Below are 144,179 nucleotides of genomic sequence, written 5' to 3'. Positions count from 1 at the left end.
TATTGATAACATATAGAATATTTTCTTTGGTAGGAATTCTTCTGTGAATCGTCTTTGAAAACTGTTATAATGTGAGAGATACCCATGATCCTTCATTCATTCGCAATGTATAAAATGTTTTCTTTTATAGTAATATTTTTTGTTTATATGTTTAGAGATTTTTTACACTAATAATAAGAACAATAACTAGTAGCATGGAGTAGAATGTACTGTAGATAGTATGCTGTTCAGAAGTAATTTATATACAACATATTCCCATCAAAGTCTTTGCAGCCGTTGCAATAGAAATATTTTGCAATTCATCTTTTGTAATAGAAAAATTTTGTGATTCAGCTGTTGCAGTATCAAGATTTATGTAACGTTTAAAAAAGCCTTATCATGGGGAAAACAAAAATTTGATGACTAGCAGCATGTGAAACTGAATGATACACACACACACACACACACACACACACACGTGTGCTATTTAGAAATAAATACTTTCAATCTCTCACTATCATATATATATACTCACATAGACACAGACAAACACATGCACACTAATTTACAAAAATAAATTCACTCTCTCACTGTCACCCAAGGGAATAGTATAATAGGATTCAATTCCGTTCACACAAGTGACCCACTTATCGTCTTGAGTTTAAATACTGATTTTCAGCTGTGAAGCAGTCAGGTGTTCAGATCGGAGCTACCTTAAAAACTGTTAAGGCTTTTGTGACCACTTGTTGACATAATGCCTGTTGGCTTCTGTTTGGGGTTCTTCAGCTGAAGCTCGTTTCACGATTTTTCTGAAGTTTCACCAGCATGAGTGGCTGGTATTGTCACAGCTTCAGATTCCATTGCTGTCCACCACCAGCCATGATGGCTAAAGCTTTCACAATGTTAGCCACTCGTGTGGGTGAAATGTCAGAAAAATCGCCAAACAAATTTCAGCCGAAGAACTCACAATTTGATTGCTATCATGCTGAACCATACGCGGAGTAGTAGAAAACTAAGCAACGCCAAAGCCACCGTGCAGGCATTCTAAGTAGTCTTCAACCTCAGGGACCATTGCGTCATTAATACTAATCAGAAATCTTGTCACACTCTTCTGCCATTTGCTCTGCTATTTTCTGCTGCTTTACGGACTGTTTATGGCGCAGATTATTCTTCTCATACTGACGTTTGCTTTCTAATATCACTTCAGTTAAGAACGACGGAATCTTCCGTTGCTTGTGACATTGTCACACTCTCTTCACATAACAATTTAGCTTCGATTTGCTCCACATTACTTTTCAAATTACTTAATTCTCCATCCATCGCTAATGATTTGTACAAATTACTTTCATGAACTCATACAGAATTATGTGAGGTGCTTTGTTCTACCTACATTTCAAGTTTGCGATTTACAGACAGAGATACATTCTCTTCTTTGCTCTCAGTATTACTAATTTTCTCTAAACTACATGCACGAGCACGAGTCAATTTCGGCGTAACCAAATACTGACACGAAATTTAAACGCCTCCCCTAATGATCAAAATCCTAACAAACGCGTCACAAAATTAAAAAAAAATACGAATAAAAAAAAAGCTTCAGAAGAAAAACAGTGTTGTTAGTGAAATTGTTTAATATTTGTATTAAATAATTCGTAACCAAAACTGCTTTTATTGTGAAGTAATTCTAAAGTGCTTGCTGTAGCACGTTGCCACGATGGAATGGAGAAATTCTTACACTAAAGTATTTCCTAGAAAATTGCAAGGATGAATCTCAGGAAAATGATGGACTTTTGTTCAACAGCCTTTCCTGTAAAGAAGCACGAATTAGTAATGTGCAAGCAGCTTATTGCTACTTAAATTCTAGATGTTCTTCTATTATTAAGATGTTCATGTTTACTTCTCTGGTTAAAATTCGGTCAATTAAAAAGAAAATTTCGTTTCGAAAGCCAGAGTATTCCAGGTTTCAAAAATCCTGGCTAAAGACAACAAATTTCTGTATAGGGTGCTGGCTGAACTGGTTAGCATACCCCTAAATTGCTTAAGTCTGAACTCTAGTGACCTACAGAGAATGGAAGCTCCCAATAAGATCACGCAAATTTTAAGGGAAGGAGGATGTTTCACAATGGGAATGTCTCATTGAATGATAACTAATAAGGGTGACTCAATCAAGCATGAAAATACGGGTACCGCACCACACGTCGATATATTAATGAGAGGAAGGATCATCTATATTTAACAGAAACAAGCGACCACAACAACAATCATGTTTATTGCCATAAAGTGCCAACATATAAATTACTCACTGAGGTAAATAAACGAACATTTGATCAGTGGCCGAGGTTCTAGAATTGCGAAATTTAACCTTAGCACATACGGGTAAGCACGATAAAACAATAATAGTGAGAATAAAATTGCGAATACGTTAAATGACTGCAAGAATCGATAGTGCTTCAAAGAATGAACTTGTAGCAATAAATACGGACTGAAACCTGGTTTCACAGGACAGAGCGGATCAGGTTATGTTGTGCAAAGGGGCCAAAATCAGTTACTGTCAGTTGCGCAAAACACACAAACCTTATTTTGCTAAAACACTTAATCACACATGCCATTAAAAGGGCTCAAAACAATACGGCTGAAGGCCCGAGCACAAGTTATTAAAATTGCTTTAAGGAATAACGCGGTTGAAGGCCTTACTTAAAAGTATTTCACGTAAAAGCTCGGCTAAAGCCACATACTGAACACAGAAAAACTCCAAGTTTAAGGCCTTTCCAATAGACCAAAATTGCTCTTTCCTTTTTCTAAACAAATTTAGTTTAAAAAAAATCTTTAAAGTTTTGATTTAAGGAAGCTGAAGGCCTTATCTTAAAAACATTTCACGTAAAAGCCCGGCTGAAGGCTACATACTGAACATTGAAGAACTCAAGGTGTAAGGCCTGGATAACGAAGATTTCAAATGGAGCTATATCTCTTTTTTAAAATAGTTTTGAATAAATCAATCTTGAAAGCTTAGTTTAAGTCGGCTGAAGACATTATTTTAAAATTAAAACAAGCTGAAGTAATGGACGGCTGTAGGCCTCGTACAGTACTTCAGACTAAAAGAAAATCACGAGATAAAACCAACAAAGCAGTGGTGCTCAGAAGTGTTCCAAGGATCGGCCTGAGGAGGTAACTCTAACGTGAAGGTAGTAAGACAGGCAGCCAAGCGTATTGCTAAATAATCGGATTGCAACCCGACCCAGGGACGGCTGAAGGACCGAAAAACAACCAAATCAATTCCCTTCCGCCCGACCAACAGCACGACAACGAAAAATGTCAGCGAGGACGAAGATACCAGCAGCACTACGTCTTCAAATATTGGCGTCTAAATACATCCAACGCACAATAACCACTCAAAAATATGAACAAACACAAAGGCTGTGGAACTACACGCCGTGCCAGACAGCATCAACACGGCGAGGAAATACACGCTCGCTGTTCTGTCCCACCGGAACCGCGGGACTGCTACGGTCGCAGGTTCGAATCCTGCCTCGGGCATGGGTGTGTGTGATGTCCTGAGGTTAGTTAGGTTTAAGTAGTTCTAAGTTCTAGGGGACATATGACCTAAGATGTTGAGTCCCATAGTGCTCAGAGCCATTTGAACCATTTTTTGTTCTGTCCCAACCGACCGACTGCCTACCCCAACACGCAGACAGCATTCATAGCTGCACAGTGGAAATAACAGAAGCGACACAGTTCCACGTAAACACCTGCACCAAGAACTCCGACAATCCTAAAACCAATCACCGTGGAACAAAAAGGAAAATCACAAGTCGACACACACAGAGAATTTCCGTAAGCGGTCGTCGACCAAATACGTCATCCGATGAGACGACCAACCAGCGGTCGGCGAGTACTGGCTGTCCGCGCTTCACTGGGGCTCCGTCCCAACTGAACCGCCGACAGTCCACGACCCGGAGATACTAGTGGTCGCTCCAGAGACAGTACGACAGTGCATTTGTCTATAAGCGCTGCTGCTGCCACTCACAGGCAAGCAAACCAGCAACCTAGTGACGCCAGTAAATGGAAAAAAAAAGAAATAGACGGCGGCACCGCAAAGACAAGCTGTCAATCAATAAACGGCACGAACGCGAGCCATTCACGGCTCACGGACACCAACAGCATCGCTGAAATGTACAATGCAAGCAACTAACTGGGGACAAATTTTAAAATTGTGCAACTAGGCCCTGATGAAATTTACGATATTGCATAAGTGGTCAACTAAATTGACCATGATGACGTGTATACAACATTATGAAACATTTTGCGCGGCAGTTTAGGGACAAGCTACCGTCTAACACCTCCTCATTTGGTTTCTAAAGAGTTCATAGTTCATGTATCGAGTGTTTGTAATTAAACTGATGGTATTCCGAGTACCGCAATGCGGGATGTATACATTAAAGTACTCTGAAACATCATGGGTGTATTCATTAACAGAAGCGCTCCAGGAGTATTCTGGAGAAAATAGTAGTACCACTCTCTGGCATCAGATGAAAATATGACGCTGTAAGCAGTTAGAATGTGAAATTTTCTCTTCCGACGTCAGGATGCTGTTTGTCACTTGGCGACGAGTGTTGATTTCTTTTTTGAGGTTACTGTTGGTGGAGGGGTTCAGGAGGTTGAAGTTTTCCATACAAAAAGCAATGGCTATTGAGAAGAAAGACTGCCCAGCTGGTAAAGTTGTTTTATCAAAACGGAAGCAATAGCAGTTTCATAAGCTGCAAAGAGGTTCTTGTAAATAACAGGCTAAGAAATATGATCCAGAAATTTGAAGATACAGGTGAATTAGGTGGTGCAGCAGGGAGGAGAAGGTGGCCCATTCCCATGGAAATTGATGGTGAAGTTGCTGAAGCTACAGCTGACCATGCAGCACATGCCTTACATTCTGCAGCCACTGCTCGAGCTGTGTCACGAGTATTGCCCCTTCTTTGGTGAACAGTTCATAAACTTTTGTGGGCAATTCACGCTGCTATGCATACAGGATTCAGAATGTGCACCAAATGAAGCCCCAAAACAGGCTAAAACGCTTGACTTCGTCCTTCGTTTTTAGAAACGCATGGAAACTGATAACATATGAATCTGGAATATTAAGGATGGACGAGGCAATTTTACTTTGTTCGGTGTCGTGAATGCACTGAACTGTCGCATATGTGGCTCTCCTCCGCCATACGTTGTGCAGGTACAAAAATGTTCAAATGTGTGTGAAATCTTATGGGACTTCAGTCCCTAAGCTTACACACTACTTAACCTAAATTATCCTAAAGACAAACACACACACCCATGTCCGCGGGAGGACTCGAACCTCCCCCAGGACCAGCCGCGCTGGCCATGACTGTAACGCCCTACACCGCTCGGCTAATCCCGCGCGGCTGTGCAGGTACATCCACTGTACTCAGTTTACGTGAATGTTTGATGTCGTTCCACAAGCTACTACATTCTTATTCCGTTTTTTTTCTGGAGAGGTGACACCTCAGTGGCCTGTTAGATGCATAGTGATAAGTGCACTTTATAAGGATCTCCTTGTGCTACACAAAATTCGAGCTTTGCAAGGACGCAACTGTGTCCACACTATTTTCATGCAAGAAGGGGCGACACACGTCGCTTGTTAGGTAAAAGATTAGCTTTGAGAAACCTGTGGTGACGACCTAATCATCTTTAGGCAATTTCAGGATGTGTGGTCTTCCAGATCCCCGATCTAAATCCACGTGACTTATACTTGTGGGTGTATCTGAAAGATCGTGTCTAGCAGGGATGTATCCGGACGCGACCTGATCTGAAGGGTTACACTAAATTGATGCGAGCAACTGTCGAATACGCCGTGTTACAGGTCCAGCATGTTACTAAGTCGGAAGACCATTGAATATACGCTACAAGTTGTGACCATATTCTGAAGCCAGAACCACCATTACCATGTGTTTCATCGTTTCTCCTCTTTTCCTGTACCCGCAGTGCCATATTTTCATGTGGTGGCATGAAAGAGATTATATTTTTCAGGATACTCCACGAGCGTACTGATTAATAAACAAACTTACATTGTTTCAGCATCCTGTGATACATACATCCATTACTGAAGCATTCGGAACACAATCAGCTTAATTAAACCACCAGATATAAAGCATAACATTGGACTATGCAACGGATGTAATTTTCGCGCCTCGGTGTTCCTACTCAATTTCCTGCATTATTTTACTCTCTATCCCTGGGGATTTGTGACGGTGACCTGCGCTTCTAATCTCTGCGCGCCTTCCTTCCTATCCTTTCAAAGCTTCTTCGTTTGTTAAAACGGATTTGTTGTGGTCAAAAATCTGTCCGAGAACTTTTCCTTCGTTTCGCATTATTTCGTCGGGGGACGTAAGGCAGTTGCCACCTTTCTGGCTCACGGCACTGTCGGTAATTGCCAAATTTATCTTTTTCCGGTAGCACTGGTGGTTCGGTGCAGCGATCTGCTCATGACCTATATATTGCAATAATTAATTGAAACGGTCGAATGGCATTCATATTTCTACCAGAAATCATGACCTCCATGCCAGTGCAGCAGTTTGGTTAAGCAGATCCTCACTAATTTGGATCATCAACAGACCTGATTCCACTGGGGCATATTTTTAAAATAAACTACCGCATTTTGATGTCTCGAGTCACTTATGACTCTGTCCTCAGGATACCAAGTTTGACGTGGTCTTCTTTACTTTTTGGTCAATATTTGACCATGACAGCTACTCTAAACTTGGCGTAAGTTTTGCAGTCTTAGATTAAGATGCACATTCCACGAACGGGGAACGCATTTTAAAATTACCGTACTTGATTAACATTCGCGAGTGTAAGTTGATCATTGGATCAGGGACCAACCGTATTTCTGAACCGCAATAAAATGCTTTCTACTTTCTTCCTCTTTATACTCATTTGGCAGTTTCGGATCAGCCCTATCTGGTCTCTGGTCCTACTCAATCTTTGTTCAAAAATATGTGTGAAATCTTATGGGACTTAACTGCTAAGGTTATAAGTCCCTAAGCTTACACGCTACTTAACCTAAATTATCCTAAGGACAACACACATACACCCATGCCCGTTGGAGGAGTCGAACCTCCGCCGCGATCAGCCGCTACTCAATCTTTCCTCTGTTCTCTTAAGTCCCCCGATTCATCACGTCTTCTATTTCTTGCGTGAAAGTCATCAGAACGTTCGACTTCTGGAATATCCCTTGTTTTCTCTTCCCACGCTGTTAATCGATGTAATTCATTCAACGCCTAGTGGTGTCGGCCATTTTTCTCAGCTAGGTGGTCCTTGAAACGGAGTAGCGATTGTACGCCCCTCAAACTCTGCTAACGCTAACCGCCAAGTCGTATCTGAATCAGCAATTGCTCAACGGCTGCCGTGAGAACTTCAGTTTTGTCAGACACCTAATTCACTACGTTATTTCGTTGTTTCAAGATCTGATGGCGTCTCAACATCTGCCTGCAAACATCGCTTATCGTCCATAAGTGCTGTTCACTAACTTCCACCAGTACTTCCTGTACTTGTATCGTGTCAATCGTGAATGTTTCCTATTGGGCTCCTATCTTAGTTTTGAGACATTTAACACTGTACTCTCTGGACTCTCCACCACTTTACAGTGATTTGCCACTGCTTCCTTGCGCCTATGACTGATCGCTCCTAATCCTGTTTTCACAATATTCAGTTCGAGCTTGGGGTTACTAACACATCAATATTTTAGTTGGTATTACTCCCCGGTTACTCTGTTTTCTTATTGAGATCCTCGATCTTTTTCTTTAATTATTATCCCTGAACCGGCCGCGTTGGCCTAGCGGTTCTAGGCGCGTCAGCCCGGAAACGCGCGACTGCTACGGTCGCAGGTTCGAATCATGCCTCGGGCATGGATGTGTGTGATGACCTTAGGTTAGTTAGGTTTAAGTAGTTGTAAGTTGTAGGGGACTGATGACGTTAGATGTTAAGTCCCATAGTGCTCAGAGCCATTTGAACCATTTGTTATCCCTGATACGCCCGCTAAACCCGCTGGGCGGAACAGGTGATTAGGATTGTGGAAAGGGCCGAATAATGTGTCGATCAGGTTCACTCAAAATTGTAATTTAATAACACCTCTAAAGCAAAACGGCACATAGCCGAACCTTTACGTGATTCAAAATGCAAATCTCTCACGTTTGAAGGCCTGCAAACAAGAAATCTTAAAAATCAACAAGATAAAAATGCAGTTAAAATAGCAAATAAAATAATTAAAATAACATTTCCGCTTGGTTGAAAGCCTCAAGGCAAGGGTGGATAGTCAAACATAAACAAGATAGAATTCAAACGGCTGAAGGCCCACAATTAAATTTTCATGATTTTAAAATAAAGTACCTTAATCTTTTAAGGCATAAGGCCGCAATGTTTCAAGAATTTCCTTTAATCATTGGTTATGATAATTTATAAACAGACAATTAAAAGGTGAGAAACACAGTAAAGACTACGGCACTCAGAAACCTCCAGTGGGTCGGTCTGCCCTCGTTCACTTAGCTAAGATTGGTGGTGAGCCCAACTACAGTTAATCCGCCGAAACCCAACCAAGAGACAGCCATGGACCAATCAACAAAACGACTTGCTTGCCACCAGTCGGTACATGAGAACTCAAACACAAAATGATACAGACGTAATTATCCACAATCCAACATCTATATGTGTAAGCTGTTAAAACTACACACCGTGTTGACAGTGACAACAGGTGAGGAAAGGACACTGCCTGAAATTACGTTAGTGGTCGGGGCAGGTAACCCGAACACTAACGGCCACAAGGCAGAAAATTCCGCTGGTACACTTGAATTTGAACTATGGTAATATAGTTACCTTCATCCAAAAGGAACACTGCCTGAATTTACGTCAGTGGCCAGGGCAAGTAACCAAAACACTAACGACCACAAGGCAGAAAATTCCGCTGGTGCACTTGAATTGTAGTCAACCGATGTAGTTGATTCCACCACATGGTGGCTAAATTTCAGCAATAGAAACTCTCGGTGTTGCTCACATGAAAACCTCCCCAACAGCGAACTACGGAAACGAACCCCACAACATCAATGGACGTGGATTGGGTAGTTGAAACCACTACTCAACTTTGGGTCGGTGAACCACGAAGCTCGTAGCGATCGGATCGCTCCACACAAGCTCCGACGCTGCACAGGGACAGCCAGCGAACCCAGCCGACTGCACGGCACGGAGATAACTTCCCTGATCCGCAGCAACCGACCGACTCCCTCAGAATGCCGGCAACATCTAAAATAGTCGTCAGTGGAACTAACGCCAACTACGCACACAACCTGACAAACACTTGCACGAAGACCTGAACGACACCCAACAGTCACTAAGCACGCACAAAGATAAATCGGGAGTCTATGCGCGCGCGCGCGCACACACACACAGCCGACTCATGAACGATCAGCAAGCCAAAACGCCTGACGATCCACCAGGACCATGGCCCAGCTCAAGTGATGTGTGGAGGCATCGGTCGAGCGAGCCATGTCGACGCAGGCCTCACAGCTCCAACCTGACTGCACTAGTGCCGCATTGCAACTCCCTGTCTGGCACGTCTGGACTGCGCTCCAGACGCGTTCCAACTGACTGGCAGACACGAACTCGCGACCCGAAATCTCTTACGACAGACAACGACCGGGAAGTAATAGCAGTCAAGCAAAGATAAATGGTTCAAATGGCTCTGAGCACTATGGGACTTAACATCGTAGGTCATCAGTCCCCTAAAACTTAGAACTACTTAAACCTAACTAACCTAAGGACATCACACTCATCCATGCCTGAGGCTGGATTCGAATCTGCGGCCGTAGCAGTCGCGTGGTTCCGAACTGAAGCGCCTAGAAGCGCTCGGCCACCGCGGCCGGCAAGCAAAGATACTACACGCTCACGGTCAGGCAAAGCAGCAACTCAGTGACAATAGTAATTTGAAGTGAGGTGGAAGTACGTTAAAAACAGGGTGTAAAATACATGATGGAGGGAACACGAGCCACGCACGGCTCAATCCCCTTGGTCTTTTCCAATAAAGTGACAAAAGTAATGCGATATTTTGTAATGTTGTATCGCACCTCCCTTTCCGGGTGTAATACAGCACCTCGACGTGGCATGGACTCGTCAGTTCGTTGGAAGTTCTCGCAGAAATATTGAGACACGCTGCCGGTATAGCTGCCCATAATGGCGAAAGCGTTGCCGCTGCAGAATTTTGTGTAACCAGATTATGACGTATAGACGTTCGATGGTATTCATATCTGGAAATTTGAGCTACAGAACCATTTGCACGAACTGTTAAAAATCTTTTTCGAACAAATCGCGAGCAACTATGACGCAGTGGCACATTGTCAGCCATAAAAATTCCATCGTTGTTTGGAAACAATGGCTGCAGATGGTAAACATGTAACCGAACATAGCCATTTCTAGCCAATGACCGATTCTCTTCGACCAGAGGACGCAGTCCATTCCACGTCAACGCAGTTCATAACCAAGACCAGCTTGCACAGTGTCTTGTTGACAACTTGGGTCCATGGCTTCGTGGACTCTGTATCACACTCGAAGTATCAACTGTTACCAAAAGAAATCGAGACTCATCTAACCAGGGTCCAACCCATTTCGTCACGAGCCCAGGAGAGTCGTTGGAGGCGATGTCATGCAGTTTGTAAAGGCACTCGCGTCGGTCGTCCGCTGCCATATCCCATTAACACCAAATTTTGCGGCACTGTCGTAACGGATACGTCTGTCGTATGTCCCACATTGATTTGAGGTAATGACTTACATTTGGTATTCTCGGCACACTCTCGACACTGTGCATCACGGAATATTGAATTCTCTAACGATTTCCGAAATGGAATGTTCCTTGCGTCTAGCTCCAACTACCATTCCGCGTTCAAAGTCTGTCAGTGTCCGTCGTGCGACCATAATCATGTCGGAAACCCTTTCACGGTGACTCACCTGCGTAAAAGTGACAGCTTCGTCAATGCGTCCCCTTTCATACCTCATTCGATACTACCGCCAACTGTATATTTGCATATCAGTATCCGATGGCTTTTGTCACTTCTGTGTATTTCACTCAGTAGAGCCAGTAGGTTATTTAAGTCAAAGATTGTTGTAGTAGCTTCGCACCTCATCTGACCTTGTTTCGACCTTCGTTGGTCGGTGAATTGTGTTGACACCTGGGGACGGACACTGGATAGTGTGAAGTTTGGTGTTCCACTGCCTGTAGCTCCTTTCGGTTCTGCCTCGCTTTGAGCGCTACACATCTTGGCATCCCTGGGTACTTGAGTTCCGCCTTAGGGGCTATACTGGTACGCTCCTCTCGTTTAAGTATTCTGAGTCTCCACCAGTTGCCTATTGTTGCAACTTTTGTCCCTCTCCAGAGTCTGAGATAGCTAAGCCTTTAGCTGTCTATCTCGTAGCAAAGCCCATATTTATTTTTAACAACGAGCACACAGATTGAGAAACTTTGCGCTGACTGACAATGGTATGAAATGCAACGCGTAAACGCTCTCAGAATCCTTCTAAAAGCAAAGATGGCATAAATTCACTTGAAAAATAGAGATAAAACACCACAAACACTGCCTTATTGCAATCAATACAGTCTTACGATGCAGAATAATTTGATGGCTCGACAAACCAGAACTGCCGTAGTCCTAATGAAAGGAAAATACTATTAGTTATATGAATATATCTAAATCCATTTTTTCTTTTTGATCTGACTTTGGAAATTAGGAGTTACCGTCCTATGACAGTATCGACAGCACTGAAAGGTGTTTGCTTGCTTTCTCACTACTGTAGTAGGACCTGTTAGAGGGTTACGATGGTGGTTACCAGTTATGAGAATAGTGGCCATTACCTCTTAATGTTCTCTGCGCTATTGTTATGTATCTGATACGCTACTCCCACAACATATATGTTCTCTTGTTTGCTTGGGTGTTCATTCACCGTAAGTACAATGGCCATACAGTGTTCTAAATATTTCATGAACCATCTAAACCTTGAGGTTAAACTGATACATGCACAACTAATCCTTCAGAAGGAAAGCGCCCTAACACGGTACGACCTTAATGTGACGACGTACATTGTTTCATTTTCCATTTTAAACCTATCATATCTGAGAGATCGTATGCTAAAGTTTCAATAGATGGAACATGATGAATGAATCTAGCAAATAACAAAGTGAAGCTAACAATTTACCATCGTAGTAAGTGTATTAGACAGTCATTTTGATGGTTTTTAGCTGTGATTGCCCCGTATCTGTTTGTTGTGGAAAGTAAGTACAGTCCACTTTGCGATCAGCACGGGGGCGCCTCTGTGCACTGTAGGGTTCGTGTTCCACAACGGGTCGTTTCCTACCCATGCAGGTGCTCTGTGGTCTCTATCAAACAGTGGAAAGAAGGAAGGATTAATTCCGGAATGGATTTCCAATAAGTCCTCTAGAACTAACGTAGAATCCAACTGGAGAGATAAGGCTAAAGTTACGTTACGTGAGTTGTTTATTCCCAAGCATAGAACGGACTTCCGTGAAGCAAGATTTTCCACACGAGTGGACATCGGCTCCTTTCTGGTACTGAAGTCATGGCACTAAGTTCGACTCGTAAAGGCTGTGCTCTCACGCAAAGGTAATATGAATATCAGCAAACAGTCCCTATCTCTGTAAGTGCTTATGCTATCAGGATTGTTCGCGTCATAGTATCCTGCTTAACCTGACTTACCATTACTTCTCGATCTACACTCACTACCTCCCAGACGCAACTGCCCTTGATGATCGTTTCCTCAGAAGCTGTCTTCACAGTTCTCTAGATTACTAGGCAGCGACTGAATCTTTTGGTGGGTTCTAAGTAACCAACACGCCGTCGTCCTCCGAAAGCGTGATGCGCTGTCCCAATCAGTACCCGAGAGGACGAAGTGGAGGAAGTCATCCTTGCTTCCCTCAAGAGCACAGAAAAGTTTCTAGAAAAAAGATATGGCCGCGATAAAGCTAAGGAAAATTCTCCCTAGCCTCCTTCAGAAAGGAAGAATCCTGCTCCAGCACAGCCACAGCCGAACTTACAATATGCGTCTCGTGCAGCATAGAAAATATGCACAGACTAGGGACTGGAGATCACATGTAAGGAAAATAAAATGAAACACTTGTCACTCACAGCAGTCCATCTGTTATAGCCACTGATACACTATTTTTTGTATCAGACAGGTAGATCAATACAGTACTTTGGAAAATTAGAGATTTATCGATTTATGAGAGACGTGAAAGATTAACGCACGTCTTTGAAGGGCTTACGTGAGCATATGTCCGTGTGAGCATTAACGATCAGAGGACTGAGGAATAAACATGCGAGAGAAAGAATTTTAACTGTTGTATTATTAAAAGAAAAGTGGATTCCTAAGCCCACGAAGTGGCATATCGACGTCCTGTGGATCGTGTGGCCAATAAGAACCAAACACTTGCAAAAGACTTAGAAATAACCCGACACTAAGACCCAAGTATTCTAACAAAGACAAGAATCTGACGAAGAGCTCAACTGAAACTCTATTGCAAAGCATGTCTCGCAATTGAACCTGAAATATCACGTAATAAATAGTAAGGACAGTACAGCGTGAGTAAGCAACCGTCTCACCAGTTATACCTGAGGATGTAGCCTCGGTAAACCCACCTCAGTATCACAAGACGAGTACCTAAATATACATACTTTACAAGTCGATAGCAGGCACAAGCAGTTCACAGCTCCAGGCGGAAGTTAGGAGTGTCTGGCAGATCAGCTTGCCCTATTGCAAGAAAAACTTCAGAACCAAGCAACATGATTGCCTGGCTGGTCTTAGCTATCAAAATACTAGGTGTAGACGGGATTCGCTGCGCCCTATTAAGGATAAAACAGACAGAAATATTGACTGAATGGTCTCTGATTACACAAATGCTTTGCTGTACCAAAGCCATTAAAAATAAAAACATAAATGTTCGCTTGTTTAAAATCTTAAATCTCCGAAAGTTCATCACCGACTGCTTTTGAAATGTTGACATAACGTTGCATTCGAATATGCGCGTGTGTTTGCATATCTACTGGAGCACAATATGGTGTATACGTTTGTGGATGAAATATAAAATGATACGTTGTTAGCAAAAACCTCTTGTTCGTTTGTTCAAAATCTTAAATCTTCGAAAATTCTTCACCAAGGACTTTAAAATTTTGACAGAAAGTTGCATTTGAATAGGCGCGTATATATATGTGTATAGAAAAGGGGGAAAGCTTCCGGCAGACCAGCCCTCGTTAGAGGGATGGGAAGAAATGGACATAGAAATCGGAAAGAGGGAGATGGAAAGAGGGGCAGGGCATGGGAAGGTGGAGAGACAGGGAGAAGAAGATGGGTATAAAGCGTGGGAAAGAGATCATGGACAGAGAGGGGGGAAGAAGGACAAGAGAAGGGGAAGAGGAGATGGGGGAGAAGGAGATTAGGATGTACAGTCATACTCAAAAGTATCCGAACGACCTGAATTGCATTTCGACTGATTTGCATGCAACCGGCATAACGCAGCTGTCTAGCAGGTCCTCTAATCGCTCCTTGGTACAGTCGTTTGACTATTGAAAATGGTTCCAACAAGTCACCAGTAGAAAACATTGTTCTGTATCGCAGTAACTCATGATGTAAAGTAATACCACGATGCTACAAATATCAGGGAACACCTTATCACAGATAAGACTGTCCTTAAGGCTTGTAAGCTCACATTTGTTACAATAAATGACATACCTGAAATGTTACCACTCTCATTATTACGTCAGATAGGTAATGCACGTAGTAAGTTCGTCGTATTCATGATTTCCTCTTCAAAGTAACATACAGAACTTATTATTTAACACAAAATGATATTAAAAAATTAAGTTATCCACGAGCAGCTAGTTGAGAATATGTATGAACTTCAAATGACACGACGAACCGTCTCGTTCTGCATATGGATTCAAACCCAGTTCAGGCAGACTAATTAAAGATTTCGTGACTGACGCAAACTAACAATCATTCCTGATTAGGCATACAGAGAGTGATATACCTCGATTTTAGACAGTATCAGTTAGCAAATATCAACTTTACATTACATAACACAAACATTTTTAACGGACGCGAATTCCTCCCCAGCATCTCTTGTCCCTGTTAACGAACTACGAGAGATGTTAAATATTGCTTCTTCACAAATAACTTACTTGAAATGCCGTGAGGTAAAGCTTTGTGTTGGACAGGGATTCGAACACAGAACCTAATCGGATTGATATCGAAACACAACCAACTGTGACATATCGGATTTCCTTGCCAGTAGCTAGATGTTTTAACTGAAATGACGAGAAGAAACATTAATTTTTTCCTTCCCAGGACTCCAACCCGGCACCTATCGCTGTTATATTCTAGAGAAAACGAACGTTAAATATGAGTTTGTTGCACCAGCAGCGACATGTGAGCATGTTTGAACTAGAAATAATATGACGAAGAGTTCAGTGCTCACACCTTGAACTTACAATGATCTCGCAAATAGTTCTGTGTCCCACTGGGAGTCAAAAACGTCAGATATCGTTAGTGTTGACAACGAATGAAAAAACATTAAAAATCAAAATTATTATCCACTAGCAGATAGGTGTTCTCATGCTAGAGCTTGATAATACATAATGAAATCTTTAGTGACGGGCCAGGATTCGAATCCATTCACACGTAATATGTGGAGATGTTGAAGAATCTGCAGTTTTGAACAAATAACAAATTGTAGCCGAGCTGTATTGCCACGAAGGGATCAAATTCCGCTTTAAGGGCGGTCTGAGTTGCATTCTCAGTTCAGAACCAATTTTATCGACATACAGAAGCTCAGACAAAAGATGGAATAAGTTTTCTGTGACTCTACATAACGTTTGTTTCGTCACTAGAAATAAATAGCTAGTATAAGAAAGGTACTGGTGATAGAGTTTCTACATGTCGCCACTCCAGACTTTATTGTGGTTCAACCTAACGTCTACTTGGCAGAGAAGGAATCTCATCTTTAATGTGAATTTTCAGACCACACTGCCATTATATCTTCTTCACTTGGTGTAGTCAGAAGAGAATGGAATCTTTCTCTCCCTATCTAAAATCATAGACAGAAGTGGGAATCGAACCCAGACCATAGGTATAAGAATCTACCATCAGTCCAACAGACCACCAAACCCTCTTTTCTGTGCCTCATTTTTCTATTGTAACGATGTTGCGCCACACTGGATGAGAATTCTGACACACAGGCACCCTGTAGTAAATTGCAGCATGTTTAGTACATTCATTTACTTGGTTGACTGAATCACCATGAACTAGCTGCCTCGGCTACCCAGTGCATACATTCGACTCTATTTTGTAATCACCGAAATAAAATCACGTAACTGCCACCTACACAGAACTGACAACAGTGTAGGATGCAGAAATTTAAGTAGGAAGTGTTCCTTTCCACTTGAGCTATTCTATTGCGCTATCTGTTTGTAAAAAACGTCGTGCAGCGCAAAAGAAAAGCTGTAACTGTTTCTCTCATTGTCAGAAGTCTAGACCTGGCCATTTGCATTATCTCGCAGCGCTGTGGTATACAGAAGTTCTGGAGGAATTGTTGATCAGCTCTGGAGCTATTGGAGCTATGTGTCAGCTAGTAGCGTAATGTTAAGTGTCGTGCACCATAGATAAGATGTCGCGAGTTCTAATACATTTTCTACTGAAATTTTTTTAAACGCAATTCTGCTGTCTGCTGAAGTGACCAATCTAATGGAACTTTGGACATAATTCCCTTCACTTCTCAACCCAAAATAGTCGCATGTGGAAAAAGGGCTAACTTCTGTGATATTTTGTTCTTTTCAGGTTTAATAGACAGCCAGGCAGCAGATGCATCTCGAAGCTTTTGTATTATGTAAGGGGAGAGCGCATCGTGCCAAAATACGTCAGAAAAGTATTTTCTACATTAGCTGTCGTGTGGTAGTGGCATTTTATTCTTCTTCAAACATTGGTTTGACAGCTTTAACACCAGAATACGTTTTCTACATGCATGTAATCAATAAATTGCATGTGCAGCGTCAGACTGTTATAGATAACATCAGAGAATTCGCATACATCGTTGATGATTAATTTCGCTCTCATGTTTACTATTGTTTCAACAACACTAAAGAAATGTGGCATTTCAGAAATATAGTTATGTATTTCTAGAAACCCAAAATTTGCTACCTGTTTCCTAACTTCACAGAAGCCCCCCTGCATACCTTGCGTGACTAGCACTTCTCGATATTGCGGAAAAACGGCTTTGTCAGAATATCGGCTTTGTTTCTAGAATAAACGTTAAACTCTTCAGGGGAACTGCAGGAAGTTTCATATCAGCGCACACTCCGCTGCAGAGTGAAAATATCATTCTTCAGGGGAATGTTCGCTGTTTTAAAACTTCCTCATCCATTTAAGTACTGTGCCAGAGTGTGGCTCGAACATCTAATTTTGCCTTTTGCAATCAATATTCTCACCTACTATGCTCTACAGGCTATACAGCCAAAGTAAAGCTCTGAGGACGGGCTCTGAGCAGTGCCTGGATAGCTCAGTCGTTAAGAAAACTGCCCACAGAAGGGGAGGTTCCGCGTTCGACACCCCGTGTGCCGCACATTTATAAACTCTTAGGAAGTTTCAAAATAGAGCACACTCCTCTGCTGATTGAAAGATCAATTCTGGGTTCATTCATTTAGTTTACTTCCTATAATTACATCTGTAAGCTATGGCAAAAGTATGTACGCTGATGTACAAAACTTAAGAACGAAAGTGATTTAGGGATAATGTGCCACTGCCAAATAACATAGATCGATAAAACTTGGACCATACATATGAGGAACTGCTACACCAAAACGATCATGTTCGACAATGTTCCTGGGGCATTAAGTGATCCCACCTCTCTTCATATGAAGATACGTCCAGCATTGTTGAACGTGATCGCTTTGGTGGTACAAATGTTACGGTGTGTGGAGGCGTACTGATCCCCAAAATCATTGAATACGGTACACTCGCGTGACCGTATCGAACAGCGCAGGCGGGAGAGCTTCTGGAACGAGAGGATATTCAGACCGCCGTGCCCTCGAATTAAATCCCAACGAACACGTGTGGAATGCGTTGAAATAACATATTGCAGCCTGTCCACATGTACCAATAACGATCCAACAGTTGTCAACCGTGCTGGAGGAGTAGAATTCCTCACCAGTGTTGTGGTCAACATCGGAGCACCTTGCAGTGCATAGATTGCCGTCCACGGTAATCACGCACTGTTCTATGCGCCGTGTCCTGCCTTTTATAACGCCATGGAGACGATAATGAACTGCAGTCACTTCATTGTTAAAGTTTCCTTTCAATTAGTTGTATTGTTTTATTTATTTATTTCTTTCAGTTGCCTACCGTATTATACTGTAGCAGTTATTTCTATTTATGGTCTAAGTTAAATCAAGGTAGTGATACATCATGTGAATGACACTTTCGTCATTTGCTTTCCAACCCGTGTAATTTTCCTAAGTAAGTGGAGGAATTATTCGTCAATCATATAGCACGGCAATGGGCAAAAATACTCTCTCTCTCTCCCCCCCCCCCCTAATTCGGAACAATAGAAAACGGGCTGCCCATTTTTGGACGTTTTCGATGCCTTCAGTCATACCTAATCGATACTGATTCTACACCGCAATGCAATTCTTCAGATGAAGGCGGAAGGGCTTAGTATAAGTACTCTCTTTAGTAGGCTTGTTGCATTTTCTAAATGTACTGCCAATAAATCGCCGCCTTTGGTGTGCTTTCCACAGAACGTTATCTACCTGATCCTTCCAATTTAAGTTATTCGTAATTGTAATCCTTAAATATTTAGTTGAACTGTCAACTTACAGAATGTGTGATTTATCATGTAACTGAAATTTAGTTGACTCCTTACAGTAGTTACGTGGATGAGTTCACGTTTTTCGTTATTTGGAGTCAGTTGCGACAAATAGTTTCTCTGAAGGACTGCACGTTTTCTTAAGAGATAAATTACTGCTTCTTTACTTCAGATAGAAATATGTGTGTGTCCATTGCCGATCATGTGCCCGCATTGTCTAGTATCCTCTTTAGACAAGCTGCAAATAACTGTAAACAACTGCAAACATAGCAACACTTAAGAAACATCTCTCGTTGATGCCAATGTATTCCTTAGTTCCTTTACACAATAATCCTGATTATTTCGCAGTGAGAGGCTCTCAGAAACAAAGCTTCATTTTTTCTATTTATTGTATGACGATATGTAACTGGATTACCTCAGGGGCCAAAATGAATACCGAGAAGAAAATATGTGAATTGGATAAAAATCAAATATGTTCAGTTGATGTCTTCTACAGTACTCGCTATAACTGATAAAACTGAACGATGAGTTGATGCACAAAAGGTAATAAGTAAATACTACTTGTCTTCTGCCACCATAATATACTCAGACAGGAAAAGTTGCATCGCCAAAAAATAATTAATGTTGATTATGGACATTTTGGGAATACATTTGTCTAGGTAACATATTTAAGTGATTAGCACTGTAAGATCACAGGTTAATGTAAGCACGAGATAAGACACAGCGAATGTGAAATGCTAGTACTTAAGTAACCGGTGTAATCGCCAGAATGTTGAATGTAAGCATGCTAAATGTGGGTGCATTGTGTTGCACAGGTGCCGGATGGAGTTCCACGCCTGCCTATTGGACCCGGTCGGTCAAAGCAGGGGGGGTTAATGCCATTTGTGAACAACGATAGGGTTGTCATCGTATGTCCGACATATGCTCAAATACATCATGTGATCGAGCAAGCCAAGGTAACTTGTTGACGCCCTGTATAGCGTTTTCGGATACAACAGCGGTATGTGGGCTGGCGTTACCCGTTGGAAAACACCCCCTGGAATGCTGTTCGTGAGTGACAGGACAACAGGTCTATTCACCTGACTCAAGAACAGTTTTGCTGTCAGAGTGCTTGGCATAACCAAGGGAGCGCAGCTGCTGTCATACGAAATCGCACCTCCAGACCACAACTTCAAGTGTAAGTCCAATGCGTCTAGCACGCAGACAGGTAGGTTGCAGATTCTCAACTGGCTTCCTTCTAACCAACACCTTTCATCAGGACCTCCGGGCGCTACAGACACTATAGATCTCCGTCCTGCCCTGCAGTGAGTTCTAGCTTGCCAAAACTAAAGTTGGAAATGACGGTAGTTTGGGGTCAGTGGAATGTACGCCACAGGGTGGAACCAATCTGACAGTTCGTCGTATCACTGTCGTGTCAATTGTTGCTCAAATTTCTGCTGCAGATGCAGTTACTACGCGCCAGAGCCATACGCCGAACATGATGGTCATCCATTTCGGTAGTGCAACGTGTAGTCTGGATCCCGAACTTCTTGCTACCGTACATTTTCGTGGTCACCGTTGCCAACATTCATGTACAGTGGCTACATTGCTGTCAAGTCTTTCTGCAACATCGCAGAAAAAAAACATCCAGCTTCACGTGGTCTTATAACACCCCCTCGTTCAAACCCAGTAAGGTGTTGAAAATGGTATCTTGTGGCTTTAAAGGCATTCCTGACTAACATCAACTCACCAGGTCCAGTCTCAAGGGTAACTAACGCTCACGAACGTTACAACGCGCGTTTGAAGCTCATCTGATTTACACCCTCATAGTGACGCTACTAGCGCGACTGACGTGATATCTGAATAGACCATCTTTCAGTGTAGAAACAGGCCCACCCACTTTCTTTTATGTTGCACAACTCCTTCTTGGTGTTGCAATTTTGTTTCCGTCAGTGAAGAAGTGGGAACGTCGGTCTGTAAGAGCATAATAAATCCAGGTACTCTTTGAGCTGAAGTAAATCCTGCTGGATAGTTTCCCTTCTAGAATTTTTCTTAGCGCAACGCGTCTTTTCTGATGCTGGGCACGTGTCGAGAATGCGCCAACTGCACTCTGCAGCTGCAGTTGCGAAGTGGGGGCCAAGTCGTGCAAGTGCCGCCATACGGCGCGGAAGTATTTCCATCAAATGGCTTAGACGTCACGTGTCATTTAGTTTCTTTTATGAATATCCGTGGAGAACGGAATACGAAGTGCACTGCGATTTATGGGAAGAATAGCCCAATTATTACTGGCGAACATTAACTTAAATCGTATGACTGTTAGTTTGTCAAACGGGAAAACGATTTTAAAGGAATCTGTAATATTGACTGAACTGAACATAAATAAAGTGAATCTAAAACTGAGCGGTAAACACTTCAGTTGTTGAAGATAGTATTTGCAGGAGTGTAACCACGTTTGCTCCAGAACCTGAAGTCAAATTATTGTCAGGGCAGGGATACACATGAGAGTTCTTGGTAAGTCTGGTAATTTCAGATAGCACTCGCAAATTGATCACACTAGGAGCGAATTTTTGCTGTTAGTTAGTTTCTGATGACTACTTGCTAGTACTTTGAGGGTCTTAGAGTTTTGCGGAAGGGCTTGCAAAAAGCACGTTGTGAGAGTATGTGAGTACTGAGAAGTCACTGTCAGTGAGATTTTTCAGTCGTAATTCATTGTGTGAAGGAAGAGCATCGGGCTGCAACTGCATTTTTAATACCGTTAGTGCGAAACGAAAAAGTTAAACAACCGTGTTATTTTGGAAAAAGAGAGCGTATTAGGCAGCGAGACGATTTTGGAGCGTTCAAGAATATCCTTATATACACAAAAATTCTAAATTTTGCGAGATGACCGCGAACAGAAGGAAGAAGTACTCCTTATAGTAAGACCCAAAATAGCGAAGCAAGACACTAATATGCGTAAATCTACTACCCTTAATGACTGCGTGTTGCACTAAGACTTATAGCGTGAAGTATGTTGATTCTCTTTAAGTAAGAAATAAGACCAAATAATATTACAATAGATTTCATCCTCATATCCATACTGGTTTAGAACCGAAATAGGGAGGAAATCTGATAAATGAAGCATTTCAGGACACGCATTTATTTAAAAGTTTTTTCTTGTATTGACTTGAAGAATACTCGAAAATTCTTGAATATGTGCTCTTCAACACCAAAAATAATCTATAAACACTATATCATACGAAATTATAGATGTGTCTGCATTACTTGATATCAAATAACAATTTTTTCCGTGTTCCAAAACAATTACTTTCAAAGATAAACTCACCTGTTCCTCGATGTTAATTAATCTACGTTATAAAAATACTTTACCTGATTCGTTAAATTGTGGATAGTCAGGTAAATTTCTTCTGTGAAGGTGGCAAAAACTATAGCCGTTTCAGTCAAAGGACATCACTTCTTATCTCGTTTCGTGTAATCCAGTGTCAATACAGACCATAACGCAAGTCTTTCTTCGTACGAACTAATTAAATGCACAACTTCGTCCTGGGTCCACTTACAGGCAAATTTCTTCTTCACTTTTTTTGCCGACAAATCACTTAATTCACTTTACCGTGCATGTCCATCACGACAATTATCTCACCCGTTCACAAAATGCCAATACTCGTTTGTAGAAATGACTGTTTCAGTATCTGTATGGCGCAATAGGTAAGTCGCTGTTCTCTCACTCATATTAACGTAGAACTGGATCTCCCCATAAACAAAATTTGTTTTCGTTTATTAATTATATATAACACGTCTATGTTATTTATTTCTTCGCCGTGTTGCATTGTTTAAATCTAAAATTTTCGAATCAGGCTAACTGCTCGTGCTATTCTTGTGGGAAGTAAAACGGGCGATTTATTTACTGAGAAACATGCCGAAATGTATGGCTGAAAACCTGCAGTTTCGTGAGTAATTTTATTAAATGTGTACGTGAGTACGCTAAAACGCATCCTCAAGATGTGGTAGCGTAAAAACTGTGAAATACGGCACAAATCCTGGATGCAATATGATCGCTCATCACTCAAAGAGTACTCTCAGCTCTCCCGAGAACGCCGGTGCTACGGCGGGCAGCTCTCTAAAAATGGAGGTTGCCGTCTACGCGAGACGTCTAAACTCGTAGAGCGTGGCTAAGTCAGATCTTCTTCCATTCTCGGATACTACCGGCGAGCTGACTCCGGAGCTGTTTATTCACCGAAAAAGCTCGCTGAGAATGGAAATATTTCATGAGTGTAGCGTGCTTCACAGTGCTGCTCATTTCAAATTACATTCAGGCAACAAAACCATGTTGAACGAAGCGACTGATGCGTTAAACAGAAGTAACATTAACAGTACGAAAGCTGATGGTGTTGGAGGGGGAGGGAGGGGAGGGGACTGGGGGAGTAGTAGTCATCCAAGTCGCACCCATACTTGTCTTTCTAAACAACATCTTCACATAGAGAAAAACGCAACGACACTTTAAAGAATGAAGAGTCATTTGAGACATTCAGCTATAAACAGGATGAACCCATTCTTGACACAGAGCCACCAACTGTAAAAAGGTTAGTAAAATGATGTGTTGGAAAACAATGAAGATCCTGAAGAAAGATGTGATCATCGCAGACTCTGTAGGTATACGAGCAAGAAAACTATTATCCAACTGACAAATATGGTAAGCAGAATTTGTGAAAAGGAGCAGATTTCAGGAGGGTGGACGATGGCAATAACACGTCCTTCACACAAAAAAGGAGATAAGTCGTTGCCTGAGATCCACAGAGAAGTATCGTTAATACCAGCAGCCTATAAGACAGAGTGGGAGAGCAACTAAATTAACAAATTGTTGGATACTAAGAGAGTTCAGAGACGGCTGATCATGTGCGAGACCAAAACGTGAATCTGAAATAGATAATCGTGTATCAAAGATAGATAATCAATAATTTCGTGTTCACATTCGTAGGCTTCACGAAAGCCTATTCAGTAAATAGACCAATATTGTTCCAGATTTTGGATGGAAAACGCAGTGAATTGATTGACCAGACCCTAAGCAACACGACTGCTGATGTCAAGTCCGCAAGAAAGCTCTCAGAGTCCTTGAAGATGAAAACAGCAACCAGCCTGGGAGACGGACTCTCCCCTGTTTTCTTCAGCTGCGTTGTTGATAAGATAATCAAAGACGGACGAAGACTTGGTCAGTCTAAGTTTTAGCGAACTTTTTAGCGATAACTGAAGACCATCCAAATTTTTTTTTTATTAAATGTTGAATATTTTGTGGTGGATGAAACCCAGAAAGTCCTTTTATTTCTTCAGTCACCCAATGTTGAAAATGTTCAGCTTGTTTCATGTTTGATTTTGTAATTAATGAATAGTACCTGGGTTCACCTAAGAAATTAGAAAATTGGCATCCGAATGTAAGTGTGGCTGCTGGCGAGACTTAAGTTCCTTATATTTTTTAATATCTTTACTTTTCACATTGTCCTTCAAGACATCTCTCGAATTAACATATTCCAATATATCATAAACATCGTTTGCTTTATATCATGGATTATTCTCTTTATAGTTATCATGCAAACTTCTTTATTTTGATAAACAGTCCTGAATAAATTCAAATTAATTCATCATACAGGATTCAACTTTAGATGTATTTGAGACTGCTTCAGCTTTTACCACCTATGATTATAAAAAAATTGGTAGCATTAAAACACAGCTGTCTAAAAAATATTGTCAAATACATAAAAATTTAATCCTAATTCGGTAAATTCGACCACCCCAGTGATTTTTTATTTCTTATGGAAACGGTTCTTTATAATATTAATCACTATCTATTTCGCTTTCTTCGCAAGAACCATACTCATCTTCTTCCAAATACCATTTATTAATTGCCATAAGATTTTTTATATGTTTCTCCCTACTACGTTTATTTAAATCTTTTAAAAAGATAAATCCGTCTTTGTCTTTATCGTAAGCTGTTATTTTTATACAGTCAATATTAAGTAAAATTAGATCCATTCTACTTGGTATTCTTCGACTAACAAACTATTTACTTTTTCTCTCCTATCTTGGTAAAGCATTTTCTTTTTGTAAAATAGATTTAAAGTTTTACTGTTTCTAAGTTCTTCCATTTGTTTCTACAGATATTTAGTAAGTTATAAAATCTGTTTTGGGTTAGAGCAATATATTTTTGTTTTCCGACTTTCTTAATTTTTTGCAATCTCTACAATTTATACTATCTTTCCATGATTTTTTCAAAACAATCTAAATTCTTTATAATATATGAATTACATATTTTTGGCCTTTGACTATTACTGCTGTTGTCCATATTATTCTGTGGATTATTATCATGCTTTTTGTTTATATCCTTCTGCATGTTTTCCATACTATTCTGAGTGTTAGTCACTTTAATATAATACCCACTCATACAAACATTATTTTAACTTTTTTTTGCAAATGTGATCTACGTTTATCTAATTTCTCCCCATATTGTGTTGCACATTTTACTGTGTTACATTTAGTGTACTTTTTAATATTTGCTCCATATCATCAGCACTATTCAGTATGTTATTGTTGTTGTTTGAATAATACATACTAAGCCAATCCTTATTTATACACTTTTCAAAAATCAATCTAGGTTTATTTAACTTTTTCCCATATTTAGTAATGATTTTCAATACACAACATTTAGTAGATTTTTTACTGTCTGCTCTATGGTGCCCATTTAATACAAATAAAAAAATGAATTGTAGTCCATTTTTTGTTGTTCTTTCAATCTCCATTTACTTTCTATCATTTGCTTTCCATCACATATATTGTCCACTTTCTGTTGTCCATTTTTTGCTGTCCCAAATTATAGTGCACTGAAATTTGCAACCTATTCCCGCTGAAAACCTTTGCTGTCCAATTTCTGTCTCCATTTTTGCTGTGTGTTTTTTTGTATCACAGATTACATTGCACTCAATGAGTATATTTTTATATTTATTTATTTTTATGTTTATTTTTATTTGTTTGGTGGGTTTGGTCATTAAATACTCCTTTAGTGCGCTCAACCTACCCACTTACTATTAGCCTGTAAGGGGACGGCACTTTGCTCAACTATGTCACCCATACTTGCATTCTTGCCTGCTAATCCAGTTTGCTTACTTTGCTTTAGCTCTGTGAGCCCTGGTTGATAATGTGGTACCACCACCTGGCCATACTTCTGCAACATTAAAGAATACCTTGAATATTCTGTAAAAAATTTTCTGCTGGGCACATTTGTCTAAGGACCCTCTCAGCACAAAGGAAATCAGTGTGGATAAGAAAAATCTTCCCTTGGCTGCATCTGCACCATTGACTCAAGAACAGTGTACAACTTTGCATTGTATACTGTAAACAGAACTCTTAAATGTGGATAGAGGGAAAATATTGAGCAGCCAAGAGACTCTCTGTGCTTCAACTGCACACATGAACTTAAAACTGTGGCGTTCATCTAAAATATTATTTAGTTTGCATGTGATTAATTACTATTTAATATGTGACAGCTTATATGATCTGGTTTCCTTTACAAAATTAGAAAAGTTTCGTAAGAAGTCAAGGAGAGGAAATAAACTTTGCCACATCTGTTCTTTAATGTACAGGTCTTTCCACGGGTCACATTGCCTGCTTGTACCGTCTTCTCCACCAATTAAAACCATCTTTAACTTTTCGGTAAATCAAGACCACTGAAAACCCAAATGACTAAACCTAATCTATAAAAGTCACGTAGCCAATTTCGCTTTCCGCATCGGCCCACTAGACCCAACATGTAAGCCGTATGAAATAAACCCACGTGAACAGATGCGGCCATGATTTCCATACTGCGAAAGGCTGTGACTTTTACCTATCCGAGCTGTGTTGTAAGGTCTAGGAAGTTTACAGACTACATTTCCCTTTCTTTTCATGATCAAATACTAAACACCACCAAAAGCTAACTCCAAGACAAGACCTCATCGTGTGGAACTACAGACGTAACAGTTTATTTGAATAAGTCGTACTATAAATGACGCGATTCAGAGAGATGTTGATTGCTATGTATGTTTACTCCGCTTCATGTTTCAATTTTTTCCTGTTTTCAGTCACGAATCTGAGACATTTAACGCTTTCGTGTGTGTTCAGTTTATGGCGTTTATAAATTAGGGGGACGAAACAATGATGTTGCGTAACGTCACGGATTCTGTGCTGTGATTGGCTGGCAAATGCAAATCGAGCAGACCCCATGATGATTTTGGTATTTATGAAGCTATGATGCCGTACTGGTTTTTGCATTATGATATTTATTATCACGAAAATATACAGTTTAAGTATCGTGACACAATAAAGATTTCCTCCAGAAAATGTCGTTTGTCGTACCGTTTATTGTGCTATTAAGTTTTGAGGGATCTGACGTCGTTGGCTAAACATGCTACTCGTTGGCTAAATGTGCTACCGCACATTGCTCGGTTGATATTATGTTTATACTTCTGCCTGGATTTGCACTTTTTTTATTCTTGATTGATTTTAGGATCGGGTCTTGGCGCCCCAGGTTCTCTTACTTTCGCCGAAAGCCTCATAAACTGCACACTGAATCATACCGTGCTGTTTCCAGACTAGGTATGCTACAGTCATTCGAAATAGCATAAAACTCACAGGAAACTCAGAACAATACGCTCACAAAAAGACTTTCTATCAAGCACTTTATACTGTAAATGCCGTCAGGAAGAAAGAAAATTCTTGGCAACCAAATGTACTGCTTTGCCCCATTATTTCCTGAAAAATTTCCTGAAACATTCGATAGGTGGCGCCAGTCATTTTGCCTTATTATGGTGAATTCTACCGAGGAATTTATGAAGTTAGCAATTCTTTCCCATAGCGGAAAGAATTGTCAATGCTAGAAACAAATTACACTGTAGCGTATTGATTTTAAACACTGATTAACGACCCATGAAAGCACAATAGAGACAAGGATTCGATAGGGAAGGTTCAGTCACTTTGTTGATTCCCTATCGTTGTACGCAGAGGAACGTGAAAATCATGTCGAAGTTGGTGTGACACGTCCATGCTGAGTGAACAGAGGCATCCGGAGGTCAATAAGACCTGTACTCCAAAGAAGCCACCCGCCCACACCTCAGATACATGCAGTTAACCGGCATTTCAAGATGTAACCTTAAGACTAGCTACTATCTGCTCGAAAAGCATCACTCAGTCTCATTATTTCCCAATATGTTCACTGTCATTATTTAAATCCGTATGGGAAATATTCAAAATGTGTTATGATATTTCTAATTTTGTAATGCGTGGTTGTGAAATAAATTTTAAAATATTTTTTGGGGTGGCTCTGCCTCAGAGCCCTTAGCAATGAGCTGGACCTGCATTTGAATACTGTAGATGTCTCATTATCACAACATTCATCTCCAGCCCTATATGGTGGTAAGGTCTTATGGGACCAAAATGCTGAGGTCATCCATCCCTCAGCCCTATATGTGCACAGTACATTTGACACCTCTCACTTCTGACACAATGCAGCCGTTTCTCACTTCCTGAGCACAATTTCCGTCCTGATGTGTACGCAACCTATGAACAGGTGTAACAGATCCTTCCTTCTGTTCTTTAAATTTGATCTCGTTTCCTTCCCGTTTACAAATATCAGATAGTAATTCGTACTCGCCTGTCTGTCCCACCTTCCACCTCCTCAACTCATAAATTAATCTCCTTCATTTGTATAACCATAGCGTCAGTTGTTGCTTTATAATTCATGAAGGTATTTTTGATCCGTTGTTGCAACTAGATAAATGCGTAACCTTTTTTCAACAGACGAGTTTCGGTTTATTGAGGTAAAGCATCATAAATGGTCTGTAATTAAGTTTATTTGCATTTTGATTTGACTTCTAGATCGAAAAACCAGTTCGCTAAGAATAAGTAGAAACCAACCTGTTCTTAATTAATTGTTTTTTGGATCTAAAAAGCAAATCAAAATGTAAATAAACTTAATTACAGACCACTGATGGTGCTTTATCTGAATAAAACGAAACGCGTCTGGTAAAAAAAAATCACGCATTTTTGTAGTTGTAACGATGGATCAAAAACACCCTCTTCAATTATAAATTAATCGTTCGCACAGTATCCACAGTCTTGATACGTATCAATAAATTCCACTGTTGTCCATAACTACTCTCCAATGCATTAGTTCCAGTTCTGTTTTCTTTTAAAATAAATCCCCGTATCTTCACTGAATATCTGTAAAATAACAAGGTGCAATCATTGTCATTGCTAGTAAAGAATTTTAAAATCAACTTCGTGTTTCAATACAAATTTTTCAGCTCTTCTAGAACATTTAATTATAAACTCAAAACGACATTTACTTTAAAAGATTTTAAAGAATATATCATGTCTACGACAGATTAGATTAACAAATATGTAAGCACAATTTATAACTGCCAATATTAACTAACATAAACAGATTACAATGAAAACAAGAATGCATATTCGGAAAAGTATTAGTAACACCACAGAGTGAAAGTAATTTTCTTCGCGGAAGGGAAAGTAGAAGGCAAATACTTGGCCATTTGTAGAAGACTGCGGTGCGGTGCTGTCGTTTACAGAGCAAACACGCCAGCCTGCGGCTATCAAATTGTAACTTCGCAAACAGACGAGGAATGTGGAAGAGAATTTTCGAAATGCTTAATTAACAGAGAGCCAAAGTAACTTGTGGGATATAATATAACGGTGATATTGTAATTTGATTGTGCATGTCTTCTTCATTGTAGCGGGAAACTAAAAAGGACTGAGGTCACCACAAGAGGCGAATCTCAACTCAAATGCAGTGACTAAAAAGACATTGCAACAAAACTGCAGAAATCGCCATGCGATATAAGACGTCCAACGTTAGCTTCCGTTGTGTGTGTGTGTGTGTGTGTGTGTGTGTGTGTGTGTGTGTGTGTGGGTGGGTGGGTGCATACCATGTAGCACATCAAACTGAACAGGAACTAGTATAAAAGAGTTCTTCTTTTGTGAAATATCTAATAATATGAATGCAATATTCGTGGAGCATTGAGCACAAACTTATGACGGCGGACCAAGTGAAACATGTGGTATATGTCGACGAGTTATGTTTGAACTGTTTTCTAAAACAAGAGGATTTTATCAATAGATATCGTCGATGAGGGGAACAAGTAAGACTGTTTCCTCTAACTGTAAAGTGCCGTGGGGGTTCTGTAATGGATTGGCTTACACTTCGTGCTTTCAGTGGAGGATATTGTCTCATTCAAAATATGGGTAAGTGATGAGACAGTAATAAAATAAAAATAATGCATCTTCCAGGTCGTTAATACTATCACTCGCAAGCATATGTATTTCTGTAGCTGGTTTAACGAATAAAACAATAAAATTACATATCTCTCCATGACTCCACAGTTGCTGTTTCTTTTTCTAATTTTTTTCTGTATATGGAAAAACTGTTAAGAGGACATTACGCTCACGCAGTTCCTCTCAATATATTGCTACAAATGTCACAAAATAGCAGTGACTACCTTTTAAGAACCATTTCCGTTTGGAAAGTGGAGGTATGTATGGTTAGAAGTAAGTTTTCTCAACGCATGTATACTGAGTAATAAGGAATGGTACAATTTTTATCCACTTGCGAATTGCTCCCCCATTCAGAAAATTAACTGAAATGGATGAGAGTTTGTCAAGATCACAGACGTAGATACCTGCGATTACAAAGTGCACGCGTAACATATGTTGAATTAGACGAAACACAGTCATATTGTGATAAAAATATCCTACACTAAAACAACGACAACTGGAACTAATAATCCTTTTTCTTCTCCTAAATTTACCCATTATAGACTTAGACTGTCGAATCATTTTACTGAAGTCATTATAACTTTCAGGACTAGATACTTTTTTCCTTAGTTCTTTATGAAACATAATTCTTTTTGGGCCATGGATTCGGCCGCATTCGCACACCCACATACATGTCACACATATATATTTTACATACGCTTAACACATTTCGCACAGATTCACTAACCGGTGACGTGTTTTCGTTTTCCCTCATTCCTTGTAAGTGACGTTCACGTTTAACTTTAGATTCTAGCCCACATCGTGGTGACTCGGTCAGCTTAGCCTGAAGTCGATGATGTCACTGACAGTCTGTTTCATTTCTTCCTATTGATTTCGATTTGTTTCCCGTTTCTGAGGAATCTGACGAAAAGACTCAATTTCTTTGAGGCATATTTTTAACAGTAGCTGATGTCGTTTCGAGAACGCTTCTGTCGCTGGCAACTGTCTGATTATCTGTTGTTTTACATAGTGCTACTCTGGAGTGCACATTAAATGTATCTGTGGGACTCACGTGGGTATTCAGTCGTGTGACACGATCTTTGGCTCCAAACATGCTGACAAAATTTGTGGATCACTGCAGTGCTAATCTCGCTATCTGTTTAACGAATTGAACATCACAAAGGAGACTCTTACAGCGTTTCATACTTATAAAAGTTTTCCATGTCAGCTAAACACAAGAAATAAGTGCCACGAAGTCGTTTTCGAACATATTTACGTGGTACCACTTCTCACTCCTACACCCATCCCTTAGGGTACTAGACGTATCTTACTCCAACAGTACTTTCAAATAAATAATTTTATACAAACCCTTTGGTGGAAATTTCTCCAAACGTTCCTGAGTTTTCCTTTTATGTCACCCCTTTTCACCCTCCTCATCCACAGGATTGCTAGGGTTTGAAGGTGGATCGTTCGCAAAAGAACAAGTCCAAAGAAACGGTTCACTAAACTTAATGTAAGAATGGAGAAACTACCCTAAAGACAGTTGTCACTCTCGTTCCTTATTCTTGCCTCGGTCTCGTTCTGTCCCTTTAGTGATTCGGCATACACCAAGCCGATAATCAAGTTCCTCCCACACTCGGCGCAGCATGTCCCCATCAATGAGTTCGAAAGCATAGTTGATGCGAGCTCGCAGTTCTGGCACGCTTCTTGGTAGAGGAGGTTTAAACATTGAATCTTTCACATAACCCCACAGAAAGAAATCGCATGAGGTTAAGTCGGGAGAGCGTGGAGGCCATGACATGAATTGCTGATCATGATCTCCACCACGACCGATTCATCGATTTTCCAATCTCCTGTTTAAGAAATGCCGAACATCATGACGGAAGTGCGGTGGAGCACCATCCTGTTGAAAGATGAAGTCGGCGCTGTCGGTCTCCAGTTCTGGCAAGAGCCAATTTTCCATCATGTCCAGATACACGTGTCCTGTAACGTTTTTTTCGCAGAAGAAAAAGGTGCCGTAAACTTTAAACTGTGAGATTGCACAAAACACGTTAACTTTTGGTGAATTGCGAATTTGCTGCACGAATGCGTGACGATTCTCTACCGCCCAGATTCGCACATTGTGTCTGTTCCCTTGACCATTAAGAAAAAATGTTGCTTCATCACTGAAAACAAGTTTCGCACTGAACGCATCCTCTTCCATGAGCTGTTGCAACCGCGCCGAAAATCCAAAGCGTTTGACTTTGTCATCGGGTGTCAGGGCTTGTAGCAATTGTAAACGGTAAGGCTTCTGCTTTAGCCTTTTCCGTAAGATTTTCCAAACCGTCGGCTGTGGTACGTTTAGCTCCCTGCTTGCTTTATTCGTCGACTTCCGCAGGCTACGCGTGAAACTTGCCCACACGCGTTCAGCCGTTTCTTCGCTCACTGCAGGCCGACCCGTTGATTTCCCCTTACAGTGGCATCCAGAAGCTTTAAACTGCGCATACCATCGCCGAATGGAGTTAGCAGTTGGTGGATCTTTGTTGAACTTCGTCCTGAAGTGTCGTTTCACTGTTATGACTGACTGATGTGAGTGCATTTCAAGCACGACATACGCTTTCTCGGCTCCTGTCGCCATTTTGTCTCACTGCGCTGTCGAGCGCTCTGGCAGCAGAAACCTGAAGTGCGGCTTCAGCCGAACAAAACTTTATGAGTTTTTCTACGTATCTGTAGTGTGTCGTGACCATATGTCAATGAATGGAGCTACAGTGAATTTATGAAATCGCTTCAATCATTTGTAATAGCCCTGTACATAAACTCAATCCCTAATGTCATTGATATACAGAGGTTAACACAATTGACGAGTCCTACTCAGGAGTATTGTCTTGACACATGAACTCCAACCACACTTGATGACATTATCACTGCTCTTTCCTCTTAATGCAACCTTTACTTTTGTCTTGAGTATACCTGGTATTGGCCAGTCGTTTTCTTGGACACTTCCCTGAGATACACTGTCCAAAATCGCCAAAATTTCGGTGCCGCTGTCGAGAATTGCTTCAAAAGCTATTTCTCCTACCAGTAAATTTGGTACTTTACATCCAGGTAGTCCCTAATAGTACTTCTCGAAAGATTTCTGCGCCTTACAAGTGATGTCTCCTTAACCGGTTTTGTTCATGGGTTTCATATTTCTTGTGCGCGAGAAGTTCTCGAGTCGTTGGCACGAAAATGGTTCTGCAAATTGTTCACATGTGGGTCGGTCCCTGCAGTTAATTAATTTCTGCCATTTATCGTGGCTTCACCTGATGATTCCTCTCCAGTCGATAATCTGTATTCTTATCGTTATGGTAGCTGTTGGAACCATTCCTTCGTTGGACATCTGACTCCATCCTCCACAGCTCTGTTGATAAGACCAGAATTGTCTCTGTCATTAGGATGTGAATGATCATTTCTCCTCGCGTGGTGCGGTTGCTGTAGTCCAGTAAAATTATGTCCCTGATCCTCTTTCTGAGTCGGTCGGTGATCAACACTATGCACAAGTTCTGTAGAAAATACTTAAATTCATCTATGACATTTCTGCAGTGGCCAATCAGAATGTATTCATAATAACTGGGTAATCTTCGGAAACAAAATCTAATCATTTCCTATGAACTATATGGTACAGCCGAGAATGGAATCGTTTTTAATCTTTTTTATCATCTCTTCCAAGAATTTTATCGGATTCTGAAGCCCTGACCGTGTGATGTTACACCCTATGATAATCTCATTCTGAACTCTTGCTTGTTTCTACGTATTTGCATAAGTAGTTGACCAAAAGCGTCCCTTCAACTCATAAAATGTCATGCATTTTAGTCCTATTTGCCGCATTTTCAAAGTGGCTTCTCTCCTGAATACACTGCAAATGTATTCAAGTTTGTGAGACAATGCCCATGAAGTGGATTTAAATTATGAAACTGTTCAATCCAGGCCTTGGGACAGAGCATGTTCACATTCTCCTTTAACAAATGGTACTTGTCCACTGACATGTAATGATTTTAATCAAACAGCTCAAGCCCAGATCTCTTCGCCTCCAAAAATAACTCCACTCTATGTACTTCATTGTTCCCTCGTGACTGATACAATTGATTTTTCCAGTTTTTCTCTTCCTCTCTATTGGCACTTTTCGTACAAATGGCACCAAGTTGTTGATATGTTCAATACTATTGCTTAAGACCATAGCATACATTTATCATTCCTTAAGGCCATTGTACAGTTTATATAAATGTTTGCTTGTCCCTGCTATTTCTTGTTAGCAATTTGCTGCTTCTTTCAACTGCAGTAGCAACCAAACTTCCTGTGTTTCACCTATTGGAGCTGAGGCTGTGCTCTCTGATTCTGCACACTCGTTCTGTATTTCATCTCTGATAATATTTGTGTTCTCTATTCGCGAATTATCCATTGCCTTGCATTACTGAAGCTCAGTAGTTCTTCAACCCTGTCTGCTCAATCTTCCACCATACTTATGTGTCATTACACATCCCATGTCTCATCCTCCTGCTCTTTCTACCTTCCCTCTGTTGTGTTAACCTTTTCATTTACCATCGGAAATTGCTTCAAGAGTTGCCCCATGTATTCCTCTAGTTTCTTAATCACTGCTTCCTCCTGTTTTCTCTTTTCCTCTCCTGCTTGTCTAAATGTTTTCTCAGTTTATCAAGAGTTTCCATCTTCATAGTTTCCATTTTTTTCAGCAGTATTAGCCGTGAATTCCCACGTGGTCAGTTTGCTTCCCTCTACTACCTTTTTAGATGGCATGCGTGGTGCACTCAATCTAGCCTCTGTGCTCTCGTTTACTATCTCTCTTCCATAAATTTGTTGTTTTCCGAATTAGGAAAGCAGACACTCGTTTCGGCAATGTTTCTTTCATCTTCATCGCATCCTCATCTTACTAATCATTCCAACCTTCTTGTCCCAAATAAACTCTGTGCAATTTCTATTTCCGCTATTCTTTACATTCCCTGAAACCTGAAGCATCCTGTCGTCTATTCCCTTTTCTACTGTAGGATCTCTTGCTACTTCCATCTTTTGTGCTAAATCACCAATAGCTGAAACTTTGAACATACTGGGTGACAACTATTAAACTGTATGAAAAAAGTAACGTAAATTAGTTACAAATTACGGCGTGTACACACTTTATTCAACATTTAAACGTCACTTCGGATATTCGGATTTACGTTGTGACATGTTCGATACGCTTGCCATCATCGGAGATGATGTGGTGCAGACGAATAGCGAAATTCTGCATGATCCGCTGAAATGTCGGAACATTGATGCTGCCGAAGACCTCCTGAATGGCCGTTTTCACCTCAGCAGTGGTTTTGGGGTTATTGCTGTAAACCTAGCCTTTAATATAGCCCCAGAAAAAGGAGTCACATGTGTTAAAATCTGGAGAAAATGGTGCCCAATCGAAACCAAGAATGCGATCACCAAAGTGCTCCTCCAGCGCATCACTCTCCTGCGTCGATGGGATCGAGTTCCTTCTTGCATGAGCCACATCTTGTAAAAATCAGGGTCGCATTGGATAATGGGGATGAAATCATCTTCCAAAACCTTCAGGTACCGTTCGACAGTCACCCTGCCATCAAGGAATATCGCACCGATTGTTCCGTGATACGACATTTCACACCACATAGTCACTCGTTGGGGGTGAAGAGACTTCTCCATCGCGATATGGGGATTCTGAATTCCCCAAATGTATCAATTTTGTTTATTGACCCTGCCATCCAAATGAAAGTGGGCTTTGTCGCTAAACAAACCATACTAATTCCCATCATGCCCCGTGGCCAACGTCAAGTTTCTACGTCCTAATGCAAACGTTCAGAAGTTACGACAATTTTATTTCATGTAGTTCCATAATTGTCTCCCTGTTACTGTCTGGTTTCTTGTACAAATTCTTTCAATAACTCATCACAAGAATCTAACTCAGTTTTCGCAGTTCCAGAGTCTAATATTTATAATATTCTCTACAAATCTGATTTTTGCGCAAATATATTAGTATACCCTTCCAAAATATGGTTACGCTGGTCAACGCCGTGAGTAAATCGATAGATATTGATCTCCTGCAAACTATTTCCAGACATTCATAAATACAATGGAAGGAAAGCTGAAAAGAAAGAGTACATGTGTTAGTTGTTTCACGCTTGCAATCTGCATCTGAAAAATGTACGATTGATTCTATATACTCCAAAATTCTTGTGAAGTGAACTCTTGCATGGCTATCCCTACTATTTTCTGAATTCTGACTACGTTCAGAAGGTACCATGTGCTCTCGGATCCTGAACAGGATCAAAAAAATAAAAGAACGCACAAACTCCTCAGGTTTTCACCTCGATGATCCGATCGATATAGCTATTGAATCAGATCACTCCTCTGGGGAAAGTGCTGATTACAGGCAATTAAATTGTAGAATGGAATTTAAAGACAGTTTGGATGAATGAGGGAACACTACTGTCACAAAGTGAACGTGTTAAGGCTCCTATCCAGCCCTATCAGGCTGCTGCTGCAATGTGTTCTTACCAGATCGAGAGGTGGCCGACGTCGAATCATAAAAGCATCAGCTTGAGGGGGCCGTTAGTCTCTCCGCCAAATCTGGCTTTTAAGTCTCAGTCCCGTGTCTGAGCTGAGATGTCGTCCATCACCTCCGCAGCCTAATTCCGTCTCCTACTGCCTCTGACTGTTGTGTCACTTCTGAATTCCAAATGTCTAAAAAGTGCTACCCCTCTGAACATGATGGCTGTTTCTCGCACTCCTAAACTTTTCTGGCCAGTCATTCAATTTACCTTCTTCCAGTGGCTCCATAAAACTATTCTCCCTGTTAACTGTGTCACAAGCCCCTTCAGACTAAAAGGAGGAGTCATGGCGAACGTCACAGGCCTTCTATCAATATAATGGGTACCCGTAGCCCCTAGTGTCGAATGGTAATTGATTTGATCTATTTTAGGAGAAGTACTTGTTACGTATTAAGTGTCGAGGATATAGGTATGTTGCCCACCAAGCTGTAAACACATTTCTGTACGCCTTTATGTTCTTCTACACATATTTTTGAGCATTTCCGGTGTTTCTAAATGCATAGCACAGCTCTTTATTTGTAGCACAATGGCGTGCAGGTACATGCACCTTAATGACTCCCCACAATGAGTTGTCATGTGTAGTGATGTCATGACTTCTTGGTGTTCATTTCAAAGGAACTGATGTTGCAGATGAATCACGACCTATCTACCATAGTGGAGAAGTGTTCATTTAGAACTCTCACACTGCAAGATTGTAGTGAAGAGGCACTCTATTTTGCGGCAACCAAATGCACTTTGCAAGGTCCCTTCCATCAAGCTGAGTAAAGCTGTTGGTAAGATGTGTAAATAATTTCCGTCATGCACAATCCCTTCTAAAAGTATGGTTTAAGCCAATGTTGTGATATCATCGCTGCCCGTATTATTACGTGAGGCGGGTTGCTTTCTAATATGACTGTGTAATGAGGATTCTTTTTGGTCCAAACGACAATATTACCAGCATTTGAGCTGTGATAAATGGCACATTCATCTGAAAATGTAACCGTGGTATAGTAGACTGCATTTGGAAATTGAGTTAACAAATTGCGGCATGCTAAAACACGCTCTTTCTAGTCTGTATCACGCAACTCGTTTACGAACATAGGTCGAATAGGTCTGATCTTGAGGTCTTTTATCAAGTGATCTCGCGTTGTTGTCCTAAGTACACCGAGTTCCGAAGCACGTTTACATGTAACTTCAGAGGAGATTGTTCAATCGAAGCAGTGACTCTCGCGCATGTTTTTTCTCGTGTCTTGTACTTTCCACTCCATGGCCAGTCTTTAACACTGCCATTAAAATTTGATAATAAACAGTGGTTACATGGTCATGGGGCGTTCTCACCCACTCTGCAGGATCAAGCCTTCCCGTTTTCGCCACATATTTGTTGTCTGCTTGGCGTATCTAGAAATCTGTCACACCACCGTTTCTTTCGTTAACCTGTGGGCACTGGTTATACTGGGGGAACAGGGGAGCGTGTTGCATTGTAACATCACGGCTTTCTCTGCGTGTACTGATGGTACTGATGGTCCGCACCCCGGCCGGTGAGTGGCGGCGGCGCCGCCCAGTCGCACAAAGCACCGTTCCACCGCTCTCCCCGGGCCGTGAGTTCACTGTCCGGCTTCAAAGGGCACCGCCTCCTACATCTCAAGGGACGACACCAATCTTTCTCCAGTAATCGCTCTTCTCTCATGGCATCCTGTTCGTCTCCACACATCATTACCACAGCATGCCAGAAACCAAACCGAAAATAAAACCACAGACATTTTGTGTGATTGTCGTGCAGTTACATTTCGAATTTTCTGAGTAACATTTTCAGTAAATTTCTAACTAAAAAATAAATTGAATTTAGTTCGTTAAGTAACTTTCTATTGAAGATATTTCATATTTTTCTTGCAAATATTTTCTCTTTTGGCATCGCACTCATTCTTACAGCTTTTGAGTATCCAGAATGAGATTTTCACTCTGCAGCGGAGTGTGCGCTGATATGAAACTTCCTAGCAGATTAAAACTGTGTGCCCGACCGAGACTCGAACTCGGGACCTTTGCCTTTCGCGGGCAAGTGCTCTACCATCTGAGCTACCGAAGCACGACTCACGCCCGGTCTCACAGCTTTACTTCTGCCAGTATCTCGTCTCCTACCTTCCAAACTTTACAGAAGCTCTCCTGCGAACCTTGCAGAACTAGCACTCCTGAAAGAAAGGATATTGCGGAGACATGGCTTAGCCACAGCCTGGGGGATGCTGTGCGACCGGGCGTGAGTCGTGCTTCGGTAGCTCAGATGGTAGAGCACTTGCCCGCGAAAGGCAAAGGTCCCGAGTTCGAGTCTCGGTCGGGCACACAGTTTTAATCTGCCAGGAAGTTTCAGCTTTTGAGTATCATTATGGTCAGTGATACAATTTTTTCAGCCTTCTTTTATTCTGCCTTTACTACATATATATTTATACTTGCCGTACTTCTGAGTGATATTCCTGCATTTTAATGTTATCCAATCTCTTTTCATTTAAAAATCTGTGTTATTTTATTGCTTATTGGAGAACTACGCATCCGCCATTAAGCTAGATGGCTGCCGCCAATCACAAAACAGTAAGTATGCTTTCATTCATAAAGTATTTTCGCTGTCGGAAACTTTTGAGGCTGAAAAATGCGTGTTGCAAATGTGTTTACTGACGTATCAGTATTCGTCAGTCTGCACTATTCTAAACTAGTGCAAGGTCTTGATTATTCGTTTAATAAAATTAAATATTCGGGCCAGGTCCTGTGAGCTTGATGTTCAATTAAACCTGGGAGAAACTAAAATTTTCCTGATTCTAACTACCCCAAAATTTACGTATATGATATCTTCTGCACACATTATTGGAGAGGTATTAACATTTTTCCACTGTGCATGAACTTTCCAGGTAGAATTACTATTAGATGGGGTTCCTGTTCCATAACAAACTCCAGTTATTTCTGTTGCCGCCATCTTAGTTCTAAAAGAGAAAAGTTCCGCACCGTTTCACTGTTCAGAATCCGGTTAGAAGTTTTGGAAAACTTACAGTAGGTAAAACTGAAGAGTTATCTGCTTCGAAACAAAAAAACAATTGCTGTCTTACGCAGAGGTTTGTGTTTTCATGCTGGATTAAGGAAATACGGACGGTCTTATATAGGTCATGATGTTTGGTGTGGTTTGTGGGGCGCTCAACTGCGCGTTTATCAGCGTCCGTACAAATTCCCATCCTTTGCTCAGTTCAGTCTCGCCACTTTCATGAATGATGATGAAATGATGAGGACGGCAAAAACACGCACTCATCTCGAGGCAGGTGAAAATCCCTGGCCCCACCGGGAACCGAACCAGAGGCCCTGTGTTCGGGAAGCGAGAACGCGACCGTGAGACCACGAGCTTTTTTTATTTTTATTTTTTTATTTTTTTGTTCGTTGTTGATCGTTGGGTTTGGTTATTCCGGACGTCACATGACATCCGCTAAAGTTCATTTGTTGATCCTTCTACTCAGTTTTTATTACAGAGGCCAACCAGTTCTCTGACCGAACACGGTGACCTACCGTGCAGAGCGGATACAGAGTTGCATCGCTGCGACTCCTGTATGGAAGCCACACAGTGGAAATTTAGCAATAATTCTATCTGCGTCACACACGTGTGCCACGTGCTGGCTAGTTTAAAAAGAAGTCTGTCACAAACCGTAAGATATTTGATATGCTACACTCAAGAAAAATATCTCGACACCACGAAGCAGCTGTGGGATACAAACGAAAGTTGTAAGGCGTGTTTCTACATCTGGAAGATGATACATAATCAAATTTCGCACCAGTCGCATAAGAGTAGCGCTAGTAGTGCCGCTATGATGATGCAAATGATGTTTTCTTTAAATACACGCCGTAACGGTCCTGAGCGTTAGTTACCTTTTAGATAGGACATCATGAGTTGATCTTAATAAGGAACGTGACGAAGACGCCATTATAAACTCCTCAATGAGTTTGAACGAGGTCGTGTAATAGATGTTCCATCTGCAGTATTTGAGAAAGACTTGTCAGGAATGGAGATATAGTACATGATTGTTGGCAGCGGTAGTCACGAGAATGTACGGTCGTAAGAAGAAGGATCGGGACTGCCACTTGGCATTACCGGGAGGGAAGACCATCATGTTTGGCGTATTGCTCTTGTGCATCATACTTCATTGGCACCAGCAATTTTAGCAGCAGTGGGCACCACAGTGACAGAACTGTCACATATTTGTTACTTCAGGGCGAACTCCGATCCACACGCCTTGTAGCGGGCGTGTCACCGACCCCAAAACACCACCATTTGCAAATTCAGTGTAGTCAAGCGAGAGCTCATTAGAGGGCAGGGTGGCGGTCTATTGCTTCTTCTTATGAAAGCTGGATTTGCCTCGGTGCCAGTGATGACCATATGTTGGTTAGAAAGGAGACCAGTTGAGAGCCAGCAACCAACCTGTCTGCGTGATAGACACGCCGTACCTTAATCTGGGATTATGGCCTGGGGTACGATCTCGCATGACAGCACGCATCCTAACTACAAAACTGTTCGTCAGTCTGGGGATCCGACCTGTCGTGCTGCCAATTATGAACAGTATTCCAGGTGGTGTTTTCCAACAGGACAACGCTAACCCACATACCACTGTTGCTTTCTGGAGTGTCGACATATTGCCTTGGTCACCAGATCCGTCTGCAGTCGAACACATATGGACGATCATCAGACGACAACTCCAGTGTTATCCACAACCAGCATTAACCGTTCCAGTATTGACGGACCAAGTACAACAGGTATCGAACACTATTGCACAAACTGACATTCGGCACCTATGTGGAAACAGTTAACGCCGCAATACTCAGTCAGTAAGCTGCCAAAGATTACTCTATAAAATGCTCAAGGCACAAATTCTGCTGTTACTTATACTATATTCCTACCGGGTTCGGTCCTAAACTTTGTTGACAATCCTGTACGAAACACAAAACAAAAATCATGTCAAATCGCAGAGAGGAAATAACCTGCAAACTCACAGCATTAGTTCGAATGCACCAAAACAAAAATTGCTTATGTTGATGAATTAATTTGCAACCACCATCACATATCAAAACTAAAACCGTCAATCATTTCCAACATTCTACATCTAAATCTACATCCATACTCCGCAAGCCACCTGACGGTGTGTGGCGGAGGGTACCTTCAGTACCTCTATCGGTTCTCCCTTCTATTCCAGTCTCGTATTGTTCGTGGAAAGAAGGATTGTCGGTATGCCTCTGTGTGGGCTCTAATCTCTCTGATTTTATCCTCATGGTCTCTTCGCGAGATATACGTAGGAGGGAGCAATATACTGCTTGACTCTTCGGTGAAGGTATGTTCTCGAAACTTTGACAAAAGCTCGTACCGAGCTACTGAGCGTCTTTCCTGCAGAGTCTTCCACTGGAGTTTATCTATTATCTCCGTAACGCTTTCGCGATTACTAAATGATCCTGTAACGAAGCGCGCTGCTCTCCGTTGGATCTTCTCTATGTCTTGTATCAACCCTATCTGGTACGGATCCCACACTGCTGAGCAGTATTCAAGCAGTGGGCGAACAAGCGTACTGTAACCTACTTCCTTTGTTTTCGGATTGCATTTCCTTAGGATTCTTCCAATGAACTCAGTCTGGCATCTGCTTTACCGACAATCAACATTATATGATCATTCCATTTTAAATCACTCCTAATGCGTACTCCCAGATAATTTATGGTATTAACTGCTTCCAGTTGCTGACCTGCTATTTTGTAGCTAAATGATAAAGGATCTATCTTTCTGTGTATTCGCAGCACATTACACTTGTCTACATTGAGATTCAGTTGCCATTCCCTGCACCATGCGTCAATTCGCTGCAGATCCTCCTGCATTTCAGTACAATTTTCCATTGTTACAACCTCTCGATACACCACAGCATCATCTGCAAAAAGCCTCAGTGAACTTCCGATGTCATCCACCAGGTCATTTATGTATATTGTGAATAGCAACGGTCCTATGACACTCCCCTGCGGCACACCTGAAATTACTCTTACTTCGGAAGACTTCTCTCCATTGAGAATAACATGCTGCGTCCTGTTATCTAGGAACTCCTCAATCCAATCACTCAATTGGTCTGATAGTCCATATGCTCTTACTTTGTTCAATAAACGACTGTGGGGAACTGTATCGAACGCCTTGCGGAAGTCAAGAAACACGGCATCTACCTGTGAACCCGTGTCTATGGCCCTCTGAGTCTCGTGGACGAATAGCGCGAGCTGGGTTTCATATGACCGTCTTTTTCGAAACCCATGCTGATTCCTACAGAGTAGATTTCTAGTCTCCAGAAAAGTCATTATACTCGAACACAATACGTGTTCCAAAATTCTACAACTGATCGACGTTAGAGATATAGGTCTATAGTTCTGCACATCTGTTCGACGTCCCCATTACAAGTATGATATCCGGTCATTTTTGTTTGGCATTTCGTACAGGATGGCGAGTATGTTCATGATCGGAAGCGGTCGGAACAAAATATAAATAAAGTCAGCTTTTGTGTATCTACGAGCTGGTAACTACATTAACAACATGTTTATCGCATGGGCCGAAAGGTGTACACAGGCCAAACACGCGAAGTGCGGAAGAGTATGTATACCCAAGCCATTTGCACCAATATAGCTTGTCTGTACCACTGCTCTACCACCACAGGCGTTGTGTCACCCAGCCATCACACGGGGCGCTGATTGAGGACAGCAGTTCGCATATACGCCAGGGTAGCCCGCTCTGAAGCCCTTCGATCCTGAAGCCACTGCTACAGCTGGCCAATGCCGACCCAAGGGAACAGCCGCGACCACCAGTATGTCACCAGTAAGCTGCCTTCTGACACCGTGGGGAGGTGAGATGAGAAACTCGCCCCCACAACACAACGGGCTGTTGAGCACAAAGTAACGCAGCTGGCAGAGCAGGAAACAGCGTCACGAAGGCAATGGTCGTCCGACCTGTCAGCGATCATGCACGTCAACAGAATCCAAGCCGGCCCTGTAGAATTCCTCGACGAAGTCACCGTCATCCTGTGCTGGGATGCGCCAAGATACGTTAATAGAGAGCATCAGGTATTTGAAGGCTGTTTCCGCGGCTCTGCCTAGCATTCAACCAACATACCCATCTCCTGATACACAGTAATTAACTGGTGAATACTCCTTAGATACCTTTGCCTTCCAGTTGGCGTGTCGGTTCAGGCAAATATCAGTTTTAAGTGAAACATATCTCTGCTTCACCGCTTTTGGAGTGTGCCTTCAGCCTAAAATTGAAAGTTCGTATTACGATACGAACTTCTGCATAAGACAACAATTGGTTTAACATTAAAAACCGGTAGATCTAAGTTTCCGAACGAACTAAACGGATCTTGAAGAGCGAAACGCTGTTGATGACATAAATGGAATTTTAAGGAATTGTTTATGCCGCTGTAATTTTCCAGTATAAGCGTCCATCTTGTTGTTAAATTGACGGTACGAAATTATGATGTAACAATGGTTGCGCCGTAATTGCCTGTTTTACAAATTCATTAAGTTTTTGAGGTTCACCTTTCTTTGAGGTATGTGGCAGAAAAAATAGTATAATTCTTACTGCATTTAACTGGTGAATATTTCTTTGCTGTTATGTCTTTTGGCTTACAGTCTATCTGCTGGTTAACACATGTAGCCAAGTGTCATTGGTGTCAGCTTCAAATTAAACGTTTCTCCACCATACTGCTATTGTAAGTAGATTCTCTCAGCTGCGTCAAGCTGAGCCGACCCATCCAACTGACGTGACAGATCCATATGACAGCACGAACTCCCCTATGAGGCAGCAATCGATTTCTTGTTCAATAAATCTTTTGTTATAAATATTGTAAACCCCTGAAAGCACTAATCGTGTTTAGAAGGAGCTTCTGATACTGCGTACGGTTTTCCGGAATTTTAATGCTCGAAATCCTTATGGTTGTGCAAGAAAAAGAATAGTCGAAAAAAGACATAGAATTCTTTTCTCCGTATCGATTTGCATCTTAATATGACGTAGAAACCACACATTTCTTGTCCGGACAGAAATTTAATCTTCTTAAATACAAGATTCAAAGCGATGTACCGTGTATATAATACTAAGCTAAATATTCTGAATTCATACCAATATCGGACTTCTGTTGTTTGTAAGAAGGGTATTCGTACGGGGACCGTTGAATATTGGATGAACTGTACGAGATAACCGTTCCAAACTTCCCCTTTTGTAAATACTGAGTGCTGTGTTTGGCAACTAAAATATGTGGGCTCTGCGTCTCAAACTATTGTGCACTTTCAGCACGAAAGAATGATTATTTAACTTACATACACAGGAACTTGGTAATAAGTCTCTTTTCACCGCCACAGGTTATAGAAAATATGAAATATATAAAATCTCTTTTCACACAACTAACTTAAATTACGAAACATCACTGAGGTTGTTTCGTTGAAACTGAGGCCGTTTTGAATAATAATGACCGATAATGGTATAGGAACTAGACGCTCCGAAACTTGCACTAAGGTCAGAGTTCACAAACAGTTTTACTGACTCATGGTAATTGGTGAATTTGAGATTCTTAGCGCTACTTCAGCGCACGGAGAATTAATCACTAAGGCGAAGGGTTCACAAAGTTATGAAAATATCGGTTTCGTGCGTTGAGGAACTCGATTTTACTTCTTTTAAAATAGATATTACGAATATTGCTAAATTGTAGCGCCAGGTTAATAGTGATATTTTTACGGGCAAAAGCAAAAGCCAGGACATGAATTGTTTATTCGTGTAACGTGTTTCAGTTGTGAAGTACATCTGAAAAACAGTGTGTAGTCTAAATTTAAATTCATTAAATTTCAGGTTTCACAGGAAAACTTGGAAACACTAATAACTTTACAACGGGCATTGTTACAATCTCCTGGTCTGTCAGGCTAGGATTAAACTGATGTACTGCTGACTTCATGTGCTTAACCCTTTCGGTCATGGCGTCCTCATATAAGGACATACTAAATAAATTCTTAGTACATTAAAAATCGTAAAATTTTACCATTTTTGATTGTTATTCTCATATTGTCACAAGCAGAGAATTTACTTGAGAATGGTGTGGACACCTCCTGTCAATGTGTGGCACCATAAAACAAAACTGAATACGCACAGTCACGTGGACGCTTCCCAGCAATCTTTGTATCTTCATCACCTGGTTAATATCTTCTGAGTTTAGGTAAAAAAAAATTATTTGTGCGTAGAATGGTGGATTCTTCAAGTAAAGGTGTCTTTCAGAACGAAAGGGAAGTGACATATTTACAACTTTATACATGTCTCCAAATGAGGACATTGTGATTGTAAGGTTGTAATAGCATAGAGATTTAGGACATTAATTCACTGTCTTTTTAGTCATCTTACTGTGATTTCACAATGTCCCGAGTCTAAGATAGACTAAGGCCACTTACAGAAGAAAAGTTATAGAGCTCCTTAATTCATCTGAAATTCACGATCCATTCGATGATCCTGGCGATAATTTTAAACAAGAGGACAATGATGGAATTAATATTAGAAGTTTTCTGTCATACGGAATATCGAAAGCTGAGTAGCCTAGTAGCAAAGCCCGCTAACTGCATTATAAGTGACACTGAGATAAACACGAAACACTCTTCCCAAACAAACGACAATGCATTGACAGCGATAATGTTTTTGTTGCTCTCGAATTTGTGACAGCGCAGCCAGTCTAAAGCTGAATAATAAAAATACCCATTCTAATCGTAACAGTCTGAAAGGTAGCTTGGAATGTCTAGATTGGTAAGTCTGATGTCTGTTCACGTGCTTTTCGTCAGGACATGGCAGGGCGACAGCCACGCCTATTGAGCATTTAGCGTGCGTTGCACCCGAAGACAACATGCAGTTAGCTGCTTTTGAAAGCGAACACGATTTTCTACAGACATGTTTGTTCATGCAATTGAAATTGCATGTGTAAATGCATGGAGTACAAGAAAAACGCATCAGAATTAGGTGTTCCCAAAAATAACACAATTGATTTGCTTCACTCTAAGGCAAGTGTGGTCAAAGTACTGACAAAAATCCAGCTGCCAGGAAAAGGGGGCGTCCCACTAGTAAGAGTCCAGTGCCATCTCCAAGTACTTCAAAATGAGTCATTGTGGAAGTTAGTCCCAAAAGTGATGTTCGTTTGGACAACGTTGAGCATCTTCCAGTGGTCAGTGTCAAAAAAACATTTGACAGGTGCAAGAAACCGGGTTGAAAAGGGAAAACCAAATTTTATTGTGTAAAATGTAACATTCACTTAGTTCTAGATAGAAAAAATAGTTTCTTTGATTATCACTCTTCACAAGAGTACAACCGTAGTTTATGTATATAATCATTAAGTAAGCTTTGTGTAATTTATGTATTTTGATGAAATATAGTTCAAATAAAATACTTCGAATTTTCGACTTATGCTGTACCCACTTCAACACAACGTTCTCATTTGGGGACCCGTTGTATCCTCCACCCTCCCCCCCATCTTCGGATTTTTTTTTTTTCAGGAAAAAAGTAATTCGTGACTGAAAGGGTTAACTATGAAATTAAACTTGGACGAAGCATTAGCTAAAATTGAATATACTGGCGCACAAAAATATCCTCATTATATGGAAGCATTCTGTCGTTCCAACGTGGCCTCATCAAACCTAATTTTGAGTTACGAGCCTCGTTTTAAGTTACGAGCTCACACTGTTTAGTGAAAATTGTCATTGTCTCCTCGTTTCTCAGTTTACAGCTTTTAGCAATCTAGCTCAGAGTCTGCACAAGTCAAGCAGATGGACGGCCGCAGCATACAACCACCATGGCGTTAGTATTAAATGAAAATATGATTGATAATGCACTCTCCAGTCGCATTAATGTGACCACCCGTCAAAAGCTTCTGTAACCACCTTTTGCAGCGCGGACCATTGCGTGTTGTGCAGGACGAGAATCAAAGAGGCTCGGGAAGATACAGATCGCGATGTGGAGCCATTCCGACATCACTGCCATGGCCAGCTGCTCTAGATTTCTCGGCTGATGATCCGTGACGCTAACAGCCCGATCGATGTGGTGCCACATATTCTCCATTAGAGTCAATCCTGGGGGTCTGGTGGGCAGGGGAGTACGATGAACTCATCCTGGAGCTCTTCGAACCACTCACGTATTCTACAAGCTGTGTGACACGTTGAATTCTCCTGTTTCGAGATGCCATCGACGCAAGGAAGAACTTACTGCATGTGGGGTAGGATACGGTACCCAAATATACACTCCTGGAAATTGAAAAAAGAACACATTGACACCGGTGTGTCAGACCCACCATACTTGCTCCGGACACTGCGAGAGGGCTGTACAAGCAATGATCACACGCACGGCACAGCGGACACACCAGGAACCGCGGTGTTGGCCGTCGAATGGCGCTAGCTGCGCAGCATTTGTGCACCGCCGCCGTCAGTGTCAGCCAGTTTGCCGTGGCATACGGAGCTCCATCGCAGTCTTTAACACTGGTAGCATGCCGCGACAGCGTGGACGTGAACCGTATGTGCAGTTGACGGACTTTGAGCGAGGGCGTATAGTGGGCATGCGGGAGGCGGGGTGGACGTACCGCCGAATTGCTCAACACGTGGGGCGTGACGTCTCCACGGTACATCGATGTTGTCGCCAGTGGTCGGCGGAAGGTGCACGTGTCCGTCGACCTGGGACCGGACCGCAGCGACGCACGGATGCACGCCAAGACCGTAGGATCCTACGCAGTGCCGTAGGGGACCGCACCGCCACTTCCCAGCAAATTAGGGACACTGTTGCTCCTGGGGTATCGGCGAGGACCATTCGCAACCGTCTCCATGAAGCTGGGCTACGGTCCCGCACACCGTTAGGCCGTCTTCCGCTCACGCCCCAACATCGTGCAGCCCGCCTCCAGTGGTGTCGCGACAGGCGTGAATGGAGGGACGAATGGAGACGTGTCGTCTTCAGCGATGAGAGTCGCTTCTGCCTTGGTGCCAATGATGGTCGTATGCGTGTTTGGCGCCGTGCAGGTGAGCGCCACAATCAGGACTGCATACGACCGAGGCATACAGGGCCAACACCCGGCATCATGGTGTGGGGAACGATCTCCTACACTGGCCGTACACCACTGGTGATCGTCGAGGGGACACTGAATAGTGCACGGTACATCCAAACCGTCATCGAAGCCATCGTTCTACCATTCCTAGACTGGCAAGGGAACTTGCTGTTCCAACAGGACATTGCACGTCCGCATGTATCCCGTGCCACCCAACGTGCTCTAGAAGGTGTAAGTCAACTACCCTGGCCAGCAAGATCTCCGGATCTGTCCCCCATTGAGCATGTTTGGGACTGGATGAAGCGTCGTCTCACGCGGTCTGCACGTCCAGTACGAACGCTGGTCCAACTGAGGCGCCAGGTGGAAATGGCATGGCAAGCCGTTCCACAGGACTACATCCAGCATCTCTACGATCGTCTCCATGGGAGAATAGCAGTCTGCATTGCTGCGAAATGTGGATATACACTGTACTAGTGCCGACATTGTGCATGCTCTGTTGCCTGTGTCTATGTGCCTGTGGTTCTGTCAGTGTGATCATGTGATGTATCTGACCCCAGGAATGTGTCAATGAAGTTTCCCCTTCCTGGGAAATGAATTCACGGTGTTCTTATTTAAATTTCCAGGAGTGTAGATGCTCCCTCCTCCCATCTGGGTCCCTATGCTCTGAGACACGCACGCCAATGGCAATTTGACCGATGTAGTATAAAACGTGATTCATCTGAAAATGGACGTCCAGTTGCGGTACTGATGTGCTATTTCCAACCTTCGTCGGCGATCAACAGTAGTCAGAATGGGTGCCTGAATCAGGCGCCTGTTGTGGAGACACATACGCAGCAACATTCGCTGAACCATCGTTGAGGATACTGTTGGAATCCTCTTGGTACATCTGGTCAGCCAGTTGCTCAAGAGTTGCTCATCCATTCGTCGTTACGCATCTCCGCAGCCGTTGTTCATCCCTGTCGTCTACGGCCTGTGGTGCACCACACTTTCCTTGGCGCCGGTCTTTGATAGCACCGTATGCTTAAACCACAGCGGCATGCGAACAGTTTACAGATATAACCGTTTCGCAAACGCTTCCACCGTTGACCCGAAAGCCAATGATCATGCTCCATTTCCGCAATACTACAACGACTGCACTGTTTTCCGCGTCCTCCTGCAGGTTTTATAATCCCTCCATTGTTAGTGCTGCAACCTGTGTATGGTTATTGTTCTTTGACGAACATACAGTGGTGGAAATATTTATTGCATCGTCATGAACTACTTCCTCTTTTTGTCTTTTGCAGCAGTTTGCTTCCGGTTATACCAGTCCCATTGTTGCTAAACTTTGTTGACATGTTCTTGTTTTAATAATCTGACTTCTTCACGCATGTTTTCCAACAATGCACAACTCTTTGTAGAATAAGGTTTCCCCTCTGCAGCTGAGTGTGCGCTGATATGAAACTTCCTGGCAGATTAAAACTGTGTGCCGGACCGAGACTCGAACTCGGGACCTTTGCCTTTCGCTGGCAAGTGCTCTACCACGCCAGGAAGTTTCATATCAGCGCACACTCCGCTGCAGAGTGAAAATCTCATGCTGGAAACATCCCCCAGGCTGTGGCTAAGCCATGTCTCCGCAATATCCTTTCTTTCAGGAGTGCTAGTTCTGCATGGTTCGCAGGAGAGCTTCTGTAAAGTTTGGAAGGTAGGAGGCGAGGTACTGGCAGAAGTAAAGCTGTGAGAACGGGGCGTGAGTCGTGCTTGGGCAGCTCAGTTGGTAGAGCACTTGCCCGCGAAAGGCAAAGGTCCCGAGTTCGGGTGTCGGTCTTGCACACAGTTTTAATGTGTCAGGAAGTTTCACAACTCTTTGTTGTTGTCGTTTGGTTTTACAATGAAACCAGTGTTCATACTACCATTTTGAGTTGAGACTTTGCAGTGAGAATATGGGCAGGTCAGTTGAATTAACACCAGAAAAAAAGCTGCTATACTTGCTTCGTCATATGTTGGTCTCAGCACCAGTGAGATAGCCTCTAAGACAGGATTTAATCAGTCTACGATTTCGAGGTTACTAAAAAAATACAGGGAAAAAGGAAATGTTGATCAGGAGAAAGGAAGAGGTTGGAAAAGTGCGTCTACTGCCAAACAGGACAGGGTATTGAAAAGGATTTCGCTCAACGAACGTCGCCTATCATCAACTGAACTAAAGCGAGACTGGGAAGAAACGTGCGACATCTCAGTAACCAGTAGAACTGTTAGAAATAGACTACTGGAGGATGGACTGCCAGCCCGCCATCCTAGAAGGAAGCCTTTATTGATCAAGATAATGGGACAACAGCGGCTCCAATGCTCAAAGGCGACATGGACAGTAGAGATGTAGAACAAAGTAACCTTTTCAGACGAGTCCAAATTTAATCTACATGGGTCAGAGGGAAAAGTGTTCGCGCATCGAAGAAAAGGCGAAGAATTTTTTGCCATCATGCCTAACACATACAGTCAAACACCCACAAGGGAAGATGGTCTGGGGGTGCGTTTCCAGTCACGGAGTAGGTCGTCTGGACTTCATCAATGGCACTGTCAACGCAGATGCCTACATAAGCATCCTTGAAAGGAAGCTTATGCCAACCATTAGAGACCTGTTTGGAGATGTTTCCAATTGCATTTTTCAGGATGACTCAGCTCCTTGCCATAGAGCTTTGAGTCCTACGACTAATATTTGTACCAAACACGAGGCAGATTAATTTCTTGGTTAATTATCACGTACTTTTGCATTTCAGGTAAAATCTTTCCTTCGACAAAATAGGGTTCGAGTATTAGAGTAGCCTGGAAACAGCACTGTTCTCAATCCTATTGAGAACTGTTGGAAAAAAAGCCACGGAATAAACGGGAGCTGTTGGAGACCCTTGTGTGTGTGTGTGTGTGTGGTTTCATGAACTGAGTGACGAGTACATTAAAAAGTTAATTCTTTCAATGCCTTCATGATGCCAAGCGGTGATAAAAGCGCGTGGTGGAGCAACAAAGTATTAAATGCAACAGTGTGTTCATATGAGGCAATACAAACACTGAAATCCATCAGTGTTAAGTTACAACATTAATATGCAGTCTTTCTTTCAACATTAGTATTCATATTTCAGAATAGCAAACAGAATATCTGACATATCCACTTACACCGATTTTTCAAGGAAGTGTTGAATTATAAAAAACAAACATTTTTATAGAAACAAAAATTAAGAAAAAACAAATTGACAAAATTTGTTGTGTATATTCATTTCTGATAGAAATCAAGAGAAATCACGCAAATTTGGATCAGTGATTCAATGATTGTAACAAAAATTGTTAATTGTAAGAGGTGATGGAATAAATATTTCCACCACTGTATGTACTGGCTACGCTAATGTGACTGGACCGTGTACTTAGTAAGCCAGAAGCGACCCACACTTGAAGCAATATATGTAGCCTTATGTAATACCGCCACGCCAACAATAGCACGAACTCTGAAACATTTTCGTAATACGACGACGCAAAATAGAAAAATGTATATTCAACTGCGTCGGAACTGAATTAGAGACAGTGCGGTTTTGGTAATATAAAATGGAACTTCGCGTAAATGCCGAGGAATATGCTATGTGTGTAACGATAATAATTGCCTGTCAATAGTTTTCCACGGCCACTGGTAAATCAATGTATTTAGATCTGTGTGAGGAAGCAATTTCAGAATATACGAAAATGTGTCCGTAACTTGTGAACATTATTTTTCATAACCTCCAATTAATGCAGTGTAGTGAAATTATCGGTGCCTACAGAATTGTCGTGTTCTGTGACTGAACTTTGAATCTACACAGAGGTGACTGACTTCAACTAAAAATGTTCGAGTGACGTTGCCGCCCTCCCTAAATTTTGTAGACGCATGCACTTCATTCGTAGCGTGGGAGGTTTACACACGCGTTACAAGTCCCAAGACTGAGCAGGGATAGTAAACTGCCAGCGATGCGCGTTTGAGAGTGATTATGGGGTGTTTCATGTTGGCCTGAAACGAAAAGAACTGGAACACTGGTTGTGTGATGTCAGGCAATAATTTTCTTTTCATTGGTCTTTCTTAAGAGGTGGTGCCCCGGTATAAAATAGACGTGAAACCACCAAAGGATAGCTGATGGTGCTCAAAAGCGCTAAATCGATGTTTTCAGCAGTAAGCTTCCCGTGTGTCCGACATATGAGGATGACGGACCATCTCAGGGAGAGAGAGAAACAACCCCTTGGATCAGTAATCCATGTTGAGTGACAAGCATTTAAGCGATATCGGAAGATAAATTTGGTGGAGGGTGATAGTGGCCTTAAGAAACGTAAAGGAGAGATGCCATCCATCACAGAGAGGCGAGACAGGGGTCTCAAGCCCTGGATTGTGGCTATCTTACTCGAACAAACTGCTTTCTCCCGCACGATCTTTCTTGTGTCTCTTGCTCTTACACGTAGAGGAGAGTTACTTTAATCATATCACTATTTATTATAGCTTAAACAGCAAGTTACAATATTATTTAAATAGTGCCCTCCTCAAGAGTATGTTGTCGTTCTTGATATATGATTTAAAGAATGAATATTCTGAGAAAAGTAAATACACTATAACTAATTTTCTAAACATGTGCAAGTGGTACGAATGAAGGATCAGATTCCCTAACAAGTGCTTGCATAAATTGTACTACTCTTGTAAACTATGTCCCTCAGCTTGAAGACGTGTCCTAGTCTAAGTTTAAAGAAATGGTCCGTATTTTATTACTTGTATCACTACTTCCAGGCATTAAAATATAAATTTTTAACTCATTTCCCCACTCCTCCACACTTTCCATAAATCCATATTTTGCATTTCATGCTTCTGATTATTTCTGCCATTTCGTCTTGCTCGTATAACTGGCCGTACCATTCTTCTCTTTTACAATGAAATTCTGTGGCAGCTTCCCCGCAGAATCTCCAAGGCACTAGCTTCTCACAGGTGAAGCTTCCCCTTCGCTTCGGTCAGCCTTTATTTGCATAGGCCACTTGTCAGCTGACAGGCTCCTTGGCTAGGCCTTGAAGTCTGTCTTGGAACTTTCGTCATTACCGTCGGATTCGTTGATATTTCTTGAAAGGACACGTTTAGCTGTCCGCTACTAAGGCTTCTTTTCCACTGAAGTTACCGAGCAATTCACGTTCCTCAAGAATGTCGAAAACAAGTTTTCTTACATCAGACAGCATAAACTGAACATCAAATCTTCAAATGAGGCGCCGAAAACCATAATGGCCTAAGACATATCGCCGCCGATCTTGAGATTGTACCATGTATGTATCCTCCTGACATCCGTTGACTCTATGGTGAACCAGCTTTATCAGAGCTGCACTCCTGCAGTGTATATAAACTGAAGAGCCAAACAAATTGGTTCTCCTGCCTAATATAGGGTAGAGCCCACGAGAGAACGCTGATGTGACGCAACACGGCGTAGCATGGACTTGACTAATTGCTGAAGTAGTACTGGAGGGAACGGACACCATGAATCCTGCAGGGCTGTCCATAAATCGGTCAGAGTACTAGGGGTCTGTGATCTCTTCTGGACAGCACGTCGTAAGGCATCCCAGACATGCTCAATAATGTTTATGTTGAGCGCCCATAAGCCCCAACACACCCCAATAATGTTCATGGCTGGGGTGTTTGGTGGCCAGCGGAAGTGTTTAAACTCAGAAAAGTGTTTCCGGAGCCACTCTGTAGCAATTACGAAGTGTAGGGTGTCGCATTGTCCTGCTGAAATTGTCCAAGTCCGTCGGAACGCACAATGGACATGAATGGATGCAGGTGATCAGACAGGATGCCTAGCCGCGCGGTGTAGCCGCGAGGTCTGTGGCGCCTTGTCACGGTCCGTGCGGCTCCCCCCGTCGGAGATCGAGTCCTTCCTTGGGCATGGGTGTGTGTGTTGCCCATGACGTAAGTTAATTTAGGTTAGATGCCTACATAAGTGTCACCTGTCGAGCTCGTATCTAGACATATCAGGGGTCTCATATCACTCCAACTGCACACACACCACACCATTACAGAGCCTCCACGAGCTTGAACAGTCCCCTGCTGACATCCGGGATCCATGGATTCATGGGGCTGTCTCCATACCCGTGCACGTCCGTCCACTCGATACAATTTGAAACGAGTCTCGTCAGCTCTGATTCTAGTTTCACATTAATTACGAACCAGTTAACAGTCAAAAAGACATTATTGTCAGTAGCTTATATATGAAAATTTTAATAATAGGGATCATAATCGTTAATTACAATTTCATGACGTAAAGTGGTATATTATTTTTCTATAGGAAATACAGGAAGGTGAGACTTGGGTAAAAGCAAGTCGAACCTATGAGACTGTGGTTTGAATATAAATTTGATTTTCACAAACATCATTTGTCTCAAAACTATGTGTCTGCACTTTGGGCCCTTATCGTTCACAACGCCTCAAAATGCTCTTCTAATTCCTTTTCAGCTTCATTGGAAGACGCTTCTTCTGTGATCAAAAATTTTTATATCCAAGTGCGCATTTAAAATAATATTTCCAGCATGACTCATAATTGCTGCCTTAGATACATTTCATATGCGTGCACGTTTATTTAATCCATTACCCACTTTTATAGAAATCATTACAGCTAAAAGCTATTGATCTGTGCTCCACTTTCCTTAACGCCTTTCTGTTTCCACATTGTTATACAAAATAATTATTTACTTAATAAGTTAGGATGCAGAAAGCAATAGAAAGTTGATGACAACCTCCATAGACATTATGTAGCACTACTGATCTTAAACGAATTTTTTAAAGCCCACTATATATGCTAATTTCTTAAATTGTACCGATACAGTATTGGAAATTTATCACGATACATTATAAACAAGTTCGTGATTTTCTCTATGTCAGTTTTCTACAACTGAATCGCAATGAATACAGATTATGACAGTCTGAAAGGAAATTCACTAATTCCTATCAATTTTAGCCGGCTCATCTATCATTTAAGATTATATCGTAACCCTAAAAAACTCATATTTCTAAATTCCTACCCTCTGAGTCGTAGAACGCTATCCTTATTTGTTATCTAACCGAAAAAAACCTCCAGCACAGCCTACACCCAGATGTTAGAATAGGCAACTGATTTACCTCCGCAATTCTCTGCAAAGGAAATGGTCATCCAGACATTATTTGCGGAAGCTGTCCTTCATAATTAGGATTATTAACAGCTGCTGTTTCCTGTTATCACTTTATTCTAAAAATTAAACCGTATTTTCACTCAGCTGTGGTCTCGCCATGTCAATTTTCAACAAAACAGCAGCTCCTTCATTCATTAGTTTCCTCATAGTTTGTTCCTGCTTGTTCTTCCGCCTTAACCTGCCGTTCGCATTCCCATTGGCAAGACCTTATTGTGAACTTCATCAGCTCTTTCACCCTCATTTGACAAGGCAGATGGCATAATTACGGTTTCTCCTTGTATCGGAGATATACCGCCGTCAGAGCGGTAGCTGTGATCGAAATCAGGACTCAAGACTTCTTGATTTTTAGTACGAGACTCTACTTCTGGAGCAAAACCCCGTGATTGCCTCTAGAGAGTAAGTGATGATCTAGAACCGGAGCACGATTATCGGTTTATCTGGTTGTTGGAAAGCATATTGTGACCAGTGAAACAATATGTCAGACGGTGGAGTAAATTTTCCTTTATTTTTCGCAACAGAATCACTGTAAGCGTGTACACGTTCTGCTTCAAAACTTCCTGGCAGATTAAAACTGTGTACCGGACCGGGACTCGAACTCGGGACCTTTTCCTTTCGCGGACAAGTGCTCTACCATCTGAGCTACCCAAGCACGACTCACGACCCGTCGTCACAACTTCAATTCTGCTAATTCCTCGTCTCCTACCTTACAAACTTCACGGAAGATCTCCTGTGAAACTTGCAGAAATAGCAGTCCTGGAAGAAACGATATTGCAGAGACATGATTTAGACACAGCCTGGGGGATGTTTCCAGAATGAAATTTTCACTTTGCAGTGGAGTGTGTGCTGATACGAAGATTCTTAGCAGATTAAAACAGGAAGTTTCATATCAGCGCACACTCCACTGCAGAGTGAAAATCTCATTCTGGAAGTTCTACTTCGTTTAGTAAGGCATCTGTGTTAAAAAGGCTGACGCTTCTTTCAAGGAAATAATTCGTTCAAAAACTGTGTGTGTCTCTGTCCATAAAAAATGTTTTCACGGATACTTCTGACTGTAAGACAATATACTATCAGCTACACTACTGGCCATTAAAATTACTACACCACGAAGGTGACGTGCTACATACGCGAAATTTAACCGACAGGAAGAATATGCTGTGATATGTAAATGATTAGCTTTTCAGAGCATTCACACAAGGTTGGCGCCGGTGGCGACAGCTACAACGTGCTTACATGAGGAAAGTTTCCAACGGATTTCTCATACACAAACAGCAGTAGACCGGCGTTGGCTGGTTAAAAGTTGTTGTGATGCCTCGTGTAAGGAGGAGAAATGCGTACCATCACGTTTCCGACGTTGATAAAGGTCGGATTGTAGCCTGTCGCGATTGCAGTTCGCGTTGGTCGAGATCCAATGACTGTTACCAGAATATCGAATCGGTGCGTTAAGGAGGGTAATACGGGACGCCGTGCTGGATCCCAACGGCCTCGTATCACTAGCAGTCGAGATGACAGGCATCTTATCCGCATGGCTGTAACGGATCGTGCAGCCACGTCTCGATCCCTGAGTCAACAGATGGCGACGTTTGCAAGACAACAACCATCTTCACGAACAGTTCGACGACGTTTGCAGCAGCATGGACTATCAGCTCGGAGACCATGGCTGCGGTTACCCTTGACGCTGCATCACAGACAAGAGCGCCTGCAATGGTGTACTCAACGACGAACCTGGGTGCACGAATGGCAAAAGTCATTTTTTCGGATGATTCCAAGTTCTGTTTACAGCATCATGATGGTCATATCCGTGTTTGGCGACATCGCGGTGAACGCACATTGGAAGCGTGTATTCGTCATCGCCATACTGGCGTATCACCCAGCGTGATGGTATGGGGTGCCATTGGTTACACGTCTCGGTCCCGTACACAGATACTGGATACAGAAAATGTTCGACTGCTGCCCTAGCCAGAACATTCTCCAGATCTCTCACCAATTGGAAACGCCTGGTCAATGGTGGCCGAGCAACTGGCTCGTCACAACACACCAGTCACTACTCTTGTTGAACTGTGTTATCGTGTTGAAGCTGCATGGGCAGCTGTACTTGTACACGCCATCCAAGGTCTGTTTGACTCAATGCCCAGTCGTATCAAGGCCGTTATTACTGCCAGAGGTGGTTGTTCTGGGTACTGATTTCTCAGGATCTATGCTCCCAAATTGCGTGAAAATGTAATCACATGCCAGTTCTAGTATAATATATTTCTCCAATGAATACCCGTTTATCACCTGCATTTCTTCTTGGTGTAGCAATTTTAATGCCCAGTACTGTAGAATCAAAGCATCAGTCTAATGTGTGGCTATACCTAGTTTGGGTGGTATATGTACACTCGCAGAAAATGAAGTTGCAACAGCAAGAAGGAGAAAATTGGTAGGCGTGTATCTACATCTGAAAAGTGATGGCTGTTCCATTTTCACACCAGCCGCACAGGAGTGGTACTGGTAGCGGTAGTATGAGGATGCAGATCAGGTTTTCTTTAAACACTCGCTGTATCGGACGTGTGCTTTAGTTATCTTAGAGGTCAGACATGGTGAGTTCCTGTTAGGAATGCATTTTACGTGACAAAGACGCCACTATAAACAGTTCACTGCGTTTGAACGATGTCGTGTAATACGGCTACAAGAAGTTGGACGTTCCTTATGCAATACTGCAGAAGGATCTGTCAGGAATGTAGCCATGGTACATGACTGTTGGCAACCGCAGTCACGAGAATGTACGATCGCAAGAAGACTAGACTAGGGACTGAAACGTGACTCTACGGAGAGGTAGGACCATCGTGTTCGTCGTCTGGCTGTGTCACATTGTACTGCACGTGCAGCAGCAATTCGAGCAGCAATTGGCCCCACAGTAAACAACGAGCTGCTAGAAATCGGTTACTTCGAGACTTCGAGGATAGCTTCGAGCCGGATGCCCTGTAGTGTGCATTTCACTGACCCCAAATCACCGCCACTTGTGACTTCAGTGGAATCAGGTGAGACCCCTTGGAGAGCACGATGGATGTCTGCTGTGTTTTCTGATGAAAGCTGGTTCTATCGCTGTGCCGCTGATGGTCGCGTATTGGTTAGAAGGATGCCATTGGTGGACCGGCAACCAACCTGTCTGCGTGGTAGACACGCTGGAACTGCATCTGGAGTTATGATCTGGGGTGCGATTACGGGTGACAGCAGGAGCACTATTGTGATCATTCCACACATCCTGAATGCAAATCTGTACATCAGTCTGATGGCTGTACCTGTTGTGCTGCCATGAACAGCATTCTAGGAGCTCTTTTCCACTAGGATCGCGCTCTCCTACATTCCGGTGTTACATTTTACCTTGTCTTGTTAGATCACCAGATCTGTCACCAATTGAACACATGTACGACATCAACGGATGACATCTTCAGCAGCATCCACAACCAGCAGTAACAGTCCCTATATTCAAAGGCCAAGAGCAACAGGCATGGAACAGTGAAACTAATGTATGAAACTTCACTTGTGTCCGTATTTATTGAAACTCGTGTTTGTAAGTGTCTGGTTGGTACCTGCGAAATGTGTAAAACTTATTTTGATATCGAAATATGTTACTCCTAGTGCGGAGCAACAGAACTATGCGAAACTTTTAATTTTGAACGGAAAATAAATGGAGCTAACGCTACACGATGCGGAATCCAGGCCAGGCGGTAAGTCCAACAATTTATCTGTGAGAAAGCAACCCATTTCCAATGAAATCTACAATGCCATATGACTGCAAAACAAAATGATTCAGAGCAAATGAACATAGAGATTAACGCATTTGACTTTGTGATAAAACTGCCTGAAAATTCTCTTTTCACTTAGGTGCACATAATAATTTAATACATAGTATTCCTTCATTACTGATAATCATAAGTACCATGTCATATTCTAGCCATTCTCTATCATTCTTTCCACTGTGTCGAGTTTCTCACAATATACATATTCAGCCGGAATTTTCAGTTCATAACTCTGCATTAGCAGTAGTCATTAGCTGAGGAGTGTTAGCTTCATATAATTATTTTCAGACATTTCAAAAGACATAAGTACAATTGACTTCTGAAACATCATTCACAAGATACCAAAAGTTCATAGCAAATTACATTTTATCACCAGTTAAGAAAACAATTTCTTGTAGTGGAAGGTCAACCAGTCTTAAAACTTACTCCACTAACACTAGGATAGTAGGAGAGAGTTATTTAAGGTTAATAGCTGAACAAAGCAGCTGAAGAAGTCGAGTGTACCAAGAATTAAAAGAATATCCAGCTCGAGTGGGCATCAGGGAGCTGATGTACCCATCAAAGAGAGATGGATCCTCTACCTACTATGGATTACATTCTTTCATCTTTCCCTATATACCAATTTAACGGCGTAGGGTGGTACAAAAGGCTTTGTATGTTCCTTGACTTTACATTTATACAGAAAACTTCGTATGGTACCAGGTATGTTGACAAAGTGACTGTAAGTTGTCGAATAACTGTTGCCTGTCTACTACAGAAACAACGTCTACAATGTCTACTTTATCATGTATAATTTCCGATGTATCAAAAGACTGTTCCAGCTCCAGAGAAGTATTTGATTTATGAAGAATAACTTAAGTGGAAGTTTGTAATTTTGGCGAAGATAAAAATCTCAAGCAGTCTTCCTGCTTTGAAATTCAGTCCTTGAATTGTCCACAGGCTAACTTACCAATGACTTCAGCTTTCGCCAGAGTATCAGCAAGTTTGGAATAGCCTTGTGTTCAGTCAAGAAATCAGCAACTAATATCATTTGTGTAATAAGAAGGATGTATAGCTAAGAATTTGACAGAGAACTGGTAAAGGTCACCTGTTTGGTTTCTGACCTCTGCAGTTTTTCCAGCAATCACACCCTTAATTTTGGATCATTTCAATGGAAATACTGGAGAAACAATTATGACCTGAGATTAACTGAAAGGTGTCTGATAACCTAAATAGAACTACTTGAGTCTAGTAGCACTAATAAAGAAACTTTTATAACAGAAGCTGACACTACTGGATGCATTAAGATTTTCTGATTGTCTACCTTCTCTGCCAAAAAGGTATCTCTAATCAAATTAGACTAAGTTTTTTGTCTATTCTCTGAATCAATGTGTGTGAAATCTTATGGGACTTTAACTGCTAAGGTCATCAGTCCCTAAGCTTACAAACTACGTAACCTAAATTATCCTAAGGACAAACACACACACCCATGCCTGAGGGAGGACTCGAACCTCCGCCGGGACCAGCCGCACATCTGAATCAATGCAACAAAAGTTTTTCCTAGGAAAGTATCACAAACTCCACCACCACATCGTTAGTTTTGTCTCCTCCTGCTTGTGGATGTACATCTGTTTACATCCACTGCCATGATCTAACCATGTTTGTAATTAGCTACCCAGTCGGAAACATTGATTTCCCTTAAGCTTAGTGCTTGGTGCTCAACAGTCTCCATATTAGCAGGACTGAGGTCGATTTCACTTAACATCTGTTACCCATTTTCATTACTAGTAGACTGTCACAGTTCATTCTCTACATTAATGAGTTCACAATGCATGATTTCTATGATACGAATAGAGGAATTCTTTGCATCCACAAACGAGTCATTTTATGCTTCATTTATTACAAGGTTGAATTCTTTCTTGCCTATTTGTTTCATCTCATTTAAATCGGCCGAAAGTTCAAAAATGGTTCAAATGGCTCTGATCACTATGGGACTTAACATCTGTGGTCATCAGTCCCCTAGAACTCAGAACTACTTAAACCTAACTAACCTAAGGACATCACACACATCCATGCACGAGGCAGGATTCGAACCTGCGACCGTAGGCCGAAAGTTCCTCACAAATTTTTTTTATAATTCTGTTCCAGAATGCTGTTCCGTTTTCTGTCACGTTCTCGTAGTTTTCCATCCCGTTCTCTTTCATACACTGCAAATTTCCTATCCTATTCTTTATTGTGCTCTGATAATACCTACAAAATAATTAGCAAATTCTCATTGTTGGCGTCCTTGCCATTACTGCAGCAAAGGATGGAGACTGGATAAGCTCTGTCAACAGTTATGGACGCAACACCTGAACCTTCCAACTACAGAACCTGACTGTTGTGACAAATTATGTCCCACGGACTCAGTTTCAAAAGCAGAATCCCCAACTGCGCTTTTTTATTCCATGATACTGAAAAATTACCCTGATCAGTCGTGCCAGGCATTATCTTGTTTGTTTCAGTTAAGTCAATATTTTGAGAGAATCGCTGTTCAGTTGTCCGTTATCTGTCTATAGAATTACCAAAACTTAAATCAGCTGCAGCTCTAGCATTTGACGTAGCTCTGGTAGCTGTTGACTTTTCAATGCAGTTATAGTAAAGCAGCAAACAAAAAAGAAATCTCTCAAACACAGAAAATAACACTACACAGATAACTAATAAAAACCGCTTCCTATAAAAAGCATTTATATTTCCACTGACGGATTCTGGTAATACAATTATGCAATGAAATCCAACACTTCAGCAAAGGACACAAAATAGTACCCACAATAAAAAAATCACTTTCTGTGTAACAACATAATACTTCAAGACTGAATAAACAAGAACACTTTTACCTGGAACTATATCATTAGCAATAGCAAATAACAAGAGCAAAAACACTTGTTCTGAGCACAATAAAACACTACAAACGCATAAAATGAAAGAATCTCGTTTGCGCTACACGCTGCAATATTTCAAAAGTTCACAATTGAGAATAAAATATTTTTCACAAAATCGCTGCTCAAAGGTAAAGAAAAGAGACAATAGTTCTAGTTTTACACAGCTTTCATAGCATATAATGTTTAATTACATCAATTGTTGCGGTAGAAATCTCGAAAGTGACTGTTAAATCAAAGCCTACAATTGAAATTTTAATTTTTGGTTTCAGAACAAATCTGTTTCCAATGAAACATATGCCATATGACTGCAAAACAATGATTCAGATTCAATGCTGGCCCTGAATATAGCCATATTTATCTTAGTCCTGTAAACAGTCTTTGCACCTGAACTATTATCGTATTTACAGGGCAAATGAACATAAAAATTAACGTATCTGACATCCTGATGGAACTGCTTGAAAAGTCACAAGACAGCACTTTACTGAGACCTTCTACTGGCGTTAAACCTGTGTAATGATATGAGATTATTTTCACAAATACACTCTGACAATCATTGTGCCTCAAAGTGGACATGTAGTGTGACAGTAATTAAATGCGTTGACATACCTGTGTGCATGGAATGCTCTTCTGCTCTGTAGTCTGTCAGTCTTAGGATATTGCTGCCATTGCCAAAAATCAAATTTCCTTTACCGTATTTGCGATGTGCAATACAAGACGGTATCTTGTCAGTTTTCAGAAAAAATGCTGCTCTCAGTACACAACTCGCAATGTGCATACACAGTCACGAAAGTAAAGAAATGAAATATGAGAAACTAAACTTAATGACACATGAATGAGAACAAACACTCTAGGTATAACTATGCTTTATCCGGCCATAACAAGAATACACATTTCATAAAGTTTATACACCTTGACAAATTACCAACATATTTCTTAATAACTGTCTTGGGTACAACTGCCTTCCTTGAGATTTATTTCAACCATCAGACAAGTCTATGTGCTTCACTATAAAATTTATACAGCAAACAGTAACCATGCACAGTGTTCTAACAATACGGCCAACTACATAACTACAAATATAGAAGACTACATTACCTCAAATATTGGCATTGTCATTCTTGCCTTCATATCATTTCAGTTCCTCGAAACATATTATTACAAAATACCTTTTTAAATAATGCTGCCTCCATTACATGGATAGCCACCTTCCATACATCTGAAAGCTAGTTTGTTGCCAACTGCCTAACGCACACTGACACTGCTACTCTCTGACTTCTCTAACATCTTTGGTCTCAAAACAAACGCTTACAAAGAATATGATTGTATCCATACTACAGAGGTTGAGTACATTTATCAGATGTGCAACTTCATTCACAATTATGGCCAGAGCTTCTTGAAAATCGACATGGCAAATGGAATACTCACCTTCAACTTCACCCCACAAATTGACATCCAGCACCTATACAACACAATGCATGTAAGTTTACTTGCTTACATTCAACATTCTGTTTTTTTTTTTTTTTTAAAGTAACAGCACATCACATTTGCAATAGCTTATCTCACGCTTACATTAATCAGTGATCTTGCAATGTTAATCACTTAAGTATGTCACCTAGAGAAATGTATTCTCGATATTCCATTACTCTACGTCAATTATGTTTTGGTGTTGCGATTTTTTTCTATCAATGTACCTGTACACATTTTATCCCACAGGGGCCTGTTCATCTAATATTTAGGGGAAAAGCACTTGCCGGCTAGCTGTTGAATATCCATGAACAGCTTGTCTTCCGTAAACTACGCAGTCTTTAATTAAAATTCACGAATATATGATGCAGGTATCTATTCACCGCCACCAGTGAGACGTTTGTGGGCGTGAATACCAAGGCACCCAAAAAATTATTGGGCGCTTTGTAAGGAGCAGTAATGTTAGTAACATCACCAAAACATAGGAACTCATAGTCAAAATTGTGCTGTACTAAAACTTGACTGGTAAACAGTGCTGAAAGTATGAGTTTACAGTAACGTCATTTTAGATATAGGTAGACATTATTTGTTGTAGGAAATTTGTTGTAGAATGTAAATACTTTAGAGAAAGGCTACATTAAGATGTGTTCTCTCATATATGTACGAAACTGGGGAGCGCCCAACAGACTTTAAAAAAATGTGTAAGGTGTCAGTACGAACGAGAGCATCTGCTAATAGAGGTGAACAATATAAGACAGTTTGGTGACACATGCCACGAAAATATTGATCTGTATCATTCTAATGCGGATCGAAGGCAGGATAGAGGCAATTATCAAGGACGGCTCATTTGGCTTTAGAAGACGGGTAGACGCACGACAAGCAATACTTAGAAAGTTTTAGAGAAATGACTAAAGAATGCTCATTACACATATATTGGTTTCGTCGAGTTAGAAAAACCATTTGACAGGGTAGACTGGTGACATCTGTTTGAGGTATGAAGACTGCATCTGAGGTGTAGTATAAGGACAGAAGAGTGGTGCAGAGAATGTATAGAGAAGAGGTGGTTGTGATAAGATGTGCAAAACATCAAGAAGACGCCACCATTAAACAGGGTGTACGGCAGGGCTGCTCACTGTCTTGTGTCTTGTACAATGTACATAGTAAGAGACGAAAAGGTGAAGTTAGGGACAAACTACGCGCTATTTGAGGAACTAAATTCATGATAAGAAAAGAGACATATTGAAATTTTCTGATGATGTGGCAGTGTAATAGAAAATGAACGGTTACAAGGGACGCTGGGTCAGGTGGAGATCATTTTCAGCTCTTCCTATATCATGAAAATTAATGAAGGTAAAACAAAAATCTTAGTGGTAGATAAAACTCTGTTGCCAAATGCTCACTTAACAGTGAGGAGACGGTCGAACCTTCGGCATTCCTAGGGTGTAAAATTACATCAGACGGAATATCGAGTAAGGATCTTGCAAGCCGAAACCACCAGGCAAAAATTGCTTTTAACAAGAGAAAAATCATTTCCAGATCCAATTGCATAGACAAATATAAGAAACCTTTCCAGATCCAGTTGCACAGACGAACATTCTTATCAGAAAAGACCTGGAGTGTATTGCTGTACTGAAGTGAAATATGGTCATTCATAGAAGCAGAAAAACGCAAAATAATGGCTTCAGAAATATGTACAACAGTAGAATAGTCAATGTTTCCTGTGTAGACAAGATGACAAGATATAAAATGAAGTGCTGTTCCAAGGAATGGAGGAAGAAAAACCATATCTTTTGAAGTTTATAGAACACAGAAGGGAAGCATGCGCAGGCCATCTACTAAAACATGATGCTATCGTTACAAGTATCACTGAAAGGGACAGTGGGAAGGAAGAACATAGGAGGCAGGTGGAGACTATAATCCGTGAACCAGATCATGGAGTATACCACCGTCACCACCTATACCGCTCTCAAGAGCAAACACGTTGACAGAAAGGTATGGCGAGCTGCTGCTAACTAACCTGTTGGTGGAAGACGTAAGAAGAACAGCACCTCTGATAAACCGGTCGTGGTGTTCATTATACCATTCCACTATTCCAATCTGCTGCTTATTTGTCTAATACCTTCACCTCAGTTACTGTGGGCACTGCCTGGAGGTTCCGCACGTTTTGTTAACAGTGGTGACATGTCCGAACTTATGGTCTGGAATATCAATTTTGGTTGTCCGTATCATTTTGCAAATGCCACAAAGAAATTTCGGCTCAAGCATTGACAGATGCAGCAATGTTGGCTGATGTATGTTTTATAGAGCAAGGGTCGGGCGTTTACGCAAGGAGGATGTTCAGTTCAGTACTTCGTCTCATAAGGATTCGCTTAGTATATGACGTTGGTTTTCATGTATCTCATTTGAATGCGGATTAAACGAGTATAACAATAAACGAGAAACGTTAGCCATGCCCACCTTTTTCTCTGATCGAGCGCTACCTCTGTTTTGGCCTGCAACCGATCGATTTTTACGTTATGTTCTTGGGAAATGTGCCTTCTGTATATCGTTAGCGCTTGGTTTGACTTGGCCTCCGCTTGTGTACATACACTGTCTTCCAATATCAGTTGAATAGTAAATTTTTGACCTTGGTCATGACTGGAAAGTTGAGATTAGCAAATTTCTTTAGTGCAGCTGAAAAAGTCGAATATTCCCTCTGGGATCACCGTTTTTCTCTCGTAAACTTTGCAGTTTATCTGTTACGACTTGTTTACATACTTATTTCATTGTTGTTCTTGTTCGTAAGTGGAGATATATAATCTCATTCTATAATTCAGGTAATAATGACTAGCATATTATCTGATCTGACTCCTTCTGGCGGTGCCTCTAAATAAGGCAAAATTGAGGGAACACAGATCTGCGGCGCTTGCTCACTAATTAAGCAAAGTAGATGACCCATCCTTAAGCAAAAGAAGGTTCTTTTCATCTATGATTTCATCTATTAGTTCAGCTCTGTTCAGTCACCTTCCATTTGCGCATCCCACGCCAAAGCCGCATTCTTGAGTTTTGGGGGCTATGCTTTTACTGCTTGACCTATCCATAAACGACCTATAAACCCGTCTTCCCAGCCTCAGATCCACCAGGGTGTCTGTTCTGTCTTGGTGATTTTTTGGTTTTTGTTGCATTATTAAATACTTTTTCAGGATAAAATATTTATTAGCTGGCCTACTACTTCTTTTCAAGAAGCGGAATTTACAGTGGTTCCCAGAAGTCAGGCGATAAAAATCTACAAAAATGGCAATAGCTCATCAAGTCCAGTCTCATATTTGAGACTTAGTCTAAGTTCTGGAAACACACGATGGTATCAATGAAACCTGTGAACTCTTTCAAGGGCTACAGATTTATGTGGTGGTTGAAATGCGTGCAAAAGATGTGTGACTTCGCGTGGCCCAACGAAAATTAGTATTAATTTTGAATGCTCCAAGCAACACTAATACTGCTGTGTATGATATGGTAATGATAGTGCATACTGTGACAAAACAAGTCTCCCATCCCGATAATTAAATACGAGAGCGTGCTGTAAAATAATACCTGTGAATTTTTTATTTGAAAACTCTGTTCGAACTGAGCAAATTAAGCGTTTTGGATAAACAACATAGGTATGGATTCTCCAGCTCTTTAATAAATGTATTGATAGATGTGAAATTCCAGAGATATGGCGGAAAAGGCGAATAATGGCGGCACTGAAACCTGGTAAAGGAGGAAACAGTCCAAAGAATTTTAGACCAATCGCACCAATGTGACACCTTTACAAACTGCTAGCTTAAACCGTCTCTTACCAGTTATTGATTCCTCTTTTGTACCTCAGCAAGCTGGACTCCGCCCTGGTAAAAGCTGTACAGAACAGTTATTCAATCTTACACACTTCATAGAAGAAGGTTTTGAAACCAGTAAGGTGACAGAAGTGGTATTCGTGGATTTGACAGCAGCGTACGACACTGTCAACCACCAGTTACTATTAAATAAAGTCTACAACCTAACCGGCATTTGAGCCTCACCAGGATGAACACCAACCTTCTGCAAAACCCAAGATTCTTCTTTACCTCCAAGGACAGCGTAGCCGATGAAGGCTGCAGAAAAATGGTCTTCCCCATTGAAGTGTGTTGGCTCCAGTTCAGTTCAATATACATGTTAACGACCAACCCATAGTCCCAACTGCAGGAATTCCTTGTATGCTAATGATCTCACTCTGGCAACCCATAGCACAAACATCGATTCGACAGAAATCACCCTAAAGATTGCTCTTGAAGATCTTTCAAGATACTACGGGATAAACTAGCTTAAACCAAACACATCAAAGAAACAAGTGTGCACTTTCCATCTGAGAAATAGGGAGACCATCCATAAGTTAATAGCAGAATGGTCAGGAGTTAAATTGGAACTCTGTGGCACTCCAAAATACCTGGTTATAACACTTGACATGTCGCTAACGTTAAAAAAACATAGCATGAATTTCAAATCATAAAACTGCACCAAGGAAAACATGCTGAGAAAACTGGCCGGATCACAGTGGGGCAGTCAAACTGAAACAATCCGAACTTCTGCAGTGGCATTATGCTTCTCCACTTCAGAGTATGCGTGCCCTGAATGGTATAGGTCAACACACGCCAAACAGGTGGATATTGCCCTAACGGCAAGTGCAGGAACATAACGGGCTGCTTGAAGTCAACTCCAGTCCAATGGCTCTACCATCTTGTCGGAGATGCACCACCTCCTGTTCGAAAAAAATGGCAGCAAACGCGGAAAGAACGAAACTGGAGCAAGAAAAAATGCATGGGCAACAACCCTACCGACAAAGACTAAGGTCAAGGAAAAGCTTCCTCAGAACATCGGAGAAACTAACAGCCACTGATGAAGAAGCCAGGCTGCAACTATGGAGGGCTGAGACATCCCAACATCCTAGTTGGAAAAGACTTCCAGAATTTTTACCCTCTGGTCATGATGAGAATTGGACAGTCTGGAAATCCTTGAATAGGCCGAGGTCAGGAGTGGCCAGATCACGAGTTTACCTGGCAAAATGAGGATACATTGAAGAAAGCAAGACCCAATGTGACTGCGGAGAAGAATAGGTGTTCAACGTAAGCTTCAGTATTGACAGCACAGAAGATGACTTTCACCAGGCAATGTAAAATGCCCTGGAAGTGGCCAAATTTTGGTGAAAGATTATACAAACTCTGTTGATCTGTCAACAGTTGTACAAACTGTGTTTTATGTGTGTGTATCACACGTGAATAATAGTAATAATGAGATAACTCTTAAAGCTAGAATTTAAAAAAAAAGCTGTATTATATTCGTCTTTATTCATCATGTCTACGTATTTATTTAACAACATAGTGACACTGGCGATGACCACATTGCTCCAAATGAGGGACTTGTTTGTTGATACAGTCAGTGTAGATTGTATGATTTTGTTGATGGAGCCACAGCCTCAACTCTCCTTGTGTCGCTTCATCACTGTTAAGTCGTCTATGGAGTTCTTGTTTTGCAAACGATGGAACTCTGATGAGGTCAAGTCGGGACTGTATACCGGATGCCCTATGACACTGAACCTGTCGTGTTGCCCGAAGGACGGAGTGTCGAAGCCAGTTTCCCACATCACATTGAAACCACAGAAAAGTATAGTCGCTGCAAGCCACACTGAAGAATGAAAAACGCCGGTTTAGCCACACCTACGAGACCCTTTGCTGTGCTGCCGTAACCGGTGGTCTACTTACAGATGAGCAGAGGAATGCTCGGTCCAGTTCAATCAAGACGATAACATCGTCTTATACACGCCACCAGTACATTAAATGCCCCACGCAGAGCTTATTGTGAACATTGTGTCAGTCATTTCATAAGAGAAAAGTCTTGTAAATTTGTCTCTATCAAGCGATATTTTAATATTCAGAGACAGTTGTAAAGAGTCAGAAAATTCATGTGGTAATGGATCATATGAAGTTAAGGAAATCTTCATATTTTCCATGCTATTGTTCCACTGTCTCCTTCTGAAGCAGACCAAAGAATCCACAGTGAGTGTGCTTTCGTACGCCGCGACAAATGGTGACGACACTGGGTGTAAATTGGCCTCGCCTGCTCCATAGTTCCTCGTACTGCCACTGCCTGTGTTGCCAGCTGTCTGTTTCTGAATTTTGTGTATTGTAGTGTTTCACCATGTCCAAGCCACGACAGATTAAACTCCTGCTGCTCAGTGTTCAGCAACTGACGTCACTAACTGACGTGACTACTCCCTTGCCGAGCGGCACAGCCAGTTTGCTGCACCTACATTTCGCCCACAAAATAGTCATGAAGAAGAATGGTCGGAATATCGGGCGAAATTGGAGTTGGAGGCCCGTTTCTCTGCTTAGAATGTGACAGGTATGGGGGGCAACGCTTTATTTTTTTTGGTGGGAGCCAAATTACACAACTTCTGTGTAAAGCTACGTCCAGACTCTAGTCTCGAATCAGTCAAGTATAACGACCTCGTTAAACAGATTCAACATCATTGTGATAGTCAGATCCATGTCGCAGCAGCAATGTTCAAATTTTTTCATCCACAGCATCAGCCAGCACGAACACTAAAACAGTGGAGTGATGAACTCAGAGGGCTTACAAGGCGTTGTGAATTTAAGTTTCCTTGTGGTATTAGTGACAGTGATATCATATTACATGAATCAATCAAACAGACTGTATCAGATGCATGTATCGATACTGCTGTTTTAAAACTACAATATTGGCCATTAAAATTGCTACACGACGAAGATGACGTGCTACAGATGAGAAATTTAACCGACAGGAAGAAGACGCGACAGCCAGAACGGGCTGACATGAGGAAAGTTTCCAACCGATTTCTGATACACAAACAGCAGTTGACCGGCGTTGCCTGGTGAAACGTTGTTGTGATGCCTCGTGTAAGGAGGATGCGTACTTTGATAAAGTTCGGATTGTAGCCTATCGAGATTGGGGTTTTCGTATCGCTACATTGCTGCTCGCATGGTCGAGATCTAATGACTGTTAGCAGAATATGGAATCGGTGGATTCAGGAGGGTAATAGGAACGCCTTGCTGGATACCAACGGCCTCGTATCACTAGCAGTCGAGATGACAGGCATCTTATCCGCATGGCTGTAACGGATCGTGCAGCCACCTCTCGATCCCTGAGTCAACAGATGGTGACATTTGCAAGACAACAACCATCTGGACGAATAGTTCGACGACGTTTGCAGCAGCATGGACTATCAGCTCGGAGACAATGGCTGCGGTTACCCTTGAAGCTGCTTCACAGACAGGAGCGCTTGCGATGGTATACTCAACGACGAACCTGGGTGCACGAATGGCAAAACGTCATTTTTTCGGATGATTCCAGGTTCTGTTTACAGCATCATGATGGTCGCATCCGTATTTGGCGACATCGCGGTGAACGCACATTGGAAGCGTGTATTGGTCATCGCCGTACTGGCGTATCACCCGGCGTGATGGTATGGGGTGCCACTGGTTACAAGTCTCGGTCACCTCTTGTTCGTATTGACGCAACTTTGAACAGTGGGCGTTACATTTCAGATGTGTTACGACCCGTGGCTCTACCCTTCATTCGATCCCTGCGAAACCCTAACTCTCAGCAGGATAATGCACGACCGCATGTTGCACGTCCTGTACGGGCCTTTCTGGATACAGAAAATGTTCGACTGCTGCCCTGGCCAGCACATTCTCCAGATCTCTCACCAATTGAAAACGTCTGGTCATTGGTGACCGAGCAACTGGCTCGTCACAATACGCCAGTCACTACTCTTGATGAACTGTGGTATCGTGTTGAAGCTGCATGGGCAGCTGTACCTGTACACGCCATACAAGGTCTGTTTGACTCAATGTTTAGGCGTATCAAGGCCGTTATTGCGGCCTGTGGTGGTTGTTCTTGTTACTGATTTCTCAGGATCTATGCACCCAAATTGCGGGAAAATGTAATCACATGTCAGTTCTAGTATAATATATTTGTCCAATGAATACCCGTCTATCATCTGCATTTCTTCTTGGTGTAGAAATTTTAATGGCCAGTAGTATACCATATCCAGATTTAAAAACCTGTCTGTTGGGGAATCTAAGGCAATGGTAAACGCAACAGAGGTTAATTTTTAGGCTCAAAATATTTCTGTTGTTCAAAGTGAACAAGACAGTTTATCTAACGCACATTAATGTGTTCAAGTGATTAAAAATAGGGCTGAGACAAACGGTAAGCATGAAAGTAAAAACTTTGTCTTGCGGCAAACTGTGTGTGCTACAAAATTTCAAGCGGAAATAATGTCCTCAATGCTTTCCGAATCATGACCGGATATCTTGTCATTGTCGTGATTGGAAGTGCTACAGAGTGGGCAGCAAGGTCACATTCAAGTCGTGTATTTACATGACAACCCATGCTCAGCAATCAACTGCCATAATGCGAAAGCGTAGCTACGACAAAGATGTCGTGCGTTCGATTAAGCCATTCACAACAGCACACCCCAAACCTCGTATATCTGCATCGCGGAAATCTTCTACTGCAGTACGCAGGTAGCCGAACAAACGTTTTGTTCACTTAAAAGTAGAATAAAAGACAATTAAGCTGCAGCTGGACAATGGTGATTGTGTTTCCCTGATTAATAAAGATTAGCAGAGTCGGTATCCCACCTCTACAAAAGCTTATTTCCATTTTTGCTGGCTAAAACGGGAAAGAAATTCCAATCCTTGGAGTGTATAGTTCATCTGCAAGTTTGCATGGAGTGACGAAGTATGTTTCGTTTCATGTACTCAATTGTAGGAAGTTACAAACTTTTTGGGTTAGATTTATTTGACTCTTTCAATCCGTGCTTACAAGACAATGTGTTACATGTCAGTGCTTCAGGGCCTCACACTAATATTTCTAAATTGTGTAGTAAGTACAAAGAGTTGTTCGAAGCAGATTTAGGAGAGGCTACAGACTTTGAAGCGCATCCATCTTTCTTTCTTTCTTCCTTTTTTTCCCCACACAGCCTGTCCTCTATGCAATACATGAGCAAGCTACTCACACTATTCAGACGGAAAGACAGTGGATTTATCCAACCCGTTTCCACAAAAGCCAATGCTTATTACCCTTGGTCATTCGCAAGAAACATCAATGTGGTTTACATCCGTGTACTGATTTCAAAGCGACAGTAAAGTCACAGACTATCATGGACTCTTTTCTTCTCTCTCATACAGATGAAATGGGACAGATGACTGGGACAGGGCAGATAGTTTTCAAAAATTCATTTGCATGAGGCATATTTACAGCTACCACCAGACAAGCAGTTCCAGCAATACTTCATGATAAACACTGACCTGGGTTTGTTTCACTTTCAAAGACTACCACTTTGGAGTGCTTCAGCTCCTGAAATATTTCAACAGTTCCTGTAATTGTTGACCGCACATCTGCTGAACATTTAGCAAATTTACACTGTTTCTTTCACGTTCTTTCTGCAGCAGGCTTAATGTGCAACAAAGATATGTGGTCGTTCTTCCAGGAAGAACTAAACTACTTAAGCCACGTCATTGAGGTATAGAGTATTCATCCTAGTACTTCGCAGTTGGTTGCGAATAGAGACTTGCTGGCGCTCTGTAACATTAGGAATCTCACATCAGCCATGGGGAAGCTCACCCAACATATAAAGTTTATTGTTATATCGCTACATCACCCAATCGGCTACGCCAGAAAAAATGTTCGTTTTGTGCGTTACAAGGAATGCCAGAACGCATTTCAACAATTAAAGGACGCATTGTTAAGTCGTCGATGTAGGATTCATTTCTATCCAGGTTAGCCTGTCGTGTTAGCTGTGGACGCATCTTCACATGAGATCGGAGAAATCCTCTACCATGAAATTGGTGCTTCTGTTAGAGCTGTTAATTTTATCTCGAACTCTCTTACAAAGGGCAGTATAACTAGTCAGATTGAAAAAGGAGCACACGCCATCATCTATAGAGTTGAAGTTCAACCAATATTTGTACGATGGGAAGCTATATTTGCTGACAGATCATGGGCCTTCGACGGTGTTGCTCTATCCTGCCAAGATGGAGAAAGTCGTTTCCTCCACACACGGGAGCAGGTTTTAAAGTTGCCTCTGCTTCCTGCTGCTCCTTCCCACGTGAAGGGATGTCGCCGTCAGAACTGTACACAACGCAACTTCTTGTATGTTTTGCGACCGCCGCAGAAAAAATTCATTCCGCACGGTCAGACAAAGGTATAGGCGCAAAATGAAGTCTTCTATAAATTTTTCGGAAAGAAACATAGTTTGGAGGGCGCAGTCACTACCAAAGGCGTCGGACGTTCTTCTTACGTCACCCGAGGTACTGCATGGGCTATAGTGGCCCCACCGAAACCACCTGCGGCGCTCTCTTGCGTATGTTAGTGATTCTACCGCAGTATGTTTGTCCACTGACCTAGTGGACTTATGTATTATGCATTGAAATAGCTCACGGGTGAGATGCCAGACGTCGGTGTCCAACGGGCACAATATTTCGGCAAACGACCACGTTGCCATCATCGGGGGTGCTAATGAAGTTACAGATGGGGGGGCGGATGCCTTTAAGCATGAATTCCAATTTCACCACACCTTGAAAATCCCGCAATACAGTGAGCATGACCTTTCCTGCTGGTGGCGTGTTCTTGAACTTCTTTGACGTCGGTGGTACATTGTGGCGCGAACTCCGTTGACACTCTCTCGTTTTCACCACCTGTCACAATGTTGGTGTGGAAGCCCTCGCGCTTACCCTAAAACTTAAAACGAATTGTTGACGGATGTGCGATGTCCTCCGTTTCATGTCAGCAGGAAGCCCTCGCGCTTACCCTAAAACTTAAAACGAATTGTTGACGGATGTGCGATGTCCTCCGTTTCATGTCAGCAGTGAGCATTCGAGTCAGTTTTCTGTATCGCATTTCTGCAGTGATGGCCAGTACATGCCACACATACCTGAGAGCTGTGTCTGCGTTATCTGATGATTTTCTGTGATGAGTTCATCAATCTCACACCGATGAGTCTCGTCAGTTGCCGTCTGCAGTCCTCCCCCCTGGGCCGTGTCACATACGTTGAGGTTAGCACCGCCGTTTCCCTCATTACGAGCAAGAACAACTGGCGTCAATACAATCATCACCGTGCATAGCTTTCATTCACTATGGATTTCAAATGGAAGCACGTTTTCTCTGGTTAGAAACTCGATTACAGCACACTGTTTCTACGCACCGACGTAGTTACTTCATACATCTCCATGTTACACGCTACAAATCGGAGCCACCTAGCGGCAGAGGGTTGCAACTCGCGTCAGCGAAGTGGAAAAATCGACCGAATAATATGCACGCCGTATAATACCGCAACCGATATTCACAACAGAATAAACAATTCGCTGGCATTACATATGTTGGTCAGTTGGTTTCTGTGCTGGGCTAGTAGAATTCCACGAGCGACCAGCGGCACAACATACAGATCGGGGAGCTGTCAGACCCTCAGAGTTGACCGGACTGAAGGCCAGAAATTTGGTCGCTTTCCGTAAGCAGTAAGGACACCTCCCAGTAGGTGGCTAGCGAAAGCTGCACGCCAATTACTGTCACAGCATTTAACTGGATAGAGCTAATTAAATTAATAAACCAATAATTAAAACTGAAGTTTAGAAGATAGAAATAGTAAAGTTCTGTAGAGACAAGTCTGACCGAGGCATGCAAACCAGAATTTAATACAAGCAAACATTAAAAAGTTTCAGCAAAGTTAGTTAGACTTGGGAGATTCATGCCTATAATTGACTGGCTCTTCTTAAGCAGTGCTGATAAGCAGAGCACGCCATCTCTCCATTACGTCCCTGGAAGACGTGGTAAGTGCGGTGTCACCGCCAGACACCACACTTGCTAGGTGGTAGCCTTTAAATCGGCCGCGGTCCGTTAGTATACGTCGGACGCGCGTGTCGCCACTATCAGTGATTGCAGACCGAGCGCCGCCACACGGCAGGTCTAGAGAGACTTCCTAGCACTCGCCCCAGTTGTACAGCCGACTTTGCTAGCGATGGTTCACTGACAAATTACGCTCTCATTTGCCGAGACGATAGTTAGCATAGCCTTCAGCTACGTCATTTGCTACGACCTAGCAAGGCGCCATTACCAGTTACTATTGATGCTGTAAAACATGTACCGTCAAGAGCGATGTTCACCAGTTATGGATTAAAGTTAAGTATTCCAGCAGCTACGTACTTTTTTTACTAGTCTCAATTCCTTTAACTTTTCCAGACCTCACGCCAGCCTGCGTGAGCTAAAACGCGTGCCTTTCGGCTTCCTCATAGTGGATTGGCTGTCTTGCCAATCCAGAACAGTAAGTACACAAGCTAGCGGAGACTTGGTGATTTTGACATCTCATGTAGGCTTGCTGGAATGATGAAGGCGGAGTGGTACAACTTTGGTAAATGGTAGCAGTGCTGAAATTCGTTCCTGCCCGATAAAATCTAGACGTATTTATGCTCCTGTTGTGATATTTTTGGTCGAATGTTCGGAAACAAGACACTCGATAAATTGCACAATAGGTTTTGTCAAAATTTTCATACACTGACGAAGATTGCGAAATGGAGAAATGGGGCATCAAATTCATCAGTGTCAGATATAGTTTAACAAAAACCATACAAACTACTTAAAAATAATCAGGGTAAATAACAATAACTTAATTAGTGAATAAAGGAAAAACTGAAATACTTCACGAGCAGCTGCAGCTACGTAAATGAAGTGTCAGGAAGCTCATCTTTTACGGCCAAACTCTGGACGCGCATAAAAAGTAGAATCGGTAAGATATTTATTTAAGTGTGAAAATAGCTTCCTTCGAATCAAGTATTAAGTTCAGGACATTTGGAGGAAAGAAGACGTTAGGCAAGAAAGCGACGTTTGAAGAAGGTCATGCTGATCAAAACTGGAAAACAAAGAAATATTAAAAAAAAAGAAAGAAAGGTTTTGCATTGTGAAACGATTATTGTTAAGTAGGAAACAAAGAAAATTGGACACAACATTCTCTATAGCCTGATACTCGAAATCATGTACAGCCAATGAGGTCCCGACTGATGATGTGTAGTTCATTATAAACTTTGAATCCTAGTATTTTAAGAAATAACAAAGCTTATTAGCCTGATGCAATATGTAGACCTTTCAGTTTGCTGTTGTATAGTTTTGACAGAATTCTATCATTTATACCCGAAGGTGTAAAAAAGTCCATCAATTTTCCAGGCTCAAAGAATTTTAAGTAGCGCATCCTTCAAATTTTGGGAAAGAGGTAGTTTACAAAAGATTCCGGAAGCTTTTCATTGTGGGTAGAATTACTTTGTCATGTGTTAAAAGCAGCTGTCGTGCTGACATTTGCAACGATACTCTGTTTTTCCGATAGCATTGGTAATACATATATACTAAACAAAGTATGTAAGCACATGTTTTATTGGAGTGCGACCCGGTCATAATACGAATTTTAATACACTTGTCACATTTTCAGCCAGTTTCCTCTCGTTGCTTGTCGGCCGTTGCTTACTGCTATGAGCCTAGTAATAAGCAGTAGAACTAAAGTTTTTCTCAAACAAGCCGCGTTGGTTTACAGCACGTAGTTTCCGTTCATAAAATTATAAAACAATGCCTGTACTCTTCCTCTCCATTTGCATCAGTCTTTAAAGGGAAAGAAGATCTCCAATTTGGTATGAAGAAAAAAGATGTAGATTAGTGTGTGTGTGTGTGTGTGTGTGTGTAGATTTTCTGTATGTAATGAGTTCAACGACTGCTTTGTTGTTGCCTTTCATTTTCGTATTTCGTTCTTCAAGTGAGGCTACGGGGGAAATAAACTGCCACTTTTACCTGCTCCTGCTACTCTCTTTTGTACCTATTAAAGTGAAAAGAAGAAAGAGACCAACGTTCCTTTTCAGAAATTTATTACACAGGCAGTCTTTGAAAATATTTACATTCAATAGTTGCGGACAATAAATGTGTTACTTCATGTAACTGTACCATTGAAGTAAGATTATTAAAAATTGCGTTGACAGATTGATTTACAAGCCTCGAGATGTGAGATAGGACATCCTACTGGTTGGGCAACTGCTTGCTGCTGAAGACTTGCGCCATGAATCCGGCTGAATCCTTGGGCGTCCTCGTCCGGTTTGCACTGTTGAAATCCACCTCGTACAGCCCGTACTTAGCTCTGCATAGAAAACATGAGAGTGATCATGTAATTAAATGTCATGAACCACATATCCACACCTGAAATGATACTGTTAATAATATGGGATGAGACAGAGCAGATGAACTACTGGCTACATTGTACCCAACAAGACAGGAACCACGAATATTATTGTATTCAGTACCAGCCTCGGATTGTCATTTACTAATACCCTCTCATCCATCCAACTGGTCATTTCCTCCACCCCTCCCTCAATCCATCTCCTCCACCCGCTTCTCTCTGCCCACCTCCTTCTCCTCTCTGTCTATCTCCTCCTCTCTCCTTTCTCTGTTCATCTCCTCCTCGCGTCTCTTCCTGTATCTGTCCTTTTGCCCCCCCCCCTCTCTCTGTCGATATCTTCATCACCTCTTCTCTCGCCACGTTATCATCCCCAATCCAATAGAAGGTAGGTGGTTCTCGCCCCCATAGTTTTTCTGTCCAGATATAACTAATATGTGCACATAATTTGAGTGAAATCGCGCTAGGGATTTTGAATGGGTTTCCTGCCAGTCGCGTTACTCGCTTACACACTTTTCAAACATATTTCACATGTATTTAACGGCCGGCCGCGGTGGCCGTGCGGTTCTAGGCGCCGCAGTCCGGAACCGCGGGACTGCTACGGCCGCAGGTTCGAATCCTGCCTCGGGCATGGATGTGGGTGATGTCCTTAGGTTAGTTAGGTCTAAGTAGTTCTAAGTTCTAGGGGACTGATGACCTTAGAAGTTAAGTCCCATAGTGCTCAGAGCCGTTTGAACCATTTGTATTTAACGTATTTCACTCATATTTGCGCACATATTTCTCCTGTATCTCTAGAGTATTTTGCCCTGCGGTTTCATTTTGTCCCAGCTCAATGTTTATAACGCAATATCTCCTGATTATGTGTCGTACAATGATATAAATTAGCACGTACACTTAGTGGTGTATGTGGCTAATGTCTCTGCAGTGAGTTGTGAATAGAAATAGTAGCAAACAAACAATAAATTAAAATGTTATCCACGATGGAGGAGTTTTTCACGCGTCTCAGTGTTTGATGTCATACTTCCTGAACTATTTGCCATACAATAATGTTGTTAGTACATTCAACAGCAGATGAGGATACTGTCTGTGAACTATATTGTGAATAGATTTACTAGCAGAGAAGTAATAAAATTAAGTCATAATGATGCGGAGTTTTTCATTGATCGCAGTGTTTATAACGTCATATCTGCTTAACTCTCTGCCATATACGATGATGTAATTTCCCTGGTACATTCAGTAGTATATGCGAATACTGTCTGCAAAATATGAGCGAGAAAAAGATTCGTTAAGCTATGAAGTTTTGTGTAATGTTTGTTAAAAGTCGGTAAGTGCTGTCATTCTGAAATACCAGATGAACAAACTCTAGGTACTCGCGCGTCTTTGGCTATAGTGCTTTTTCACGCCCAGCTTCACCACTTTGAGAAGTACGTAGTTTTCAGCGCCACAGTATTTCTAGATGGATACGTGTACAACGTTTCTCTGAAATCGGTCGAGTGGTTTAGGAGGAGTTGGGGAACATATATACATACAGACGTAAGTCTGTAATATGAATGGATGTGTTTGTTTTTTATATTATTTCATTTAACACATTAATGTATCCAATTACTCACGAGAATCCCGCGTTCCATTCAAGGGTGTCCATAAGACTCCATGCCAAGTGTCCGATAACCGGAACACCGTCTGTGTATATCGCCTCTAGCACAGCTCCGAGGTATCCCTAGAATTAACACAGCACATTGATGATAATGAATTGACTTTAGGAAGATGGAAATGTTTGCTACATCCGTGTGGAGAATCCTACTTACAGTATAGAATTCGATGCGGTCAGTGTCGTTTCGTCCTCCAGAATTGGACATTCCGTTCTCTGTTATAAAGATTGGGTATCCTGGGTATTCGTTGGCAACCCAGTTCAGTTGACTCCGCAATCCCCAAGGATATGTCTGAAAGTTAAGGTACTTATCATACAACATAAGATTTTACTGTTTGGGTATCCACAGCTTAGATACATGACAGAAATATTATAAATATTTGAAAAGTTACTGAAGTGTACTGAAAAACTTGCGGTAGCCGCGTTAGCTGTTAACAGTTCTTATGTTACAGGATTATATACAACCGGTTTTTATGATGATATAATCGTATCCTCAGATGCATACGTACAACTAGATTAACATACATTTAAAAAAAAAATAAAGATCAACAAATACGCCCATAAGCCACATGATTTTACATCGCTGGTCCCTACCAGCAGCTTGCACTACTCATGTGCGCTGCCTGCGCCTGCTCCCTTTTGGAATTCTTGATGTTTCACTTTGTAAACTTCCAGTTTAAGTGGTTCTGGCAATTCTAACGCTATCCAAACTTTGAGAGACCGTGTATTTTTTTTAAAAAAATCTGTGTTAAACTAGTTACACGCATACAACTGCGGATGCTATCAGTTCAGTGCGAAACCGGTTGTGTATAATCCTGTAATAAAGGAAATACAAACAGCTAATGCGGTTAGCAAATTTAATAGTTAAAAAAGATTTAAAATATTTCTGTCACTAGTTACAGCACGGTGTTGCCCAGTTACTAACACCTAATTTTTCTAAACCTTATGTGAAAGGAAAATGCCTGAAATCTATCCTTGGTGTAAAATCCAATAATTTCTTTGGGTTTCTTAAAAGTGTTAATATTGTGTACTAATTACAAAATCTTACTTTTCCTGATCCCTCACATTTTGACAGTATAAGGAGTCTGCATATACAAGCGATGCGATTCTTAGAAGAAAAAGTCAAAATTGGTCCTTCACTAAGGAAATGAGATATGGGAGCCGATCAGAGAATCCTGTATTACCGTCATCAGCAGGTTGCTAATGGAGGTGAGCTGTCTTCATCCGACCTATTACGAAGTATCAAGCGTCATGTTCATAAATGTAGTGAGTCCTTGTGCAGTATAGCGTTGTGCTTGTTACGGATAAAATTAGGGCAGAAATCCGATGCGACACATAGGCTAAAGCTCCACAGAACCACCAAGTGGCGGTCGGTCGTAGCTTTCCTTTCCGAGGGACGGATCACCGTCGCCAGTGTCACTCGCTCATCCCACGAGACACTGGAGAGTGAGATGGAATTTAATTCACCACAATGGCGTAATGTCTGCTGATCATGAACATTACGCTTCAGCCCTCTTCCTCTTGGAAGCCAAATACTGGCTGTGAAAATGTCTTCTACCCCCGGGTTTGAACAAACACCACCGATATCAGCGCCTCCGCGCAAGCATGCAACAGCAACCTTAGGATCTGGAGCGGTTTCTCAGAACGTAAGGCTCTGTAAATACAACAAATTCCAATAAATTTTTATTTTTTTAATCTGCTTCTACACGGTTTTCCATTCTACACTCCCGGAAATGGAAAAAAGAACACATTGACACCGGTGTGTCAGACCCACCATACTTGCTCCGGACACTGCGAGAGGGCTGTACAAGCAATGATCACACGCACGGCACAGCGGACACACCAGGAACCGCGGTGTTGGCCGTCGAATGGCGCTAGCTGCGCAGCATTTGTGCACCGCCGCCGTCAGTGTCAGCCAGTTTGCCGTGGCATACGGAGCTCCATCGCAGTCTTAACACTGGTAGCATGCCGCGACAGCGTGGACGTGAACCGTATGTGCAGTTGGCGGACTTTGAGCGAGTGCGTATAGTGGGCATGCGGGAGGCCGGGTGGACGTACCGCCGAATTGCTCAACACGTGGGGCGTGAGGTCTCCACAGTACATCGATGTTGTCGCCAGTGGTCGGCGGAAGGTGCACGTGCCCGTCGACCTGGGACCGGACCGCAGCGACGCACGGATGCACGCCAAGACCGTAGGACCCTACGCAGTGCCGTAGGGGACCGCACCGCCACTTCCCAGCAAATTAGGGACACTGTTGCTCCTGGGGTATCGGCGAGGACCATTCGCAACCGTCTCCATGAAGCTGGGCTACGGTCCCGCACACCGTTAGGCCGTCTTCCGCTCACGCCCCAACATCGTGCAGCCCGCCTCCAGTGGTGTCGCGACAGGCGTGAATGGAGGGACGAATGGAGACGTGTCGTCTTCAGCGATGAGAGTCGCTTCTGCCTTGGTGCCAATGATGGTCGTATGCGTGTTTGGCGCCGTGCAGGTGAGCGCCACAATCAGGACTGCATACGACCGAGGCACACAGGGCCAACACCCGGCATCATGGTGTGGGGAGCGATCTCCTACACTGGCCGTACACCACTGGTGATCGTCGAGGGGACACTGAATAGTGCACGGTACATCCAAACCGTCATCGAACCCATCGTTCTACCATTCCTAGACCGGCAAGGGAACTTGCTGTTCCAACAGGACAATGCACGTCCGCATGTATCCCGTGTCACCCAACGTGCTCTAGAAGGTGTAAGTCAACTACCCTGGCCAGCAAGATCTCCGGATCTGTCCCCCATTGAGCATGTTTGGGACTGGATGAAGCGTCGTCTCACGCGGTCTGCACGTCCAGCACGAACGCTGGTCCAACTGAGGCGCCAGGTGGAAATGGCATGGCAAGCCGTTCCACAGGACTACATCCAGCATCTCTACGATCGTCTCCATGGGAGAATAGCAGCCTGCATTGCTGCGAAAGGTGGATATACACTGTACTAGTGCCGACATTGTGCATGCTCTGTTGCCTGTGTCTATGTGCCTGTGGTTCTGTCAGTGTGATCATGTGATGTATCTGTCCCCAGGAATGTGTCAATAAAGTTTCCCCTTCCTGGGACAATGAATTCACGGTGTTCTTATTTCAATTTCCAGGAGTGTATTTGTTCTGTTTGATTAAACTTCGGACTGCAAGTTATAAGGGCAGTGATGTGTCCATAAACTTTCAAAACTATCGATTCGACAGTATTATCGATCGATCCGAATTCCTTTTTTAAGTTTCTCTTTCCCATTCCCATTCCACCCCACCCGTAGTGGACTACGTAAAAATTTATTTTAGGTAGTAGATATGTACCAAATTTGGACGTTATTATTGCAGGATTTTCTGAGCAAAAACATATGTGTCCATGTTTTGAGACATATCAGCAGCGGGACTGACGTATTTTCTCTTGTTGACAGAAACAGTTATTTTCGGTTAGTTATAATTTACGTGGTAGTACCACAGACTCTAATTTCTCTAGGCTTCGCATTATAGTTACTGTTCATGCCATAAGGTTACTATATCTCTCGTATGTGCAAGTGTTGCTAAATTACTCTAGCGTCATCTGCAGAATTTTTATGCAGGTCATTGGCTACAGTTAATGGTATCTTCAAATTACTTTCATATGATACAAGCTCTATTATGCACGCTGGGTCTTTAATTTCTATGTGAGGCTGCGCTTAATGAATAGTGGGCACAAAGTTTGATTTCATTGACTGCATAGAATATATTGTTGCTGAAAACTTCACTTTGTGTAAACTGTGTTTTAGACTGATGTTAAATTTCACGTTAAAATTATTACTCTCAGATAATTCTTTTACGCACAGCACTGCGTGCAGAGTGTTTCATGGTGTAGTGACAAACTTAATTTATGAAATCCTTTGTTTGCAAGATAGGGATTAACTTAGTTATTTCGTATGCAAGAGAAATTAAAATACCACAAAAGTAATTAACATTACACTGCAGATTTTCATACAAATAATGTGTATTGTATTTCAGAGACCTACCATTTCGATCGATTTAATCGTAATATGAAGTATAATTTTTTTTATTTTTTTGAGGCATCACTCTTCAGATTTCCTCTAAAGTTTTTGCACCCTACAGTTCCCTCTGGTACCATGCAAGTCATTCACTGATGTCTTAACAGATGTTCAATCATCCCATCCCTTCTCCTGTCAGTGTTTTCCACATATTCCTTTCTTCTCCGATTCTTCGCAGAACCTACTCATTCCTTACCTTATCAGTCCAACTAATTTTCAACCTTCGTCTGCAGCACCACATCTCAAATGCTTCGATACTCTTCTTTTCCGGTTTTCCCAAAGTCCATGTTTCACTGCCACACAACGTTATGACCCAAACGTACATTTTCAGAAATTTGTTCCTCAAATTAAGGCCTATGGTTGGTACTAGTAGACTTCTCTCGGCCAGGAATACCTTTTTTACCAGTGCTAGTCTACTTTTGATGTCCTTCTTACTGCTTCCGCCATTGGTTATTTTGCTGTCTAGGTAGCAGAAACTTCATTTACTTTGTGACCACCAATCCGGGTGTTAAGTTTCTCTCTGTTCTAATGTGTGCTGCTTCTCATCACTTTTGTATTTTTTCGATTTACTCTCAATCCATATTTTCTACTCATTAGACTGTTCATTCCATTCAGCAGATCATGCAATTCTTCTTCACTTTCACTCAGGATAGAAATGTCATCAGTGAATCGTATCACTCATATCCTTTCACCATCAGTTTTAATTCCACTCCTGAATCGTTCTTTTGTTTCCATCATTGCCTCTTCAATGTACAGATTGAACAGTAGGGGCCAAAGACTACATTCCTGTCTTGCACCCCTTTTAATCCGAGCGCTTCTTTCTTGGTCGTCCACTCTTATTATTCTCTCTTGCCTTTTGTACATATTGCATATTATCCGTCTCTCCCTATAGCTTACTCCTGTTTTTCTCAGAATTTCGGCAATCTTGCATCATTTTACGTTGTCGAACGCTTTCTCCAGGTCGACTAATCCGATGTCTTCGTTTTTCTTCAGTTTTGTTTCCATTATCAAGGCAACGTCTGAATTGCATCTCTGGTGCCATTACCTTTCCTGAAGCCAAACTCATCGTCGTCTAACAAATCCTCAATTTTTCTTCTATTGTTCTGTATATTATTCTTGTCAGAAACTAGGATGCATGAGCTGTTAAACTCATTGTACGAAAATTCTCGCAACTGGCAGCTCTTGCAGTCTTCGGAATTGGGTGGACGATAATTTTCCGGAAGTCAGATATAGTGGCGCACCAACGTGAATAGTTGATTTGTTGCCACTTTCCCCAATGATTTTAGAAATTCTGGTGGAATGTTACCTATCCCTTCTGCCTTATTTCATCTTAAGTCCTTGAATTCTGATTTTAATACTGTATTCCCTATGTCTTTTATATGATTCCTGTTTCTTCTTGTATCACATCAGACAAAACCTTTCCCCTCACAGAGGCTTTGAATGTGTTCTTTCCGCCTATCCGATCTCTCCTCCGCATTTAACCGTGGAATTTCCGTTGCAACCTTAATGTTACCACAGATTTAATTTCACAGAGGATTATTTTGACTTTCCTATATGCTGAGTTACTCCTTCCACCAATCAGTTCTTTTTCGATTTTTTCACATTTTTCATGCAGCGATTTTGTCTTCGCTTCCCTGCACGTTCTATTTATTTCATTCTGCACCGACTAGTATTTTTGTATTCCTGAGTTTCCTTGAACATTTTTGTTCTCCCTTCTTTCATCGATCAACTGAAGTATTTCTTCCGTTACCCACGGTTTCTTCGCAGTTGCTTTCCAGCTTCTGTGACTGCGCTTTTTAGAAATGTCCATTCGACTTCAACTGTATTGCCTACTGAGGTATTCCTTATTGATGTCTGTATAGCTTCAGCGACCTTCAACCGTATCTCGTCATTCCTTAGTACTTCCGTACCAATTTCTTTGCGTATTGATTTGTCCTGCCTCTTAAACTTCAACCTACTCTTCATCATCATCACCAAATTTTGATCTGAGTCTATTTACATTCCTGCTTACGCCTTACAATCGAATATTTGATTTCGGAATCTCTGCCTCACCATGATGTACTCTAACTGAAACCGTCCCATATTGATTCCATATCACCTGGCCTTTGCCAAGTATTCCTCCACCACTTGTGATTCTTCGACAGAGTATTCGCTATTACTAGTTGAAATTTATTACAGAACTCAATTAGTCTTTCACCTCTCTCATTTCTTGTCCCAAGCCCATATTCTCCTGTAATCTTTTCTTCTACTCCTTCCCCTACAACTGTATTCCATTCCCCGATGGCTATTAGATTATCGTTTCCCTTTACTTAATGCACTACCCTCTCAGTATTCTCATATATTTTCTCTCTCTCTCCATCTTCAGTTTGTGATGTCGGTATGTATACCTGAGCTATCGTTTTTGGTGTTGGTTTGCTGTCTATTCTGATAAGAACAAGCCTATCACTTAACTCTTCACAGTAACACATTCTCTGCCATACCTATCTATTCATGACGAATTCTTCTTCCGTTAAACCATTTTCTGCTGCTTTTGATATTACCCTATACTCATCTGACCAGAAGTCCTTGTCTTCTATTTGACTTCACTGACCCCTTCTGTGTCTAGATTGAGCATTTGAATTTCCTTTTTCAGATTTTCTAGCTTTCCTACCACGTGAGAGCCCCGACTGGTAGAACTTTTTCCTTTAGTTGGTTATTCAGTCTTTTTCTCATGGTCACCTACTCTTTCGCAGTCCCCCCCCCCCCCCCCCCCCCCCGAGATCCGAATGTGGGACTATTCCGGAATCGTTTGCCAATGGTGAGATCACATGAAACTTTTTTCAGTTACAGGGCACACATGTCCTGTGTATACACGTCATGTGTCTTTAATGCAGCGGTTTCCATTGCTTTCTGCATCCTCATGCCGTTGATTATTCCAAGGCAAGAGAGTGCTTTGAACCCTGTCCTCCGTTCTCTTTGTCTATACTGTTGGCAAAATGAGGACGAGTTCTTATGCCGGAAGTCTTCGGCCGCCAATGCTGGTTATTGAAATTCAAGCGGTGGGGGGACCGAGGACGTGCTGATTATTAATCAGAGACGCTACGCCATTTTCTGTGATCTCATTTTGTTAGTTATTGCTCGTTGCATTTGTTCGGGACAGATATCACATGACATCCATTCAAGTTCGTCATTGATCCGTTCTCTCAGTTTTTTTATTACAGAGGGCAGCTTACCCTCTCACCGAACGCGCTGAGTTACCATGCCGGAGATGAACACGCTTCTCTTTAATAGAGTGTGTCAGCAATGTAACGGATCATCAGCTTCATTCCTCATTTCAACTTCTTCTACAAAAGTGTTAAGCTTGGGAATATATTCGCGATTTTTCAGCCCAGAACATTTTGTATTCCTTTGTTGTTAAGCCTTCACACGCAGCACCTCCGTCTCACTGCCATTATAACGAATAATGATTTGAAAGAAGTTTCGAAGTTCCTCGAGAATGTCATCTTCAGAACATATTATACACATTTCGACCATCTCCAATGAACAGGATTTGCGCCGTGAGCAATACCGAATGTGCTGTCACAGTTTTATTATCTTTGTGATCGTCAATCTGTGAAAGCTAGGCACCGTTTAAAATATTTCCGCTAACACACTGTGATCCCTTATACTTTCGTACAAGCAGTAATTTGAGCTTACCTCACGAGACGATGTAATTACAGCAGAATCCCGCGTTTTAGAAGGTGATTCGCCTGTGACACCTGGCGTCACGAAATTCGTTCCGAAGTGGATCATTCCAAAGAAGTCGGCCCACCCTGTAACACGGTTTATTCCCTCCGTTTTAGCAAAATGATAAACGACTGCTACAACCTTAAAACGTATTTGTTTGATTATGTGTGTTATATAGCCTTGATAGATTCATAAGAAAGTAATCAGTGCTGAATTAAAGCATATTTAACAAAAGGAAAATTTATAAAAGTAGATTTGTCTTTAATATTTATTGCAGTAGCTCCTATTTCTCTCCATAAGCAATTAATAATAAGAAAAAGGCCTGCAATACTTACAGCTAATGTTTACATTTCGAAGTTTCTTAAAAGAGTGTATTAGAAAAATCATTGAAATCACGAATAAAAAAAATAGTTTCCAAATGTAAAGGGACGAAATTGCAAGACGTCACTGCGTATAATAGCTTCTAGGAACAGTTTGGTATATTAGAAATAACACTTGGTATTCGACATTCATAAAATAGTGCTCAGTATTGACATGAATTTTTTGGAATAGTATCACCTCAGTTCGTGTACATTAATTCAAAAGATAGAAGTCAAGTGTGTAGAAGTGTGTGCATCTACTGTGGTACTACTTCACTGTTTAATCATCGAAAAGGTCTTCAGTAAGTTCTAAGATACTGATAGTAGAGTGTTTTCCATGATGAAAGGTTGAAAGTTGTCCTGGTGTTTTGAGAGAACAAATGCAGTTCATTCTAAAGGAGACGTGGCAGAGGCTTCGAGAAATTAACTCTGCGTGAGTCATTTGGTTTTCTCAGAATCACGATGCCATTGGCCTTTCTTTAAGTGCGGAGTATTGTCATGCTAGTACAAAATCTGTACGAATTCGAACTGTTACCACTTTTGGGAAACAAGTACTTTTTAAAGTGTTTCCAAAACGCTACTGATGATTAATTTTTTCAACTATGACTCCTGATCATAAGGCAAATCAGTCATATCCCGACCTTCACTGACTTCCATTGCCGCCAGTCACACGCCTATGTGAGTGTCGCTTCTTTTACCGAACTCTACCTAACACAGAAAACAGTTTTTCATTGCTGCGTATACGGAGGTATGAAAATATTTTGCACAGCGTGTTCCCGTGGTGATACTGCTCACTTTCAAGGATGATGCTTAACGGCTTGTCGTACGGAGCTGAAGTGGGATGTCTTAGAAGAGACGAGGGAGTATGTCCCGCAGATGTACAGTGTACGATGGTGCTATTAATCGGAAAGAGTCTGACACCAAGCAACTATTAACCAATCACTGCCTACATACCGCTGAGAGTTCACTGAAAACCTGAGCTAGCGGATCTCCACAGTTGTGATGGAGCGGCACGTACCTAAATACTAAAACTACTGGGGATGTCGTCTCTGGAGAAATCCGTTTCATCCGAGAATAGTGCAAATGCAGCAAACTGAGACTAACATATAACGCTGGAGAAACCCTTGGCCCTATAGGGAGAAAGATCCGGTCACTACGAGAAAAATGTGACATTTTCCGAGAATAATAGGGAAGTCGCTGCTGTTCTTTCATTTCGTTTTTACACTGCTCTGTATGCAATTACCAGTCAACGTTCAACCGATAGCGCTGATTCCAGTGTCCCCATGCAAGTGAACAATCTGTGTTTCTTTCGAATCTAGAACCTTTAAATATCCTTACCGTGCGTGCGTGCGTGTGTGTGTGTGTGTGTGTGTGTGTGTGTGTGTGTGTGTGTCCGAAAGAACAGACACAAGTTTGATCCAACAGCTACTATGAAGACGCAAAGGAATTACGGACATTGGCTGCGAGCGGGGAGTGATTTAACTCTTCACATTGATTTAAATCAATGTCCGCTCACAGCCCATGTCTGTAATTCCTTTGTGAAACTTTCTGGCAGATTAAAACTGTGTGCCCGACCGAGACTCGAACTCGGGACCTTTGCCTTTCGCGGGCAAGTGCTCAACCATCTGAGCTACCGAAGCACGACTCACGCCCGCTACTCACAGCTTTACTTCTGCCAGTATCTCGTCTCCTACCTTCCAAACTTTACAGAAGCTCTCCTTCGCAGGAGAGCTTCTGTAAAGTTTGGAAGGTAGGAGATACTGGTAGAAGTAAAGCTGTGAGTACCGGGCGTGAGTCGTGCTTCGGTAGCTCAGATGGGCAGTCGGCTTTCAGCCGTGATACCGTGCGGACGGGCTCGGCGCGCCGGGCAGTGCTCCGCAGGTGTTGTTGTTTACCCGCTAGCGAGCGGTCGCGTCGTTGTCTTGCCGTATAGTACCTGTACCGACCCGACATGGCGTTCTCATATCGAAAAGCTACCATCAAACTAACGTTCAACACAACGTACACGAGACCGAAGGCCCATGAAATTGAACGGTTTCTACGAGACATTATGCACATAGAACCACAAGAACTGATAGGAATTCATCTGTCTATTGTAACCAGCACAGTGTACCTCAAACTGATTGACGAAGCGGCCTGCGACAGATTACTCCAACGATCTGCAAACGGCTTTCGCTTCTGTCACGCAGCCGGTAACGTGAGCGTGGTAGGAGTTGACCATGCTGGTCTGGGGGTGCGTACCGTGCGCATCTTTGAACTACCGTTCGAAGTTCCTGCCAACCTAGTCGTTGATGCGCTGCGGCCATACGGCACAGTTCTGAGCCACACAGAGGAGAAATGGAACACATTCGAAACGTACCCTGTCCTTAACGGGGTACGACAAGTGCGCATAGAACTTAAGAAGCACGTTCCATCATATGTTTTCGTTGGTGGCTGCCGCGCAATTGTTATATATGATGGACAACCGAGGACCTGCTCGGCCTGCGGCCAGGAAGGCCATGTTAGAACTGAGTGTCTGCAGCGCCGCCTCGTTCAGGTGCCCCGCAATGAACTTCCCCAACGATCCACTATGACCTCTCTCCCGCTAACATACGTGGGGGCGGCACGACATGATGTGATGGATGATCAAAACCTGCTACCTCCTCAAGCCGCTGCCAGCTCCGTTGGAGAGTCAGCGCCGTCGACGACGCCGCAGCCCAACGGTGCAGAGGTTCCTACAGCCTCTGCCCACCGCAGCGTCGTGAGCACCCAGCCACCGTCACTATCGGAATCGGACACAGGGGTTCCTAGCGACCGAGACTGTGTCGAGCCCCGCCCTCCAGTGGATGTCGAATCTCGGACCCGAAAGCAAAAATCACCCAAGCGACGCAAGAAGAGGCGATTGTCAGCTGAAGAACAGGACAGGGATGTGAAGCCGGCGGAAGACATCGACTTCGTTGACTCGTCCACAATTGCAACGGCCTCCAGTGGCATCATTCACCAGAAGGTGCCTGAAGACAAGGAACACTCTCTTAAATCTGGTGGCCCAGAAAACGAGGCGCATTGCGTCGACTCCCAAAATGTGGGCTCCTGTGAAACCGACCAGCCCCCAATGACATCACAATCGTCTCTTGGTGATTGGGCAGACGATATGGAGGCAGATGATGCACAGCAAACATCGATATCTCCACCAGAGCCCATGGCTGACATTGAGCCCGGAGGGCTCTGCCAGTCAGCGACTCATATGGCACAGTAATGCACAGCATGCAGATGGATGGTTGTGTGGTGTGTGAGATCACCGTGGGCTTGCACCGGCACACTGCCTCCGCCACTTGATATGCCTCAGTCATACCGTGTGGGAACAGTCAGTGTAAATGGTGTCCACTCCACTGTCAAGACCCGCATGTTACACGACATGATCAGAGCGGCAGACTTGGACATTGCCCTTCTCCAGGTGGTCCGTCCCGAGCTGCGTTTAGACCTATATGGCTACATCACCTACAGCCTACCCTTATGTGATGGTGCAGGGGGAACGGCCATCCTTCTCCGAGATGGCATAGACGCGACGGACGCGACGTACTTGCCGAACGGGCGAGGCATCGCACTCACACTTGGCGCAGTCCGCCTCATTAACGTCTACGCTCCCTCCGGTAATTCGCACCGTGGTGACAGACATGTCTTCTATTCGGAGGAGGTAGCCCCACTTTTGTAAGGAAATATGGACCATTACAAAGTGGGCGGCGATTTTAACTGCGTTCTGCGGCCCGAGGACCAGATACCGCATTACGTCCCATGCCCGGCTCTACAAGCATTGATACGTGACCTCGCGCTCCACGACACATGGCTCTTACATCATGGGACCCAGAGTGGACATACGCACTTTACCAGCCATTCTGCCAGTCGTCTGGACCGGATATACGTATCGCGTGCCCTCCGCACAGCAACCCGTGATGCGGAACTCTGGCCGACGGCCTTCACGGACCATCTCGCGTACATCTGCACTGTTACCTTACCCCGACACCTCACAAGACGCAGCAGGGGCCCGTGGACGCTGAATGTCTCCCTCCTTCGCGAGGAAGCGTGTCGGCGAGCAGTCACTGACGGCGTCGATGTATCAGGCGCCTGCCCATGTATGCTTCCACGTTGCTGTGGTGGCTGGGATGTGTCAAACCTGCACTCCGAAAGACCTTAATGGCCTACGGGCGTGACAGATCGAACTGGCAAAGGGCAACATCGGAATTTTACTATGCAACGTTACGTGAGCTGGCGACGCAACCGCCGTCTCCCGAACCTCAGATGTCCGTACAACGCATCAAAGCTCGTCTACTTCGCATCAGGACCGAGCAGCTCGAAGGTGTCCACATCCATGCGCGAGTGCAAGACTGTATCCCCAACGAAACAGCGTCAGTGTATCACATTGTGCGCGAGAGGCGCCACCGCAAACGTCGGCTCATTACGGCGGTAAACACGGAGGAGGGCGGCCGCGCAGTGACACAAACGGACATCGCGCACACGTTCGCCAGACACTATGGGACCTTTTACATGGAAGATCCGCGAAATGTACGTGATTATCACGAGCTGTTGCACGATTTTCCCGCCCCTCGGGACGTGGCACCCGATGATAGTCTGCTGTTGCCCATTACAACCGACGAGCTGACATCGGCCTTGGCACGTGGAGCACCGAGCAAGTCGCCTGGACCGGACGGTTTACCCCTGGGATTCTACCGCACGTTTTACCACCTTATGGGTGACAAGTGGCTCCAAATGTTTCAAGACCTGATCCGCTCTGATTTCACTGTCCCCACAGAATTCACAGAAGGCATCTTGATCCCAGTACCGAAACCGAATGGTGGTTGTAGGTGGCAGGACTTTCGCCCACTCACACTCCTCAACAACGACTACAAGATCTTCGCCCGTATCCTCCGCGCGCGTCTCCACACCGCTATCGGGAAAGCCATCCACACCGATCAAACATGTTTAGGTGGTGTCAGCAACATTCATACGGCGTTAGGAGCATACCGCGACGTAATTGCTTTGACGGCGGCCTGCAAAATACGAGGCGCCCTTGTCGCCGTAGATTTTGACCACGCATTCGACCGCGTCGACCACGGCTTCTTACGCGCAGTTTTGCAACGCATGGGCCTCTCTCCGGAGTCTGCACAGGTGGTCCTTCGACTGGTCCACGGAGCGCGCTCCCGCATGATGGTCAACGGTTATCAGTCTGGTCACATTGCTGTTGGACGGTCAGTGCGACAAGGGTGCCCCCTGTCGGGTATATTATTTGCTGCAGCGCTTGAACCAGCTTTACATGGTCTACGACAGCGATTAACTGGTATCTCCTTGCGGGACGAGACCTTTCGTTGTGGTGCATTCGCCGATGACGTGGTGTTCCTGGCCAGATCAGAGGATGAAATGGATATGGCGCTACAGTGGCTACGCCAGTACGGGGCGGTCGCTGGGAGCGTCATCAACGTGAAGAAGACAAAATACATGGATGTCGGAGGGGGGCTTTCCCACACAACGGCGATGTCCTTTGACAAGGTGCCCGTACTCAAGTGTTTAGGAGTGCAATTCTATAGCAATGTCCGCCGCACGGCGGCGGCTACGTACCGCCGGCTCCTACACCAGACACGTGCTCTGCTGCAGGACCACAAACTGCGTCGCTTGGATATGCTTCTCAGAACACGTTATGTCAACAGCTATCTTGTCTCAAAACTGAACTATTTTGCGCATATCCTTCCCTTGACGGCTACGATGGCCGGCAGATTTCAAGCAGCATATGGACATTTCGTAAGCACCGGTCTGGTTTTTAAAGTCCGATACGCCACCTGACGCTGCCGCAGCGGGCGGGCGGTGTCGGTTTAATTCATGTATATAACCGTGCGCGATCGCTTTATCTCAATACTATGCGTCGGAAGTGGACCTCTGCCCACGCCACTCTGACGGGCACCCTGATAGCAGAAGTGGCACCACACTCTCTGCATCCCCCGGTTTCTGTAGGACACATTTCACCGGCACTCACCCACATCAGGGAGTTCTTGATTGACTTCAGCTACTTACGGTCAGAACTTCCGACGACACGGAAGCCCAGCACAAAAGACTATTATCGCCTCTATCAGCAGCAGCAACCTGTAAATACGGTCACCCACAGACATCCTGAAGTTGCCTGGAACACTGTGTGGCGAGCGGTACACACGCCTTTTCTACCTACGACGGTGCGTTCATTGTGGTACGTGGTTGTGAATGGGAAGTTCGCTACTCGTCAGAGGCTACATTCCATACATCTGACGGACGACCCCTTGTGTCCGACATGCTCAGCCGCTGACTCGGATGCACACCGTCTGACGTGTGCCGCGACCAGCGAGTGCTGGCTACTGACGCAGCGCATGCTGGCGTTACTCTTGCGGCGATTGCCGGAGTCTATCTCCCCTGATGAAGTATTGCGCCCCGACAGCGTATACTTTCCATCAACCAGAACGAACGCCGTTAACTGGCTAAAAGGCATGGCCGTTTACTACATATTTTGCGATGCTCCCAAAGGCACACTCGGCTTTTGGTCCCTATTGGTGACGACACATGCAGCTTTCAGCCGCCAGCCGAAGTACAGAACTCGTTTCGCAAATTATTTAGATTCCTTATTTGCGGATCCTCCTGCTCACTGGGGCGTTCCGGGTATGAGATGCTGAAAATGAAGAAGAATCCTGGAGCATATTGATCCTCTACGGACGGAATAGGGGGGAACCCCTCCCAACAGACGAGAAGACGACTCGGACGCATGGCTACGGCAGTTGTAGGATCTTTCTTTGTAATGAAACAAAAATAAATCTATAAAAAATGTTATAAAAATTAAAGAAATAAACAAAAAAAAGATGGTAGAGCACTTGCCCGCGAAAGGCAAAGGTCCCGAGTTTGAGTCTCGGTCGGGCACACAGTAATAATCTGCCAGGAAGTTTCATATCAGCGCACACTCCGCTGCAGAGTGAAAATCTCATTCTGGAAACATCCCCCAGGCTGTGGCTAAGCCATGTCTCCGCTATATTCTTTCTTTCAGGAGTGCTAGTTCTGCAAGGTTCGCAGGAGAGCTTCTGTAAAGTTTGGAAGGTAGGAGACGAGATACTGGCAGAAGTACAGCTGTGAGTACCGGGCGTGAGTCGTGCTTCGGTAGCTCAGATGGTAGAGCACTTGCCCGCGAAAGGCAAAGGTCCCGAGTTCGAGTCTCGGTCGGGCACACAGTTTTAATCTGCCAGGAAGTTTCATATCAGCGCACACTCCGCTGCAGAGTGAAAATCTCATTCTGAATTCCTTTGTGTCTTACTTCATAGTGGCTGCGTACATACAATTGTAGAGGTTGTAGAGGGGACTTAGTAGATCAAGTTTTACTTAAGAACCCATGTCCGGAAACGACATGTTAAAGGCATCGGCGCTTGTAAATGTATGTATATGCAGGGTATTTCCGTGATGTTATCAACTTTCTACTATTATGCGGAAGGCTAAATGTATCAACTTGAGGTAAGGATCCCTTGTACGGGAAGCGAACGAGTCGAAAGTTATAAGCGACAACCGTTCTGATAGTGAAATGCATGTACCGGTACTATTGTTGCTAAAATTGTAGGGGAGGCAACTTTCAGCGGTGGTAGTGTGGACCAAAACAAGAAGAAATGTCCAGTGAACATGGGCTCCAAAATGCATACCTGAGGAGCTATGAACATTTGTTCAACTTCGCTACTGCTACATACATCTCCCTGTTGGCCAAATGCTATAAGTCTTAAGGGATGCATTTTAGAACCCTTGTTTACTGAGCATTTTTTTCCTTTTTTAGTCCACGCTACTACGTCTGAAACTTGCCTATACTACAGTCTTACGGAGAACAGGCCATTAAATGTATTCCACTGTCAGAAGTATCTGGACGGTAGTCACTTATAATTTTCGACTCGTTCATTTCCAATACAGGGACCCTTACCTCAGACTGACACATTAACCCTTCTTGATGATCCTAGAGAGTTTGTAACGCCATCTCGGAATCATCCTGTGTATACATACATCTACAGGCGCCGGCGCCTATAGCTTCGACGCTCTATAGCGACCTTGGATGACTTTCTCGGACATGGTTTCCTATGTACAACTTGATCTACTAATTCTCCTCTACAACATGAATTGTGAAGCACGTTGTGTGTATTTCAGGCGAGACGTCTAATGATTTCTTAAGTGCAGATGCAAACCATGGTCGAACTCTTAGGGGAATCGGTGAAATGCGACTAAAAATTAAGATAATAGGCAAGGGTCACTACATCAGTACTGCGGTGGTAAGCTGAGACTGTGAGGCTGCCGAGAGGCGTGTCAGGGTAGTCCGTGCACATGCTGTTACCACTATGTCGGGGTGGTGTAGTGGTCAACGCATCTACTTCATTAGCAGCACACCCGCGTTCTATCCCGGTCCGGCGCAAATTTTCAACTTTCACCATTGGATTAAATCAATGCCCGCTCGCTGCCAATGTCTGAATTATTAGCTCATATTTTTGGCAGTCTAGACAAAAGTAACAGAGAACAAGTCAAGTGGTGTAGGATAAGGTTTGTATGACACACACGGGGTAGTCATAAAGCGTTAATTAACAAGTCGAAAGAAAATCACTATGTGAAATTTATTTTGTGTCTGTTTGTAGCTATATGCCTGCACTACGATACACACTGAAACCAGCGTGACAAACTACAACAGCAAGACGCTACAGGGGACAAAACGATATGTCGTAGCCCAGTGATAAAGTAGACCATCTTATGGGGGTACGTTTTCTGCATTTAAAGGGCAACAACGCAGGAACAGTCAATGTTGAAGAAATTGGGCGGCCATAATCTATCATCTGATGAATGAGCACCAATGTGAGATGGACATATGTGATGTAGGAAGAGTACATGGAAACTTTATGCCGTGACTTGCATTTATAGCATGAAATAACAAGTACCGTACTATCAGAGGCGTACTCATTAGTAACAGGGTGTCTGTCAGAAACCAAATTGAAAGGATTTGTGTGTGATGATAAATAGTTGTTTCGAAACTACTTTATTTGTAATCATAAGCACGAAAGAAATTTATCAGCAGTATTCATTTCCAACAGTTTCACCTTCTTCAGATAGCCCTTCTGTACATTCCCCTCTTAAAGCTAATGATTGCTCTCGCGATGTCATATTTTGTAAAGTACCGGCAATCTCAAAATTTACAGGCTATTGAATTTCAGTTTCTCCAAAGAAGCTGATTATATGTAGCGAAGTTGACTGTATACAACGAAACTGAGGGCAAATGATGTTATTTAGTACAGTGAAAGAATTTAGAAAAATATATATGGTTTGGATGTGTTTACTATCTCGAGAAGACTGATAATTTTTTAAATATATGGCCATTGTTGTAGCCTTGTGGAAGACAGATTGCAGCGTCATATGTGCTTTAAAGGCTTATCTCTTGAATATTACTTGACACTACATGTTTAATCAAGAATACTTAATTACAGGACAACATCCCAAACAAAATAATGTAATTGATGACCGTCTGCAAGTTTTTCTGTTGAATCTGTTTTTTTTTTTTTTTTTTTTTTCGGGTGTGTGACTTCGCTAGACGTCTGGTTGTGCTCAATACATCAGCAACAAACCTGTCATTGGAAGTCAAGAAGTTCTAGTGGGACAGAATTCAACATCCACTGCCGCTCACTTTCAGCTGTAGACACGATTCATTCACCAAGAATCATAAGAACTAAGGTCGGAAATGGACGAAAAATGTGAAAAGAACAGTTTATGGCACAGTCATGTCTGGACAGTACTGCATTAGATTGTCTCCCCATCTGTTGAATCTTAATGGCCTGCCACTGCTATATATTTGGTTACTCACCCCTAATGTACTCGATCTCTTCCTGTGTGAACGTTGGTAGCCTTGACCGGGGCCGTCCCTCAGCCTCACTATTGGCATCCACTTACTGTCGCACCACAGCAGGATAGTCCCCAACCTGACTGTAGATAGGATGTGCGAAGATGCCCACCTGCAGAACAGTTTTCCTCACAGTCATTCGTGGCTATATGTAGGTCTCATTTATCACGTGGTTAGTGTCAGTTGCGCTCTCCAACGAGCAATGCTCTGAAAAGTTACAGGAGCTCCAACTGGTTTACGGCAGAGCTACAGTACCCACCTGAAACTGTCGCGCTCTTTCAGCGGCCTCTGCATCCTCTGTCGAGTTAGTCAGTGGTTCAAGTCCATCCATTTCAAAAGTAATTCCCACGCTACCTGTACAATATATCAGAACAACACTTACAATTAGTTAGATAAGACAGATTAGAAACTGACGTGCGTCATACACTGTAGTGTAATACTATATGAAAGGTAAGTTATTTAGAACATAATGTATAGTAATTGAAATGGTATGCAAAATAGTAACGAGTGACTAGAGACTATAAAGTGATCTGATATTAAAAAATGTATTTTATGCCATTTGTAACATTGAAACTGTTGTGTACATAGTTCCGAGTAGTCAGCGCGTACACAACTTTCCCACTAGAGCGCGCCCCGCTAAGCACAACAGCGCAGGCGCAGCGCTCGTCCGTCTCCGCACTACGAGATGGCGCTGTCATAGAGACGGACCAAATTCTGCTTCCGCCGATCCGCGTATTAATATGTAACGCAGCCAATGAGATTGCTGCTAACGTAGAACCTTTTCTCCTCGCGGATCACACTCGCGTAGTGATACCTGAACGCGCGAGGTATTATAACGAGTGTACAGACCTCCGATTAGTCACTCTGCATTAGTCTGTACCAGTCTATAGTCAAGTTTCAGTCTGCGCCTACCATATTCCTGTACATAGCCATGAAGATAAATGAACAGACACTTTGTCAAGTATCAGAGATATGTGAGAATAAGATTAACGTACCAAGACCAAAGGAACTTCGGATTGTTAATTTTAAATAGCATCCAGAACAAAGTTAAGTAATTTTTAGGCTTTTTATTATTTTAATAAATGTGTGTGAAAATTAATCGAGTTCTGTTTAAAGTTGGTCACTGCCAATCTGCTACTCTACCATCTGACCTAACGGCAGAAGATAAACACGCCACGATAAGACCACGAGACATATTGCCGACACTCGCCTACTTCGTTAGAGCGACAAGTCAAATAATGTGATGGTGTGTGTACCGGAGCTCTTACAGTACGCACACCACAGAAACAATGTAGTCTTTTGTATTTATTTCCTTAGTTACCAAAAATTTTATGACATCAAAGAAAGTGTATTGTGGTAAATAAAAGAAACTGAATAAGTAAGACAATACTTACATACTTTCGATTTATGCTGTAGAAGAGCACGTCACAATTGTCACTGTATAATTCAAAAGATTTGGAGCTTTAAATTAAAAAACTAAAGGAACTCAAAATGTTCTGTTTCACTTAAGTCACCTAGTACATAATGGCATTTCACTTTTTCTAGACTATCGTTACTGAAACTGTCAGCAGTGTGTGGTGTTGCATATAAGGAAACATTTACCCACTCCGAACTGTTATAGTAGGTGCTAAGTTATTGGTATTACCTTTACTCTTTGAGAATGAAACTTGTGTCATGTGCGAAAAGAAAACACAAATGTAGCTGTCTTTCATATTCAGTGAGAAGTCATTGATACACATTAAGGAAAGCAGAGGGCCGTGAAACGACTCTACGGCATCTACAAGTTTGTAAACTTCTGGGAGGATTTATACTTTTTACACATATGCCAAGGAAACCAATGTGCTTTTAGGCTGATATAAGTCTAATGAATCACATGCAAACTTTTACCTAATTCTCAAATATCCAGCATACAAGAAGATCGGCGTCGTTAAATCCAGTAAGATACCTACCGACTGCTTATCGCTTAACTCTGAAAGTGCCTCACAGGAAAGAAAAAAATTCATTTTCTGAGAATTTCTTCATGGCTACAAATAGAAAATCTGACGACAGTTATATATGCTGAGGTTTCGCAGTCAGACTCTCAGATAACGCTGCCTTGCAATTGCCTCAGTGGTTTAACAAAAGACTATTTTATTTTCATGTGAGTGGGTACACTAAAATGTGTTGTGCTGAGATTCACAAGCCTAGTTGATATTTTACCATACCTTAGCAGTGGTCTGTACAGTCCATGGTCGAAAGAAATTTGTTCAACACAGATGAAGGAATTGGAGAGCACACCAAAAGAACTTTAAACGATTCGAAGCGGATGCACGTTACTTTCATTGAGGAATATAACTGACGGACGTGAAGAAATTCAAAGAAAAATAATGTTCCTCCCAGCTACTAGTTTTTTCTTCGAATGTAGTTTTCGGTTATTTTCCCTATGTCTATTCATTACTAAGAATCATACATTATTCCGTTAACTGTAATATCTTCCTGTTATCCATTTCATATTTCGACACACCAACACCTACGTTTACAACAAGGTAGCGCAATACACACATCAAAATTCGAGTTAGTGACAGCATCTGTGTTGGAGGAAGAGCTTTACTGCGCTATGGGAAATGAAAACGGTTAGCTTAACTCCCATAGTGCGGAACTTCATATAGGGCTATGGGGTATTATGGAGCAAAGAACGTGCGAGTCATGGACATCAGGGGCCTTTACCACGGTCGGTATTATCCCTTCATGTGCAGATGCTGTGCACTTTATATCTAATTTGTCTTGGGGATACAGTGAGTAACTTAATTCGGTTGAAATTAACGTCGGGGTGTTAACTACTGTTGATGACATGGGTAGTCATTGACTCCAGCGAACCGTAACAGGATTAGGCGACCCACAGTGCTGCAACTCACTCGTAAATTCAGTACCATCGACACCATCAGCCAGTGAGTAGACAAGTTCCTTGCAGAATGGTTGCTAGTAATTATATTCCAAGATCACTAAACTAATCAGTCGTAGTACACGTTTTACACTGTATGGGTTCGCCATAAATAAATTAGGACGATGCTTCCGAAAATGACATCACTCATGTAGTCGCTGGAAGTATTCACGTGTGTGGAATGTTTACATACTCATTAGGCTGGTGCATAAGTTCGTAGCTTTCTTTGGATAAGTTTAATAAAGACAACCGATACATATAACAGAAACATTGATTAATTATATATTCTCCTCGCTATTTACAATAATCTGACAATGCTGGGGTAAGTTTCCGAAACCGCAGCTGTAGAAATCACGCAGTTTTGAGGCGTAGAACTCTTTGAGACATATTTGGAGCGCAGTTTCATTCAAAGAAAGTTCCTTGAATATTGTTCGATAGAGAGCGGCAAAGGCGAAAATCTGACGGCGCAAGATCAGGTGAATAAGGTGGATACAGAAAGACTACTGAACCCGGTTCATTTATAGTGGCCGGCCGCTGTGGCCGAGCGGTTCTAGGCAGTTCAGTCCGGAACGGCGGTGTTGCTACGGTCGCAGGTTCGAATTACTCCTCGGGCATGGATGTGTGCGATGTCCTTAGGTAAGTTAGGTTTAAGTAGTTCTAAGTCTAGGGGACTGATGACCTCATATGTTAAGTCCCATAGTGCTTAGAGCCATTTGAACCATTTGAACCTTCATAGTGTTTTTTCAGTCTACCAGAATGAGGGTAAACTTTATCGTGGAGTAGCATCATGGCACGCAGTCGTTGGACTGCGTCAGCTAGACATCTCAGTGATGGTTATACCTCGAGGAAGCAATTAGTAGTAACGTTTATTTTCCTTTTGTCAGCTCGTCACCAGTAACGATACACGATAGGAATGGTCGCTGCTGATCACGAATCGCATGACCAGCAAGCAGAGATGCAATATTACCACTCACTGATTTTTGTGACTTTGGCCTAGGGCATGCGATAACCATTCACACGATTTTTGAGCCGGTCGGGGTGGCCGAGCGGTTCTAGGCGCTACAGTCTGGAACCGCGCGACTGCTGCGGTCGCAGGTTCGAATCCTGCCTCGGGCATGGATGGGTGTGATGTCCTTAGGTTTAAGTAGTACTAGGGGACTGATGACCTCAGAATTTAAGTCCCACAGTGCTCTGAGCCATTTGAACCATACGATTTTTGAACCTTCCCGTTGTAATGCAAATGTCGCGTGATAGCGGAATAATCATAGTTCATCACATTTGCCAGTTCTCGAGTATACTAACTTGGAACATTGTGGATTACTGAGTTTAAACAGCCTTCATCAAACCCTGAAAATCTTCCTGAACGTGGAGAGTCACTGAAATCGAAAAGATTCTCCTTTAAACGGTGAAAACATTTTCTTGCTGTTCTCAGTCCAATTATATTATTCCTATACAGACGTAATTGCTTCCGCCAGCCACCACTGCTATCAACTATCAACTGATTTCAAACAGAATATGTCGCAAATGTTCCGATTTCTCCACTGACACTCCATTTTCTAGCGTCCAGAGCTCCATACACAAAAGGACAGCATGTAAACTCAAATAGCAACAGTGAACTGCAAATTAAAAATGACAGTGGACAAATGAGCCCATAACAACCGCAATACCGACACGCAAAACAAAAACGCTACAAATGACGCACCAACTTAACACACTGAGAGTGAACAAGTTTCATAGGGGAAAGATACGGGAACCGACAAACTGACCATGTACCTGTTTGATGAGAATACAGCACCTCACTGTTGCGCCTTAAATTGAATTCACTGTCCCGACACAGCACATTTGAGTAATAACTCTGTGAAAAACACCCCATGGTCACCAGTTTGCCTAATTGACACGTTGTTGTTGTTGTTGTGGTCTTCAGTCCTGAAACTGGTTTGATGCAGCTCTCCATGCTACTCTATCCTGTGCAAGTTTCTTCATCTCCCAGTACCTCCTGCAATCTACATCCTTCTGAATCTGCTTAGTGTATTTATCTCTTGGTCTGCCTCTATGATTTTTACCCTCCACGCTGCCCTCCAATACTAAATTTGTGATCCTTTGATGCCTCAGAACATGTCCTACCAACTGGTCCCTTCTTCTAGTCAAGTTGTGCCACAAACTCCTCTTCTCCCCAGTTCTATTCGATACCTCCTCATTATTTATGTGATCTACCCATCTAATCTTCAGCATTCTTCTGTAGCACCACATTTCGAAAGCTTCTATTCTCTTCTTGTCCAATCTAGTTATCGTCCATGTTTCACTTCCATACATGGCTACGCTCCATACAAATACTTTCAGAAACAACTTCCTGACACTTAAATCTATACTCGATGTTAACAAATTTCTCTTCTTCAGAAACGCTTTCCTTGCCATTGCCAGTCAACATTTTATATCCTCTCTACTTCGACCATCATCAGTTATTTTGCTCCCCATATAGCAAAACTCCTTTACTACTTTAAGTGTCTCATTTCCTAATCTAATTCTCTCAACACCACCCGACTTAATTCGACTACATTCCATTATCCTCGTTTTGCTTTTGTTGATGTTCATCTTATATCCTCCTTTCGAAACACTGTCCATTCCGTTCAACTGCTCTTCCAAGTCCTTTACTGTCTCTGACAAAATTACAACGTCATCGGCGAACCTCAATATACACACAACGCACCTGTAAAACTGATTCTTGTAGTCAGAGTTCTCAACATGGAATACGATTGTTCTTTGCGCACAACAATGAGTTAGTTCACTTCAAGTTTCAGGATGCGTGGTGAACACATGGCTGAAATGCGTCAGTACCTCAGAGGGCAAAACAGCGTACATCTAGCACTCTCTCCGTGTTGCACGTTACCTGAAGCTTAACTATGGTGCAGCTGGAGTATATGGGAGCGCTGTAGAGCTGTTTGACACAAGTTAAAGTAGTTTAAGCTACTATGTAGTGGGCCTCGGAACTAGGATATGTTGAGGAGAAAGTGTGCATTTCAGACTATTTCTCCTTGACATTACGGAAACAGTTCAGCCACAGTATTTAAGGGTGGGCTCAGCAACACTTTCGTTAAATTGCGGAGTTTGAGGCAGAATACATCGATACCGGTGTCTAGACGAAACACTCCTAAATAGATAACTCCAATTCAGTTGGTGACAGTGCACGTGCATATTGTTCAACAACTCTCAAGCACTTAGCCCATGTTGCACTTGTATCCTTTTTACACTGCCCTCGTGAGCCAAAGTACACTCCTGGAAATGGAAAAAAGAACACATTGACACCGGTGTGTCAGACCCACCATACTTGCTCCGGACACTGCGAGAGGGCTGTACAAGCAATGATCACACGCACGGCACAGCGGACACACCAGGAACCGCGGTGTTGGCCGTCGAATGGCGCTAGCTGCGCAGCATTTGTGCACCGCCGCCGTCAGTGTCAGCCAGTTTGCCGTGGCATACGGAGCTCCATCGCAGTCTTTAACACTGGTAGCATGCCGCGACAGCGTGGACGTGAACCGTATGTGCAGTTGACGGACTTTGAGCGAGGGCGTATAGTGGGCATGCGGGAGGCCGGGTGGACGTACCGCCGAATTGCTCAACACGTGGGGCGTGAGGTCTCCACAGTACATCGATGTTGTCGCCAGTGGTCGGCGGAAGGTGCACGTGCCCGTCGACCTGGGACCGGACCGCAGCGACGCACGGATGCACGCCAAGACCGTAGGATCCTACGCAATGCCGTAGGGGACCGCACCGCCACTTCCCAGCAAATTAGGGACACTGTTGCTCCTGGGGTATCGGCGAGGACCATTCGCAACCGTCTCCATGAAGCTGGGCTACGCTCCCGCACACCGTTAGGCGGTCTTCCGCTCACGCCCCAACATCGTGCAGCCCGCCTCCAGTGGTGTCGCGACAGGCGTGAATGGAGGGACGAATGGAGACGTGTCGTCTTCAGCGATGAGAGTCGCTTCTGCCTTGGTGCCAATGATGGTCGTATGCGTGTTTGGCGCCGTGCAGGTGAGCGCCACAATCAGGACTGCATACGACCGAGGCACACAGGGCCAACACCCGGCATCATGGTGTGGGGAGCGATCTCCTACACTGGCCGTACACCACTGGTGATCGTCGAGGGGACACTGAATAGTGCACGGTACATCCAAACCGTCATCGAACCGGCAAGGGAACTTGCTGTTCCAACAGGACAATGCACGTCCGCATGTATCCCGTGCCACCCAACGTGCTCTAGAAGGTGTAAGTCAACTACCCTGGCCAGCAAGAGCTCCGGATCTGTCCCCCATTGAGCATGTTTGGGACTGGATGAAGCGTCGTCTCACGCGGTCTGCACGTCCAGCACGAACGCTGGTCCAACTGAGGCGCCAGGTGGAAATGGCATGGCAAGCCGTTCCACAGGACTACATCCAGCATCTCTACGATCGTCTCCATGGGAGAATAGCAGCCTGCAGTGCTGCGAAAGGTGGATATACACTGTACTAGTGCCGACATTGTGCATGCTCTGTTGCCTGTGTCTATGTGCCTGTGGTTCTGTCAGTGTGATCATGTGATGTATCTGACCCCAGGAATGTGTCAATAAAGTTTCCCCTTCCTGGGACAATGAATTCACGGTGTTTTTATTTCAATTTCCAGGAGTGTATTATGAACAGCTTTTTGATAGCTTCTTCAGCAACCCGCAAGCACGCGCCCATGTTGCACTATTCTTCTGTTGGCCCAGTCCTGATGAACAAAGCACTAACATTTTGCAGCAATGATTCTGCATGGTATGGTTTCAGAACGTCTTTGGTAGATTTGCTGAGGTATGTGGCATCAAGTGTCTACGCGGAAGTCACGCAGTTCTCTTAAATTACTGGGTAGTGGCCTGTGGGTGTGTGAGTACTGAGCTGGCCCACAACAACTCACATGCGTCCGAACGTCCTCAGACCAGACGAATTTTGTTGCCAAGATACCAACATGAGCTCGTTGTCGTCTTCCTAAAACCACTGAAGCACGATTCTGCCCTTAATTCGCAGAAAGGTATCCATCCGGAAGTCACCACCACCATTGTGTGGACAAAAACCGGAAGAGATGCACGTGATGCTCAAAACTTTTAATGTATTTGCAGCTATCATTGGGCCTTAGATTACTACTACATATCCCGTGAAAGCTCAGGTGACTGTCCTACTGTACTACCCCTACTGAGGGCAATAAAGGAGACCTTGAAGAGGTGGCAGTCTTCCCTTCGCTCTTCTCGCGGGAAATCCAGTGTCCCTTGTCAGCTATGCATGGGACACATTTGACTGAGCCACGGCCACATTCTTCGACGTGAAGACCCACCTTGCTGAAATCTGGTGCCAGCCTGACGGTGGCCCGCATCCTACTAGACTGCCCAAGTCTGGCTGCTTTGCGGCGATCTCGAAACTTCACTGACACGTTACCTCTAGTGTTATCAGACGACACCAAAGCGGCTGACCTGGTTTAACGTTTCACCTGCGAACGTGGTTCCTATTCGTCTCTGTGAGGTATGACACTTTGGACTCGTTGACCAAGTGAGGAGTTGAAGGGGCACCCTTCGCCTGCTGTGGCCCAAGGTACTCACTGCGGTCCTTGCTCAGTGGTCTGGCTGAGTCCCTAACCTTCCCACTTTTATTTATCATCCTTCGTCTTTTATGTTTGTCGTTTTCAATGTTTTATGTTACCTAATTTTGTCATCCAGCCTGTGCTGCTCGTTTTATTAGAGTAATGAACGGTGAGATGGCGTTAGGGGGATGCAGAGGGTGCATCTCCCACAGCATACCGTGTTCTGGGGACATCCAACTGCATTTTGGACACAGTGGTTCACCCGCCTTACATCCTCTCCTACTATGCTTTGATTTTTATCTCTGTATTTTTGTGTCTTACTTACCGTCAGGCTTCTTAGGATTTTCATTTCGTGTCCTTCATCTGAGGATTATTCCTGGTTGCGATAAATATGGGATGAAGGGACTGATGACCTCGAGGTTTGACCCTTTAACTCCAACAATCAATCAACCAAACAACACTGCATGTTTCGAGCAGCTGTTTGCGTTGATGAGGGTCCATCTGGACACGAAAATTGACCTTGTGTAACAAGAAAGGAGTATCCTAGATTATCTCTTGCAATTATGTTGTTTAAAGTAATGTAAAGTTTTAAGTCTTCCTACATCTCAAGATGTTCACTTTTGACGATGGCTCGAGTTCACTGAAGATTTTATTGATACAGAATACTACAGAGTTTTCAGCTTCTACCCTTATCAGCACTAGTTTGGTACTCTCAATGGGCTTCAGATTTAGCAGTTCATCAATTGCCTCTTGAATGTTATGGAAATTATAGGATTCCATTTTAATACTTGAAAAGGCTTACACAAGGTTTTGCAGATCTTATGACATCACGTAAGTCATCTAGTATGTACGCCCTTGTGACTCTCTTGCGACTGTCTATAATACGAAGAAAACCTTGTAGTCCGGGCATCCACAGCCAGGATCTATAATTTTGAAGATAAAACCGCTTTAGCTATAAGTGCTTTATTTATAACCACGACTAGTTTCACAGCATTTTAGCTGCATCATCAGGTGTAGTCTGTACGAGGTAACAGACAGAAAGTCATGTAAGGCAAGAAAACGTAACTAAAATGAATAGATATAGTGCATGAAAATATTCACAAAATCTTGTTCTAATAGAGAAAAGAGAACAGGATGACCAAGCGTTGATAGTCAGCAATTTTACGCTAAGTAGGCGTCAGTAATAAATTAGCCTATGTAAAATTAAGCAGCCCGATCCCTCATTTCCCTAAAAAGGATTGAAAAACATTATGATAAAAACCTCAGTTATTTAATCTTAAATTGTGATTCATTCCCCAAAAAATCGAATATAAAGCTGGTTTGAGCTTATCATGAAACTGACACTAAGTTAAACAACAGCTCAATTGGCATAAAGCAGCGTTTACAGCCAGAAGGCGAGAAGCTGTACTCACCACCGCAAACGCGCGCACTGGTTGTGTTCTGACAGGCGGAGTGTGAAGATGGAACTGCGGAAGCGCCATATAGCGACATGGAGAGAGAGTTTATGTAGAGTGTTTATGAGCATGCGCAGATATCTAGCCGTGAAGAGCGACGATTCGGCTGATGGAAAAGCTGGGTGACCCCTTATAGTATGTTAATAACTGACGTAAATTCTTAAAAACCATTGTTGGTGTCAATTTTGCCCATAGAAAAGGAGCTCGTTAATAATATTAAAAGTTCTAAACTATGGTACCTAACGATAATTTACAAAAAAGTTAAGGTCTAGACTAGCGTCATGCCTTTTACGGGAATCGCGCTTGATTTAAAATCCAGTATAAGACAGAAAAACTCATTACATAAGGTACTTTAAAAGTTTTCTTTGAAAAAATAACACCCGAAACGGAACAAAGCGGTTACTATACATAAACACCGATGTAAGACTGTAGAGGGGTTGGATGAAAGTAAATAAATTCTATCGCCTGAAGTATCGATTCACCAAAAAATATAATACCAAAACCACGATTACAATTTAGGAGACTGTGTGCTACGTAACCATATTCTCTCTCAACAAAATGCCATGTACCCACTTGGAAAGTAAAAAGACCCATCGACTTAGCACGCATGTTGGTGTGAACTCCTCACAAGGCCCATGGCACTTGTTCCTATTGACATGTAATGTGCGTTGATACTTTGCACCTATCTACATGAAAATATGTAAAATAACTAATGAGGAAGTATTGAATAGAATTGGGGAGAAGAGGAGCTTGTGGCACAACTTGAAGAAGGAATCGGGTGGTAGGACATGTTCTGAGACATCGAGGGATCACCAATTTAGTATTAGAGGGAAGCGTGGAGAGTAAAAATCGTAGAGGGAGATCAAGAGATGAATACATTAAGCAGATTCAGAAGGATGTAGGCTGCAGTAGGTACTGGGACATGAAGAAGCTTGCACAGGATAGAGTAGCATGGAGAGCTGCATCAAACCAGTCTCAGGACTGAAGACCACAACAAAAACATGAAAATATATATTTCGACCAAAATTACACTTGCCCCTTTGATACTTCAACGCTTCTAATGACGATATCGTTGGGTCAACATGGGAACGTGAGTTTTGGAGCCTAGTTTTCAACAATTTACGGTGACAATTATGCTCCGAATCCCTTACACCTGCACACGAATTGTACTCTGTCGTCAGATCTGCCACAGACCGTGCCTATTCTGTTTTAAAGAGAGGAGGAGCTTCTGACGTCCGTATTAGTTGATGATCCACGAATGTCCACCAACTTGCTGTCCACTCAAGTGTTCACTAACTTTCTGCCACTTTCCATAGACGTTCACGAAAGTAGCAGGTGCACAGCCGACCAGATTCACGTTTACGAGCTACTAGTTCCCAGACGACACGTCATAGCATTCTGCCCCTTGTACAAGTCAAATAAGTCAGTGACTTTCTCCACCTGTGGCCCATATCGGCGCTCGAATGATTTCCTAATCATCTCCGATCTGCTTTCATACATCCCTTTGTCGCATCATTTGCCGCAACGCCACCAACCGATATTCAGAACTGGGTGGACAGTGATCACAATGTTTTGGTTCATATGCCTGTTTATCTGACTGAACTGTAATAAGCACCAGGAATGCCCTCCATGTTGTCAGGAGGCACTGACCGTTCTGCGAGGCTCTGTACTGTTCGTCGTACAGGTGCCAGACCCGTGCGTGGGCTTTGATGACGGTGTGTGTCGCCAGGTAGTCGCCGATGCCCGATGCTGGCTGAGAGGGGGCGACTTCGTTCACCGCGTAGCCGTTTACCAAACCAGCTGGAGCATTGATTGTGATCCACCATTTCACCTATGGAATAATAACCCGTAATTATGCATATAGGTAACGTGGACGCGAGACAAGGTTGTAAGTACTTTCAAACATTAACTTACCCTGTCTCCAAAGTTTTCGAACAATATCCTGGCGTATTCAACAAAGTAGTCGACCAGCAGCTCATTGGACCAGCCTCCGATGTACTGCAGTGCTTGCGGAAGGTCCCAGTGGTACATTGTTACCTGCAGACGACGTACTACAGAGTCAAACTTTGTGATTCGGGACAGAGAAAATATTTTTGATGAGGCAATTAGAGCCACGTAATTATGCCTTGAGGTGTTGTGGGCGGCTACAGAGTGAAGCAAACTGGCGTTTCTGTCAGGATTTCTGTAATTTTTGTTTGGCGACTGGTATTTCAGGAATTTATGATATTATTACCTGATACTATAATCACAAACACAGTATTGACTTTGATAAGAAACAGATATGTAACCATTTAAAACGTACAGTTAGGTTCTATATTGGAATTGCTCGGAATCCAACTCCGTAATTGTCACAGAATTTGAACTTGAAGGCAAAGGTGAGCATATAACAAGAACGGTCAAAGAATGCTATCAGTACAATGAATGGTGGCCAAACATTACCTTGACGTGCGGGAAACGTGTTTACATCGTCATCATCGTCATCATTCTCCAAGGTATTCATATCTGGCTGGGATGATAATTCTATGCTGCACTGCTTCATATATACACTCCTGGAAATTGAAATAAGAACACCGTGAATTCATTGTCCCAGGAAGGGGAAACTTAATTGACACATTCCTGGGGTCAGATACATCACATGATCACACTGACAGAACCACAGGCACATAGACACAGGCAACAGAGCATGCACAATGTCGCCACTAGTACAGTGTATATCCACCTTTCGCAGCAATGCAGGCTGCTATTCTCCCATGGAGACGATCGTAGAGATGCTGGATGTAGTCCTGTGGAACGGCTTGCCATGCCATTTCCACCTGGCGCCTCAGTTGGACCAGCGTTCGTGCTGGACGTGCAGACCGCGTGAGACGACGCTTCATCCAGTCCCAAACATGCTCAATGGGGGACAGATCCGGAGATCTTGCTGGCCAGGGTAGTTGACTTACACCTTCTAGAGCACGTTGGGTGGCACGGGATACATGCGGACGTGCATTGTCCTGTTGGAACAGCAAGTTCCCTTGCCGGTCTAGCAATGGTAGAACAATGGGCTCGATGACGGTTTGGATGTACTGTGCACTATTCAGTGTCCCCTCGACGATCACCAGTGGTGTACGGCCAGTGTAGGAGATCGCTCCCCACACCATGATGCCGGGTGTTGGCCCTGTGTGCCTCGGTCGTATGTAGTCCTGATTGTGGCGCTCACCTGCACGGCGCCAAACACGCATACGACCATCATTGGCACCAAGGCAGAAGCGAATCTCAACGCTGAAGACGACACGACTCCATTCGTCCCTCCATTCACGCCTGTCGCGACACCACTGCAGGCGGGCTGCACGATGTTGGGGCGTGAGCGGAAGACGGCCTAACGGTGTGCGGGACCGTAGCCCAGCTTCATGGAGACGGTTGCGAATGGTCCTCGCCGATACCCCAGGAGCAACAGTGTCCCTAATTTGCTGGGAAGTGGCGGTGCGGTCCCCTACGGCACTGCGTAGGATCCTACGGTCTTGGCGTGCATCCGTGCGTCGCTGCGGTCCGGTCCCAGGTAGACGGGCACGTGCACCTTCCGCCGACCACTGGCGACAACATCGATGTACTGTGGAGACCTCACGCCCCACGTGTGGAGCAATTCGGCGGTACGTCCACCCGGCCTCCCGCATGCCCACTATACGCCCTCGCTCAAAGTCCGTCAACTGCACATACGGTTCACGTCCACGCTGTCGCGGCATGCTACCAGTGTTAAAGACTGCGATGGAGCTCCGTATGCCACGGCAAACTGGCTGACACTGACGGCGGCGGTGCACAAATGCTGCGCAGCTAGCGCCATTCGACGGCCAACACCGCGGTTCCTGGTGTGTCCGCTGTGCCGTGCGTGTGATCATTGCTTGTACAGCCCTCTCGCAGTGTCCGGAGCAAGTATGGTGGGTCTGACACACCGGTGTCAATGTGTTCTTTTTTCCATTTCCAGGAGTGTAGCTTGATATATTAGTTACAGTTGTTCTTACAGTAATAGCCTTAAGCTTAAGATGACGTTGCATCCTGACTTCATTGTATATTTTTCATCATCCAATAAGTATTGGATCAATGGGAAAATACGATTCCAAGCACTAAACTGCTGAAATACTATGTGGTGGAGCAGAAAAAGCAACAACAGTGTGAGAGAGAAACAGTTGGTTACTTGGAGCAAGAATGGAGTCGGATATTAGGCGTGGTATTACCAAAAGGTCATTCCAGTGTACAATGTGGGCAGGAATACAATGGCGACTCCAGAACAAATTTATGCCTCTACCTTTTGTAGCCTTTATGCAGAGGCAGGATTCAATGACGTTTACCTTTGACCTTGTCCTTATCAGTGACACCATCAATCAATAAAATCAATCGATCAATAAAGTAAATAAAATAAGTTTCAAGAATCCAAATACATCGATCGGGCTTTATACACCACACCCACCGCTCCTCCTCTCTCCAGCGCATCAGAGCATAGTTTTAAAACGATATGAAAATTCCAGTCAGAAAGTAGGTTCAATAAATAAATTTAAAAAATATCCAAGATGGAGGAGCTAGTACGCTAGTACAACTGGGCTTTATATTCCATGCTCCCTCCCTCTCATATTTCCAACCGATCACAGCACAATATTAAAAGCATGGGTAAAGAGACACAAATTTGAAATATTTTGGACATATTTACATAAAACCGCATAAAGACGCTTTGCATAATGTAACACCTTTCTTCCTCTGTTCTCCAGTCAGAGCTACGTGTTTTAACTGTCATTAAAATGAAAGAGTCAATGACAGTGAGCCATAAAAATCGGTGTGCTCTAAAGAATTGGAAATATTTATCAAAAATTTTACCTTTCAACGATTTCCATGTCTAAAATGTCCGAATCGTGCTAAAAATGTAGTCAGTTACATTTTCATTATTGACTTCAGAAATTGTCTATCGAATGGCTCACCAGTCGCATCAGTAAATTTCATCAGAAATGATACACCATTCGCTTTGGAATACTGAAACTAGTAGGTGTTCTACATAGATAATTAAACATCAACATTAGGTTATAAAATGTAACTAACAAACTGGTAACACATACTTGCTGACGACGTGTTTCACTTTAACCGTAGCAGCACCAACGTATTTTTCTGTAACGTGTAACACCAAGAGGGTGGATGGGAGGGTACATTACTCAACCACAAAAATTTTAAAAGTAGAAATATGGTTCATTTCCTATTAATTTTATTTAGAAGACGCTTTTAAAATAGGTACTAATGCACAATTGTGACCTACAGCATGAAAATATTTTCAGCACAATCTTAGCAAAACCAATAAATTTCGTGTAATGCGTACATCGGGGAGAGATGTGCATCAGGGCCACCGCAAAAATTTTCAACTATTCACAACATACATGTATAAGAAAGACCCTGAACATGAAAATATGAATAACATTTGATGCAAACCATCAGATTCTTTACTAACACATGAATTTTCGGGTTAAATTTTACTGATGATTTGAAGCAGTTACAGAATCTGGTACAAGAAACTATTAAGAGACTGAATATTTTTTCAAAATTTCAAAATATAAAGCACACGACTAGATTACAATAATTTCAAAAGGTGGGCGTCAACACCATTCTGGGTACTCGTGGAATACAATTATGTCAATTAATGTGCCAATACTTACTGTCACCAACAGATGTGTGCACTAATAATCACATTAAAATTTCGATCTATGTACCACGAATTGTGTATGACGCAACACAATCGTAAATAAATTATTTTCCATATTCATGTTACTTGTCAAATGCCACAATCTTTTTTTCTAAGTCGGTAAAAAAGCATCAACAAAGCAGGAAAGGAAAACGTTTACAACTAACTGCTGTCAAAAACACGACTGTAAACTCTAAGCTAAGTTGCCCAATGTTATTTTTTTCTGCAGTGGACGCTTTGCAGATAGCATGCATTCATGGTCAAGGAAGTTTCTGCGCTAAAACTGCAGCAGTGTTTTACCTCACTCTGCTATTATAAAAAAAGAGAATTCTATTAACAATAGTGATATATGTTTTGAAGTTGGCAAAAACATACAGAGTATCTATTCATTTTATTTGTGAAATCTGTCTTTGATACTGATTTTATTGTAACAAATGTGCTCTTAGTGAAGCTAAACTAGGGATCTGAAGCACAGCACGTGAGGTAAGGGAAGAAACACTTATAATGCAAACAGAGAAGTGTCTCATTAGAAACGAAAGCATCTTGTGTTTTCTTTAAAACAAATACTACACGTGGAAGGGTTGTCAAAAGCCCTTAAAGTCAATTACTGTTTGGATGATCAAGCTGTTGCTGCTTTTGGGAAAACAATCAATATTAGCTGCAGCCTTCGCTGAAATTAGCATGTTTTGGTTCTGACATGTAGTTCTACAAAACCTTTACTCTTCCCAAGAGTCACAGACAAACGCTTCAGAAACCCCAGAGTATATTTAACTCATGGGTCGTCCATTTATTCCCAACACTTCAAGGTTCCAACGCAATGGAAACACACAGTTTGATCTTCAGTAAAAGTACAAATGAATTCAGGTTCACGTAGTTGGGCTGGACGCTGTGTGATAGCTAAGGACAAATCACTGAAGGATTCTAACCTCACCTCATATATCTTTTATACAGGATGTGCTAACCTTATGTAGGTGTGAATGTTGCGCACATTATGAATTGAATAGGAACACTGCTTTGGTTCAGGAGATGAATTTGTGTGTTTATTTCCATTCAAGGTGAGGATGCATCTCATATCATGTGTTGAATTACACATTGGGGAGACGGTGCAGCAGTTTGTATTCATTTACAGATAAGCTTTTCCCCATAATCGGCAAATTATGACATGTTTAGAAATTACATCAGTGTGCATGAGTATATATCAGCAAGTCTAAAATGGTGACATAGCAAACTGAGACTTGTTCTGACAACCTATGACAAGCAAACTCAAGTTGTGGCTTGCCACATCTCTACGTCTTCCCACATTGCAGTGGGTGACAGTTATTGGAGGGGATTGTAGTCCACCTGTAACATATTGTTATCTGGGCAACTTACTGCTGTGTAAATGACACATTTATTGTGATGTAATAGGTGCAGAAATATTGTTTGTAGTAGCATTCCTCAGTTAAGGCTATGGTGGGGAGTGGACTTCCCAAAAATTTCTAACCTCGCATAAACAACCAGGAGGGGATTTTCTCATGGAATTTCTTTTCTCCACCAGTATTCCGCTGTGTAGCCTCCTCTTTATCTTTCTAATTTCCAGGAAACATTATATCAAAAACATACCTGAGCAGGTTCTTACAGGAGACGGGCTGCCTTAAATTTTGTGTTATGGGCAAATTATCGTAGCAAACGAGAACATCAACATTTATTTGTATTATTGTACGAAGTCCTAGAGAATTCTAGAGAAGCAATGACTGCATCAACATGTTGTGACATAAAGGACGTAAGATATACTATCACTGTGTTTGGAAAATAATGCATCCTGCCATGTTACTAGCGGTGTCGAGCGCTTCCGTCTTCTGAATTAAGAGGTGTAGTGTGAGCTGCCTTGCCTGTTGTTTGGATATCGAGTGAGTAAGTGTGTTGGTACAGTTCACAATAAGTTGCCTCATACTACTGATTATGCAACATCAAGATAAGTGCTAAAAATCACATTAAAACAGTCTCGGTTGCGTCTCCAAATTTTTTATTTGTTAGCAACCGGTTTCGGCCCATTTCTCAGACCAGTTGCTAACAAATAAAAAATCTGAAAATGCGATTCCATTTGATTTTTAGTATTTTATACCGACTGCTCTGCTCCAAATACAGAATTATTTCTAGAACTTTAAAATCAAGTTACGTCCCAATTTGTATCACAAAGTTATTAAGGATTTTAAACAAACAGGGTAATGGCAGTCACCGCGTAAACAGATCCACCCACTAGTATGCAGGGGAATCGTTGACACCTGAGGGGGGATGGAGCCCACCAAGAGGGAATCATAGAGAGCTAGGGGGTTATGGTGGCCACCCAAGGTGTAATGGTGGTTACCCAAAGTGAATGGTAGACACATTGGAGGAATGATGAACACCCAGTGAAATGACCATTATAGTGCTAGCAGTATTCAGTTTTTTACGTTTCAAATGGGTGGAATTCATGTGGATCATCATTCTTCACCATGTAAGAAAGGTCCAACCTTACTCTTAAGGGAATTGTGGGCAACATGTTAAATTACCGTCAATGTCCTAATAGTATCACTGATCTTAATGATTAAGATAGGGAAAATATGTACAAGGAAGACAGACAAAGCTAAATAGACTGCAACAGATTTGGAAACGGTGAAACCAGCTGTCGTTGAAAGTTTATCGATTCGAAAGGCTAATGTAAATTTTGATTTACTTTGTAGCATAGCGCAGATCAGATTCAGGGGTGGAAATGAAGTACCCAAGCTCACGAAGTATCTGTGTCACAGGTAGAGATGTTAATGATATATTAGTCTCAGTTTCAGATTCTAATCCAGCTGTGTCTTACGTTGGATCCAAAAAAACTCACCAGGTTCTGGCATAGGGGAAGTTATGATTTAAAAAGCATGCAGTTCAACTTCCGATTAGACTCGTGTCCCATAGATTAGGATAATCATTCCAAAAGAAGCAGATGTAGATAGTATTAATATATATTTATGAAAACAGAAGTCGGAGAAGAATAACGTGGACACTGTGAGGAAGGTCGGTAATTACAATGAAGGAACAGAGGAAGGCGTTTATTACGACAGTTATGAAGAGGAAGAAGAAGAAGAAGAAGAAGAAGAAGAAGAAGAAGAAGGGAATTATTGTGATGACGTTCACGATTGGAAAACCACGTGCAAATATAGACCAGAATAAATTGGTGGGGCAATTGGTTTTCTCGTTGGTTGTGAAACAGGTAGATTATAAATCGCATGATAATGAAATATTATCTACTGAAGAGGAGCTTCTTGAAGCTTGGAACATTGCATGAAGTTACGGGAAAAGAAATTGGATATGAGAATATTAAGGTTTAACTACGATGGTGACGAGAACATGTAAATCTTTTCATAAAATGTTGTCATTGACGACTTCGGTAAATCGCAGCTGTAAGTCAGATCCCAAGAAATGTTCGAGATGAATGTATTGTTGTTTCTGTTTTGATTAGCTATATAGACACTGTGGGTGGAAAAATAACCAATTTGCATGCAGTACAATAAAAGATAAATGACTTAATTAAATGTTTTTTATTTCTGAGGTTCTAAATATGCCATTGTCTTTGGAGATGCCACATCTCTGTCTCTGTCTTTTGTCATTTTCTATGGGTGAATGTGTGAATCATCTCAGTCTGCAGTTTAATTGATGTATCTTAATAAAACACCTTCCTTCTAAAACCTTATTGCGTGGTGGTATTTTATTAGATGCTGGTGTGGTTGATTACAGTTTCTTAGAGTGGCATAGTTCTGATTGTAGTGGTTTCTTCAATCATTTGTAATAATTCGCATGGATTGTATTGTGTTGAATTTTTCTAGTGATGCGTTATCTCCACTCTCATCCTAAGTAGTTAGGTGATGACAGTACACACCATCAGATTAAATACACTTTATTCTTTGACAGTGTACTAATGTACAAATTCCACTTTAATGCACTCTAACACATTTTTGCGAACATTTCAGAATAATTTGGGGCCATGTTGTATCGTAAATCAAATATAGTATTGGGATAGGATCTGAATGCTGCCATTTGTTTTTCAAGACAGGAAACAGGAGCTTAAAACATTACTAGATTTTATTTTACGTTTTCTAAATGTTGCAGAAAAGCTTTTTGAAAGTAAAACTCATCCTCTACTACAATATCTATGATTCCCAAATTTTGGCTGGTGCTAGTATGAACCAAAATCAGAAAAATGTCCAATAAACATGGACTCAACTGCATGCTATGAACACTTGCTCATCTTTGCTACTCTGAGACACATCCCATTTACTGAGCAAGTGCTCATAGCTCTTAAGGTCTGTCCGGTAGAGCCCATGATTACTGGGCATTTTCTTCTTATTTTGCTCCATACAACTACTTCTCAGGATATGGAAAGCAAAGAGCTTGCAAGAGAAGAGATCCTCCTTTCAAGGGAATCAGAACGATTTTTGGTTATAACTTTCGATTCGGTTTTTTCCGGGCCAGGGTCCCTTACCTCAGATTGATCCAATCACCCTTATCCATAATCCATAAAAGTATGTAAATCATCACGGAATCACTTTGTGTAAGTAAAAGAAGAGTATATAGTCCCATATTTTGCGTACACTAGTTATTACTCATAGTTAGTCGTTACTACTATAGAAGTCCACCTCGTAATACTACATAACTACTGGTGATATCTTATCCCTTAGCAAAATACCAATATTTGTCTTACTGTTAACACTACTATGACTCTTCTCGTGGTGATGGCTCAGTGGTTAAAATATGGGGTTCAGGTTACAAAATGTACAACTCTCCATCTGTTCAACCAGATTTAAATTAACGCCATTTTGCTAAAGTGGTAACGGTGATCATTTCTATTGAAAAGAATACAGAGGATACATTTTGGAGTCCTTAGTTATTTAAATCTTGTGTCTTCTCTATATGTCTCTCGACGTCCACGGTACTGAATGTACAATGTAACCACAGTTTTACGCCGCCTTATCACTTCATTGACTGAGAGAGCCCTTTTCTTGTGGAACTGATATGTATTTTCGTGGTTGTTTTTTTCCCCTATGGACTATTTCTGAGACTAAACCAGTCAACAGAATTGCTCATTTGGTTTTCCCAAACCAGTACTGCAAATCAATGGCTTCTCGCTGTAGCACGCGAACATCGGCAACTTCACAGAAATGACTCACTTGATACCACTGTAACACGATGATCAACTTGAATATCGATCTCTTTTTTTGTTGCCAATCTCAGCTGTACTCTATCTGACTGTATTCTATTCATCTGCATGGAGTGTTGATTCACAGAGAAAATAACATGCAGCCGGATCAATGATTCCCTAGTAATGCGTTTCCTTGCCTCCTTGGATGCTGCGCCCACGTCAGTGCCAAAGAAACGCAGAATTGTGTCGTTTCTCAGAGTAGTTTAGGCAACAGTTACCCATAATTTTTATAATTTGTGGGCTGTGCTGTTCACAACATATGGTTCAAAGTACTTGATAAGTCCAATCAAAATTATTGTTTGTTAGTCTTCATTTAAAACAAATGAATTGTATATTCTATGCTCAGGTAGGTAGTAATCCTACTGGGTTAGGAATTTCGGTCTTAATACTTATATAAAGTTGAGGCAAAATTCGCGTGTCTTTTGCGTTTCACAGGAACGGCCTAGCAGTTTAATCTTTGCTATGTAACAGCAGTGTTCTTTATTTTGTCGTACTGGTAGAATTCCCAATTACCCTACGTGTGTTATTTCTAGGTGTTTATAAATGCGAGTTGCGTTTCACAGGAACAGCCTAGCAGTTTAATCTTAGCTATGTAACAGCAGTGTTCTTTATTTTGTCGTACTGGTAGAATTCCCAAGTACCCTACATGCATTATTTCTAGGTATTTATAAATGCGAGGGAGGGTTACTGCAAGAGATGAATTTCGTGAATACGACTTACTTACATTCTTACTAACTTACCAGAGGCTGAATTCCGTTGGCGAGAAGATCGTTGATGAGGTTGTTGTAATAGTCGATACCAGCCTGGTTGATAACGTCCACGTCTCCGGTAGGCAACACACGTGACCACGAAATTGAAAATCGATACACGTCCGCCTGTTCAATCACAAGGTATTAGTGGTCGCGACAGAAAGATTGGGGATCGATAGCTTATGTTTGGTTTTTAATTTATGTATTAATGCTGAATTCAGAGAATGGTACAGATATTTAAAATTGAAAACACCTGCTCGAGCAGTATATTGGACGACGGTCCGGTAGAAGATTGAAGAATGTGCCAGGAATAATTGTTATATTGTTATGCATTGATTGATGGATTAACGTTTTGACTTTAAAAAAGAAAACTGAAAATGTGTTACATAAATCCACCATGAAAAAATTCTGTGAACGAATCTGAAATTAACTGTTTGAATTCTGGAAAGCTGCAACTACTATGAAGATTTAGAAGTAGAAAACGATAGGTACGACGCATGTGACAAGGTAATTTGTGTAATAAACAATAAAACCATCTCGCAATTCTTAAAAAGGTGATTAGATACGATAGTGGATATTAAAAATTAAAACTGGTTCTCTAACTGCCATGGGTTTGTTTGTGTTATTCGAAACAGCGAGTGGTCTTCTGAATAAATATCTTACTCAGTCGGTACCGAGTGACGAGTTATCGTGCACTTAATACTACGCAGGTTGTGTAAGTATACACAACTCGTCACCTGGTGACAACTGAGTAAGAGTTTTTTTCAACCACTCGCTGTTTCAACTAACACAAGCAAAGGCATTTAGAGAACAAGAACTAAATTGCTGAGACTTAGTAACTGGAAAGAAACAAGTAAAGAGTGTAAATCACTGAACTTGTTGGACTACAATTTACGTTTATGGGAAAAAACACTCTTTGGTAATAAAATAAGGTGTCCGACTACATAACGCTATATTTTGCAGAAATATGTGAAATCAAGTGGGAGTAACTGGACAAGGTAATTATTATTGATACTCTGCTGTATGAACGTGAGGGTTCGGTTGTACGAAAGACAGAGAAACGTGCGATGAACAAATGAAACACTTAAAGGACAGGATTATAGGTGGAAACATAACAAAGCTCTTTCTCATCATGAATGTTGAATGCGAATGTAATGAATAGAGCTTTTCAGAAATAGCTGCAGCCAGCCGCCTTTGGTGATGGTACAGTTTTTAAAATTTGCACTATCACAAAAGGCGAATGGACGCAGTTACACGTACAGAAGAACAGACGAAAATTATTAGTTTCTTTTTATGGAATGCATCTCCCTCCTGGTATCCAAAAAAATTATATGTACCGTACGAGGGATGAAGGTCAGTAGTAAGTACGGCCAAGATAAATGTGGATAAGAACGGAAAACTGTGTGTAGCTACACAGACAACTATGAAGAAAATGTCGATAAGAAGAGGAAGAGTAAACTTGCTTATTTAGTAGCTAATGGAAGTAAGGAGGAGGTCCACTTTACAGATCTAGTAAACGCAGATAGAAATAACGCTGCACAATAATATTTGAAATTCGATTGTCTCTTCCCATCTTGTTGCCGTACTCATTAGCAGACTGCAAATGTGGCGATAGCTTAAAAATTATATATAACTTCTTGATGTCATAAGTAACTGAATCTTAAAAGAAAGTAGTCTGCGGTTTTCATTTTCGCTGTTGTCACTCCAAGATTGGCTCCTAGCATTTACGTTGGCCTGAAAATCTACAATCCTCAATATTTCGAACCATTTCAGACGCACTATTTAGTTTATTTGGCTATAAAATAATCTCTTCACATTTATCATTGGATACACTCATAATAAATTTTTCTATTCGCGGAAACAAGTTATCTTGCTATTTTAAGGATTATTTGTCCTCCTTCTTATGTCTTCGTAGAAATTCTGTGTTCTAAAACTTTTTCGATATGAATGGCTGTCTGGAATTCGCGTCGTATGGAAGCATTTTCTAACTTTTTAAGTTCCTGGCACTAGAACCCTTGTGGCCCACGACATTCACACGAAAATGTTACGATCGTAGGCTGTCTCGACTAAATGGAATAGTGGTAGCCTTCGATTTCTTCGGCAGTCTTTTCTTCCTTTCCTCAACAATTCGTAGTAACACAACACAAAAATTCTCCATAAGCAATTGTCAGTAACACGTAACAAACGCACACGTGACCCACAGAGGAAGGGAGTAGGACTGTATCTTCATGTTCTGGGGATTACGTGAATATGTATGAAAATAGCTGACAAGTATAGCAATGAAGGACATGTGGATCACTGGTTATAGCACTGACACGCATATGTGAGGAGCGGGGCTCAAATTTCCCCTCAGATCACAACTGCTTTATCTGTATTTCCCATAAATCGAGTAACTCGAATTTTAGAAAGTTTTTCTTTCAAAGTGACACCGAAGTTATCCCGTTTCATCCTTATCCGTTTTGGATCTTAGCTCCAAATACAGTGAACTCCTAGTTGACTCAATAATTTCCCTTTCTTTCTTTTTGTATTCCCCAAATTCTTTTATTTTGTTCTTCATTGTCTATTACAACTAAACTGGTGCTGGAACGATCCTTGTACTTCATTCGATCTCTCTGACTGCTGGCTAAGACAAACGTGTTCTTTCTTCTATAGCTCGAGAGGACGCTACATCTGTCAGTAAATGTAGTCTCCCCGGATATTAGGTCTTCCAAGTCCTAGTTTTAAACAATTTCGTGTAATTGAGGTTCACCGTTGATATGCTCTTAGATGTTTATCCTAACCAAATTATCCCTGTAAATAAACGGACGATCTATTTTCGAGGAAATATACTTACTATTTCTGTAGTGTTAGAAGACTTTGTACGGCAAGCAAATTGGGTAATTAAAATGAACATCTTGCTATCTCTTATGAGTTGAAGAGAAAATGAAGCAGATGCTGAGTTGAAGTTTGCATAAGCAGACGTTAATCTTTTTCGCTTTGGAAAGTCTACTTACGTTGAGGGCCCTCAGCATCTGCACGTCCTCCTGGTACTTGTGGTAAGAATCGCAGGCGACGTCCCCGGTGTCTCCTGTGGTGTATTCAGGATGGTTGTGGAAGAAGTAGTCCTGAATACTCTCTCCTTTGACTATGCAGACATGATATATGACATAACCCACTAACTATTGTCATGGAAGTTTATTATTGAGTTTATCGTAAAAAAAAAAACAACATGGAAGATATTGAAAGCGTATGTAATTGTAAGCACTAAGTATAATGGAACAAGTTTCAATACACAGTTTCCTTTTGTTCTTTGTTACTTTGCTGCGGAATACCGTTAATGCTTCTAAACTCACCGTCTTCATTCCAGGCTCCTTCGACTTGATACGCGGAGGTTACAGCCCCAAACAAAAAGCCGTCAGGGAATCTATTAGTGGCTGTCTGTGCCGAAGTTACGGCCAAAACAGCAGTAAGGGCGATCAGCAAACTCATGATTGGAAATTTTCAGTGCCTTTGTGTGAGCTGGTGCCAGGCGTATATATGTAATGTAGTTACGCTGTGATTTCGTATGATGTTGCAAGCCACTAAATAGATTATATCTGATTGTTTTGTGTTCTCATCATTCATTTAGAGGATTTATTTAGGAATAGACACTGACGTAATATACAGGTACTTCTCACCGATGTTATCGGAGATGGTTGGAGAAAAACTTCCTCTCTGTGTGATATGCAATGATATCAGTACAAGCTTTCTTATCAATTGCGTTTGAATACTCTGGTTTGCTCCACGGGTGTTCTAGCAACAATGGTTCTGGAGAAAAGAAAAGTCGTCATCCATTTCAAGGAAATGACTGATCACTTAGCTAAACACCAAGTCCAAATTATAAAGACAGAAATTATTTACATGTTTCGGGACAGTCCTATAAATGAATAAAATCCTTTGAAAAAAAAGTCTTCTAACTGAATGAAGAACGATGATTCTTTTATTAATTAGACGCTTTTGCATGGTAATATTTTAACTGAAATTTCGCCGCCTATGACTATGTTACAAAGTATACAATCAGGATAACAAAACAGTCATATTTATTGATTTCCTCCATCCATTTGTGGTGGAAATGAATAAATACAACAGTTTTGTTATCCTGATTGTATACCAAGGGGTCATAGGCTACGAAATTTCAGTTAAAGTATTACCATGCAAAAGTGTCCAATTAATAAAAGAATCATGGCTCTTCATTCAGTTAGAAGACTTTTGGGGTAATTCGAAGGCAGTGCGTGACATTTGAGATCGTACCAGCATTTTGTGCAATTATTTTCTGACTTCCACCTACGCAGTTGATACTCGTTAGGTACAGCATTCGCTGGAAGATTGCTGCTGCACCCAGGAATATTCGAATTCCTGTTTGAAGATATGTTTCAGATTACAGTTGTACGAAGCGTCGTTCAAGCGGTCTCAAAAGGGTGTGGAAAAACCTTGAAGTATTAACTGTCCAAAGAAACCGAGGACGCAAGCCAGGAAATGTCATCCAAAAATGTCAAAGGGCATACTAAGGACGACGAACACCTGAGCCACAATTGCTAGTCTTCTCTCTCGGGAGATGTGTCGAAAGTGTGGTCTAGGTCGTATTGGACAGGATGTTGATTTCATTATAGCAGATATCTTGAACTGAGTGTGTCAAATCGGTTGTACAGCGTTAATAGAGATGGGGCCCCTCCTCGCCTGCACCAACGTGGTGACCAAACCAAAAGTTCTACTGTCACCTCCGTCAACATGTCAGTTATCTAGTGAGTGGATCACAGGATGCTGGTCTGTGATGTTATCCGTGCGTCTGGGTAAGACTACGCATTAACACGGTCCTCCAGATGATAGATACTGGACGAATCACGAGTGAGGGTAGCGATTTGAAGAACAGAGGGAAAAAAGTGCCAAGGCTCGTGCCGTGGGAAAAAAAACCTCTGTGACAGTGGGATGGGTAGTAAGAGCAGTAGTGGCTTACTAGCTGCGATAGTTCATGCAAGGTTGGATTTGTTAGTATGGGTATCATGCATCATTACCATGGCAAGCGATGGCGATGTATCCCAGTTGCTGCAGCCGCTACATTCCTGGAACAATCAAGATCGTTATGTAGTAGTGGGAGATCGACCATAGATCATATCACTGTGTGGGGGATGTGTGGACCTTGTCTGCATGCAGTTTATGGTACGGCTTCCCTGCGTGGTGCCAGTTATTCGGCCGTGTATTCCAGCTGGATATCCAGTAATGGCGTCTGATTAACAGGGCTCACCTGTGCGTTGTGTTTGCGTGTGTTTGGCCACAGATGTTAGGTCTTTACAAGTATGTCTTTTGGTCTTTTATGTTTCCATCTATGGTTGTGGTCGTAGTTCCCCAGATTCAGAATAAACGGGTTCTGCGAATGTCTGGAGTTTCTGTATAGTCTTTTGGTGAGTTTGTGGATTATCTCCGTGAGAGTCTTAAATCGATATTCCCGGTGAAAGCCCGCGATGCGTGTGTATCGTGGAGCATTGCTTATGTTTTTGAGTACTTTGTTTTGTATGAGCTGCAGACGGCGCAGGCGTGTAGGCACAGCGTATCCCCAGACAAGAGCTGCGTACGTCATCAGGAGTCGAGTAAGTGTCATGTACAGGGACTTCGACAGCCTTCTGTTCAGTGTGCTACGCCTGTTGAGCATAGGGTAGAGCTGTTGTACAGCGTGTTAACGGTAGGTCGTCCAGTTGTCAGAGGAGGTTGCTATAAGGAGTGGAGAAAACAGTTCTGGTCCCCATGTACAACGACCGGGTGTGAAACAATAGGGGGGGGGGTGGGTGGAGGGGGAGGGGAGGAACAAACTTGTAGAGCGGTTGTTGTGTGACCTGGACATACACTCCTGGAAATTGAAATAAGAACACCGTGAATTCATTGTCCCAGGAAGGGGAAACTTTATTGACACATTCCTGGGGTCAGATACATCACATGATCACACTGACAGAACCACAGGCACATAGACACAGGCAACAGAGCATGCACAATGTCGCCACTAGTACAGAGTATATCCACCTTTCGCAGCAATGCAGGCTGCTATTCTCCCATGGAGACGATCGTAGAGATGCTGGATGTAGTCCTGTGGAACGGCTTGCCATGCCATTTCCACCTGGCGCCTCAGTTGGACCAGCATTCGTGCTGGACGTGCAGACCGCGTGAGACGACGCTTCATCCAGTCCCAAACATGCTCAATGGGGGACAGATCCGGAGATCTTGCTGGCCAGGGTAGTTGACTTACACCTTCTAGAGCACGTTGGGTGGCACGGGATACATGCGGACGTGCATTGTCCTGTTGGAACAGCACGTTCCCTTGCCGGTCTAGGAATGGTAGAACGATGGGTTCGATGACGGTTTGGATGTACCGTGCACTATTCAGTGTCCCCTCGACGATCACCAGTGGTGTACGGCCAGTGTAGGAGATCGCTCCCCACACCATGATGCCGGGTGTTGGCCCTGTGTGCCTCGGTCGTATGCAGTCCTGATTGTGGCGCTCACCTGCACGGCGCCAAACACGCATACGACCATCATTGGCACCAAGGCAGAAGCGACTCTCATCGCTGAAGACGACACGTCTCCATTCGTCCCTCCATTCACGCCTGTCGCGACACCACTGGAGGCGGGCTGCACGATGTTGGGGCGTGAGCGGAAGACGGCCTAACGGTGTGCGGGACCGTAGCCCAGGTTCATGGAGACGGTTGCGAATGGTCCTCGCCGATACCCCAGGAGCAACAGTGTCCCTAATTTGCTGGGAAGTGGCGATGCGGTCCCCTACGGCACTGCGTAGGATCCTACGGTCTTGGCGTGCATCCGTGCGTCGCTGCGGTCCGGTCCCAGGTCGACGGGCACGTGCACCTTCCGCCGACCACTGGCGACAACATCGATGTACTGTGGAGACCTCACGCCCCACGTGTTGAGCAATTCGGCGGTACGTCCACCCGGCCTCCCGCATGCCCACTATACGCCCTAGCTCAAAGTCCGTCAACTGCACATACGGTTCACGTCCACGCTGTCGCGGCATGCTACCAGTGTTAAAGACTGCGATGGAGCTCCGTATGCCACGGCAAACTGGCTGACACTGACGGCGGCGGTGCACAAATGCTGCGCAGCTAGCGCCATTCGACGGCCAACACCGCGGTTCCTGGTGTGTCCGCTGTGCCGTGCGTGTGATCATTGCTTGTACAGCCCTCTCGCAGTGTCCGGAGCAAGTATGGTGGGTCTGACACACCGGTGTCAATGTGTTCTTTTTTCCATTTCCAGGAGTGTATTTCTGTCACCAAAGCTCAGAGTTGTTGGACAGTTTCAGCAGTTTATCAGTGCCAAAAAATTTTCAGTAGAGAATCAATCAAATATCTGCAAAGTGAATGTACATTCTCAAGCGGACGCGCATTAACTACGCATGTTTTCGGGCATTATTCAAAGGCATGGCAAATGTTCCTCTAATTTATGGAAATAATTTCACAAAACATTTAAACATCCTAAATTTAGTACTTCTTTCAAGGGAACTCATTTTAAAAATCTAATAAAATTTGTCGAATTTCTAAAACCTGTGATGATACGCACAACTAATTTCCTAGCACGCGTTGCAGAATACAGTAACAGAGACAGAGATGGAAGCTAATTAAATGGCGTACCAACTGGCATTTTGCCTACAATCGGATTTCCAAAAATCTACGGCAAGAATTTTACGAACGGTAGAGGATCGGAAACTGACTAATTCTAGATGTGGAACTAATGCTAGGAAATCAATATTTCAACCAGTTTAAGATCTTGAATGAGCCCTGCATGTCAAGTACTTGTTTCTGAAACAACGTTTTAAGTGCTACTTTGAAAAGCAACGCACTGCCTCAGTGATTTGCCTCTGGAGGAATTTTACCTAAGGGGCTAAACGAAGGGGCTGAACGAAACCCGAGTATTAACTGAAAATGGGCTGCCTCATAGGTATCTATAGGCTTATCTCATTGTAAAAGAAAAGGCTGCAATGGTATTACAGTGAGTGTGACAAAATTCTGTACATCCCAGTAACGTATGTGTTCGTCACACCGAACAGTTGCTGTGGACTTAAGTTATTGTAATTGGGAGAGTGTTGGTGAGGTCCATAATTACTAAATATTTCTCAACTTAGTTCCATGTCTCCAGACAATTTGGGATGCTCAACGTCTGACGAATCAGGATCTCCAAAATTATTCCTACCAGTAATGAGTGTGTGCATTTAAAAATCTAACACAATTTAATTGACCTGTTCCTCACCGACGGGAAAAGTAAACATTTTTAGTTCCGTAAATTTTTGAATAACAAAAAGTATTATAAAATTTGACTTTTTTCAAAGTTACGAAATACTACTTTCACTCGTTCAGGAATAACTATTAAAAAATATGAAGACAAGCAGACATCTTCCCACAATGGCTCTGGAATAGTGCAACTTTGAGGTGTACACGAACTTTGGTTAGCACGAAATTGTCCATTTTAATTATTTTCCGATGTCTAAAAGCTCTACCAATGAAAATCTGCGTACTCTCCTCTGATGGTTCGAAGCCAAATAGCTCAATGGCGAACAATTTACGACTTGCACATTTTACCAGCACCGCGAAAGAAATATTTTTTAATCTTCTGCAAATTTTACCCAAACATTCAAAAGACAGGACAACTGTTACAAATTCTATAAATTTGTATACCATGAGACAAAAGAATGTATATTTCTTATTAGCGCAGGAAGGCAAGTGCCAACAGAACTTAACGTAAATAGATATCATGTATAAAAATATAAAAATACTGTAATGTGAAATACATGAAATGGTGAAATGTAAGCGTAGGCTTCCGCGGCCTTTGTCATCTTCAATAAAATTCTTCAGAGTATCAGACTGCATCGTCATAATTTAAAATGCGCCAACGTTTCGGCCAGCGCTGCAGCTAGCCTTCATCAGGGCCTTACGTTAGACTGCTAAATGAAATTTTTTTTTTTTTTCCTTTATTGTAATTTAAACACCTATACAGGTGGGCTGGCAGCAGCATGGTACGCTGCTCTTCAGCCTTTAGTTGCACAATAAACAGGATAGAGCGGTGACATACAAAAAAAAGACGGCGGGCAAAAACATGGAGATACAAAAAAAAAAACAAGAGACAAGAAGCCGTTCACGTTGGACGAAAAAACACTAGCACTTGGAAACATGGCGCACAAAACACGGCGAACGGCGACGGCACATGTGAACAGTTGAGTCGGAACTGCACGAAACACAAAACGATGCACACACACTGAACACTGGTGGCGATGGTCTCCGGCGCGCGAATGTTCACTGAGCGTGTACGAGTCCGGGGACCTGCCAAGAGGGGGGTGGAGGAGGAGGAAGGGGAGATGGGAGAGGGGAGAGCAGAGATGCCATGGGCAAAGGAGAGAGGGGGAGGGAGGAAGGGGGAGGGGAAGCCCGGAGGAGAGGGTAGGAGGGAGGGGGAAAGGAAAGAGAAGGGAAGGGAAAGGGGGGGAGGGAGGGTGCCGAAAGGAAAGGACACAGGAGGGGGGGGGAAGGATCAAAGTTGATAGGAGGGGTAGATGCAGGGGAGGAGGACATCATCAGGGAGGGGGAGCTGGCGGAAGCCACCTTGGGAGAGGGTATGGAGGGTGGAGAGATGGAGACCAGGTGGGACATGGGAGTACAGGCGCGGCAGCGGGCGGGGGTGGGAGACGATCGGGGAGACGAGCGGGTGAGGAGGATCGAGTTTACGGGAGGTGTATAGGATTCGTATCCTTTCGAGGAAGAGGAGGAGGTGGGGGAAGGGGATAAGGTCATACAGGATCCGCGTGGGGGAAGGGAGACGGATGCGATAGGCAAGGCGGAGAGCATGGCGTTCAAGGATTTGGAGGGATTTATAAAAGGAAGGGGGGGCGGAGATCCAGGCGGGATGGGCGTAACAGAGGATAGGGCGGATGAGGGACTTATAGGTGTGGAGGATGGTGGAGGGGTCCAGACCCCACGTTCGGCCGGAAAGGAGCTTGAGGAGACGGAGTCGGGAACGTGCCTTGGCTTGGATTGTCTGGAGATGGGGAGTCCAGGAGAGGCGACGGTCGAGGGTGACGCCAAGGTACTTAAGGGTGGGGGTGAGAGCGATGGGACGGCCATAAACGGTGAGATAGAAATCAAGGAGGCGGAAGGAGGGAGTGGTTTTGCCTACAATGATCGCCTGGGTTTTGGAAGGATTGACCTTGAGCAACCACTGGTTGCACCAAGCGGTGAACCGGTCAAGATGGGATTGGAGAAGGTGTTGGGAGCGTCGCAGGGTGGGGGCAAGGGCAAGGAAGGCGGTGTCATCGGCAAACTGGAGAAGGTGGACGGGGGGTGACGGCGGCGGCATGTCCGCCGTGTACAACAAGTACAGAAGGGGGGAGAGGACGGAGCCTTGGGGCACACCGGCGGAGGGGAAAAAGGTGTAGGAATCAGTGTTATGGATGGTGACATGGGAAGGACGGCGGGAGAGAAAGGAACCGAACAGACGAACGTAGTTAATGGGAAGGGTGAAGGTTTGGAGCTTGAAGAGGAGACCGGAATGCCATACGTGGTCATATGCGCGTTCGAGGTCAAGAGAGAGGAAGATTGCGGAGCGACGGGAATTGAGCTGTTCGGAAAGGAGATGAGTGAGGTGAAGGAGAAGATCGTCGGAAGAGAAGGACGGCCGAAAGCCACACTGGGTAACGGGGAGGAGGCGGTGCTGGCGGAGATGCTGGTGGATGCGGCGGGTGAGGATAGATTCCAGGACCTTGCTGAAGACCGAGGTAAGGCTGATGGGACGGTAGGAGGAAACGGCAGACGGCGGTTTGCCAGGTTTGAGGAACATGAGGATACGGGAGGTTTTCCACAGGTCGGGGTAGTAACCAGTGGACAGGACTACATTGTAGAGCCTGGCCAGGGTGGAGAGAAAAGAGACAGGAGCTTCACGAAGGTGACGGTAGGTGACACGATCGTGACCAGGAGCGGTGTTGCGTTTGGTGCGGAGTGTAGTGATGAGATCCTGTGTGGTGATGGGGGCATTAAGGTCTGTGTGTGGAATGTTGTCCAAGTACTGGAAACCAGGAGCGAGGGGAGGGACAGAGGTGTCAGTTCGATCGCGGATATCTGGGAAGAGGGAGTAATCGAACTGGGGATCATCAGGGATGGAAAACACATCGGACAGGTAGGAGGCAAAGTGATTGGCCTTACTAAGGGCGTCAGGGAAGGGGTGATCATCGTGGAGAAGAGGATAGTAGGGGGAGGGTTTGGTTCCGGTAAGGCGACGGAAGGCGGTCCAGAACTTGGACGAGTTTACAGGGAGGGTAGCATTTAAACGGGTGCATGTCTGTCGCCAGTCCCGGCGTTTCTTAGCCGCGAGCAAATTTCGAATGTGTCGCTGTAGTTGCCGGTGGCGTCGTAGGGTGTCCGGGTCACGCGTGCGGAGGAAGGCACGGTAGAGACGACGGGATTCACGGAGGAGGAGGACGGCCTGTGGTGGTAAGGTAGGACGGTGGGGGTGGATTGCAACAGTAGGGACGTGGGCCTCCACGGCCTCAGACAAGGTCTGCTGGAGAAAGGAGGCGGCATGGGTGACATCATCGGGACGGCGGTAGGCGAGAGAGTGGCTATCGACCTGAGTGGAGAGGGTATCCCGGTAGGCATTCCAGTCGGCACGGGAATAGTCATGGATGTACTTAGGGGGAGGGTCATGACGAGGGTCGGGGCGGGGGTGACGGCCGTCTGAAACGGTGAGGAGGACAGGGAGATGGTCGCTACCAATAGGCTCCAGGACATCCACCGTAATGCGACCAAGGAGGTTGGGGGAGGAGAGAATAACATCGGGAGTGGAGTTGGATTCGGGACGGGTGTGCTGGGGGATGGGGATGAGGTCGCCTTGAAGGGAGGAGAGGAACCAATGCCACCGCCGTAACTGGGCAGCGGAGCGACTATGGATGTTGAGGTCGGCGGCGATCACATAGGAGGAGAAGGTACGGTCGATGTGGGAGAGGAAGTCGAAAGGAAGAGGGGCGTTGGGGCGGACATAGATGGTGGCACAGGTAATGGTAAGGCCGGGGAAGAAGAGACTAAGGATCAGGTGTTCGGTGGGGTCGGGAAGGAGAGGTTGGAGCCGAACGGGGATCTGGCGGTGGTGGCCAATGGCAACTCCGCCACGCGCAACTGGGAGGGGATTATCGGAGCGGTGGAGGAGATAGGGGGAGGTGTGGATGGAGTGGTGGGGTTGGAGGAAGGTTTCATTAAGGAGGAAGGCATCCACACGGTGGGTAGCAAGGGTGTGCAGGAAGAGGTTCTTGTTGGCGGGAAGGGAGCGGATATTGTTGAAAAGGATACGATGGTGTCGCGCCATGATAAGGACTTATACGAGGGTGTCAAGGCGGGAGAAGGTGAAATGGGCCTGGTTATTGGAAAAGGTGGCGTACATTTTAAGGTGGAAGATGGAACGGGCGGCGAGGGAGATCTGTTGTAAGGTGTGGGGGCGCTGAAAGGGATGGACGTTTTGGAGGACAATGGTGAGGAACCTGATGATGTCCTCAGCAGTGGGGGGGGGGGACGAAGGGAATTGCCAGGAGGGGTGGGGGCGTCCAGGGGACGGACAGGGACGGTGAGTTCAGGAGTGGCGGGAGGGGGTCGGGCTTTACACTTTTGGGAGTAGGTGGGGTGGGGGAGGCTGCAGGTATTACAGGAGGGAGGGGATTGGAGGTTGGGGCACTGCCGGAGGAAGTGCGCTTGCCGACAATGCGGGCAGGTTGGGGCCTCGCGGCACTCTGCTGTTGGATGTGCATTGTAGCGCAGACATCTCTGGCAGCGCAGGGATTGAGGGGGGGAACGGGAGGGGTCGACCTTGTACCGCTGATTGAAGAGGAGGGCACCCTCCTTCAGGAGACGGTCAATGGAGGGGGCGTCCTCAGAAAAAACCCGCATAAGGCGGGTGGGGCCGGTTGCGTTGAAGATGCGGCGGACCGCCCGCACCTCCAGGGTGGGATGGGCCTTCAGCTCCGCCAGCACCTCCTCCTCCGTGATCGACGGACTAAGCCGAGTGATCACGGCGGTGAGGGTCGGCGGGCGACGCGGGGGTTGGGGTTGGCGGGTAGGAGATGGGGAGGGAGCAGGGGTGAGGGAGGCGTGAGGACCAAAACGGGTGATGGGGAGGCGGGAGAGGATGTCAGTATGGAGGGTCGGGCTGGGGGAGGAGATAAGAACAGAATCCCGTCTGGGAGTAAGGAGAGAGATGGGGGCGCCTGGGAAATGTTGGCGGAGGAGGAGGGAGAGATTCCGGGCCTCGAGGAAGGAAGGATCGTGACGGGACAGGAGATATTTGTAGAGACCGGGTGGGGAGGAGGAGGAGGAGGAGGGAGCGGGGCCTGGTGGGAGACGTCCATGGCATTTTGGGGTGGGGATGGGGGGCGGGGTGGAGCCTTTTTAGGAGTAGAGGAAGTGGAGGCGCCACTAGGGCGTTTGACAGCGGCAGATGGGCGGGTGGTGACAGGAGGGACGGGAACGATGGGGAGGTGGTGGGAAGGGACAGGTCCCGGCACGGACGCAGCAGTCGGCGCCGGAGGAAGTGACTGTGACGGTGCAGGCGAATGTGGCAGTGATGGCGATGGCGACGATGATGATGACGGCGGTGGCGATGGCGATGGCGATGGCGATGGCGACGGGGAGAGCTGGGCGTGGGCAGTGGCCCGACGGGCCACCACCCTAGCCGGAGCTGCAGTGACAGGCTGGGGGAGTGGGGGGAAGGGATCAGCACGAGAGGAGGAAGCGGGAGAGGGGGCGACAAAGAGCGAGGGCGAAGGGATAGAGAGGAGGGGAGGGATGGAAGGAGGGGGATGGGACTGGGCACACCAAGTGATGGTGGTGGAGGCGGCGGAAGGGGACGTATACACGATGGCGGTGGTGGTAGTAGTGACGGTGGTGGTGGGGGCGGACATGACGACAAGGAGAAGAAAAGAAAAAACACAGCACTAAAAGGACAGGACACACACTGGGAGACGACGGACGGCGGACGGACGGCGGACGGATGTCGACGGCGACGGCGACGGCGACGGCGACGGCGACGGCGACGGCGACGGCGACGGCGAGAGGCAGGGACGCTGCTGCCGCGGACGGGGCCGGGGCGGCGGCGGCGGCGGCGGCGGCGGCGGCTGCTGCTGCTGCTGCTGCTGCTGCTGCTGCTGGCTGGACTGCTGCTGCTGGCTGGACTGCTGCTGCTGGCTGGACTGCTGCTGCCACCGGAGGGCTGGCTGGCTGGCTGACCACTGCTGCAGGCCGGGACCGCGAACTGCTGCTGCTGCTGCTGCTGCTGCGGGCTGGCTGGCACCTGAAACCCCTAACACTTCGATTAGCGCGAAGTGCACTATCGAAGGGCGGTAACCTTTCGGTGTACCGCCGGAGACGTGCTAAATGAAACTCACTTGGTTCCTTAAATAGCTGCACGAGAAAACCGTGTCGTTACTTGATTGTCTGTAAAAGGAGGAGGAGGAGGGGTGAAAGGTATGCTTTATTGGTGTTTCCTTTATTATCTGTCATTGGCTGAAATAGCTGTTTTCGATTGGTCTTTATATTAATCCACCCCATTGGAGGAGACGGACGAATAGCGAACAGGTGATGGCTGTGGCGTCACACTGTTTACATGCTGTCCAGAGGCCGGCTGCGGCGTGCCATTGCTTTGTGTGCTCGCGACCACTACTGCGCATCTCCGCGTGTCTGCATGGGCCGCCACGGCTCTGCCGCCGCTCCGTAGCCCTGCTATTGCAGGCAGCCAAGACCTGGGAAGCTTGTACCCGTCCTCTCTATTCATGTTGGCGGGTCCTTTGGCTATTTCTATCGCCTCTCTAATCTTTCTTTTGAAAGTGAGAGGCTGTTTCGCCAGGACGCGGGCTTCTTGAAAAAATATTGGTTTCCCGCACTCGTCTCGGTGTTCCGCCACTGCTGACTTAGTGTGTTGTTTCAGGCGGATATATGTTTCATGTTCCGAGAGCCTTGTGCTAATCGGACGTCCCATCTCACCTATGTAGACTAATCCACACGCACAACCACTTTCATACACGCCAGCTGTGTGTAGTTTGTCAACTGCATCCTTGGTAGAACCGAGCATGTCTGATATTTTGTTTCTGCTTCGGAAAATTGGTTTGATGTCGGCTTTTCGTAGAATTTTGCCAATGCGTTCGGTGATCCCTTGTACATATGGTAACACAGCAATGCTCTGTGCCTCCTTCTCCTCTTCCCTATTAGTCTTCTCCTTTGTCGACATGGTGCTGTATATCGTCTGCTTCCCATAGCCATTAGTTCCGAAGATGGACCTGAGGCGTTCAAGTTCTGTCTTCAGATGTTCTTCGTCGCTTATCCTGTACGCTCTCTTCGTTAGCGTGTGCAGGGCGGACTTCTTCTGCGTGGGGTGATGGTGGGAGGAGGCGTGAAGGTACCTGTCCGAACTGGTTGGTTTCCTGTACACTTTGTGGCCAACTTTACCATCAGGTTTTCGATAAACTTCCACGTCGAGAAAAGGCAGCACCCCATTCCTCTCTGTTTCCATTGTAAACTCAATTTTCCTATGCTGTTGGTTAAGGTGCTTGTGGAAGTTCTGTAACTCCTCTTCTCCGTGGGGCCATCACCTGTTCGCTATTCGTCCGTCTCCTCCAATGGGGTGGATTAATATAAAGACCAATCGAAAACAGCTATTTCAGCCAATGACAGATAATAAAGGAAACACCAATAAAGCATACCTTTCACCCCTCCTCCTCCTCCTTTTACAGACAATCAAGTAACGACACGGTTTTCTCGTGCAGCTATTTAAGGAACCAAGTGAGTTTCATTTAGCAGTCTAACGTAAGGCCCTGATGAAGGCTAGCTGCAACGCTGGCCGAAACGTTGGCGCATTTTAAATTATGACGATGCGGTCTGATACCCTGAAGAATTTTATTGAAGATGAAATGGTGAGTTTAGTGCTCGTTCAGTCCTTGAAATTACTGAAAAAAATTATTTAAATGAACTGTAAAAATGTCTAGTTGACTGGATAAGAACAATGCGAAACGTTGCATATGGACTGACCAAAATAAAAGTTCATTTTGCTTAACAAATCATCTCAAAAACATAATCCCGAGAGGAGACTTTGTAACTCTACAAATACAACCCAGTTCCTCCCGTATTTTTCAGGTACTTGAGTTTATGAATATAAAAACATTTTTATAATTATTTATTTTTATGAATTTTGCCAGAAATTAGAATTTATGAAAATGTAATGTAGGGAAATTTATACAGTAAGAAGCACAAGAAATATTTTTCATGTAACAATAACAACGCTGACGCCAGAGCGCGGAGTCGAAGAAGTGAGGGCAGAAAGGAGTAGTGAAGCAACCGTGGTGTGGTACAGACATGTGTATGTGCACGCAAAGGCCAAATGGATACTGTGCTGAAATGGTGATAGCATATGTTGCAAAGCGAGCATGTGTATGGGCACATGAATACTAAAGTGTGACCCGAATTTATTCAAGTTGTTCTCTAAGCAGGAAGAACCTATTGCCAATAATGAATTTCTTTATAAGCAATGCATAGCAGCAGAAGAAACACCCGCAAACCCTTTATTAACTTTTAGTAAAAAATTTCACTAAATAAATGACATAAATAAAATTTTCAAAGCAATAAGGAAAATAAAAAGTTTAAAGATAAAGGAAAAAACTTTTTCAAGCTAAATATTTTTACAGCAGTATTTTTATAGCTAAGTAATAGACATGCCAACGTAGTAGCAAACTGTTCTAAACATTAGAGTGTTTAGTCATAACAAACTTTGCCCAAGTCGTTGACCATCAGCAAGTTTTTCTCCTCTTCATCGTAACTTCCAGCAAAGTCATGTGTGAAGGAGTTAAAAGTAAACAGTCAATTAAATTGACAACTGGTTTTCAGCCAATTAATTATTGTAGTAGGAAGCAATAGTAACTACAGTTGTCCATATGATGTTGCACTATTCCTGGAGACAATAACCTGTTCAGACTGAAAGCAATTCTTATTTCCATGACGGAAATTTTTTGTAGCTAAAGTAAATTTATGATTTATGTTGCGTTCTGTAAATGATATAATATGCATATGTTTAGTTAACATTAGTATTGACAAATAATTGTTGCCATGAATGAAAGCTGGTACGACATAGTTTGAAAAGCAATCAGTAAAGAGCAGCAATTTAATTAGATCACCTGTTAATATTGAAACAGATACCATTACCATGAGTTACGTAATAGAGTACAGGTTCTGTGAAGTGTTGCAAATTATCGCTTTTCGTGATTATAATTATTGCATTCCAAATTAAAGTCATTAGTGTTCGTGTTACAAGTGTTTTCTACATCTAAGCTCGCATGAGTGCTTTTTCTTCAGTTGACACATTATCATTCTAGCTCGGTATTTGCGTGATTTCGAAGTTATTATAATCATTTACAAAATTTAGCTTCTGGTCGCTTGGAACTGGTGACCATTCTTATTCTGCAGCCTCAATTCATTCAAACAATTTATTTTGGAATACAAAATTAAAGATAGCTACAGCAAACAGCAAATCTTCTAATTATGTACCTTTTTTTTAGTTATGGATCTTTGTTGTACACAGTAAACACACGTGCGATAGCTGTCTGTATTCTATTGGTAAGCATTGATCTTAGGATTCGCTGCATAGTTTCCAGTAATTACAGAACATAAGGCAAACGCACCACAAAGAACCTTTTTGTACACCAGAGACTACAGGAACATTAGAAGCTCCCTTACAGTAACAACGATCAGCGAAAGAATCCAACCCCCATTGGCGGGTAATAAACATATTCCAGTAATGCCTCTGTAGATTTCCTTGAAAGTTAGCATGCAGATGTACTCAAATTGTGTATTGTTACTATCTCCACGTTGTTTGAATCGTTGATGGTCGATGATGCAGAACAAATGTAGTTCTCACTGAACAAAATTATAGTTACACTCCTCACTGCACAAAATAAGCAGTTGTAACCACTGTTCGAACATTGTAGTTTCTGTATGTTCTAAAGTCAATTTGACGTCATTTTCACTGCAAATACAAACTTGTTTAGGTGCTTAAGCCATTCTGACATATTCCTTTTCCAACTGAATTATTATCAAGTTGTAATCCCAGAAATTTAATACTGTCAACCTCTTTGATCTGCATGTCTTCATATGTGGTACATTTGCTGTAAGGAAATCACTTACAAGTTGTGAACTGCATATAGTGGGTCCTCTCAAAGTTTAATGGCGGTGCATTAAGTTTAACCACTTATTAATATCGTCATAAATTTGATTAGCAGCTATTTCTGAATCTGTACTTGACTTGCTACTTATTGCAATGTTTGTATCACCTGCAAACCAAAAAATGTAGGATCTGGCAATGTAACAGATGAGAGGTCATTAATATACACAAGAAAAAGCAACGGACCCCAGATGGAACCTTGAGGAACACCACATGTAATTAATTCCCAGTCCGATGAAGACTGACTGGCTACTGCACAGCTATTTCGTAACAACACCCTTTGTTTCCTGTTAGACAGATAAGATTCAAACCATTTTGCAGCGTTGCCGGTGAGACCATAATATTCTAATTTATTTAAGAGAATGCTGTAGTTCATACAGTCAAAGGCTTTTGACATGTCACAGCAAACGCCAGTAGCCTATAATTTATTATATAATGAATTAAGTACATTCTCACTGTAAGTGTAAATAGCTTTCTTCCTATTAGGATCCTTAAGAAATCCAAACTGTGACTGGGGCAATATATATCAGACGCTTAAGGAGACGCTTGAACACAACCTTTTCAAATATTTTTAAGAAAGCTGGTAAAAGTTAAACTGGTCGATAGGTTGATGGTATCTCTTTACCCTTCTTGTAAAGAGGCTTAACTTCAGCATATTTTAGTCAGTCTGAAAATGTTCCGCAGCTAAGAGATTGATTACACAAATACGAGATAGAACTCAACTTGCATGAGCACTCTTTGATTAACTTCGCTGTTATGTTACCATGCCCACTGTAACACTTAGATTTTAAGGTTTTTATGATGGATGCTACTTCTTTGGGAGACGTGCATGTCATTTACATTTTAACGAAGTTATTTTTAAAGACTTGTCTCAGATACTCCATTGCACTGTTTACTGAACCTGACAATCCCAAGCGGTCAGTAACAGAAATGAAGTACTTGTTTAACAGGTTTGCAGCACTACATGCACTTGTTACAAAGGTATCATTTATTTTTAGAGCTATCTGTTCCTCTTCCTTTTTGGCCCCACCTGTCTCTGTCTTTACTATATCCCATACACATGAATCAATAAATAAGAGAACTGTACAATCACCTTAACATCGTCTCTTACTTAAGAGAAGGATGGACTGACCAGTCCATAAAGCAGTAATGACAGAGGGACAGCTACCTAAAATAGCATTCGTAGGACAGTACATGGAACGAGAGGGAGAACCAAAAGTAGGTGGCGAGATAACATCCAGGAGGACATAGGTAGGTTGAACATCAGCACCGAACGGACAATCAGAAATGGAAATGTAAGACGCTCATAAAGCAATAGTACGGTCCATAAGGCTCTTGGCACATCTAAACTAAAGTAAAGAAAGTGATTACTAGGAGCTCTCGAAAGAGGTACCAATTTTAAGGAATTACTCTAAGTGATCAAAAGTATTCAGACACCTTGCTGAAAATGACTTACAAGTTCGTGGCGCCCTCCATCTTTGAAGCTAGAATTCATTTAGATGTTGACCCACCCTTAGCCTTGACGACAGCTTCCATTCTTGCAGGCATGTGTTCAGTAAGGTGATGGAAGGTTTCTTGGAGAATAGCAGCCGATTTTTCACGGAGAGCTGCACTGAGGAGAATTATCGATGTCGGTCGGTGAGGCCTGGCACGAAGTCGGCGTTCCAAAACATCCCAAATGTGTTCTGTAGGATTCAGGCCATGACTCTGTGTAGGGCAGTTCATTACAGGGATGTTATTGTCGTGTAACCACTCTGCCATAGGCCGTGCATTATGAACAGGTGCATGATCGTGTTGAAAGATGCAATCTCCATCCCCGAACTGCTCTTCAACAGTGGGAAGCAAGAAGGGTCTTAAAACATCAGTGTAGGCCTGTGCTGTGATAATGCCAAGCAAAACAACAAGGGGTGCTTACCCCCTCCATGAAAAACACGACCACACCGTAACACCACCGCCTTCGATTTTACTGTTGGTACTACTCACGCCGGCAGATGATGTTCACCCGGATTCGCCATACCCACCCAGTGCCATAGGATCGCAACATTGTGTACCGTGATTTGTCAATCTACACAACGTTTTTCCTCTGTTCAATCGTCCAATGTTTACACACCTTGCACGCAGGAGTCGTTTGGCATTTACCGGTGTGATGTGTACTTACGAGCAGCCACTCGACCATGAAATCCAAGTTTTCTCACCTCCTGCCTAACTGTCATAGTACTTAAAGTGAATTCTGATGCAGTTTGGAATTCCTGCGTGATGGTCTGGATAGTTGTCTACCAGTTACACATTACAACCCTCTTCAACTGTCGGCGGTCTCTGTCAGTCAACAGACGAGGTCGGCCTGTACGCTTATGTGCTGTAAGTGTCCCTTCACGTTTACACTTCACTATCACATCGGAAACAGAGGATCTAGGGATGTTTAGGTGTGTGGACATCTCGCGTGCATATGTATGAACAAGTGACTCCCAGTCACCTGACCACGTTCGACGTCCGTGAGTTCCTCAGAGCGCCCCATTCTGGTCTCTCACGATGTGTAATGGCTACTGAGGTCGCTGGTATGGAGTACCTGGCAGTAGGTGGCAGCAAAATGCACCTAATATGAAAAATGTATGTTTTGGGGATGTCTGGATACTTTGGATCACGTAGTGTATATGTGTTAAAATTTACTGTATTATAGGAAAGTACTAGTAATCGTACAATGAAGAAGAAAAACTTTTGGATTTTTGGTGTGAACTGTGACATACTGAATAACTTAAAACCGCGTGGCGTGTTATTGCAAGTCGTGGCCGAGAACAGATTTTGAATTTGCAGCCTACTGCGTCAGTAACAGGATAGCAACTCGTGTTAATCAATTTGATGTAGAAAATAGCCGCAGTTGCGAAAGTGAGTTCCTTCCATTCAACTGATGATCGGTTCTGATAACCGAAACGGGTCGTCAATTATGGCTGTTTTCTACATCAAACGCAAGAACAGGTTTCTCAAAGTGACCCATTTTGTGTATTACCTAGAGCAAGCACTCGAAAATCCAGAACAGCACTGATATTGCTCACAATAGGACTTAATGGAAGATCTTATTTAACCATTTTTGGAAGAGCATATAACCGTGCTGGAATAGAGCTGTGAGGTCTTAATCTTTTCGCAACTTCTTGCCGAAGAGAGGAAGAGTTCAGCAACGCTCACAGCTCAGTTCCATCATGGTTCTATGGTCTTCCAAAAATACAAAAAGAAGGTCTTCCATTACGTATTCTTGGGGGTTATATCAACGCTCCGATGCATTATTTAGTTAAATTTCTTGCGTCTTTACTGAGATCTTTTTTGGGTAAGTGTTCACATCACATTCGCAACTCCGGTGACTTTACTAATAGGCTGAAGGCACTTCGACTCAACGTGTTCGACATTTTTGCTTCGATGTTGTCTCACTCTTCACCAGGGTCCCTCTCATGGATTCCTTCCCACTCAGCAGCAGTATGTTCAAAGCTGATATAACAGCTCTATTTGATCATGTCATTTCCTCAATGAACTTTTTATTCAGCAGTACTGTTTTCAGCAAATTGACGGTGTTGCTCTGGTAGCAAATATTTCTAAGGAAGGTTTTGAGGAGAGCGCACTTGACTCGGCAGAACTTAAGCAAAAGTCATCTGGCGATATGTGGATAATAGTTTTGTAGTCTGGCCCCAAGGTGAAGAGGAATTGTCACGCTTTTTGTAGCATCTGAATTCTATCCACGAGAATATCAAACTTACGATGGAATTGGAGCTGTGCGGCTGTCTGCCAGTTCTGGAGGTGTTGATCAGATGGTTCACTGGGGAATTACGTCTACCGTAAGTCCAAAAACACAGACCTGTATTTGCAGGCGTCTAACTTTCACCACCCATCATAAAAAGTGGACGTCCTTCGAACATTGGTGCACGGGGCACATGTTGTGTCTGGTGGAGACAGCATTTCAAGCTAGCTGGAACAGCTTCATTCAGTTTTCAAAGAAAATGGATATTCGCCCGATCAGGTTAGTACAGCTTCATAGAAGCAGGAACGTGACCACACACAAGATCAAGAGGAGAAGGAGCGGCTCAAGACCATGGCTTCCTTCTCGTACTTCGAAAACTTTACATCGAAATTGGAGAGAATTTTAAGAATACACCATGTCAAAGTAATCTTCTGTCCACCTACGAAGAGTTGTGCTGTTCCCGGTTCGGCAAAGGACGATCTGAGATTGTGAAAGGCTGGAATCTGCAGAACACCTTGTAAGTGTGGCAAAGTCTAAAGTGGTCAGACGACGCGCACTGCGCGTGAAAGATGCGTTGGACATGATCGCCACGTTCGCCCTACACAGCCCAATACGTCATCCATAGCAGAGTATTGTATCGCCACAGGAGATTCCATGGATTACTCTGCCACAGATATGTTTGCCTCTGCAAGATCATTCTGGGATTCAGTTATTAAAGAACTACATTTAGACCAAGATCTTATTAATCGTGGTGGCAGCTTTCAACTGGATAAGGCGTGGGACCCGGTGATTTCATAGTTTTTTTTCAGAAATAAAACAATTTTTGACGAATGACACATCTGCCCATATTTAATTTTGTTAATTTTGTCATCTAAGTTTTGACTGCGCGAGTGTGCATTAGGACAGAGAGAGCGCATGTAGTGCCACAATACGTACGCGCCTGTGCGCCGTAGAGGGAGCAATATCCTAAGAGGACTCGTAGGAGGACAGAGGTCGCTAATTTAGCGACTGCCTTTGCGCGTGCGTATTCGAGCCTAATTTTGAGATAAAGATAGCGATGCGAACTAGCAGTTTCCAGTGCAAAACTCTCACCTGAAGATGACTGAATGATGGACAGCTTAATATCGCGACAGGAAGTCGACGTTATCCGGTTACAATCCCGAAACTTCAGGGAATAATCTGAGGTTGCTTCCCGGAGTTACAGATCTAAGTTGTTCGCCCCACTTCGCCTGCAAAAGTGTCCAAATTTGTAAATAGTTATCGTTTCCACACTATTTATTTGAGGAAGTTTTCTGCGAAAGTTTTCAGTGCCCTGTATTTTCGATGTACTGTTATGCTTTTGGACGACGTTTTCAGAAATGTATTTGTATCCAGGATCGTAGCTGCAGGAACCATTTTCCAGCACTCCAAGTCTTTTCGCATCATTTTGGACCATTCTATAACTATCTATCTCATCATTACATTATTTGCCCTTCTGGTATCACAAGTCTTCGCAAAGCATATGTAGTTTCTTCAGATCGTAGTTTCTGGTTTTGTGCGGCAGTCTAGTCAATCACAACAAATTTGGCCTCCAGGTCCATTATGATGACAATAATAATCTCAGATTACAATTACACATGTGGTGTCACCGCCAGACACCACACTTGCTAGGTGGTAGCTTAAATCGGCCGCGGTCCATTAGTACATGTCGGACCCGCGTGTCGCCGCCATCAGTACTTGCAGACCTAGCGCCACCACATGGCAGGTCTAGAGAGGCGGACTAGCACTCGCCCCAGTTGTACGGACGACATTGCTAGCGACTAGACGTACGAGGCCTTCCTCTCATTTGCCGAGAGACAGTTAGAATAGCCTTCAGCTAATCACATGACTACGACCTAGCAAGGCGCCATTAGCCTTACCTACTTTGAGAGTTATAGTATAAATGTCTCAAGAAGAACGCTGTATTCATCAGAGAATAAAAGTTAAGTATAAAGCAACTACGTACTTTTCTTGCTACCATTCAATAGTTATCCTGTTCCAGAATTCACGCCCGTCTGCATTACATCGCGTGCCTTTCGGCTACCTCCGAGTGGCGTGGCTCTTGCTACGCCACAACAGTTTGGCGACGAGGATGGGATATGTCATAAATGCCCAAGGCATCCATCCGAGTCCAGAGCACCTCAGTGCCATACAGGACTTGCCTGCACCACAAACTTTGAAGCAGCTACAGAGTGTGTTGGGAAAAATTAATTATTATCATCGCTTTCTGCGCAATGCCTCTTCCATTTCAGCTCCGCTTCATCGCTTACGCCGTAAAGGTGTTCCGTTCGTCTGGTCGACGGAATGCGAACGCGCCTTTCGCCAATTGAAATCGGCGTTGCTTTCAAATACTTGCCTTACGCCATTCGATCCCCAGAAACCCCTTTTGTTGATGGTAGATGCATCGGATTTCGGGATCGGTGCTGTGCTTGCGCACAACGATGGTTCGCATGATCGCCCTATTGCCTTTGCGTCCAAATTGCTCTCGTCAGCGCAAAGAAATTATTCCCAGATAGAGAAGGAAGCTTTGGCTCTCGTGTTTGGTGTTACAAAGTTTCACGATTTCTTGTATGGT

The 144,179-nt window shown here is 43.2% G+C and overlaps 1 protein-coding gene across 1 annotated transcript; it reads right to left on the bottom strand.

The window, feature by feature from the left end:
* Positions 1-98,244: 98,244 nt before the first annotated feature.
* Positions 98,245-123,087, bottom strand: LOC126095490 (myrosinase 1-like). Its single transcript, XM_049910279.1, has 6 exons — positions 122,952-123,087; positions 122,613-122,743; positions 119,611-119,745; positions 109,887-110,009; positions 109,623-109,803; positions 98,245-98,363 (listed from the first exon to the last, which is right to left on the bottom strand). The coding sequence occupies exons 1-6, from the start codon at positions 123,085-123,087 to the stop codon at positions 98,245-98,247; spliced, it is 825 nt and encodes a 274-aa protein (XP_049766236.1).
* Between the last annotated feature and the right edge of the window lie 21,092 nt (positions 123,088-144,179).

Source organism: Schistocerca cancellata, chromosome 8 (assembly GCF_023864275.1).
Source record: "Schistocerca cancellata isolate TAMUIC-IGC-003103 chromosome 8, iqSchCanc2.1, whole genome shotgun sequence".
Classification (NCBI taxonomy): Eukaryota; Metazoa; Arthropoda; class Insecta; order Orthoptera; family Acrididae; genus Schistocerca; species Schistocerca cancellata.
Note: the sequence above shows the minus strand (reverse complement) of the source record. Positions and strands in the feature narration are given on the sequence as shown.

Coding starts and splice junctions, on each gene's coding strand:
- LOC126095490 (XM_049910279.1), bottom strand. CDS start 123,087: ATGAGTTTGCTGATCGCCCTTACTGCTGTTTTGGCCGTAACTTCGGCA. Junction 109,804..109,886: donor TCGAAAACTTTGGAGACAGG/GTAAGTTAATGT, acceptor ATTATTCCATAG/GTGAAATGGTGGATCACAAT. Junction 98,364..109,622: donor GTACAGAGCCTCGCAGAACG/GTCAGTGCCTCC, acceptor TATATTGTACAG/GTAGCGTGGGAATTACTTTT.